The sequence below is a fragment of the Lepidochelys kempii genome, chromosome 1, assembly GCF_965140285.1.
Source record: "Lepidochelys kempii isolate rLepKem1 chromosome 1, rLepKem1.hap1, whole genome shotgun sequence".
NCBI lineage: Eukaryota > Metazoa > Chordata > Testudines > Cheloniidae > Lepidochelys > Lepidochelys kempii.
Window position 1 is genome coordinate 142,522,973 of NC_136380.1, and position 106,475 is coordinate 142,629,447.

Genomic DNA, 106,475 nt, shown 5'->3' on the forward strand with positions numbered 1-106,475 from the left:
CCCGCTTGTAGTCCAGGAGGTCTCCGATTCTCGTGACTTCTGCCAGGATCAAGCTCTGGCACACCGAGTGGGACTCTGACACCTGCACACGGAGCTGGGGGTTGTGTAGCAGGGGCTCTGCGAGGAGATCTACCCCCTCGGTGGCTGCCATGGACCTGGTCGTTAAAAACAGTTTCCAAGTCCAGAGGAGATCCTGATAGAAGACCGGCAGCCCAGAGAGGTCTTGTGGAAGATCTCCCGGACGGAGATAAAAGAGCTGCCGGTCATATCGGAGCCCTCGGACACAACGCAGGATGGTGTGCGCCAGTATGCTCCATGCCGAACTGCCTGCACCATAGAGGAGCTTCTGTAGGGCCTGGAGGCGGAAGACGGGGACCTGAGTGTGCAGACATTTCAGGCCCTGTCCTCCTTCCTTCAGGGGTAGATGAAGAACCCCTACGGGGGCCCAGTGCATTCCTGACCAAAAGAACCCCAGAATCGATGTCCAGAGGTTGGTCAGGAAACCCGGGGCCAGGACCAGGGTGTTGAGCCGGTACCGGAGCGTGGACAGGACTAGTTGATTAAGCACCAACGCTCTCCCTCCGAGGGAGAGACATCGGAGTAGTCCCGTCCATTTCCGGAGGCACTCTATCACTCCGCCCTCTAAATTTTCCCAGTTCTCCGGCGGAGAGGGATGCGTGGCAGAAAGGCAAACGCCGAGGTACAGCAGCGGACCCGCGCTCCACCGGATGGTCTGAAGCGTGGGTGGGAGGGAGCTCACCTGCCGCCAGTCTCCTACCGCCAAGCCAGAGCTCTTGACCCAGTTGACCCGGGCGGAGGAGGCTGCTGAATAGATGGCCTGGCAAGCCTCTACCAGCGCCAAGTCGTCCAGGACCTGGATCACGAGGAGCACATCATCGGTGTACGCCGACAGGACCACCTGCAGCTCCGGCTCCCGCAGCACCAACCCAGTCAACCTCCTGCGGAGGAGACAGAGGAAGGGCTCAATTGCCAGAGCGTACAGCTGGCCCGAGAGGGGGCACCCCTGCCGTACTCCTCACCCAAAGCTGACCTGTTCGGTCAGGGTCCAGTTGAGCTCGACCAGACACTCTGCGGAAGCGTACAGCACCCGGAGAAAACCCACAAACTGGGGTCCGAAGCCAAATGCCTGCAGAGTGCTCAGGAGGTACCCATGGTCCACCCTATTGAATGCCTTCTCCTGATCTAGGGACAGGAGGGCGAATGACAGACCGTCTCTATGCCCGAGTTCCAAAAGGTCCCGAACCAGAATTAGGTTATTAAAGATACTGCGGTCCGGGATGGTGTAGGTCTGGTCTGGGTGGATCACGTCTGCCAGCACAGACCCTAGCCTCAGCGAGATTGCTTTCGCTACGATTTTGTAGTCCGTGCTGAGGAGCGAGACGGGACGGCAATTTCGTAAATCGCGGAGGTCCTCCTTCTTCTGCAATAAGGCAAGCACAGCTCGCCTACATGAAAGAGGGAGGACCCCTCTCTGCAGAGACTCGGCCCAGATTGTGACTAGGTCTGGGCCCAAGGACGTCCCAAAACAAGCGGTAGAACTCCATGGTTAGCCTGTCCATGCCTGGAGACTTATTAGTGGGCATATGACGGAAGGCTTCCGAGAACTCGGCCAGGGTGAGAGGCAACTCTAGCCGGTCTCGGTCACTCGCGCTGACTGTAGGGAGCTCCTCCCAGAGCACTCCGCAAGCGCCAGGGTCGGTCGGATCCGGGGAGAAAAGACTTGCGTAGAAGGCTCGGGCCCTCCTGCACATCTCCACCGGTTCCGTGATGGGGGTGCCGTCTTCTGCCAGGAGGCAGGTAACATGTTTCTTGGCCCCCCTCGTTTTCTCCAGGGCATAGAAGAAGCGGGAGCTGCGATCCATCTCCTGAAGGAGGCGGATGTGGGATTGAACAAAGGCACCCTGGGCCCAATGGTCCTCGAGGGCCCGGAGCTCCTCTCGTTTCTCCCTGCACGCTCCACAGAGGAGCAGGTCCTCGGGGCTGGCGGCCAGATGGTTCTCCAGCTCTAAGACCTCCTGTTCCAGCTGCTCTATCGCCGCATTTCTCCGTCGGCTGGTGCCCCGGGTGTAGTCGCGGCAAAAAAGCCGGGCGCGCACCTTCCCCAGGTCCCACCTGGCTGCCCTCGCCAGGCCAGCCAGAAATCCCGGAAGGACGTCACGAAGCCCTCGTCCTCCAACAGGCTGTTGTTAAAATGCCAATAGGCCGGCCCCAGGCTCTTTGCACAGAGGGAGGCTGTCACAGTGGCTAGGAGATGGTCAGAAAATGGGGCCAGCCGAATGCTGGAGGAGTGGGCTGGTGAGAGATGGAAGCGTGATAAATAAATGCGGTCCAACCGGGAGTGGCTCGACTGATGGGCTTCCACCCGGACAAAGGTGAACGTGGAAGTGTCATCCGGGTGGTGGTCATGCCAGATGTCCACTAGGGAGTGATGTTTGACTATCTCCCGGAGGGTGTCCGTGGCGGCTGGGCTCTGCTCGGCCCCGAGTGGTCCCGCTCCTCGAGGGTGGTATTAAATCCCCTCCCAGGACCAGGCACTCGTGAGAATCTAAGGTGCCGAGGAAGGTGGACGCCTGCTGATAGAATTGCAGCTGCTCCGGGCCCAATGTCAGGGTATAGACATTAACAAGGTTAACCATGAGCCCCTCCATACGGACCTGGAGATGCAGCAGGTGACCCGGCACGGCCTCAGCGACCCCTAGCACCTCAGGCTGTAGGTCGGGGGAGAACAGGTTGCTACTCCAGCCTGTCGAACTTTGGAATGGCTAAAGTAGACCCTGTCCCCCCACTCCAGCCACCAACTGTCTTCGGCGGTCAGATCCATATGGGTCTCCTGCAGGAAAACCACAGAGTACCCGCCCTTCCGAACGAAGGAGAGCACCTGGGACCTGTGGAGAGCCATCCTACAACCCCGGGTGTTCAACGTTGCGATGGTGAGAGGTGTCATGGGGAGGACCTGGGGGTCCTCACTGGCAGGAACGCTCGCATCCCCTAGTGGACCGCGCAACAGTCCTTGACCCGTCCCGTAGGTGAGTAATTGGTCATGGAAGACGCGGACCCGCCAGTAGGCCATGGCTTCCTGCTTCCCCGTCCCTCTACCTTCCCCCATCAGGGCCCTTGTGGCCCAGAGGATTTGAAAAAAGTCCCCCCATTGCTGGAGAGCAAGCTGTACCTTGTTGCGGGAGCCACGGACATCCTCTAAAAACTTCCGCAGTTCTCCTTGCAGCTCATGGGGGGTGGGGTTACGGTTTCCGGGTTGTTCCCTGGCGGGGCCCTTGGTGTAGCCCTCTGGTCCACTAAAATGGACAAGCAGGCTGCAGACCCCCGACGGGGTGCCTGATGGGCTGGAGCTTCTAGGCCCGCCTCAAGCTCTGGGGCAATAGGGGGCGGTGGAGCGAAAATAGCAGCTCCTAATGGGTCGGGACAGGAGAACACAAAGGCTGGTCCCGGGGGTCACCAGTTGGGAAAGGGAAGGAGACAGCCCTGGGGGCGGCAATGACATTGCAGGAGGTAAATTGGATAGGGGTAGGGGCAGGGGCAGAGGCGAGGTTCTGGGATTCGGGAGGCAAGCAGCTGGATGGTGGCACCTCCCGATCAGGCTCAAGGGTTAAGGGGGTGGGGGGGGAGCTCTCAGTGACACTGGGCACGTGCTCTGTAGTGGATTTAGCAGCCACACCATCAGGAGGTGGATTATCTTCTGTAGGGCCCCCGCCCAGGAAGGAAGTCGATTGCTCCGCACCAACGGGGGTTGCCCCTGGCGACTCGTGTCCCGGCCGCGTGGCGCTGGCTGTCACCTGAGCAGGCTCGGTGGTCGTCAGCGGGGTGCCATCAGCGGCCGGGTCGGTGGAGGAGTCCTTGGGCTCCTCGGAGGTGGGAGCGGAAGCAGCAATTAAGGGGAGGGAGCATGGGGAAAAGAGGGGTGGAGTGAGGTCGCCCAGATTGAGATTTGCTGGCAAAAGGTCATCCTCCCCCTGGGCGACCGGGGTCAGATCTAAGGCCTCGATCTCCTCGAACATGGAGGAGGGACACTTTCCGCCGCCCCGGGGTTCTCCCCTCCGGCACCCACCACGACGGTTGCCTCTGGGTTCACGGGGGCTTCAGGTAGCGTTAGGACAGAAGGGGCTTCCTCGAGGGTCTCGAAGGGGAGGGTCTCCCGTGGAGGGGAGACACTACCCTCCAGTGCTGCCACGTCTTTCCCGGCTGACACCGGTGGATGGGACGCACACGTGGGCAAAGTGGAAGGTTCGGCATTGGTGCCCCTCTTCCTGGTCTTCCGGGGGGCCTCCGCCTTGGGTAGATGAGGTCCGGAGCTCGAGCCTTCCGCTTGCCTCGCTTCCCCTGGACTAGGGCCCAGCCCTTCGTGGCATCATCTGGGGGCTGGTTAGCAGGGGTCATGTCAGGGGGTAAAGGGGCCTGGGGGTGGGGGGGAATGGTGGGGCAGCATAAGCGAGGGAGGATTCTCCCTGGGGCAGGCTCTCTCCCATGCCTGGTGGTATCTCTGCCACACCCTCCTCCATAGGCCCCACTAGATTGTCAGCAGTGAGGGCGGGGCTCTCTCGCTCATCTGGGCATTGTAGGGGAGGTGCCCCATGGGCCTGAGCGGGAGTAGCGGTGGTCCGAAGAGGAGGTGGGGCGAGTTCGGGTACCGGGCGGCCAGGGGCGTTGGCAATGACGGGGCCGATGTCCTGCCGGGTCTCGGGAATCCCAGGTGCCCCTCCTTGCCGGGCTAAGGGGCAGTCCTTCCGGACATGCCCCAACGCCCGGCAGAGGTAGCACCGGGCTTCTCCCATGGAAAAGTACACCTGGTAACGGGCCCCCTGGTGGGGGACTAGGAAGGACCCTTCGAGCACCACTCCATCACGCGCCGCCGATGGCAGTAAAAGTTGCACTTGTCGGCGGAAAGAAAAAATGTGACGGAGGGTGGGGTCCTTGCAGCACAACGGGAGAGGACTGATAACAGAAACAGGTTTTCCCAGGGTGAAAAGGGCGGGTAGCAGGGCAGCACTGGGGAGAAAAGGAGGGACAGAGGTCAGGACCAGGCGGATGCCCAGGTCCTCTAGCAGCTCTAGGGGGACAACAACCCCCCCACTGCCAGGCCCCTATCCACCACTTCCTGGGCTGCAGCCTCCGATGCTAAGAAGAAGAAGACCTTTCCATACATTTTGGAGGCTGCCACAATGGCCGAGGGCCCCACTACCCTCGCCAACGTCCACACGTAGGTCTCCACGTGGGGCGAGGCGGGCACCAGGAGGCATCAGACACCGTGCTTCCTTGTCATGGTGGGAAAGGAGCCCTGGCCACTATTGATGGTGGTGGGGGCGGTGGGCGGGAGAGATGACGAGGTGGCAGGCAGGGGGGTTGCCGCCACCCGGGCATACATCCTGGGGGCTGAGGGAGGGATATCTGTAGAGCTGGTGGAGGGGGCAGCGGGGGAGGATGCTGTGGTCGGTGGCGGGTGGCCCCTGCCATGGAGGGCCCGGTGGCTTTAGCGGGGCCCTTCCTCTTCTTCTTGCTCTGGCCTTTCCCGCTGGCTGGGAGGGCTTCCCTAGAGTCTGGGGAGGCGATGGGCATGGCAGCGGCGGAGGTCACCCCGGTGCCCTCCATTGCCGATGCCCCAGCGGGGGCGGTGGGAGGTGGTTAACAGGAGTTGGGGGCAGGTAGAAAGGGACAAGCTTTGAGGTGGACAATTCGGGGGTGGGGGCACATGAACCACCGTATGCTTGTCCAGAGAGTCCTGTTTGATTGGCTGGTGCTTCTTGCCCACGCGGTGGAATCAGGGCGAGCAGCTGAGTCCAGAGACAGATGTTAGACAGCCAGCAAAGATGGTGGAGTGGGGTGGGTGAAGATCGTAGTGTGGGGGTTGGGAGGACACATATGGATCGGAGGGCAGCTCCATGCCACACCCCCTGTGTCCCTACAAACACAGTTAAGACACAGTCAAGGCCTCCCCCCACACGAGAGTACAGTTCGAAAGTTACTCAGTCTTAGGCCCCCTCCATGGCGATTTGTAGATTCCCCGGGCGGTGTTCCTCCAGTGGACGGCTTTTTCTCTGTCTGTTCCGGGCTTTCTTTTTTGCAGTAGCAGGGTTCCAGAAATGCCGGAGCAAGTGATAAGAGTCCTCTCGACCGGAGACGGGTCCGCAAACAAAGAGCAAGCGGCTGGCTCTGGGGGCTGGGTCCTTCCACTCCCCCCCTCCGGGGAACGGGTCAGCAGGCCCCCCTCTCTCGGGGGGGGGTGTTCAGCTGAAGCGGCAGCAGCGTCCAAGGGCAGGCGGGGTGGGGGCTAACAGCCGGCCGGCAGCCGGCCAGCACTCTAGCAACAGCAGAGAAAAGAAAAAAAAACAACAAAAAGAAGAGAAAGGGGGAAGAGCATCTGGCCCAGTCGGAGGAGGAAGCCGAAAGCAGGGGCAAAAAGCAAGGCAAGCCTAGGCCAGAGGGCAGTAGCAGGAGAGCAGGCTAAGTAAGTCCCTTTTCCCTGGGTAAGGTAACAGGGAAAGTTTCAAAACGATCAGGAACCTTCTGGAGACCATTCAGACAGACAGGCTGATTAGAACACCTGCAGCCAATCAAGAAGCTGCTAGAATCAATTAAGGCAGGCTAATCAGGGCACCTGGGTTTAAAAAGGAGCTCATTTCAGTTTGTGGTGTGTGTAAGGAGCTGGGAACAAGAGGCACTAGGAGCTGAGAGTGAGAATGTGTACTGTTGGAGGACTGAGAAGTACAAGCATTATCAGACACCAGGAGCAAGGCTCTATGGTGAGGATAAAGAAGGTGTTGGGAGGAGGCCCTGGGGAAGTAGCCCAGGGAGTTGTAGCTGTTGCACAGCTGTTCCAGGAGGCACTCTAGACAGCTGCATTCCACAGGGCTCTGGGCTGGAACCTGGAGTAGAGGGTGGGCCTGGGTTCTTTCCGCCCCCCCCCCAAACCTCCCAATTCCTGGCCAGACACAGGAGGAGTTGACCTAGACTGTGGGCTCATGAAAATGGCTAAACTGAGGGCTGCTGTGAAGCTCCAAGCTGAGCAAATCCGCCAATAAGTGCAAGACCTGCCAAGGTAGAGGAGGAACTTTGTCACACATGCCATATCTTATTATAAAAACCCAATGCATGCTGTATGGATGTGTCCTTATTTCTAGGGTGTCCTTTTGTACCTGGATGCAGCATTTCAGGGAACTTTGCCTCTCACACTCCTCTGATGCCCACTGTCCTGGCCCCACAATGACCAGTCCCAGCTAGCATCTTCTTCTGACTTCTTTTCTGGGTCTTAAGAACATAAGAGTGGCCATATTGGGTGAGACCAATGGTCCATGTAGCCCAGTATCCTTCCGAGAGTGGCCAGTACCCAATACTTCAGAGGAAATTAATAGCCCAGGGCAATTATTGGGTGATCCATTCCCTGTTGTCCAGTCCCAGTTTCTGGCAATCAGATTTTAGGGACGCCCAGAGCATGGGGTTGTGTCCCTGACCATCTTGGCTAACGGCCATTGATGGACCTATCCTCCATGAACTTATCTCATTCTTGTTTGAACCCAGTTCTAGTTCTGCCCTTCACAACATCCCCTGGCAACAAGTTCTAGAGTTTGACTGTGCATTGTGTGAAGAAGTATGTCCTTTTGTTTGTTTAAAATCTGCTGCCTATTAACTTCATTGGGTGGGCCCTGCTTCTTGTGTTATAAGAAGGAGTAAATAACCCTTCTTTATTCATTTTCTTCACACCATTCATGATTTTATACACCTCTATTATATCCACCCTTAATTGTCTCTTTTTCTACGATTAATGGTCCATCTTTTTAATCTCTCCTTGTGTGAAAGCTATTCTATACCCCAGTTGTTTTTGTTGCCCTTCTCTGTATTTTTTCCAATTCTATTTTCTTTTTTGAGGTGGGGCAACCAGAACTGCAAGCAGTATTCAATGTGTGGGTCTAATGTGGATTTATATGGTGGTATTATGATATGTTCTGTTTTCTTATCTCTCCCTTTCCTAACGATTCATAAGATTGTTAGCTTTTTTTGACGACTGTTGCACATTGAGCAGATGTTTTCAGAGAACTATCCACAATGACTCCAAGATCATAGAATATTAGTGTTGGAAGGGACCTCAGGAGTTTTGCCCCAGATCCCTAAATGGCCCCCTCAAGGATTGAACTCACAACCCTGGGTTTAGTAGGCCAGTGCTCAAACCACTGAGATATCCTTCCCCCTTTATTGAGCGTTAACAGCTAATTTAGACCTCATCATTTTGTATGTATAGTTGGGATTATGTTTTCCAGTGTGCTTAATTTTGAATTTATCAACAATGTTGCCCAGTCACCCAGTTTTGTGACATCCCTTTGTAATTCTTTGTAGTCGCTTTGGCCTTCACTGTCTTGAGTAATTTTGTATCGCTTACAAACTTTATCAACCTCACTGTTTACCTAATTTTCCACATTATTTATGAACATTGATCCCACTACAGATTCTATTTACCACTTTCCATTGTGGAAAACTGACCATTTATTCCTACCCTTTGTTTCCTGTCTTTTAACCAGTTACTGATCTGAGAGGACCTTCCCTCTTATTCCATAACTGCTTAATTTGCTTAAAAGCCCTTGGTGTGGGACCTTGTCAAAGGATTTCTGAAAGTCCAAATACACCCTTGTCCACATGCTTGCTGACCCCCTCAAATAAATAATTGTAATGGATTTTTGAGGTATGATTTCCTTTTACAAAAGCTCTATTGACACTTTCCTGACACATTGTGCTCATCTATGTGTCTTTACTATAGTTTCAACCAATTTGCTTAGTACTTGAAATTTGGCATAGCAGTGTACAATTGCCAGGATTGCCTTTTGGGTTTTTTTTTTTTTTTTAAATTGGCATCACATTGGCTAATCTATCGGTCATCTGATACAGAGTCTGATTTAAGTGATAGGTTATATACCACACTTAGTAGTTCTGCAATTTCATATTTGAGTTCCTTCAGAACTTGGGTGAATACCATCTAGTCCTGGTGACATATTACTGTTTAATTTACCAATTTGTTCCAAAACTTCCTCTACTGACACCTCAAACTGGAACAATTCCTCAAATTTGTCACCCAGAAAGAATGGTTCAGGTGTGGGGAATCTCCCTCACATCCTCTGCAATGAAGATTTATACAAAGATTTCATTTAGCTTTTCTGGAATGACCTTATCTTCCTTGTGGCACCTTAGAGACTAACCAATTTATTTGAGCATAAGCTTTCGTGAGCTACAGCTCACTTCATCAGATGCATACTTTGGAAACATTTGCACAGTATGCATCCGATGAAGTGAGCTGTAGCTCACGAAAGCTTATGCTCAAATAAATTGGTTAGTCTCTAAGATGCCACAAGTACTCCTTTTCTTTTTGTGAATACAGACTAACAGGGCTGTTATTCTGAAACTTATCTTCCTTGAGTGCTCCTTTAGCACCTTGATTGTCCAGTGGCCACACTCACTGTTTGGCAGGCTTCCTGCTTCTGATTTATTTATTTATTTATTTTGCTGTTTAGTTGTGTCTTCTGCTAGTTGCTCTTCAAATTCTTTTTTAGCCTGCCTAATTATACTTTTACACTTACCTTGCCAGAGTTTATTCTCCTTTCTGTTTTCTCAGTAAGATTTGACTTCCAGTTTTAAAAGGATGCCTTTTTGCTGACAACCACCTCTTTTACACTATTGTTAAGCCATGGTGGCTTTTAAAAAACCATAAGAGGTTCAAACTAAATGTATACCCCAAATAAATAATCTTTTTTTTTAAATAGTTTCCAAGCAACTTAAAGGCACTTCCCCTTTGTGCTGTTCTTCTTAATTTCTGTTTAACTAGCTTCCTCGTTTTTGTGTAGTTCCCCTTTTGGAAGTTAAATTCTACTGTGGTGGGTTTCTTCGGTATTTTCCCCCCTAGAAGAATGTTAAATTTAGTTTCTTTATGGTCACTAGTATCAAGCAGGTCAGCTATATTTACTTCTTGGGCCAGGTCCTGTGTTCCACTTAAGGCTAAATCAGGAATTGCCTCTCCCCTTGTGGGTTGCAGGACAAACTGCTCCAAGCAGTCGTTAATGGTGTCTAGAACTTTTCTCTGCATCCCATTCTGAGGTGATGTGAACCCAATCAATACGGAGATCAACTTTCTGTTTTTGTAGCCTCTCCAATCTCCCTGAGCATTTCACAATCACCATCACCATCCTGAGCAGGTGGTCAGTAGTATATTCCTACTGCTATATTTTTATTGTTCAAGCATGGAATTTCTATACAGAGATTCCACGGTACTTTTTGATTCATTTCAGATTTTTACTATATTTGATTCTGTGCTTTCTGTCACTCCTGCACCAGCACAACCTACTTTGTCATTCCTATATATTTTATACTCTAATATTACTGTGTCCCATTGATTATCATAATTCCACCAAGTTTCTGTGATGCCTATTATGTCAATATCCTCATTTAATACTAGGCATTCAAGTTCATAAATCTTAGCATTTAGACTTCTATTATTTGTATATATGCACTTACAAAATTTGTCAACATTTAGTTGTCTGCTTTCATGAAATATAATTGAATGGGACTCTTTTTATTTGTTTCCTTCCAGTTCCTATCTGAATGTATCCACTCCTATCTTCTCCTTTTTTACTAGGTTAGAGTATCCCTTCTAATAAATCCTCACCTAAAGCAGTGGTCTCCAAAGCGGGGTGCGCCAGATGACCGATTGGGGGGCACAGCAGGAGGAGCGCCGCCGGAGGCGTGGAGGGGGCGGCCCTGAGTCCTCCGGCCCGTGGAGGAGCAGGGGCAGCCGCGGAGCCAGCTGCCGGAGAGAAGCGGCGCTTTCCCCTTCAAAGCAGGCCGGAGAGAAGCGGCGCTTTGAACGGGAAAGCGCCGCTTCTCTCCAGCCGCTGGTTGCCCCTGCTCCTCCTGAGTCCCCCGGCCCGTGCTCGCAGGGCCGCGTGCCGAGCGGGGCTTTAGAGCTGCAGGCCGGGCCCCCTTAGCCCAGGGCCCTAAAGGCCCTGCGGTCCGGGTGCCCTGCCTGCCGGGGGGGCAGCTCCCAGAATCGTGGCCATGGGGGTGGGGCTGCGCTATGCAGAGCCACCCGCAAACCGGAGCTGCCCCAGGTAAGTGCTCTGCACCTCCTGCCTGCCCCAGCCCTGAGCGCACTCCCAGACCCCGCACCCCCACCCTGAGCGCATTCCCAGACCCCGCACCCCCACCCTGAGCGCACTCCCAGACCCCGCATCCCACCCTGAGCGCCCTCCCACACCCTGCCTCCCTCCCAGACCCCGCACCCCACCCTGAGCGCCCGCTGCATCGCAAAGTGTTAAACCCAGATTTTCAAAAATAATAAAGCCTATTCAATCGCATTGCTCTCACTAAAATGATTGGTTTCAGAGTAGTGGCCATGTTAGTCTGTATTTGCAAAAAGAAAAGGAGTACTTGTGGAACCTTAGAGAATAACAAATTTATTTGAGCATAAGCTTTCCTGAGCTCACTAAGGTGCCACAAGTACTCCTTTTCTTTTTACTAAAATTATTTTGTTAAGTGAGAGCAAAAGTTTTTTGTACCATTAATAAAATTATTTTAAAAATATTCATCTTTAGCTCATCGTTTTTTCTATTTTTTGTGTATGTTTTATAACTTACATAATAGTACATGTATATAACTTATACATATATTGGGGGTGCGTGCTCAAATTTTTTACTGATGGGGGTGCACGATCAAAAATTTGGAGACCACTGACCTAAAGGATGTCTGTGTCTGAACTGTGTGCTCCTCTGCACCTGTCAGCTTTCCCCAGCCACTAGTTTAAGCACTCCTCTACAACCTTTTTAATTTTACATGCCAGCAATCTGGTTCCATTTTGGTTTAGGTGGAGCCCATCTCCTCTACATAGGCTCCTTCTTTCCCAAAAGGTCCCCTAGTTCCTAGTAAGCTTTAATCTCTCCTTCTAACATCATTATCCCATCCAGTGAGACCCTGCAGAGCCAGTTAGACAGGCAGAACCGCATATGGAATTGAAAGCATTTGAGAATGCTATCATGGAGGTCCTGGACTTTAATCTCTTACCTAGTAACCTACATTTGACCTCCAGGACCTCTCTTCTACCTTTCCCTACATCACTGGTACCTACATGAACTACAGCCACCACTCTTCTGTGGCTCAGCCCTCCGGCCCAGTCACGTAATAATTCACTCTCCTTCTAGGGTAACTAAAGGTCCAATTTAAGTTCAAAATGTCCAAACTTCTGCTCATCTCAAACTCTCATGAAATCTTTTGCTTCTTGGCCCCTCTAGAGACATTCTTGAACAGGGTTACCCCCGTTTCCCTTTGCTAGGGACTCTTACCAGTTTACCTCTGAGGAGCTTCCTGGTACTTTTAGGCCCTAGCTCATTGTTCTTCCCCCTCTCCCCTGAGCCAAGCCTATTCTATCCCCTATGGGTGATTCAGCTTGACTGCCTCAGACTCTTCCTGGAGGGGAACTCCCCTTGTTTCTCTCTCTAGGGTCCTCCTTTCTTCTGAGTTCCCAGCTCTATTTGAGTAGTACTCACCCTGCTTCACCATCACTGCTGGGGTCAGGCTTTCTAATTAAGCCCCATTATACCCAGTGGGGTCACTAATGAACTAATGCCAGCTCATCGGTAAAGCTAGGGATAGCTGCTAAACGATGGGCAGAGATTGCCTCAAGGGGCTAGCTAGTCCATCACGCATGTCTTCTTGGCCTCTATGGTCTGGTTGCATGTTCCAGTGAAGTTTTTGGTAACCCTGATGCCACAAAATGATACATTTCTGGATGTCACACCAGCCACAGCTGCTTAAACTAAAATTTGTACTACCACCCATTGTTTACATGTTGCCTCTTTCATTTGCTGTTTGTGGCATGCAGCATCTCATCTTGCAATTTTCATTTTATTCAGAGATTTTAAGTTTCCTTACAGCAGTCTTTCTTAAGTGTTCTGAAGGAGAGTGACAGCAGCCTCCCTGCTAGGCAATGAAGTTAATGTTGGAAGATCACAGGGCACTCTGAGGTACTTCTGTGAAACAAGTCCATGGGAGAACTCTGGGGGTGTATTTTTGTTTTGGCAGCAGGGGCGGCATCTGTCTGCTCCAAACACAACTGAAGGTTTGGGAAGGGCCCAACTCTAGAATCCATCAAGTTCCAAAGCGAGGCTCAGGGCGGCAAAGGAGACGCACAAAACTATTAGAAGCATTTGTTTTGCAGTGCAGTTGTAGGTAGGCGCCCCAGTCATGGGCTGAGCCCTGAACAAGCGCAACAAAAAGATGGTTATAGGTTCTTACGGTGTCCCTGAACCTCTGACTGCCTGGTGCTGGGCCTGGACGACAGGGGATGGATCATGTACAAAGTGCAAGCTGGTCTCCATATTGGAAGAGAAGATTGAAGGTCTGGAGCAACAGATAACAACCCTGCGTTGCATACGGGAAACTGAGGATTTCCTGGACGAAACTCAGGATAGGCTTCTAGGGGCACAAAGCTCTACAGATATAGAGCAGGTTGCACAGAGGAGCCAAGAGACCAGTGAAGAAGCTTGGCAACATGTGACCTCCAGAAGAGGTAAGCGGAATGTCCGGGTTCCAGTAACACAGACACAGGTAACTAACCGCTTTCTTGTTCTCTCCACAGGTATCGTTGCGGAGAGTGGACCAGATGATATGTCTGGGGCGAGAAAGCAGAAGGAGACTCCGCTGGTTGGAAGGCATGAGATGCGCTGTCCTGAGGTTGGGGGTTCCACGACCACCACCCCCAAGAGGAGAAGGCGGGTGGTGGTGGTCGGGGACTCTCTCCTCCGGGGGACTGAGTCATCTATCTGCCGCCCTGACCGGGAAAACCGAGAAGTCTGCTGCTTGCCAGGGGCTAAGATTCGTGATGTGACGGAGAGACTGCCGAGACTCATCAAGCCCTCGGATCGCTACCCCTTCCTGCTTCTCCACGTGGGCACCAATGATACTGCCAAGAATGACCTTGAGCGGATCACTGCGGACTATGTGGCTCTAGGAAGAAGAATAAAGGAGTTGGAGGCGCAAGTGGTGTTCTCGTCCATCCTCCCCGTGGAAGGAAAAGGCCTAGGTAGGGAGCGTCGAATCGTGGAAGTCAACGAATGGCTACGCAGATGGTGTCGGAGAGAAGGCTTTGGTTTCTTTGACCATGGGATGGTGTTCCATGAAGGAGGAGTGCTGGGTAGAGACGGGCTCCATCTTACGAAGAGAGGGAAGAGCATCTTTGCCAGCAGGCTGGCTAACCTAGTGAGGAGGGCTTTAAACTAGGTTCACCGGGGGAAGGAGACCAAAGCCCTGAGGTAAGTGGGAAAGCGGGATACCGGGAGGAAGCACAGGCAGGAATGTCTGTGAGGGGAGGGCTCCTGCCTCATACTGGCAATGAGGGGCGATCAACAGGTTATCTCAAGTGCTTATATACAAATGCACAAAGCCTTGGAAACAAGCAGGGAGAACTGGAGGTCCTGGTGATGTCAAGGAACTATGACGTGATCGGAATAACAGAGACTTGGTGGGATAACTCATATGACTGGAGTACTGTCATGGATGGTTATAAACTGTTCAGGAAGGACAGGCAGGGCAGAAAAGGTGGGGGAGTAGCACTGTATGTAAGGGAGCAGTATGACTGCTCAGAGCTCCGGTACGAAACTGCAGAAAAACCTGAGTGTCTCTGGATTAAGTTTAGAAGTGTGTGCAACAAGAGTGATGTAGTGGTGGGAGTCTGCTATAGACCACCGGACCAGGGGGATGAGGTGGATGAGGCTTTCTTCCGGCAGCTCACGGAAGCTACTAGATCGCATGCCCTGATTCTCATGGGTGACTTTAATTTTCCTGATATCTGCTGGGAGAGCAATACAGCGGTGCATAGACAATCCAGGAAGTTTTTGGAAAGCGTAGGGGACAATTTCCTGGCGCAAGTGCTAGAGGAGCCAACTAGGGGGGGTGCTTTTCTTGACCTGCTGCTCACAAACCGGGTAGAATTAGTGGGGGAAGCAAAAGTGGATGGGAATCTGGGAGGCAGTGACCATGAGTTGGTTGAGTTCAGGATCCTGACGCAGGGAACAAAGGTAAGCAGCAGGATACGGACCCTGGACTTCAGGAAAGCAGACTTCGACTCCCTCAGGGAACGGATGGCCAGGATCCCCTGGGGGACTAACTTGAAGGGGAAAGGAGTCCAGGAGAGCTGGCTGTATTTCAAGGAATCCCTGTTGAGGTTACAGGGACAAACCATCCCGATGAGTCGAAAGAATAGTAAATATGGCAGGCGACCAACTTGGCTTAATGGTGAAATCCTAGCGGATCTTAAACATAAAAAAGAAGCTTACAAGAAGTGGAAGGTTGGACATATGACCAGGGAAGAGTATAAAAATATTGCTCGGGCATGTAGGAATGTTATCAGGAGGGCCAAATCGCACCTGGAGCTGCAGCTAGCCAGAGATGTCAAGAGTAACAAGAAGGGTTTCTTCAGGTATGTTGGCAACAAGAAGAAAGCCAAGGAATGTGTGGGCCCCTTACTGAATGAGGGAGGCAACCTAGTGACAGAGGATGTGGAAAAAGCTAATGTACTCAATGCTTTTTTTGCCTCTGTTTTCACTAACAAGGTCAGCTCCCAGACTGCTGCGCTGGGCATCACAAAATGCGGAAGAGATGGCCAGCCCTCTGTGGAGATAGAGGCGGTTAGGGACTATTTAGAAAAGCTGGACGTGCACAAGTCCATGGGGCCGGACGAGTTGTATCCGAGAGTGCTGAAGGAATTGGCGGCTGTGATTGCAGAGCCACTGGCCATTATCTTTGAAAACTCGTGGCGAACCGGGGAAGTCCCGGATGACTGGAAAAAGGCTAATGTAGTGCCAATCTTTAAAAAAGGGAAGAAGGAAGATCCTGGGAACTACAGGCCAGTCAGCCTCACCTCAGTCCCTGGAAAAATCATGGAGCAGGTCCTCAAAGAATCAATCCTGAAGCACTTGCATGAGAGGAAAGTGATCAGGAACAGCCAGCATGGATTCACCAAGGGAAGGTCATGCCTGACTAATCTAATCGCCTTTTATGATGAGATTACTGGTTCTGTGGATGAAGGGAAAGCAGTGGATGTATTGTTTCTTGACTTTAGCAAAGCTTTTGACACGGTCTCCCATAGTATTCTTGTCAGCAAGTTAAGGAAGTATGGGCTGGATGAATGCACTACAAGGTGGGTAGAAAGCTGGCTAAATTGTCGGGCTCAACGGGTAGTGATCAATGGCTCCATGTCTAGTTGGCAGCCGGTATCAAGTGGAGTGCCCCAAGGGTCGGTCCTGGGGCCGGTTTTATTCAATATCTTCATAAATGATCTGGAGGATGGTGTGGATTGCACTCTCAGCAAATTTGCGGATGATACTAAACTGGGAGGAGTGGTAGATACGCTGGAGGGGAGGGATAGGATACAGAAGGACCTAGACCAATTGGAAGATTGGGCCAAAAGGAATCTGATGAGGTTCAATAAGGATAAGTGCAGGGTCCTGCACTTAGGACGGAAGAACCCAATGCACAGCTACAGACTAGGGACCGAATGGCTAGGCAGCAGTTCTGCAGAAAAGGACCTAGGGGTGACAGTGGACGAGAAGCTGGATATGAGTCAGCAGTGTGCCCTTGTTGCCAAGAAGGCCAATGGCATTTTGGGATGTATAAGTAGGGGCATAGCGAGCAGATCGAGGGACGTGATCGTTCCCCTCTATTAGACATTGGTGAGGCCTCATCTGGAGTACTGTGTCCAGTTTTGGGCCCCACACTTCAAGAAGGATGTGGATAAATTGGAGAGAGTCCAGCGAAGGGCAACAAAAATGATTAGGGGACTGGAACACATGAGTTATGAGGAGAGGCTGAGGGAGCTGGGATTGTTTAGCCTGCAGAAGAGAAGAATGAGGGGGGATTTGATAGCTGCTTTCAACTACCTGAAAGGGGGTTCCAAAGAGGATGGCTCTAGACTGTTCTCAATGGTAGCAGATGACAGAACGAGGAGTAATGGTCTCAAGTTGCAGTGGGGGAGGTTTAGATTGGATATTAGGAAAAACTTTTTCACTAAGAGGGTGGTGAAACACTGGAATGCATTACCTAGGGAGGTGGTAGAATCTCCTTCCTTAGAGGTTTTTAAGGTCAGGCTTGACAAAGCCCTGGCTGGGATGATTTAGTTGGTGTTGGTCCTGCTTCGAGTAGGGGGTTGGACTAGATGACCTTCTGGGGTCCCTTCCAACCCTGATATTCTATGATTCTATGTGAGGATTGCCTGTTCTGTTCATTCCCCCGGGGCACTGGCCAAAGACTGGATAGGGGGCTAGACGGACCTTTGCTCGGACCCAGTATGGCCGTTCTTCCTTCCCTGCTGGGCTTACAACCCAAGGAACCAACGTATTGCGCTCACTCTTCCCCTCTCCCGCTGCTGGCACAGTGTGGGCTCTCCAGGGGCCTGGAAGAGGGAGAAGGGATACTGGCTGGGCGGGCAGGCCCCAGGGTTGGTTTGCTGTGTAATTACTGCCCCCGTGCCTCCCTGACCCGCGGGCGGCAGGGAAGGGGGAAGGCGGGACCCCCCCCCCAGGTTTGGCCTCTGCAGCCCGCCTGCCGCACAGCCTCGCCCCCGCAGGCCGCCGCGGTTGCGCTCCCCGCAGCCTGGGCTGGGCGGCGCTGGCGGGTCCCGCCCCCTGCGCTCCCACAGCCCGGCGCACAGGCGGCAGCGCCGCAGCCCCGCGCAGGCAGGCAGACAGACAGACAGACAGACACGCGCGCACACACCCCCAGAGGCAGGCTCTGGCAGTGGCACTCGCAGCGCAGCAGCGGCCGCCGCCACCAGGCATGGCACAGGGCTCTGCCTCGCCATGGCAGCAGCAGCAGCGCGACACAGCACCCTGGACTTCCTGCTCAGCGCCCCAGGTCAGCGCCCCCCGTCCCCCCGCGTCCCCCTTGCACCGCCCCGCCTCTGCCCAGTCAGACAGCGGGCGAGGGGGAGCCGGCCCCGGCCCGCTCCTTGCCGCAGGCCCTCCTGCGGCTCCAGCCGCCGCCACGCTCTGCCCAGCCGCCAGCGGCCGCATGCGAGCGCTTCCCTCCCCAAATCCTCGCGCTCCTTCCTCCCAGAGCTCCCCCACCCTGCACCCCCTTCTCCTTCCAGGCACGCAGCTGATTTCCCCCCCGCTCCCCGCAGGCATCCGGCTGCTCTCCCGGCGTGTAGGTTGCTCCCTGACCCCCCCCCCCCGCCTGCAAGTCTCCTGTGGGCCCCCTCCCCCATGTTTTAGGGCCCCAGGCATGCAGCTCTCCTCGTCCTTTATGTGTGCAACTGCCCTCTCCCTTCAGGCACGCAGGTTCCCCCTGCCTCCCCGTACGTGCGGAGCTTCCCCGCCTCTCCCCGGGCATGCAGAGGCGTCCGCCACTCCGGGCGCGCAGTCCCCTCGTGAGGCGCCATGCAACCCCTTTCCTGTCGCGCTCTGCACAATTCATCTCCGCGATCCCGAGGGAAAAAAATACAAAGTCCGCTCGGCATCGGCGGCCAGCCTAGCAACGCACCTCGTGCAGCTCTTCTTCGGCAGCCTAGAGTGTTAATGCAAATTAGTGGATTGTCACTGGGAAGTGTGTGTGTGTCTGGGGGAAGGATGTCGCTGCTATTAAGCATTTCTTTGCCGCGTGCGTGACCTTTTTCTGTCCCTTGGTTGGGTGACTTTCTCTTGGCGAGGTTATTTTTATTTTTCTGCCATTATCCTGGTGGGAAATGGGATCCGGCCAAGGTAATGCTTGGCCTAGTGTGGAAATAAAGCCAGGCAAAATGAGGTATTTTTGTTTGGGAGGGCTGGAGGGAAGTACAACAATATGATATGGAGAAACGAAACAAGGAAGTGCCCAGATTCGGAGGCCTGGTTTGGAAATGTGCATTGTGGGCCTCTTGCAAATGACAGGGGTAGCAAAGCTAGAAAAGACTCAGGTTTTGTTTTTAGTTGTTTATCCCTTTGTTATGGTGCTATGGGAAGGGAGTTGGTGGGGGTGTGCATTCGTGGCTTACATGCTGTGCTTTAGCATGATGACTTCAGTCTTTGGGGTTGATTTATGCATGTACTTGTCCGTTGAACCATATGAACTAGAACCATAAACTCACTGAACATTAAATCTCACCAAATGAGGGTCAATCCATTCTCATCATCGTATCGACTCATTATACTCCACACCTGAACATAGCCATTATGTGAACAACATACTCTCATAGCGCAGTGCCTGTACTTTGACCCGTTAATCTTTTACCCCTAATTGGGATATTGCAGATTATGTATTCCTTACGCCATCCGATCTTAAACCGAATTTTGCACCCCTTGATAATCTGTACTTTATTCCCTGATAACCAGAAACTTCTACACTTAAACTCTGTACCGTTCACGTTTTTAAAACATCATCTTAATTTTTTAAATCTGTTCTTACTAAAAACTAGATTTTTTCTTAAAAAACTTCCTAGCCATATTAGGCTTTCTGAGGTTGCTTTGGGGAGGAGACATTACTGTAAAATGGGAGGTCCTGAAAATCTGACCTGTGGCATTTCATTATGTAGTCTATTATGACTTGTCAGTGAAATGCTAAAAGTAGCATTTTTCTCTTATTTAAAATGGGGTAACAGGCAATAACCTGCTGATTTTTTTTCTGGGTCAACACAAAGTAGAGGGACACATATCCAACATGATTATTATGATTTTATAAGCTATTCCTGAATTTCTTGTCAGATGGTGGTGTGCAGAATTCCTTGCAGTAATTAGTGATAAAAGTGGGCTGGGGATCAGATTTTAACTACTGACTTCAGTCATGGACTGGTCAGTTGAGGGATGGGGAGGCGGGTTTGAGCCAAAATTCAATAAAAGTATTCACTTTATTTGGTAAGTTAGGTGGGTGATACGTTTCACTTTTGGAGAGTGCTGTAGTGAACTTTGAGTGCCAGTCAAAGTCTGTAGATAGCTTTGTAAAGAGGCAAGTAAACACTGGATTATCTTGCTATTTATTAATTACTCTGACAATATTTATTTAAAATAAATTTTTTTTTAGTTGTTTTTGAATGCGTCCTTTTTTACTCCTGGGGGAATTCTGCGCCACTGTGCAGGCGCATAATTTATATCCCCTGCAGTTTTCTTTGCTTCCGTGCAGAAAAATGACTTTCTGACAGGGAAGCAAAGGGAAGCCACAAGAGCGGTCATGCGACCCTCCCCAGAAGTATGTTTTGGGCAGCTGTCAGAGAAGTAGGGGTGGGGTGGGGGACTGGGGAATACCTGGCTGGTTGCTCCTATGTTGCGCTGGGTTCAGTTGATAATCCCGGCTGGGCTGGGGAGGACTGGACTTCGTCTTCCCCTGCACGGCATCCAGGGCTGGGTAAGACCCACCCCCAGATTTCTCCCCCAGCTGCAGGAAGCTCTGCACACTTACCCCTGCTCCCCGCTTTCTGCATCCATCGCACCTCCTGGCTCAGGGATTTGTGTACAGGGAGCTGCTCCCTCATCCACCCAACCCCCGTGCATCCAGATCCCCTCATACCCAGATCCTCCTGCTGAGCCTCACCCCTGACTTGGAAGCCACTCACACCCAGATTCCCACTTCACCAAGCCCCAGCTAGTTGCACCTGGATCCCCACTGCAATGAGCCCCACTCCCCCCACATCCCGATCCCCCTGCTGAGCTCTATACCCCCCCCACACAGACCCCCAACAACATTCAGCTGGACCCCCCTGCAGAGTCCCCTTATGGTTGCCCCCAGAACCCTCCCCCTCCCCCCCAACAAGCCCCTGTGCATTCAGGTCCCCCCCACACCCGGATCCCTGAGCCATCAGCACCCAGATTGCCCTCAATGCACACCTGGATCCCCCCACACTTAGCCTCTCCACGCTTAGATCCTGCCTTCCCACACCTGGAGCACCTGGCATGGAGGGGCAGGGCCCTGGGGTGTTTCTGGGGCAGGCCTGGTCCTTGAGCTGTGTGTGGATTGGGTGCAAGCCTCACTGCAGAGTCTGTGCCCTATGGGGGGGGGGGGGAAAGAAGCTGCACAGTGATCTCCCACCTCTGTGCAGCCAGTGTCCTGTGCTCCCCAATGCCATGCTGGAGCCTCTACATTTATATGACAAATACGATTTGCAGAATTTTAAAATATTGTGCATGGAGTTCTTATTTTTTTGGCTGCAGAATGTCCCCAGCAGTACTTTTTCCAGGCTGTTTTGGTTGGGGACAGGCATTCCCCCCCACTGTTAAACAAATCCTTTTTGGGAATTCTGTTTCAGTGAAGATACCATAGATTCTAGAAGCTTTATTGCAATCCATAGCATTTTTGACAGTGCAGAATGATACATTTTTTGTAGTGAACCAGCAAAAACCAAAAAGATATCACAGAAGGGAAAATAATTGTAAAAGTTTTTGTACTTTCCTATTTCTCCCTCCCTCCTTTAGTTAATGGAGGCAGTGTTTTCAGGTATTACATCTGCCTTACTGTGTCTTTAAAATCATACTTTCCTATTGTTTTTACAACACTTTCCTCTTTCCAGTTAGTGTGTGTGAAGTACTCACGTTAACAGCAAAAGGGGAAGTTGGCTAAACAGGGAAGTGTTGTCCAATAAATAAGTGAATGATGAAATGTACTTTTACTTATGGGCAATACAATTTTTGAACAGAAAAATAACAGCTGCACCTAGCAGTGTTACAGTGTGATGGTAAAGTGCTCTGGGATGTCCTGAAACTACTAACAAACTGTTGATGTATCTTTGAACTGTTTTTGTTTTAGAGTAATGTACGTTATCTTTATGCCTTAGATTTCTCTGCCATCGGACAGCAACTAGAGAGTCTTGTTTTTAGTATATAACTTTTCAAGTGTCTCCTACTCCCAAATATATAATTTTAGGCTATTGAATGACGTGGTTTAGGAAATGTTAATGTGTGGTAATATAGTCAGTCTTTAAAATCATGCCTCTCTGTGAATGGACAGTTTATATAAAGTAAGAAGACTTCAGTAACCCTGTGATACCTAATTATATCTAGTACTTGCAATAGCTGAAATCTACTAGACAATATAAAGCAGATGATTAAAAAGTATACTTAGGCTCCTTTCCTCTAGATAAAGCTAGACTGGGCTTTTTTATAGCAGCCTAAGGGGGATTTAGGCATTGCAGCACCTACTGGAATTCTTAATCCTGAGTTAGGCACCCAGGCTCACTATGCAATGTATGGGGAGAGAGGATCTAAGAAAGGGATTAACAAAAGCCAACATGCTCAGTGGGGAGCACCTAAACTCAACATTTCCTATTGGCTGGGAGACGGGTATTATTGTGTAAGCTCCTCCCCTCAAAGTGAGTTAGGCAATTAACTCCAGGCCAGAGGGAGATGTCTCCCTGTCTTCAGGGTTCACAGTTGTGAATCCTCTTGTAGAGTTAGGTGCTTGAACAGGGTCAGCCCTCTCTGCTTGGTGATCTCAGGACTTGGGCGGCTGTGCATGTGCCTAGCTGCTGAAACGCAAGTGCTTCTGGGACTCTTAACTGGAAATTTGGTGCCTAAAGTGCCTGGGTGCCTACAGAATTAAGCAATAGCTAAAAGGATTTTTATGAATGCGAATGGTATCTAAATGTTGGTATGTAAAAGGTGGCATTTACAAAATATCAGCTACTGCTTAATCCTGTAGGCACCTAAATTCCCCCCCTCATGAATCCCACCCTTAATAATTGGGAACCTAACTCCCTAAGGCATCTATGAAAATGTGATCATGTAAGCATATGCATAACTTTATGCACTGTGATTAAGCACATGTATAGATCATCATAGGATTGGGGTCACAGAGATTTAAACAATATAAAGTACTAGCTACCTGTTGGACCAGCAGTTCACAAACTCTCTGTTGAATGAACACTTGCATTTATTTGGCAGACCAGTGCTTCCTCAGTCTAACTTCTCCTGTACCTTACGGCATTGCAGGACAAACCTGATCTCCATCTTTCCCAGCCTTAATTTGAAATGGGGGGGGGTGGGGGAGATATGATTTTGTGTTTAAAACTCTTGAGTGGGAGGGGAGGGATGGATCGTTCAGTTGAAATACTTGTCAAACCCTGTCAACAAGAACATGCAAAGTCTCCATCCTTCTCCCAGCAGGTTGTGGGATCATGACATAACAATTAACTAGTCCTCCAGAGCCTCATCCAGGAGAAACAAGGAATTCAAGACTTTGTGGTTATCTAGGCTGACTTCCTGTATAATGACAGGTTTCAGAGTAACAGCCGTGTTAGTCTGTATTCGCAAAAAGAAAAGGAGGACTTGTGGCACCTTAGAGACTGACCAATTTATTTGAGCATAAAGCTTTCGTGAGCTACAGCTCACTTCATCTGATACATACTCAATTAACTTAGGCTTGAATAGAGACTGGGAGTGGCTAAGTCATTATGCAAGGTAACCTATTTCCCCTTGTTTTTTCCTACCCCCCGCTCCTCAGATGTTCTTGTTAAACCCTGGATTTGTGCTGGAAATGGCCCAACTTGATTATCATACACATTGTAAAGAGAGTGATCACTCTAGATAAGCTATTACCACCAGCAGGAGAGTGGGGTGGGAGGAGGTATTTTTTCATGCTTTGTGTGTATATAAAAAGATCTTCTACACTTTCCACAGTATGCGTCCGATGAAGTGAGCTGTAGCTCACGAAAGCTTATGCTCAAATAAATTGGTTAGTCTCTAAGGTGCCACAAGTACTCCTTTTCTTCCTGTATAATATAAGTCTAGTAAGTCCTGGATCAGAAAAATATCCAGGCTCCCAAGTGACAGAAAACATACCACATCCCTTGGTAAAGGAATGGCAAGAGCCATAGCGTGCTTTAGAGTTTGGTAGAGAACCTGGTTGTAGACCCGGTTAACTAATACAAGACTTGTGAAGTTAAATATGGTGTTCTTTGAAGCTTGTTAGGTTGAGGGCCAGGTGAAGTATTTTCATTTTCTTCTTGTCTCTCTATTCTGCGGATCTTGGATTCTTTTGTGTACACAAATCTGTGTTTCTTGGATGTTCTTTATGGACTTGTTCTCTGCCACACTGCATTAGTTATTTTAAATTAAAATTTTTTTGGGGGGAGGGGAAGAGGTACTGTATTAGCCTCTTCATTCCCTTTGAGGTTTTATAATTTCCTCTTCCTGTTCTTTTAAGGGTTTTTTATTTTCCTTCTTGCTGGGTGAAAGACCCACAGAAACAGGAGTAAGTGTCTGTGCGGGAGGAAGAGTGAAACTAACCCAACATAGTCAAATTGTCACAGTAAACAAAAGGAACTTTGCCCTCTACTCTTTTGGTTATTGTAATAATGGTAGTGTTTTTTAATTAGATGTGTTGTGTGGATTTTTAAGTTGATATCCCTTTAATGATTCCTCCTGTTAGATAATTGTATTTGATATTCTAGAAATATGAGATTTCTTGCCTCTAAAGCAGGGGTTCCCAAACTTAGTTTGCGGCTTGTTCAGGGTAAGCCCCTGGTGGGCCGCAAGACGCTTTGTTTATCTGAGCGTCCGCAGGTACGGCTGCTCACAGCTCCCAGTGGCCGCAGTTTGCCATTTTAAACACGTTCTTGAGGAAAACCTGCATGAAACATTCATTCTTTTTTATCAGCTCTAGTTACAAGTGGCAGTCAAGAAGAAGCAAATATCTTCTATTAAATTTGTTAAACTTGTGGAGTGGGGTGGAGCGTCATTCAAGCACACTACCAGGAAAATGTTTCTTGGGGCAACCATGTGCAGTTTACCATGCACACAATTATTTTATAAATTTATACTAATTAATTTACAAGCATACTGAGAGAATATATATAATTTTTTTTTTTTTTTGGTCTTTGGTCAGTCAGTGAATTTCAGGCACTTAAAGGAAGTAAGATGTATTCTCTTCCTCATGCATTGGAATTTGTAAGTAACGTCCCAGGCATGTGTACATCAATATGCAAATGTTGGTACTGGAGAACTTGAAATGCTAAGTGGACTTGAAATGTTCAGTTTGTAGGCTTTCCTTACCATCTGCTGTTTGGTCTCTTGCAGTAGGAGTTCATTAAATATCTCACTTCTTCCCACAGCAAGATGTCAATTGGACCAAACACAAACACCATCCATATTGTCCTAAATGGGGAAATGCCCATTATAAGGCTAGATGTGTGAAGGATGATGTCACTCACTGGGTTAACCAAAAATGTGCCCTGTCTTTTCCTTAACTGTTTGCAAAGTCTATAGAAAGTTCTCTCTGTAGTTAAAAAGGCAGCCAAGTAAGAACTGGGAACCCTATAATAATGTGTGTGTATGTGCACATGACTTTTGGGGTGGGGGAGAAATGTTAAAAACATTCATACTTCAGTTTTAAAGTGTTGTTTAGCATTAATAAGCCCACTAAGCAGAAAAGGAGAAATTTATTTTAAAATACGCGCGGTTATGATTGGAACCCCATAAGCAATACTTGCTATTCTGTTGGTTCTGCAACATCAGTTAGCCACTGTTCCCAGAGCATTGCTGGCATTATGAAGCTGTTGTACAAACAATAATGGTTAGCTGTAATGGGATGCTATGTAAGTTGAAGTCCCTTTTTTAAATGGTATACTTCAGCTTCACTCAAATTGTAGGAAAAATTTTTTTTTTCTTTTACAAACCACGCTCTGTGGGATACTTTTTTAGAAGAGACACTATTAGTCTAAAACTAATTTAAATAAAAACCAAATTTGCCCAATAGTTCTGTCTACTGTCAAAATATTTGACAATAATAATCTCTTGTGTTTGTATGTAAAGAGCCTATTTTAGCTAGTATGGTAACAATATATTAGTTTCAGAGTAACAGCCGTGTTAGTCTGTATTCGCAAAAAGAAAAGGAGTTCTTGTGGCACCTTAGAGACTAACCAATTTATTAGAGCATGAGCTTTCGTGAGCTACAGCAAGTCAAGCTAATGATTCGAATGTATCTGGTGGCAGACAAGCAGAACTTCTTTGAGGAAGAAACTTGATCTGAAAGGTTCTGAGACTGGTTATTTCCTTAAAGTACTATCACTAATTAGAACAGTAATTGAAAGAAATTAAAATATAATCTCCAGTCTTAAAACTCAGGATGATTTGTGTTTATTCCCCCCACCAGGGTTTGTTAGTCTCTCCTCTTCCCCACCCCAAGACTACATCTGCAGAGCACCACTTGTGGAACTGCGAGTGTAGACAGCTGGTCACTGGCATTTTAACCACCACGTTGCGTATTCCTGCTCTGAGGCATTTTGGATGAGACACAGTGGGCCAAGGTCTAAGTATGCTGCTGCTAGGAGTGGCAGAGCTGAATCACTGGAAGATGGTTGCCAAAACAGCCTAGCGTAGATACAGCTGAAGTGTCTTTGGAACTGCAGATATTTTTCCATGGCATCTGCAGTCTGTCTTAGGACTGTGGAGAAGATGTTGAGCAAAAATTGGGGATTGGTCCTGCTTCAAGCAGGGGGTTGGACTAGATGACCTCCTGAGGTCCCTTCCAACCCTAACCTTCTATGAATCTATGAATCTATGTTACAATGTACAGTCACTTGCATGGAGTGCTGCCTGCCTATTGATGCATAAGTACTGCTTGCTTACAAAAAGTCAGCTGGTGGGTGGGGGATGGGAAGGGTGCACTGTTGCAGCTTGCCTAGGTTCAGTCATCCCAGTGTAAACTACAGTAGTGCAATTCTCTGGTGTAGATGCAGCTAGAGAGAAACTGAGTTTTATTCATGGTTTCAGAGTAACAGCCGTGTTAGTCTGTATTCGCAAAAAGAAAAGGAGTACTTGTGGCACCTTAGAGACTAACCAATTTATTTGAGCATAAGCTTTCGTGAGCTACAGCTCACTTCATCGGATGCATACTGTGGAAACTGTATAAAGTCTGCTGCAGTTTCCACGGTATGCATCCGATGAAGTGAGCTGTAGCTCACGAAAGCTTATGCTCAAATAAATTGGTTAGTCTCTAAGGTGCCACAAGTACTCCTTTTCTTTTTGAGTTTTATTCAGTTTCACTCATTGCAGGGATAACTTCCTGTGGTGTAGTAGAGCTGGCGTGAATTCTCCTAGAGCCTTGGGAGCCAGTGTTTTAGTCTGCTGTTTCCATACTCTCCTCCAGGATTGCCCTTCCAAGGAGTTGCTGAAAGTATGTGTGAAACTTGATTTCAGATTACAGGCACTCTGTTTTTGTCTTGACTTGTTTTTGTTTTCTAACTAGGAGTATGTTTATACTGCAAGTCCTCTCTCGCCCTCAAGCAGCCTGCCTCGGAGATTGGATCAACTGCTTTCGGCTTGCACTATGGAGCTAAAAGTAGCAGTGTAGACATTCTTGTCCTATAACGCTATTCCAAATCAGTTGACTGGGGCTCTGAGACTTGCTGCTGTGATTTTTTTTTTTTTTTTGCAGTGTAGAAGTACCCTACGAGCTCTGCAAACTCATCCTGAGTTCTTAGAGTGAAGCTCTGATGCTTTCTTGGTGTACCCAGGACTGGGGTCACCTTGTTATTTCCCTGCTACGGTGAGAGAGACTTGCTGGTGCTAAACTGGGTGTCAGCTCCCTGTCACACCAGTTTGTTAGCCACTCAAACAACCTCCTCTACTCCTTCGCTTTGCCAGGTTAACTTTAGGTGCATGCCAGCTTCCAAGCCCACTGTGAAGAGTGGTCCCCTGTCACTGTACACTCACAGAAATTGCCAAGTTTGCAGTCTCCAAAGAGACATTGTACACACCAGCCTGTTTTGGTTCAGTTGAGGCCTCACGTTTTATTTAATATTACTGAGATGAGTTTATAATAAAACCAAGAATAAGCTTATTAACGAGAGCACAGCTTCGAGTGATACTGAGTAAGGATAGTGGAAACGGAATTGGTTACAAATAAAACAAAAGTATAATATGCTCCTAAGAGAGTAAACAACTTTAGCAGGCTATAATCATTTGTCTCAAACAGTTTCTCACCCTCAGAATCGTTCTGAAAAGCTTGCTGACTTTTTTCAATTAAATCAGGATCCAGACTTTTTTTTTTTTTTTTTTTTGAGTCACCTCCCTCCAGGAAGGGTGTTCAGCAGTGAAATGGATAATGAGATGTCTTTCTCCTTATATTTCCCAAGTTTATTGTCTTAGTTTCCAGAATCAGGATGACGCCCTGGGGTTCAGATTCCCTCCTGTTGGTTTTCACATCCCTCTGTCGTCCTGTTTTTTCTGTTGACTTCATATGCAAATGGAACTTCCTTTAGTGGTGTTCCACAATGCTTAATTTGCATTAGAGGCAACTATCCTCCTTCCAGTCTGGAATAAAACCTCTCTCTCTTTTAAGCATAATATCAGTAAGTATCCATAATTCCCCATAGAGTGATTTCACAATGATATTAATGACCAATATGTCACTGGCTTTCATTTAATCTCACACAACATCTTGGTCACCCTGAACAGCAAAGGGTTCTGTCACCCCTGAAGGCATGAAACCAGACCCTTTACCACCCAGAGTCTTCCCCGCTCCCAGTAGAGTTCTGCCTTCCAGCTGTTTCCTAGTTGTACTCGTGACTTACTGCTCCTAGCAGATCTTGGGCTACAGCACTTTCTCTCTGTGCTTCAGTGTCCCTGCTCTCAGTGGAGCTCTGGCCTACAGCATCTCCTAGTTATATCAGAGTCTTGCCTCTCCCAGCAGTCTTCCTGCTCTCAGCAGAATACTGGCCAATAGCATTTCCTGGCTTTATCCGTGTCCCACCGCTCCCAGCAGATTCTGTGCCAACAACACCTCTTAACTGTGCCACAGACACAATCAGCACTGACTTGATTTCCCCCCTTGACACTGAGTCTGATTATGGCAAGCAAATACCTGAGCCTTTACATTATTACAGAAAATGACACATCAAGGAAACCAGTTTCCCACATTCCCACAGTCAAAATCACAGACCATTTTTGGTGTCCATAATGATTCAGGCTACAGGCATCACACCCCTATCTGTTTGCCTGCTAGCCTGTAATTGGGCACACAGCCTTATGTTCTTCCTTTTGCGTCCCATGGGCAGTACTTGATTCTCTTCTCAGGTTCATGCTGCTTGCGTTTGTCCCGATCAGCAAGCTTGGTGCTCCAGCTCTGCCTCCTCACCGACACCTGGCCTCCAACTCCATGTGTTTCTACTTAACGAGCATCCTTTCCCACTCCAGACTTCATACCTTTGGGCCTCTCACTATCACCGCTGCTGCTAGATCATATGGGCAATGGTCTGCTTGGTCTCTTGCATGTGCTGTAGGAGAAAAAGGGACTTCTTTTGGCTGCTAGTTTGGAGTAGGTGCCCCATCCTGCCTCATAGCACATGAGTGCAGCATGGCCACCAGCTCCAATTTCTTCTGGTCAGCAGCTGACAGACCTTGCTGTGCACACAGCTTTTCTGATGGCTTCTTGGTGAGTTTTTATCACAGATTTCTTTGCTCAGCCTGACTCTTCTGCTGCTTTTATTCTTCTGTATACTTTCTTTTGTTTTTATTTCCTTTACCCTAAATAAACAGGAACAAATACGGACTCTAACCTTGTACTTTGCTCCCTCACTTTTGAATCTGTTATGGTCTGCTTAGCAAGTGTTTGGCGTGTGAACCTCAGGTCACTGATATAGGCGTGCAACTCCTGAAGCGACTACGCTGTGATGTTTTCTCGAGACATCTAAAGCTGTAGGTTGCAGCGTAACCCCTCTGCCTCAGTGTGAAAGAGATGCTGGTGCTAAAACCAGCAGCCATGCTATGCTGCTTATTTACACCTGTGTAACCCCCTTGTGTACAATAGGGTTGTACCAATGTAGCTGGGTGGCAAATGGAATGAACATTCATTCTGTTCAAAGTTCAAAAAGAATTAGAATCCAGTTCCCCTTTTTTGCTGTGTTGGCATTGCAGTATAAAGAATACTAGAAATCAGTACAAACTTATTTTATTTTAAATCAAGTGTAACCCTGAATAGACACGTGGTAGATGTGCTGAATGAGGTGCCTTTTTACATGGTACATTCTGAAAAGTGACTACTGCTTTAAGCAGAGTGGATACAAATCAGTTAACAGATTTTGTATTTAAATACATTTTTCTTTTTTAAAAATAAACCTGTCAAATTAAACTTGAAATTATGACAACTTACATTAATGCCTACATTTAGTATAATCTTTTAATCAATTAAATATGCATTTGATGTTAAGGAGGGGAAAAGTACTTTCAATTTCTGTTGGGCAGAAAATCTTTTGCCTTACTTTTGGTTTAAGATTAGCTAGCAGGTGCAGAGAATATTTTCTTAATTTTGGGCTAGTTCATTCAAAGTTGAGAAGTTGATAGAAAAAAATAAGCTTTCCTGCTTCTTCCAACTCCTAATCAGTCTATTAATAAAAAACAGGTGGTGGAGGAGGAGAGCAAGTAATTGGAAAAATGTGAGGGAAACGGGGGGGCTAACTTTTCAAAGATATTTAGGTGCCTAAAGCTGCACATAGGCACTTTTGATAATCCTAGTAGGTACCTATTTATATATTTTAGAATATCTTTGAAAATCTAAGATATGGTGACCAGAAACAATCAGTTCAATTCTCTAACTACCGAAATAGTTCGTTTCATAAAATCCGTTCTAAATGCAAAACACATTTGATACTTTTCTTAACGTATCCAGCACACTTAAGGTAGTTTTATTTAACTTTGTGTATTTAATTAAATTCCAAATTTCCATTCAAATGCAACTTGACACAATTATCAAGTAAAAAAAAAATATCATGTAGTAAATAAAAGATGTTGTATGATGCGTTGTGACATTTCCCAAGATTGTGAGGCACCTCACTGCTACCCGTCCTTGGTGTGAAAGGGTCTTGTGTGTGCCTGCTGTGGATCAGCAGCCTCTGGCAGCACAAGAACCACCTTCCCAGCTTCTGCAGTCCTCGTTCTCTCTGTACAGGTAGTGATAGGCACACACCAACGCCTAAGTTCTTGGAGTGATCTGTGCAGTGTCCAGTCCCATATCCACTAGACACTCTACACAGTTACCAGATCTGCTATTCACAATGGAATGGTACATGCCACATTGTTAGTTTCAGCTCAGGATCGGCATTTTGCTTAACATCACAGTTAGATATATACATATAGTGAAAACAAGAATAAATTTATTATCAAAGATTCAAGTAATAGTGAGTAAGAATAGTGGAAAGAAATGCCTTAATCTTAAACAAAATCATTAAATGCTTTCTAGAAAGTAAACTCAACTAAAAGGTTAACCTCCTGTCAAAAGAAGCTTCTCTCACACAGTCTTCTGCAGCATTTTTAACCAAGATTGGCTGAGACCCCTACTTTCATGAATGCAAACATGCTGACTGTTTGTTTCATAAGTGCAGGATACCAGGTTATCCCCCCCCTCCCTTCATTGTCTTTACTCCGAGAGGGGATAATGCTCCATGGCTTTTTTTTCCTGCATGCTGCTTTCCTTTTGATTTCACATCTCTTTGTTAACATTTGACTGTGTGTGTAAATTGGCAACCATTGTGTTAGCTAACAAAGCTTAATTTATATCCTGACAGAGAGATGCACATTTCTTACCTCCTGTCTGGAAGAACTGGTCTGAGGCATGTCACCTTTTGATGATCTACTTTTTACCTTACATGCTTAAGAACATAATTTTCTGGTATAGATACATAATTCCTCGTGTAGTACACATACATACATTTCACAATGACATTAATGACCAGTGTGATACTGGGTTTCGTTTGAAACCTCACGTGACATGCTTTGGTGAACTAGGACGTGCACACCAGATTTGAGATTTGTGTAACCCCTCTCTACACCCATTTCAGCTGGCTTTAAGAGGTTCTTGGGTCACCTGCATATTCCAACAGTAATAAAAAAAAAATCTGAATAAATGTATACTTAAACTATATAACTACTAAAATAAATGTGTATAGATAGTGCATCCTCTTAACAAAAAAAAAGTACCAAATTTTCGTACTTTGTTGCATATCAATGTGTTCTAATTATTATATCAGCCAATGAGAATGAACCAGTACTTATTTCCCTAAACAAAACACGGTTGCAGAATGAGGTTTAAAATTGAAGTGCCTTAAATTGTTATTAAAATCAGCAAGCAGGAAACCTTGCTTTCATCACTGCTGTTAATTACTTAAAGCCAGGATGAATTATGTAATAGTACAGTAAAGTCCTTGGTCTTGCCCTCAGGTACACTGTATCTTGGAAAAGGAATTAAGTAGTTAATATCTTGCAGTATTTTATTTTCCAGGACACAGAGATTGACAGCACAGTGGCATGACTTGAATACTCAACTGCCAGTGCTTGAAAATGTTATTGGATGCCTACTAGCAGAAGGCCTGAATCTGATAGCCAAAGGTAGATATGAAAGATGAGGGAAGCCCAACAGGCGTATATGTGGGATCAGTAACATGGGAACAAGGCCAGAACCCCTGCTACCTTGGATTCTGGGTAGGAGGAGGTGCTTTAGGCTGCATCTCTCAGCCTCTGGATAATAGGTGTTTGAAACTCAATCCTTCCCTAGCTGGTGGAGGAAAGCAGCTTTCTGTCTCTACATTTTGCATTTCCTCATAGCTGCTGAAAGAATGGATGGAGGTTTTCTGTTTATTGAATCCTTCCCTCAGAACTGTTAGTTAGATCGTGGGTCTCTGCTAGTATATTCTTTTCTCCCCCTTCCCTTGCTAAAATACCTGTAGAAACCCTTCTTGTTACTCTTAACATCCCTTGCTAACTGTAACTCCAAGTGTGATTTGGCCTTCCTGATTTCATTCCTGCATGCCTGGGCAATATTTTTATACTCTTCACTGGTCATTTGTCCAATCTTCCACTTCTTGTAAGCTTCTTTTTTCTGTTTAAGGTCAGCAAGGATTTCACTGTTAAGCCAAGCTGGTCACCTGCCATATTTACTATTCTTTCTACACATCTGTTCTTTCCTCCCCTGCCTCTCTTTTACTGGGACATATCCACTGTCTGCCTATGATGCTGCTGGGTTGCTTTCCCAAGGATCAGTAGCTTGAAACTGTGTGATTCTTGATAGTGTCAAAGGTGTCAGTAGGGTTCTGAGTAGCAGCAGTTAAACTGGTCAGTCTCATTTAATTTCACTCCGCTGCTGCTTGGCAAACTTAAGGATGGCAAAAGGGACTGGAGCCATCTGTGAGCCCAGAAAACACATTGCCTTGCCTTACATTTGGTTAAAAAGAACAGGAGTACTTGTGGCACCTTAGAGGCAAACCAATTTATTAGAGCATAAGCTTTCGTGGGCTACAGCCCACTTCATCGGATGCATAGAATGGAATATATAGTAAGAAGATATATACATATATATACAGAGAAGGTGGAAGTTGCCATACAAACTGTAAGAGGTTAATTAATTAAGATGAGCTGTTATCAGCAGGAGAAAAAAACTTTTTTAGTGATAATCAAGATGGCCCATTTAGACAGTTGACATGAAGGTGTGAGGATACTTAACATAGGGAAATAGATTCAATATGTGTAATGACCCAGCCACTCTAGTCTCTATTCAAACCCAAGCTTATGCTCTAATAAATTTGTTGGTCTCTAAGGTGCCACAAGTACTCCTGTTCTTTTTGTGGATACAGACTAACACGGCTGCTACTCTAAACCTTACGTTTGGATAGTTTATCATTTTAGCCAGAAGGACTAGTAAACTTTCTTTTAATGAAATATTAGATTCTGTAGAAATTGCTGGCTTAAGGCACTTGCTGGGAAAAGCTTTCCATTTACCATTGCTGAGTAGTTTTTGCATAGTGCTGTGGTGTGTCCAACCCAGGCCTTACTTTAAGAACGAATGCGAACAGATGCTGAAAAAAACAATCAGTTGTTATAATTACAGTTGGTTGGGTGGCAAAACAGCCCTTTCTTTATTTCTGTCAATATCAAACTTTTGGAAAATCTCTATTTTTATTTGCACCCTTTTGTTTTGGTGCAAGTCTATGTGAGCGCTGTCTATGAAAGAAGTGATATGTCACTGTGTCAGTGTTCTTTCTCTCTCTAGAGGCTGTCTTGCAAGAAGTATGCCTTTTATGGAATCAGCATGCCAAATTCTGAGAGGCATGATTAGTGGTTTTAAGCCTCTTTTACCTCCTGGGGAAGGTTATTTTGGGACTCATCCTAGCTTAATAGAAAAACATTCTTTGATTAGTTGGAAGTGGTTCCTAAAATGGTCCCAGTTCCTCAGCAGTGCTGAAGGGATCTAAAAGTTGCTTGGCTGAACCAAGCAAAACCATAAAATACTTAACACAATAAGAGACAACTTGTGTGTGTTTTAATTGCATTAGGGCAACTGTTAAGTAGGAGGAGTCAAAAATAGAAAAGGGATGGAGCAGGGTTATTGAATTCCAATGAGCAAGAAATATTATTTGTGCTGTACGCAAGCCAGGAAAAGTACTTTTAATACTGAGGAAATGTAGTTAGTCTTCGTGAGTCAACAGCTTTGGAGATCGATTTATCATCTCTGACAAGTGAAGCTAATGCATGTTAATGCAACTAAAAATCAAAGCAGATACTGAAGTGTGACCTTGGTTTTTTTTCAAACTTTGAAACAAATGGCCTTCCCTTCCCAAATAGCTTAAATCTCAACCACCCGGAAAGTATTTTAAATCTGGCTTTGCTAGATCCTTAACTGGCTGTAGGATAGGCAGACTTTTATATTGGGATGAAGATTTTTATAGTGATGGCCAGTTACAAAAACCATCCTGTGGGCTGGTGACTCTTGGGTCTGATTTGATTTGTCTGTCTATGCTGGCCCTGATCCATCAAGGAGCTCTGAGAGGGTGAACTGTAATGCCCACTCAGAGCATCCTTGCGGGATCATGGTTTTAGATGGTTAAACTTCTCAAGGCAGGGAGCATGTCTTCTTTGTATCCTCCTGAGCTCCCAGTCGGCGCTTAGCAAATAAAAATATGGGTGGGACTTCAGATGAGCAGGAGTCCAGAGGCCAATAAATATACCCATACAAAAGGAAACGTTTTTTTAGTACTTAATGCCAACATTGAGACATTTTGTAAGAGGTTAATTAGACCAAATAGACCAACTCTGAGCAAGATTTAGACAGATTATCAGCAGGAGAGTGGGGTGGGGCGGAGGTATTTTTTTCATGCTTTGTGCGTATAAAAAGATCTTCTACACTTTCCACAGTATGCATCCGATGAAGTGAGCGGTAGCTCAATTTATTTGAGCATAAGCTTTTGTGGTTAGTCTCTCTAAGGTGCCACAAGTACTCCTTTTCTTTTTGCGAATACAGACTAACATGGCTGTTACTCTGAAACATGTTTTAAATAATACCAGTAATACGCTAGATGCTTTGACGTGGTATTCCGTCTCCCTAGCGCTGTCTACATAGGGCTTAGGTCAGCATCGCTACACCGCTCACGGGCACGCATTTTTCACACCCCTGAGCAACCTAGTTGTGCCGACCTAACTTTCTAGTGTGGATCAGGCCTAAGTCTCCTCACCTTCATTTGCAACCCTGGCCTTCTCTGTCGTACGTTATCTGGTTTAGCCTTCTAAACTTGTTGGGGAAGTGACCATCTCTCTTAGCTGTAAAGAGCCATGCAAAACTGTGGTGCTACGTAACCAATGCTTAATACAGCTATGCAGTCATTAAGAATGGGAAGTAAAAAATGGTCTATCCAATTGAAACTTCAAGGGGGATTTAGATAGGCAGAATGGAATTTCCTCAGGATACTGGGATTATGGTTTCTAACAGACTTCACATTCTGCTTGTGCTGTGTTTAATTATAGGCTATGGGGTGGGAGGCTGGCTACCAGTTTCTTAGTACGCAGTCATGACTCATATAGGTTTGAAACATTTTAATCCATGTCCTCTGTTCTTCTTGTTTAAAATGAAGTTTTTGTCTTTGAAGCCAGACAGAAATGTGTCCTTTAGTGTCCTTTTTAAAGACTGAGTAAATACATGTCACTTTATCAATTCTCTCAGAGCCGAAGTCATTGGGTGCAGTTGGCACAGAACTTCGAGCAATTAGGTGTCTCACAAAACCTATGCTACTGTGAACATGCACATTTTTAGTTATTATCAAGACTTGCACTCATGTTTTAGAGCAATGTCCTCTATATCTATTGTGTCTAGCACACTGGGACTCTGATACTAATTGGGACTTCTGGATGCTACTCTAATACTAGTAATTATTAACAGTTTTTTAATTCTGTAATCTGAGAATTGGGACTCCAATTTATACATCCCATTGGATTTTTTAACTGACCTCTTACAGTTTACTTCATACATCTGACAACCCCTTAAGGTATTTGCAATGTGAGCACAGGCAGAGTACAGCAACTAGAAAATCGTGCTTTGTTTTGTTTTACATGTACTGATGTCTAAATTTTCACAACTGTCCACTCATTTGTATATCTTGGAGGGAAGGGGAGGGAGAGACTTTTTTTTTTTTTAAATGTTATTTCAGTTGACAAAAATTATCAAGGGAATTCAGGCACATTGTTGCTCCAGATCTCCTGACAGTTTGTCTGGCTTGCAGTCACGTTTTTAAAGAGAGACAGGGTTTCTCTTATACTCCCATTCCTGTGTGAATACAAAGAGAAAAGTGAACATCTTCCTTACTAGGATTAAAGGAAAAAAAAGACTATTACTTGAATATTTGTAGTATAATGGAATGCAAATAGACGAGATCTGTAACTATGGTGAATCTTGTCCATGTGCATTGGATTGAATTGATGGCAATGGTCCCAGTCCTGTAGCTCCTACTCATTTGTATCATATTGGCCTTGTAGCTGGAACTCATCAAACCATTTTTGTTTCAATACACATGAAAGAATAGAATCATACTTGTCTTATAATAATCAGTTTGCACTGCTTGTGAGAATTAAACATAGCAAAAACTTTAGTCACTAAGGCCTTGTCTACACTGCCACTTTATGGTGCTGCAACTTTCTCGCTCAGGGATGTGAAAAAACACCCCCATGAGCGCTGCAAGTTTCAGTGCTCTAAAGTGGCAGTGTAGACAGTGCACCAACGCTGGGAGCTACTCCCCTCTTGGGGTGGTTTCTTTTTACTGCACTAGGAGAGCTCTGTCCCAGTGCTGGTGCTGCGACTACACAGCCACGTTAAAGCTCTAACGTTGATAGCGAAGACATGCCCTTAGCCCTGGTCTACACTGCAAGTTTAGGTCGAATTTAGCAGCATTAGATCGATTTAACCCTGCACTCATCCACACAAGAAAGCCATTTTTGTCGACTTAATGGGCTCTTAAAATCGATTTCTGTACTCCTTCCCGACGAGGGGATTAGCGCTGAAATCGACATCGCCAGGTCGAATTTGGGTTAGTGTGGGTGCAATTCGACGGTATTGGCCTCTGGGAGCTATCCCACAGTGCTCCATTGTGACCGCTTTGGACAACACTCTCAACTCGGATGCACTGGCCAGGTAGACAGGAAAAGCCCTGCGAACTTTAGAATTTCATTTCCTGTTTGGCCAGTGTGGCAAGCTGATCAGCACAGGTGACCGTGCCGATCTCATCAGCAGAGATGACGATGGAGTCCCAGAATCGCAAAAGAGCTCCAGCTTGGACCGAACGGGAGGTACTGAATCTAATCGCTGTATGGGGAGATGAATCCATGCTATCAGAACTCCGTGCCAAAAGACGAAATGCCAAAATATTTGAAAAAAATCTCCAAGGGTTTGAAGGACAGAGGCTATCACAGGGACCCGCAGCAGTGTCGCGTGACACCTGAGGAGCTTAGGCAAGCCTACCAAAAAACCCAAGAGGCAAACGCCTGCTCGGGGTCAGAGCCCCAGACATACCGCTTCTGGATGAGCTGCATGCAATTCTAAGGAGTGCCCCTACCACTGCCCCACCTTGTATGTGGACTCCTGCAAGGGGGGAGTCTCACACAACAGGGATGAGAATTTTGGGGACGAGGAAGATAATGCACATCAGGCAAGCGGAGAAACGGTTCTCCCCGACAGCCAGGAACTGTTTATCACTCTGGATCCAATATCACTCCAAGGGCTCCTGGACCATGAAGGTGGAGAAGGCACCTCTGGTGAGTGTACTTTTGTAAATATAATACACTGTTTAAAAGCAAGTGTGTTTGATTACTTTGCCCATAAGACTTGGGATACATTCACGGCCAGTACAGCTACTGGAAAAGCCAGTTAACATGTCTGGGTATGGGGCGGAAATCCTCCAGGGACATCTCAATGAAGCTGTCCTGGATGTACTCCCAAAGCCTTTGTAAAGGTTTGTGGGGAGGGCAGCCTTATTGCGTCCTCCATGGTAGGACACTTTACCACGGCAGGCCAGTAGCACGTAGTCTAGAATCATTGGATAAGAAAGCATGGCAACATGTGGTCCCGTTGTTTGCTGGCATTCAAGCAACATCCGTTCTTTATCTCTCTGTGTTATCCTCAGGAGAATGATATGATTCATGGTCACCTGGTTGAAATAGGGGAATTTTATTCAGGGGACATTCAGAGGTGGCCGTTCCTGCTGGGCTGTTTGCCTGTGGCTGAAAAGAAATCCATCCCACTGTTCGCCACATGGTGTGGGGAGGGGTGAAGCGATCATCCCAGAGAATTAGGTGTGTGTGGGGGGGGTTAGTTGAGTTTGTGCTGCACGTTAACCCGAAAATATCAGCCTCTCCTTTTAAATGGCCAATGTGTCTTTTTTTCAATTTTAATCTCCCCTTTTTTCCTCCAGCATCTGCAAATGTTTCAACGCTGCAACTAACATCTCCGTCCCAGAGGCTAGGGCAGATAAGAAGGCGAAAAAAATGCACTTCCGATGAAATGTTCTCTGAGCTCATGCAGTCCACCCAAATTGAAAGAGCCCAGCAGAATGTGTGGAGGCAGACAATGGCAGAGTCCAAGAAAGCACAAAATGAACGCGAGGACAGATGGCTGGGGCAACAGGAGAGGTGGAGGCAGGATGCAATGCTGAGGCTACTGGAGGATCAAATTGATATGCTTCGGCATATGATTGAGGTGCAGGAAAGGCGCAGAACGCCCTTGCAGCCCCTATGTAATCAACCGCCCTCCTCCACAAGTTCCATAGCCTCCTCACCCAGATGCCCAAGAATGCGGGGGTTGGGGGGGACCTCCAGGCACCCAACCACTCCTCCCCAGAGGATTGCCCAGGCAACAGAAGGCTGGCATTCAGTAAGTTTTGAAGTGCAGAGTGGCCGTCTTCCTTCCTCCCCCACCTGTCCCGGGCTACTTTGGCAGTTATCCCCCTATTTGTATGACGAATTAATAAAGAATGCATGAATTTGAAACAACAATGACTTTATTGCCTCTGCAAGCGGTGATCGAAGGGGGGAGGGCGATTGGCTTACAGGGAAGTAGAGTGAACCAAGGGGGTGGGTTTCATCAAGGAGAAACAAACAGAACTGTCACACTGTAGCCTGGTCAGCCATGAAACTAGTTTTCAAAGCTTCTCCGATGCACAGCACGCCCTGCTGTGCTCTTCTATCCGCCCTGGTGTCTGGCTGTGCGTAATCAGCGGCCAGGCGATTTGCCTCAACTTCCCTCCCACCCCGCCATAAACGTCTCCCCCTTACTGTCACAGAGATTGTGGAGCACACAGCAAGCAGTAATAACAATGGGAATATTGGTTTCGCTGAGGTCTAACTGAGTCAGTAAATTGCTCCAGCGTGCTTTTAAACGTCCAAATGCACATTCTACCACCATTCTGCACTTGCTCAGCCTATAGTTGGACAGCTCCTGACTACTGTCCAGGCTGCCTGTGTACGGCTTCACGAGCCAGGGCATTAAGGGGTAGGCTGGGTCCCCAAGGATAACTATAGGCATTTCAACATCCCCAACGGTTATTTTCTGGTCGGGGAAAATAAGTCCCTTGTTGCAGCTGTTCATACAGACCAGCGTTCCTGAAGATGCGAGCGTCATGTACCTTTCCCGGCCATCCCACGTTGATGTTGGTGAAACATCCCTTGTGATCCACCAGTGCTTGCAGCAGCATTGAAAAGTACCCCTTGCAGTTTATGTACTGGCTGCTTCGGTGGTCTGGTCCCAAGATAGGGATATGCGTTCCATCTATTGCCCCACCACAGTTAGGGAATCCCATTGCAGCAAAGCCATCCACTGTGAACTGCACATTTCCCAGAGTCACTTCCCTTGATAGCAGCAGCTCAGTGATGGCGTTGGCTACTTGCACACAGCAACCCCCACAGTAGATTTGCCCACTCCAAATTGATTCCCGACTGACCGGTAGCTGTCTGGCGTTGCAAGCTTCCCCAGGGCTATTGCCACTCGCTTGTGAACTGTGAGGGCTGCTCTCATCTTGGTATTCTTGTGCTTCAGGGCAGGGGAAAGCAAGTCACAAAGTTCCATGAAAGTGCCCTTGCGCATGCAAAAGTTTCGGAGCCACTGGCAATCGTCCCAGACCCGCAACACTCTGAGGTCCCACTAGTCTGCTTGTTTCCTGGGCCCAGAATCGGCGTTCGATGGCATGAGCCTGCCCCATTGCTACCAAGATGGCCAAATTGCCAGGGCCCGTGCTTTGAGAGAAGTCTATGTCCATGTCCTCATCACTCTCGTCACCATGCTGCCATCGCCTCCTCGCCTGCTTTTGCAGGTTCTGGTTCTGCATATACTGCATGATAATGCGCGAGCTGTTTACAATGCTCATAACTGCTGCGGTGATCTGAGCGGGCTCCATGCTTGCCATGGTACGGCATCTGCAGGAGAGTAGAGTGGCAGCAGAAGTGGTCGTTCAGTGACGATGGTTTGCAGACCTAGCGCACCATCTGCTGCCAGGACACAACAGCTGAGCAGGCTACATGCTTGCCATGGTATGGCGAGACAAGAGCAGCTGGGCAGAGTTGCAGCGGAAGTGGTGGCTGACAACCTGCAAGGTGGATTCATGAGAACAGAATTGCAGGGGAAGCGGGAGCCCATGAGAGACAACATGGAGAAATTCGCTATCGAGACAAGAGCAGGAGAGCAGAGTGACAGCGGAAGCGGTGGTTTGATGACAACGGTTAGCAGTCCTACTGCACCGTCTGCTGAAAGCAGTATGGCGCCCACATGGAAAAAAGGCGCGAAATGATTGTCTGCTTTCATGGAAGGAGGGGCGACTTACGACATGTACCCAAAACCACCTGCGACAATGTTTTTGCCCCATCAGGCATTGGGAGCTTAACCCAGAATTCCAATGGGTGGTGGAGACTGCGGGAACTGTGGGATAGCTAACCACAGTGCAACGCTCCGAAAGTCGACGCTAGCCTCGGTACTGTGGATGCACTCCACCAACTTAATGTGCTTAGTGGGGACACACACAATCGACTGTATAAAATCGCTTTCTAAAAATCGACTTCTATAAATTCGACCTAATTTCGTAGCTTAGACACACGCTTAGGAAAGCTGATGTTGCTCTGAATTCTCACAGGTAGCAAAAATTTCAGCACTAAGGTGCAACTTTTACGCAGGCCTGGTCTGCACTAAAAAGTTATGTTGACCCAGCTACATCACTCGTACGGGGAAAAAATATACATGTCCCTGAACTGTTTAGTTAAGCCAACCTAACCCCCGGTGTAGGCAGCGCTAGGTTGATGGAAGAATTATTTCATTGACCCAGCTATTGTGCCTCAGGCAGTTGGATTACCTACACTCACAGGAGAATCCCTCCTGTTGGCGTAGGTAGTGTCTACACTGAAGCACTATAGCAGTGCAGTGGTGTCGCTGTAGCATTTCAAGTGCACACAAGACTTTAGTCACTTTTCAAAGTAGAATAGCAGTTCAAAGTTAACCTGCAAAAAATAAAAGTTCTCTCTTCTTGATTTATGATATGTAAATAAGATCTGATCCAAATTATAATCCTCCCCATCCCCCAATGTAATTAATACCTTTTTGGGTGACTTGGTTGGAGATATGGATAGGTAGGACTGGAGTAGAAGATTTCTCAATCAGTTTGAAAGGTAATCTGCTGAAAGCAGTTTTCCCAACTGCAATGGCTTTATCAGGTTTTTTTAAACTCCATTTCAAACAGCCTAGATAAAAATTCCTTCCTGTCTTGGTTGCTCTTGTTTTCACTGTCTTATCACATCACTCACTAGTGGGGTATGGTGTTTTTTTTTTTTTTTTTACTTTTTTCCCCCTTCCCAGTCCACCAAGGAGTACTTCAGCAAAAACAGTGAAGTCAAGACATGCAAACGTAAAAAGCAAAGAAGAAATCCTTTTAGGTCTTCTCTGTGCAAATTTTCCCTTTTCTTAGCGATCACCTTACTTTTATTACGCTATCTCATAGAAGCTCCAAGTGGGCTAAGCATTATGAGTATTAAAGAAATTCACTTTTGAACTTGGTTTGTGTTCATTGTGTAGTTTCTACATTCCTATTTTGGTAGCGTAATTTTAGAACTTCACTACTACTGTGATAATCTATTAAGGAAAAGTAGCCCTCTGAACCCATCTTCCATATTATACACATGAGGAACCTAATAAAACAGAGCAGGTGCACAGGAAAATCCAATGTTGATCCACTTTCCCATGTACAACTAAACAACAGGTGGGTCATTTCAACTTGAAATATTAGTGGCTGCTCACATGTGAACATTATTAAAAATTCAGTTCCCAAGTGCCTTGAAAGTCTTGGTACAGAGCTCTGCTTCCTGCATTCTGTGTCTGGCTGGACCTAGTGTGCATAAAACAAAGGATTTTCCTATGGTGTTTTTCTTACAGAGAGCAGAATGCTTCTAAACTTAGTACTGCGGGAGATGTTTGTTGCAAAGGCCAATTGTTTTTAGAGGACATATTTTCACCAACTTGAGGCCAAAAGTAGCTCAGTTGTTTGAAAGGTCATGTTAGAATGGGGTTTCTTATGCTCTTCAGTTTCTTCTTAAAAACATCCCTTCAACAAAAGCTACAATTAAAAGCTATTAATACAAGAAAGAACAGCCTTCCTAAACTTTAGAAAACCTGGAAGTCTAAAACTCTACTCAAAATAAGTAAATGTGAGAAACATAGTTAATTAATGAATTATATTGCTGCCCTGAGAAACATCACATTTAGAGATGGAGTATCTTCGGAGGTATATAAATTCTTAGTTTTATAAGCTCCGCTCCTGTAATCTGCTCAATTGGGTGAATTCGCCCTTCCTCCCCCCTGCCATAGCACCAAATTACGTTTGGGATGGGGGCCAGAAATATTGCATGCTATCAGTTAAATGAAAATGTACCTCTTAATTTATATGATTAATGCACTTTATTTCTGCCATTTCTACAGCCGTCCATAATCCACAGATTTATTTGCTACTTCCTAAATCAAAAAGCGCGCAGTGCGGGGCCTCTGCCCTTCCCCCTCAACCCCAATTCCTGAATGTACATGTGCTGACAAATGCACATGTTGGTAATACACATAGCTAGTGTATCTATAGGCATAGATTTCATAGGGCCATACTGCTATATCATGGGATATATCTACAAGGTAAGAGCAAATGACAGTGCGATCGTAAAGGATCAGACTTGCTGCTGTTGGAGCCATGTAGCTATGGACTACAGAGCACTGGTTTTATAGATTTGCAAGTTCAAACTCCTGCATCCAATACCTTGAACTGTCACAAGTTGTCAGGCATTCAGATTGCTCTTTTCCCAGGCCACTTGTATATTTGCATGTTGTGTGGAGGGTGAACACATACTAACACCCAGTGGCATAAATATGTGTGCTTATACAGTAGTATTTGCACAGGTATGATGTTTCAGACCATGCATATTCGGTGTCATATCTTACATTAGGTTTATGAATTTTTGCTTTGTAACTTAGTCCTTGGGTTTATTTAGGAAAAAGTAGTCTTCAAAACTGGAGAAGTATTCAACAGTGGGGTCTTTGTGACACACTATACCTCAGGGATGGGGAAGGCACCTTGTAAACCCCATATTCATAATTTTTATATAATTGTCATATTTCATATAAAGCATGCCAGGTAGGGACTCATGGGAAGGACTATGATCTGCTGAAAGCCATTGTTCTATCTAAATATGTATATAATTAGTGCATATGAAGTTATTAGATTGTGTTGTATGGTTGTCACTAAAATATGCTGTGAATTGGGGAATTGCCGAGGTATTAGATCCCCAGAAACAACAACAAGGGAGCTAACCAATGCCTGGGTGCATGTCCAACAACCATCAGCAGCCGTTGTCCAGCAAGGGAGTTACAATTCAGTGATTCATTTGCACAAGTCCACACCAAGGGAATTTCTCAATCTTGCCTGGTGACTCTGCCCATCAGACATACCTGGACTTGTGTTCTCCAAGCACATGGAATGAGGATATAAAATGGAGGACAGAGGCTGCATGGTTTGTCCTATATCTTCCCCCAACTATGCTGAAGGCAACAAGATCGGTAGCGCTGAGGAGACTAGTCCCCAGGCTAACAGGAAGAGCCTGCATATGAAAGATTGTAACCAACCTGTAGTATTCAGTGGGGTGAGAAAAACTTCTTAGTCCAGATTGCCTAGTCTAATAAGGTTGAGAATTTAGACTGTGTGTTTATCTTTTATTTTCCTTTGGTAACTACTCTGACTTTTGCCTATCACTTAAAATCCATCTTTTGTAATCAATAAGTTTATTCTAATGTTTATCCTTATCAGTGAGTTTGACTGAAGTGCTTGGTAAATCTGCTCAGGTTACAAAGGCTTGTATATGTCCACTTTCCATTGATGAAGTAGTGAACCAATTAATAAACTTGCATTGCTCAAGAAAGGGTTTTGAGCAGTTCAAGATGGCATATTCCTCAGGTACTAGGTTTGGAGAGGGGGGGATTTGGCTGGTGCCTTTCTCTGTGTGATTCATGAGTGGCTCTGGGAGCATTCATGCAATCTAGCTGGGTGTGGGGCTCCACATGCAGTTGTACTGAGTGTTAACATCATGTGGAGGGGTTTGCTGCTTGTCTCCAGTAAGGCATTGTGAGAGACAACCCAGATTAGTGAGTTAATGAGGCACAGCGGTCCCACAGTCCCTAGTTGAACCCCATCACAGTCTTATTTAATTTGTTTTATCTGACTAGCAAGAACTAAACAGATAGAAATTGATGTTGTATTCTTGGAACCATCACATTAATTGTGTTCATACCATGCAATGAGTTTTAAGGAGCTTAGTCTGTTTATCTTACAGAGAAGTTTAAAAAGCAACTTTAATTGTGGTGTAGGAGTACTTACAAGGAGAGAACAAACCAGAAATTTAGAAGGCTTTTTTAATCCACAGGATAAAGACATAACAAGATCAAATGGCTCAAAATTAAAACTGGAGCAACTCAAACTGGAAAAAGGATGTGTAATAAACAAGAGGGTAATAAACTATTGGAACAGATTACCAAGGGATATTGTTGGAAACTCTCTCTTACATGGAGACTTTAAATCAAGGTTGGATGTCTTTCTAAAAAAGATGGTCTGGTTCAGCTACAAATTATGGGGCTGAATGCTGAAATTACAGAGTGAAATTCTGTGGCTTGTATTGTGCAAGAAGTCAGACTAGCAGATCGTAATGTTTTTTCTCCTTAAGACAGTATTTAAATTAATTGATTTTTAACAGCGAGCAGCCTTTTGGCAACTGTAACTTCAGAGGAATGTCTGTAGCTATTCCAAATTGCCTCTTCTAGAAGCATATTGTTATGCACAGACTGGATGCTTAAAACTTATGCAGATGTGATGTCATTATAAGTAATAGTAATTCTTGTTTTGTATTCTTTGATATCTAATCCCTTGCAGTTCCATTCCTTTCAATACATAAATGCCAGATACTTGGATAATTATTAATTCTGTCACATTTTAAAAAAATGCAGTTTGTTAAATTTCCATGTGAACTATAGAGAAATTTCCCTGGCCTGAACTTGCGTCAAAATTTGAGCTGAATGGAAAGGCTTTCTTTCACTTGAGTTGCTGTTATGGTCAGAGGATACACTTTGCCTTGCTAGGGGTTGCTCAGTGTATTGATTCTCCTGCTCTGAACTTGGGTAGGGGGGCAAGTTCATTTATTTTTAAAACTGGGGAGTGGGGGGGACGAGGTGGTGGGTGTCAATATTCCAAATACTTCCTGGCTACCCAGTGGTGGTGATGATGCAGCTGCAGCATTCAAGTGAAGGTCTGGAATTCATTTAGGCATGTCTACACTTAGGGCTTGGCTACACTTGCGAGTTACAGTGCATTAAAGCAGCCCTGGGCGCCCTAGCTCACTACCTGTCCACACTGGCAAGGCACGTAGAGCGCTCCTGGTACTCTACTTAGGCGAGAAGATTAATGCTTGTTGCGCCTTGGCTGAAACGCCCAGGCATCAGGGTGAAGGAGGTGTTGCATTACTGCACTCTGATCAGCTTTGAGAAACGTCCCATAATCCCCTTAAGTCAAGTAACCACTCTTCTCATTGTTTTGAACTTGCTGTAGGAATGCGGATATGCCTGTTGAAAGCGCTGTTTCTGACAGCCAGCTGCTTATCTGCTCCAAGACTAAGCAACCATTACTGTGGAATGCTGTGTGTGAGAGAGAGAGAGGCGGGGGAGGAAGGGCAGGGGTTTGCTGCTGTCTGAATTTACAAGACAGCATGCTGACATGCTCTCAGCCCCTCCAAAAACCCACTCTCTCTCCCCGCACATACACACTCCCTGTCACACTCCACTCCCTCCCCCCCATTTGAAGAGCACGTTGCAGCCACTTACATGCTGGGATAGCTATCACAATGCACTGCTCTCTGTGGCCGTTGCAAGAGCTGCTAATGAGGCCACGTCAGTATGCTTGTAGCTGTCAGTGTGGACATATTGAAGCGCTTTCCCTACTGTGCTCTACGAAGGCTGGTTTAACTCAAAGTGCTCTACATTTGCAAGTGTAGCCAAGCCCTTAGCTTCAGTATAAACACTGCCTACTCTGACAGGAGAAGTTGCTCAGTTGGCATAGGTAATCCACTTCCCTGAGGGGGATAAATAGGTCAGCAGAAGAATTCTCCCCATCAATTTTGCACTCTGTACACAGACCTTAGGTTGGCTTAACTATGCTGGTCAGGGGTGTGGATTTTTCACACCCCTGAGTGATGTAGTTATGCTGACCTAATTTTCAAGTGTAGACCAGGCCTTTTTGGTTTTCACTCTAATCTGCTGGCCTGGAAAGTGCTGTGTGTATAATTAAACTAACGAGGCACCCATCAGTTTCATTTTCATGTTCCTGTAGCACTCTTATGATCTTGTAGGAGGAAAGGAAAGAAAGTGGGAGGGAGATGACGACGGACGGGTGTAGTAGTGGGGAGGATGTGTGGGTGATGGGATGGACAACACAAGAGACCGCACCAAGTGCAGAGTCTAAATTAAAAAATGTGGAACCAGTTTTCTTGCCAGGGAGTGGTTGTACCAGTACTAGCAGGGCAGACAACAGGAGCAGGGCAGGGTGTTCAACACTGAGTCATGAAAACCTTCTTTCAAGCCACTGCTGTAAACACCTGAGTCTAGTCTGTGCTAGTGCTTACACCAATGGTGTATCTTTACTGCTGCTGCTGCACAGGAGGTATAAAAATTGCTAGTGGATATGAAGCCAGGGAGAGGCTCTAAAACTTCCTAGAAAACGTAGAATATGAAAGAAGGCAAAAAAAAGTTGTGGTTTTTTGAGGAGGGAGGGTAGAGATTGCATTTGATTATGTTTCAGCTATCATAATGGGAATAGTTAATTGAGCTAATTTGCCAAAGAAATTTGGAAATAAAATCTCCCCAGTAAAGTTTGAATTTATACCACCGCTTAACACTGCATGTATATTGTGGAGGTTTGGAGGGAGAGTCCACTTATAGTTGTGCATGTGTGAACACTACACACGAGTCAAATTAGTAGACATGTCAGCATCCAAATTCTTCAGTACTTTTTAGTACAGTTTGTTTTTTCTTAATTCTAGTTAAGCATAAATTGCAACCCAGGGAATGTAATGAATGAAACCTAGAAGATAAAAGGAAAATGTGAACTCTTGCTTTGTTAGCTCTAACATTATTTGATCTTTATCTAAAAGGCATTGCCTTCCCAGCTTACTACATTTGGCAAGAGAGATGAATCACATCATTCTTGTTGACAGGGAAAAATAAGGGAAATATTTTTTTGTTCCTCTCTAGTATTTCAATTTCTTTGGTAAAATTATATGGATGATAGCCCACATGTCTGAGTACAGCTTTTACATAATAGCAATCAATAATCAGGTTGGCAGTTTAGTCTAGTGGTCTTTGTACTCGGTGGAAGATAGGGGTTCCTAAGTTTTAGGGCTTGTCTACCTGGAGAAACTGACCAGCTAAAGCAGAGTAATGGTTGAATAAAGTCACTTTAACTCTGGAATAGTGTCTGCATATAGCTATATTGGCTTAGCTATAGTTATAATTATTCCACTGTAGCTAAACAATATATTTCTCCGTGTAGACTAGCTACTTGTTTTGCTATGCCTGTCTTGCTGAATGGTCTTATGGCAACAGAGGTTTAATTGGGGCTTGATATCTCTCTCCTTTTTTTTTTTTAATTGAAACTTGTGGGTTATGCTTTGAGGATTAATGCTATGTACATCAGAACCTGCGTTGTATGACACTTTTCTGCCAGTTTTACACTGAGTCTCATATAATTTTACCAGAATCACTAATTTAGCATGGATAACTAATTCCAAGGTCAACTAACTTCTCACAATTTAGTTTAGCATTTCACTCTTGATACAGCTTCTAAAATACCATAACGAGGAAGCAAAAGATGCAGTCTCTTTATTTTATGCACACTAGACTTTTGTGCTGTAACTTGTTTGATTTAGCTATAAAAGGATGATTACTGATTTACAAAAGTAGATTTATCTTTTTTTTTTTTTTTTTGGAGATAACAGAGCAAACGAGTCTCAGATGTTACTTGCATTAAACTCAATGGGATCACACTAGGGATGACTTTGGACAAATGTTTATGTATATTGGATATGAACTCTAGCAGAATAACTGGATTATAGTTGGCAGGTTATAATGGCTTCCTCTTAAATAAGGGAATGACCATTCTGCTCCTCCTGTTTTCGGGATTGTCTAATTAATGTAAGTAAATAACTGAGGGAACCGGCTCTAAGTAATTCCATTTTAGTTTAGATTTGGCCTGTGAAAGTCTACTAAACTCTGTAACATCTCTAGTTTGATGACTAAGGCCCTGAGCCTTTATTGAGTTCTGTGCAAACAGACCTCTCTGTACCACAGACAGGGATCAGCGCATAAATCAGTAGAATGATAGAAAAGTGATGACCAACAGAGAATACCTGCAGATTGAAGTCTCTGTTGGAGGGCTTCTTGACAGTCAATTTAAAAATCTAACTCACTGTTGGTATTGGTGGTGGTGGTGAGAAACGTGCATTAGCACTTATTATTGCTTTGTATCCCTTAGCTACAAATTTTCACCTTAGAGTTTCCCTCTTCACCTGAGGAAAATCGTCTTTTTGTTCCTAAAAGGAACCAGGAAAAGCTTGGCTTGTGTCTGGAGTGGAATTGGTTGGATCATCTTGCCCAGTCAGTCATTGTTATTAGAGAGAATGTTAAAAGTCCTAACCTGGGAAGAATACTAAATTGCGAGATCATCCAGTACAGTAGCTTCTCTATTATTAGGTCTTATCATAATTAAAATAGTACAAGTCTGGAGTCTTGCTATCATGGTGGTAGAGATGGTTGAGTAATAATATTAATCCTATTAAACTAGACACTTTGCCCTATGATCACCCAACTCTTTATAAAAAAAAAAAAAAAAGTCTTATGGAACTTCCTTGACCAGAAAGATGTCATAAAGGAGGGGACAAGGCACCCTCATAGCATAAGATTGCAGACTCAAAAGCCACTGCCTTAGTGGGGGAACAAAGGCGGTCCAGAGTATAGCTACCAGACTGCTGCCAAGAACTACAGAACCTTTTTAAAATATACATAAAGCAGCAGGTGTGTGTAGTAAACTTAACGTTTGTCTGAGAATGTCTTAACTGACTGTATTTTCCCTTCCTTCCCTTCATCTTGCAGCTGATTGCAATGCCGTTCTTAAAGGTCTACAGCCTGTTTTTCAAGAGCAGGGAATGACAGAAACAATTCATAACTGGGAGGATCATGGTTACTTAGCAACTTACATCAACAAAAATGGCAGGTGAGTTGGATATTGGACCCTGGGTTCATATTCTGACCAGATGAGTGAAGTCATCTATGAGCATAGTTATAACTATGTAAGAAAAGCAGCGTTAACACCATCTGAGCTTCTGAAAGCAATCTATAAAAGGAACCGTATATCTGAAAACCTCTGCCCACCCCTTCATCCCCAAACAAAATAAAACCCCTAAAGGAACAAAACAGTTGGGTACTGCCTGAGACTTAGTTTAAATACCGTACTTAACTAAAACTTTTTTGAACATTTTAAATTTAGAAGGTGTTTTACTGTGTCCTTGTTGTTTTCATTTTACCTTCTTCCCTACCTTTATTTATTTCTTTCCTTATTCTAGATCAGGGATCGGCAACCTTTGGCACACAGGCCGAGATGGTTTGTTTACCTGCTGCGTCCACAGGTTCGGCCAGTCGAGGCTCCCACTGACCGCGGTTCGCCGTTCCAGGCCAGTGGGGGTTGTGGGAAGAGGTGCAGGCCACGTGCCAAAGGTTGCCAATCCCTGTTCTAGATCATGGTGTGTCTCTTCCTGTTTTTCAGCCGCCTTATTTTTCTCCCCTGTCCACACCGTACTTGCTTTACTTCCTTCCCTATATATTTTTTTCTCTTATTTTATTTCTCCCTTGTGGGTCCCGAAAGGATCATGGAGTCTCCTAGGCTGAGCTGATCCGCCTGCTCCTTTTTATTTCTCTGTGTGTGTGTATGTGTGTGAGAGAGAGGAGGAGAGGGGTCCTCCTGTTGTAGTGGAATTAAATTAACCCAAAATTCGTCCAGTTTCATTGCTGCACAAAACTCTGAACAGTAGCAGTGAAAACTGACCACCCTAATCAGTTTTACCCTCGGTTGCAGCATAGGAAACATCTCAGAAACAGACAGCCAGGAACTGTTTCTCGTCAGACTTAGGACAACCTACATTAAATCACTTAACATTCCCACTGTGAACTGAATGCCATCTTTGCAGTCAAAATGGCTAGGGTTTTTTTTGGGAGGGGGGCGGGGGGGAATAATGAGATCATAAATTCTGCAGAAATCCAAAGTTACACTCCTTCCAGCTCCCTTTGAGAGAACTTCCTACTTGCCATGGATTACTGTATTTGAAGCCCTGCCATAGTTTATCACTGCTGCTTTAAACTCAGGATTATCAATTTTCCAACGATAAGATCGTTATATGTTTAACCACGTTTTAGCTTTAGAAAATTGCAGCATGTGAATGATAGATGTACTAACTGAAGTGCATTTTCTGGAGAGAAGAAAAATGAAGTCCCCAGGGCTTCTGTTTTTCCCAGATCTGAAGAAGAGTTCTGTGTAGTTCAAAAGCTTGTCTCTCTCACCAACACAAGTTGGTCCAATAAAGTCACCCCTCTTGTCCCTAGATATGCTAACTCGGTATTTTTGCCCCTTTATTGCCATTGCTTTTGGCTATTTTACAAACCCATTGGTGATTTCCCAAAAAATATGACTGGGACACGCTTTCATATAAGCAGAGCTAATTGAGACAAACTAATAAATAAAACCAGGCTCAGTTTATTCCCCTTAGCTGCTTTACCATGCAGAAATATATATATATATTTTTGAAGGACTGCATATTTAATATAATTGGCCTATTTGATGCTTCACATCACGAATTAGATTAGCTTTACTGCGTTCATGCCTAACCATTTTGTAACTTTGGCTCATCGTTGAGGGCAGAAACCAAAAGCTGTGCAGTTTGACGTGGTTTTTATGCTTTGTGGTTTTTGTTTGTTTGCGCTGGCTTAGCTATGCTAATCTAAATGCAGTGGTGCAAGCTCAGAGTATAGAGATGTTGCAGTTTATCCTAGTTTGCAAAGTGAGAAGTGTCACCATGGCTGTACGGGGTTTTCTTGTGGGACTTATTTTCTTTCTTACACAATTTTGAGCTGTACCGGTGCAAAATCGCAGTTTACACTATGGCAGGGGGTTTGTGATAGGAGCTTACATACACTGTTATATCAGTTTCGCTACACAGGTACAAAAATACTCAGTGCAGAAAAGGCCTTATATCTTCCACTAAAAAAGATGCTTCTTGAATCTTCTGTTAGCTAGGCTAGACTGCAGCGCGCTCTCATTCTATTTTTTTTTTTTTTTAAACTGAACCCTCTTTACTAAAAAGGTTAAAAGGAAACTCCAAATTTTGTAACTTTTGTTACAGCCCATTAAAACATTTGTGGACATAGTTATACATTTAGTCAAATGTTAGCTGGACTTAAGGAAACTCTGAGGCCTTGTATATACTAGAATGTACTGCTTGAATTATACATATAGAATTTGTATGTTAATAAAACAATGCCTTTAGATTTACAGGTTTCAGAGTAACAGCTGTGTTAGTCTGTATTCGCAAAAAGAAAAGGAGTACTTGTGGCACCTTAGAGACTAACCAATTTATTTGAGCGTAAGCTTTCGTGAGCTACAGCTCACTTCATCGGATGCATTCAGCAATAAGAAAGCTTATGCTCAAATAAATTGGTTAGTCTCTAAGGTGCCACTAGTACTCCTTTTCTTTTTAGATTTACAGTTAGCAAGTTTGTACATTGTTCTGTCATGCAGCTGTAGTTTGACCTTTGTCAAAAGACTTTCATATTATTCCATTGGCAGTGGCTGGAGTTAGTTACCTTACAAAACTATTTTGGCTTTGGTAGGAAACCTTGTAACTCTGATAATAAGGCCTAAGTGGAGGGTGCTGTACTCAGATCCATCTTGCTGAACAATGTCTCCTCTTTGTGAGCCTGAATGAGGAGCTTTCATACTGGATTGCTGGGTCTTGTCAGGCACAAACACTGCACGCTGAGTGGGAGGTGACGCCCAGGAGGGAGAATAGCCAGCCTTAATATCAAAGTAATTGCTTTGGGTAGTTTCAGTACTTACCTATGCCCTGAACCAGGCAACGAAAGCTGGGCCAATGCAGGGCCACATGCAAAAGTGCTAAAACTAGAAAAACGAAAATGTTTTGAACAACTCAGATATATTGGTAAACATTGTGTATGCAATACAAACTCTGTAAAATGAGCATGCTACTCTTTAGTTGTAATATATTAGAGATTCAGACTATTACCGTTGCTGTCGACAAAAATTTATCTGACAAAGAAATTATCTGAACTGCCCTTTGGAAAGCTGCAGCTGTTAAATGAATCAGAGTTGATTTGCGGATTACGCCACACTTTCCTGTTGTCATTGCCAAAATAACAGAGCTGCGTCCTTCTTTGTCTGAAGTTAAGCTAGCAAAAGTCACATTTGGCAACTCTACCTGGTCCATTTAATTCATGATTTACTCTGACAAAGAACCTAATTGAAGAAGGCTCACTTGAAAAATATTCACTAATCATTTTGTCCACACAAATGTAGGGGAAATAACCATTCACACCCCACACAGAAGCAAGACACTGCCCACTTTAACCAATCAAATCATTGCCAGTAGTGGTGTGAATGAATATTTTCTTTGCTGTACCAGCCTCATTGACCAAACACTGAGCTGGCAAATACACCAAAGTGCATTGTGGGACTTCAGCAATTTTTGTTTCTGACCAATACTTTTAAAGTCACTTATGTAAATTGCATTAACTTTTAAAAGGGTGCCTTGTGTTAAACAGCACATTTCTACCTGAAATGTTACTGATTCTCATTACAGGTTGTGCATGACATTGTAGGGAAAATTATTACTGCACTTTCAGTGTATTTTTACTTTTTGCGTATGTGCTGGCACCTTCTATACAGCAACTGGACAAGAAACTAATGATTAAAAGAAAATGTAAAACTTCGAAAATTGGCAGAGGAATTCAGGGTGAGGGGAGCACTAAAGGTAGTACCTGTAACTGCTCGAGGTTTATTTTTTTTTAATTGATGGTGCCATATAAATGAATACTGTATCTTACTGTGTTGTAGTGGCAGCTTTGATAGCGTGTGTGGGTAAACTTGAGATTTGCATGTGGTGTCTGGGCAGGCAGTGTATGTGGGGAAAGGGGGAGGAGTTGCTTCAAATCCACACTCATGGTCTGCCTGCACAACTGTTTAAAAGCAAAATCCCTCTTTCTCATTTAAAAAAAAAAATAAAAAAAAAATGAGCTACTTCTCTGAGTAGCTGTGACCTTCACCTTTTTTTAAACCTCTGTTCAGCCTTGGAACACAATAGAGCACTGGGATTTTATTGGCATTTGTGTTCTGTAGATTATGATTCTGTTTTGGCCTACAGCAGGAGGGTGAAGGATTTTTTTTATCTCATGTTAACACCTCTTTAAAAAAGGCTAGTCTGGACACTCTCCAAGCATTTGTTTCAGGGCTTGTCTTCACATACAGCGCTATAGCAGCGTAGCTGCAGCACTTAAGTGGAGACGCTCCTACACTGACGGGGGAGCTTCTCCTCTCCATGTAGTTAATCCACCTCTGCAAGAGGTGGTAGCTATGTTGTGGGAAGAAGCTCTCCAATTGACATAGCACTGTCTACGCTGGGGGTTAGGTGGGTGTAACTTTGTCACTCAGGGGGTGGATTTTTAATAAACCCCTGAACAACTTAGTTATACCGTGGTAGGTCTGAAGTGTAGACCTGGCCTCAGGCTATAAATTGTGTGGTTTACCCTCGGAATCATCCTAGAGTCAGAAGGCATAATCAGATGTGGAGTCACTTTCTAGCCCTGTCACTGTCTCTTATAACATTGGGTATATCTTAAATTCCTTCATTTTCCCATCTGTATAATTAAAATACCTACTATGCAGGAATGGTGTAGTGATGGCTTTCATTCATGTTTGGTAAACGCTCTGAAATCCATTGGGAAATACTAATAGATGTGCAAAGTTTGAGACATTTCAATGGTATTATTTTAATAAATCAATCAGGATTGGCTTCTGTCCCATCCCCTATTATGAGGAATACCTAAGTGACAGAAGACAACATTTTAAAAGTGACCTGTCTAGGAAAATATTTAGGCTGCTGTATGATATGCAAAAAAGGCCTAAAATGGGGGTGTGTTGTGTTGTCTCCTACTCTCCCCCCCCGTAGTCCTCTTTCAAGCCTTAATTGAAAGGGTCAGGGTGCTGAATCCTTAGCAAAGTGGACTCCTCTTTCAGTTTTTTTAAATTTAACAGGAGTCAACTCAAATCTCCATCCCACAGCTTCAAGTGGTATAAAAAAGTCACTTCCTAGTTCATAAGTATAAAGGAAATGAAACCTGATGAACTGATGACCTCTAATGTCCAACCACCCCAGCAGACGGTTGGACAAGACAACCAACGTAGGCGAGACCTGACTGTTAAATGTTAGAACAAATAAAACAAGTAAACCCTGCTCCGATGAGGTATGCATGCTCTCACCCCCCCCAAAGGGGCGAGGGGGAAAAGCTCTTATGTGATTCCTTCAACCTGTGTAGAGAGAAGGGTGGCTGGCAGGATCCAGGCCCACAGCTTCAGCAGCACCAAGGCCCCATGGCTGAGCCAGGCTTCTGCTCAGAGTCTACCTCCACTACCCCTTAAAGGGGAGAAAGACTTGCTTGACTTGGGCTGCTTCTCATCTCTTTTCACTATTCCTCTACACTGCTGCCCCACACCACTGAAGATGAATTTTAATTACAGAAGTAAGGTGTAGGAAAGGAGAGTAAAGCATCTGATATTACTGGAAAACAAAATCTTTGTATATATGTTCCTGTGGGCAGGGAGTGTCACTTCAGGAGCCTCAACCTGATAGACCCCTAAGTGCTACCATAATAATTAATGTTTGACTATTTCTATCTTACAGACTACATTGGCTGTTTTCAACTAGTCTCGTTATTAATGTAAAAATTAGTCTTGTTTTAGAATTTACAACATTTAAACTCCAGTATTAATCTACTTTTCAATCTTAAAAATTGCTGATCTTAGAAGTGACACCTTGAAAACTTCTCTAATAATGTAGGTTTCAGAGTAGCAGCCGTCTTAGTAAGTATCTACAGGTCTGATGCAATACCATTTCAAGTTGCTGAAATGTCTCCCTTTGATTTCAGTGAGCTTTAGATCTGGCTCCAAACAAGAGGACTGAGTTGGTGGGATGTGGTGGTAAGATACTGGGTTAGATTCTGCTCTCATTTGCTTCCTGATAATTTTGTGACTTAAACTAGTAAGTGTGGCTGATTAAAACGCCCGCCACCCCCAACCTTTAAGTGAGAGGACTCTAGCCCATTGAGTCAATTGTCCCCTTCTCGTTGCCTAGCCAACTCAAAGTTAGGTCTAACTTAATAGTGGCAAAAATTTGTTTCCTTCTCTATAGTCAGTATTTGTTCACGAAAACTGAACAGCTTTTGATGGCAGCCACCCAATGGTTACTTACAGTGTGATATCTCACTGCTCTATCAAAAATGTCATTGCATTTTTGGATTCCCTGTGTAAGCTGTATGAAGCATTCTCATTGGATGTTGGGTGGTGAAGCTAGCCTGTGCTCATTGGCAACTCGGGGAAACTGGTCTTAGCAGTATAGATAACACCGGTAATAAGAAAACACTTGCCTTAGGAGAGAGGATGAACTTTGAACAGAAATGCATAGTAACTGTTTTTGATTTTGCTGAGTCTTATTTACAGCGGAAGCTAATGAGTCTCCTGGCCGCACCCTTGGACTGCTCTGCTGTTAATGGGTGTTTTTCTAAACATATGATTGCAGTGGTTTGACTACATCTGTTTTCAAGCCTGCCTAGTTTGTGGACACACTTAAATCAGTTTTAGCTTAATTTGGTAAACAAGTAAATCAGTAACCAGCAGGGGTTTCCATCCAGCTAAGCAGATTTAAAAACTAATTTTAGTTAAACTGGTGCAACTTGCCTTTAGAAAAAGGCTAAGACTGTCTTCTGTTTAGAGGCAGGAAGTATGGGCTAGGTTTACAAGTTGAATTATGGACCCTTTGAACCACTCAGATGCCAGTTTGCGGAAGAAAGGAGGTATGACAGCAATCTTCCACTCATGTGAAGCCTAAAGGATCCTGTGGTAACAGTTAAAATAACAAATAGATAAAATCCACATAGGTCTAGAAAAGCCTCTGCTTTATATTCTAATACCTGCTGTAAAATAGCCTTGCCTTTATATTGTGTCTCTATTTTATAAAAATTACAAAGTATGTATGTATGTATTGAGGAAGCAGCCCTGGAATGAGCCACATTGGAAGTGAAACATGGCAGTTGTTAAACAGTAATAGCAATGCCTCACTTCAGGACAGGAAATTGAAATTACAGGAGGGAATTTGTGTGGAGGAGATGACTACCCAAATTAATAATGGCCAATGGGTGGTGAATTACCTCCAGTTGTTACAGTATGGGGATAAATTTCTGAAATGGCACATTTGATAGTGCAGCATTCTCTGGCACCATGTTGAAGCATGGGTTCAGTACAGAATAGTAAGAGTGCCACCTAGCTACATGCTCTAGCACTATGGGTGGTGGTTAGGGGTTGGTTTGAATCAATTGACTTAAAAAGTCAACAGGAGTACTTCTATTTAAGTATTTGATAAAAACCATGTAGTCTCCTGGACTGAAGGCATTGTACATACCTATAGGGCTAGTCTATAGCATGCTTGAGCAAGCATGCTTTATTAAAATCCCTTTCTGTAGTGGAGGGTGTCCAGCTATTGGAAGAAGTTGTCATGCAGGCTTCTGCATCCATGCTTGACTGTTTCTTTCCAGCAGGATTGTTGCCAGCCAGGGTTTCTTTTGTAATGTGCCCAGAGTGCCTTAAGAAACAGACCAAGAGAAAGGGCTAAAAATGCTTTTAGGGATACACATGCATAAAGGCTAGAGAACAGTAATGGCAGCTCTTTATAGTGCTGTTTTTTGGGAAAAAGAGGAAAAGATCACAAATATTTTCAGTCTTTTATGTTTCTCCCCTGATATGTGGCCTGAAATCTTGAATGTCAAAAATTTTGACCATCTCTAGGTTCTTAACTTAATAACCTCTCAGTCATATATAAAAGTTATCATTTTCTGGTAGTGCAAAACTTGCTTATACTATAGCAAATCCTGCTTTGCTGGAGCCAATCTCCTGCTAACTTTTACCAGATCCTAGCAATCCCACTCACGAAACAAAAACCACTCCAGAGTTTCCTGGCTTTGATGTTGCTTTTATAGCATTTGTGTATAGGCAATGCTACAGTGTGCAGAATCTTGCAAAAACACCAGCTCTTACACCCAAGCATTGATGCTGGTGGAGTGTTCAGGGCTGTCAAAGTAAAATGTCTGATGGGCTGACTCTGCCATATAAGAGTGGCTGGGGGGGATGGTGAATCTGAAGAATAGATGGGGACTGCAGTGGCAATGGTTGCTTTAAAAATAAATGGCGTAACTTGGTTGGTTTTTACTGTTGTACATATTTCTGGAAAGCTGGAGAAAGTCTCACTGTGTGTGCATTGCTATTGCTCATGTCCATCAGTGCACTGAATGTGCTTATAACTAAGTTGCTGTATTGAGGATTTTCACTAACATTTTACCATAGTGTTGAGATGGAAGAAAAAACCAAACCGTTATTAGAACAAAGTACCTGTGAGTGCCTTCTCCTAAGAGAGTTGTAATGTCACAGTGTTTCTAAAATGATGGAACAACATCCTAGTGACTAAGCTGATGGTTTAACGACTGCCATGTTTCACCTCCATTGTGGCTTATAATTACAAGACAAAGATGAATCTATCACTGGAATGGCCAAACTTACTGACCCTCCGAGCCGCATACAATAATCTTGAGAAGTTTGAGAGCTGCAAGATCTGCCGAGGTGCTGGGCTTCTGGCTCCACCGCCCCTTCATGGGGCTAAAGCCTTTTCATTCCCCTCCCTGCAGGGCAGAAACCCCTAATTCTACCACCTTGCTGCAGGGCAGATACTCCGAGTTTCTTCCCCCTTCTCATCTGGTAGGCAGAGAATGCGGGGTGCGTGGGGGGTCCACGAGCTGCACTTTAACTGTAAAAGAGCCACATGTGGCTCACGAGCCACAGGTTATCAACGCCTGATCTGTCACATCACTGTTCATCTACTTTCCTCCATCAAACAGAACTAGCAGGTTGCTTATTATGCAAAAGTTATTTACTAGATAGTAGGAGGAAAAAGACTGGTCCATTGACTTTGATGAACCATGGTTTTAATGGTGTTAGTTTACAGATGTCTCATAGATAGTCTTAAATATTAGTGGGAAAGGCCTTGAGTGGACTGTTTCTGATACCATCTGGTTCAGATGAAAACTATAAATCTGCATATTTTAAAAAGTACTTTACAGATGTTACTGTAGATTTAAAAATAAAATTACTCCAAAGGGGATATGCTGCATATCCTTCTCCTAAGTCAGGTCCTGTAATAGAGACTTTGGTGAACTGAGACATCTCTTAAAGGGACTGGAGTTCCATCTTAAAGGCCTTCTCTTCTTTGCTTAAAAAAACCCAACAAACCTAACGAAATCCCGCTGATATCCAAAGCAAATGGCTGATGGATGGCCTCTAGAATAGAGCAAATGGTTTTGTTGTTGGTTCAGTGCATGTCATCCATGGCCTCTTCCTTTTTAGTTTTTAGGGTAATCACTTTAAGGCCAAAATTACTGGAAACTTTTAATCACTTTAAAAGTTTCCAGTAACTAAACTAGCAGAAACTAGTTACCCATTCTTACTTAGTACTTGTTTTGTCACTTAATTGTGTTTGTTGCCCCCCCCGCCCTCCCATAAAATACACTTTGTATTTCTTATGAATAGTCATTAATCTGTTAACATGAAAGCTGTCTGCATGAGGTGGCTCTAATACTTTAAGTTCTCTTGAAGTGAAAGGCAAGGGAATAGCTAATTGTTTTCTGAAACTTGTTTTGTTTTTAAGTATCTAATTATAACTCTAAACAAATTCTCATATTCAAAGAATAGAGACTGATGTGCAGTGTATTTTCCCTCTTGTTATGTCTGTGTTGGTTTTTATGCACTGCTGTGGTTTTGTTTGTTTGTTTTAAGATTAGTTGTATGATCTTTAGGGGGTGGCTGTCATGCTCCTGCCAACTCTGTATGTTGTTCAATTACTTTTTGAAAGAAACAGAGAGAGAAAATCATTATTTGACAGTGGAGCTGGAAAAATTACTAGACTTCTGAATTCATAGAATATCAGGGTTGGAAGGGACCTCAGGAGGTCATCTACTCCAACCCCCTGCTCAAAGCAGGACCAGTCCCCAACTAAATCATCTCAGCCAGGGCTTTGTCAAGTCCGACCTTAAAAACTTCTAAGGAAGGAGATTCCACCACCTCCCTAGGTAACGCATTCCAGTGTTTTACCACCCTCCTAGTGAAAAAGTTTTTCCTAATATCCAACCTAAACCTCCCCCACTGCAACTTGAGACCATTACTCCTCGTTCTGTCATCTGCTACCATGGAGAACAGTCTAGATCCATCCTTTTTGGAATCCCCTTTCAGGTAGTTGAAAGCAGCTATCAGATCCCCCCTCATTCTTCTCTTCCACAGACTAAACAATCCCAGATCCCTCAGCCTGTCCTCGTAAGTCATGTGTTCCAGTCCCCTAATCATTTTTGATGCCTTCCGCTGGACATTTTCCAATTTTTCCCCATCCTTCTTGTATTGTGGGGCCCAAAACTGGACACAGTACTCCAGATGAGGCCTAACTAATGTAGAATAAGGCAACGATCACGTCCTTCGATCTGCTGGCAATGCCCCTACTTATATATCCCAAAATGCCATTGGCCTTCTTGGCAACAAGGGCACACTGTTGACTCATATCCAGCTTTTCGTCCACTGTAACCCCTAGGTCCTTTTCTGCAGAACTGCTGCCTAGCCATTCGGTCCCTAGTCTGTAGCGGTGCATGGGATTCTTCCATCCTAAGTGCAGGACTCTGCACTTGTCCTTGTTGAACCTCATCAGATTTCTTTTGGCTCAATCCTCTAATTTGTCTAGGTCCCTCTGTATCCTATACCTACCCTCCAGCATTGCATTGTATTAAGAAATAGTTTTTCCTCTTGGTAAACTACAGTGTTGTTAATAAATGAAATCCTAATCACTATAATTTTGCTTTTTAGTTTTTCCAATCTGAGAATTTACCCTCATGGATTAGTATTGGTGGATCTGCAGAGCCACAGTGATGATATTAAAGGAAGAGATGAAATTGATCATGTAAGTATACCATTAGCCATCTCAAAGCATGTAGAAGAAATCCTAGCAGTTTCTTTGAATATGTCAGTGTGGATCCCACTATAGGTGAATGTGTCCACAAGATCTGAGTCTTTTGAATAGCAGTGTCTGTTGCAGCTGGCCATGCATCCTGTACCTCCTTGTGCTCTCAAGCAGGAGTAAAAGTGGCTGCCACCCTCCCCTCGCCTCTTACCACCTGTGGCAACAAAATAAAACCGTGGTGTCCAGCCCACTATCTCTTAGTGTTGGCTAAATCTTCTGCCTGACTCTATCTATCTGATTTAGACTCAAGAACTAACACTCTGTGTGTGTGTGTGTGTGTGTGTGTATACATACTTGCTCTAGTATACTGATAGAACTAAATCTTTCAGGATGTCTTTTTGTGGCCATATGAGGCTACTTAGGACATTTTACCTAGCTAGATCACCAGATGGCTGGTGTACCTCTCCCTCCAAATGTGAAGGCCCACTCCACCGGAGCACAAACAATGTCTTCTGCCAGTTTCAGGAATATCTACAAGGCAGCAGTGTGGAGTAACCCACTGACTTTTGTCAAACTTCATGCCCTTAACTTAGCAGCCAGGTCAGATGCCAAGTTTGGGAGAGCTGTACTGCAACTGCTGTTCAACTGAAGCGCTTTATTCCCACCACCCGGAGGTGACACTGCTTAGTGGTAGTGCAAACTTCCATATGCTGCTGTGTCTTAATGCCAAGTTGGAGAATCAGCTACCTTTTTACTTAGAATGAGAGCCTCTGTATGCCCATTTGATCCTTGGCCTCCAGGCTGATACTGTCAATAAATGTGCCAATTGTGGTTATAGCTGCTGTCATGTGGATACTATTCACTAGGAATTGGGCTAAGACTGCTAACTTCACATGGTCATAAAGTTGACCAGATCTGTATTGGTAACTTACAAGTGAAAGGCTGTGTGTCATTACTTTTCTCTTGAGATACCCAGTGTGACAGGGTGTGTAAACACCGCATTGAAAGGGCCAGGGCCAGCGTGGGCTCTGTGTGCTAAGGTAGCTATGCCAGTCATGCATGGTAAAGAGGAAACTACTATCAGCAAGGGGGAAGTCCTGAGAAGGAAGTGGCTGCTGAAGCAATAGGAGGAACCTCCCAATGCCAGAGATCCTATACCTCCCTTGTGTCATTGCCCTCCCACTCCCCTCCCCGCCCGGCTCTGCAAGGAGTCAGGTGAACCTCAGAGAAGCCCAGGAGGGAGAGACTGGCATGGCTACCTGGCCAAGAGTCCATAAAGCTGCTACCCAGGCACCCCCAAAGTAAGGTGGTGCTACTGACCTCTTTCAAACTCAGCCTCAAGCCTAACGCCTTCCTTCCATCTAAACGCAAATTGTGTTAACTCAGGGCTTGGACCCAGGCTCTCAGTACTCCACGAGCCCGAGTCAAGCCAGGATCCAGGGTTTGAGACCTGTTGCTTTACAGGGTAGACACAGCCCAACTGGACTTGTGCTGTGGGAGTCCACCAAAGGCATTCCATGCTCCCAGATGCTGACTTTCTTTGTCCTCTTGACAGTCAAGTGTGGTGGTTAGTCAAGGTTTCCCACACTGCATCATGAACCAAGGGTTAGAGCGGCCCTGTGTTGGGAGGGTACTAGGAAGGTTGGGTGACTGGACTCAGGCCCACATAATGCAGTGTAGATGCTGGTTGGGACCCAGGGTTTGACAATTCCTAACCTGGGGTTACAAATGAGTTTAGACACTCAAGCTGTAAGTTAACAAACCCATGGACTGCTAACTGGAATTCTGCTGACTCTGGGCTCTTACCCTTTGGGCTCTTACCCATACACAGCAATTAAACATCTGTGGCTGGCTGGGTCAGCTGACTTGGACTTGTGGGGCTATAAAATTTCTGTGCTGACGTTCAGGCCCAAGTCTGAACATCTGTACTGCAAGTTTTCAGCCCTGCAAGGCTGACTCAGGCCAGCTGACTCGGGCTTGTGGGGCTCGGGTTGTGGGGCTGATAAATTGTGGTGTAGGTTTTTCTAGCTCAGGTTGCAGCTTGAGTCCTGGGACCCTCCCACCTCACAGGGTCCTAGAGCCCCAAACCCAGCCTGAGCCGGAAGTCTACACTGCCGCTGAACAGTCCCACAGCCTGAACCTGGCGAGCCCGAGTCAGCTGGCATGGGCCAGCCACGGGTGTCTAATGGCAGTGTAGACATGCCCTAAGGTGCTGGGGCCTGGACTGGGCTGGGCTGACCTGTGGGTGATAATTGGGCGTGACCAGGGGCCTCAACCCAGCTGTATAAGCACCACAGGGAGACTCTTTTTACACATTATTTAACACTATTTCAAATTACTGTATCGTGGGTGGGGAAGTGTATTTCTGAACTTCGTAAATTCAACATCTTTCATGTTTCTTACAGCTACTAAATAAGATAGAAGAAAGAATGAAAGAGTTGTTTCACAGCAGTATCAAAAGGGTAAAGCGGTATGTTATTTTTAATGTATCATCACCATTTAACTTGATTTACGTTAACATTGAAAGTGAGTCAAATCCTGCTTTGTTACACAGGTGTAAGTAGGGTCTAATTCTTCTGAAGCCAGGGAATCACTCTGGATTGACACAGAATTTGGTTCAACGTTTTGATCCTGTAGTGTAGTGGACAGGTCTGTGGACATACCTTTTGATTTACTGCTAATTTTTCTTTCTAATCCTCAGATTTGTTCAAACAAATGCATGTATATAAATATATTTTTGTATAATTTTTTGAAAAATTCATATGGCAGTTAACTTCTATAATAAATACCTGTTCAAAGAAACACTGTCAAGATTGGTAGGCGCAAAACTGAGTTCTTGGTATATAACAAATTCCACATTACTTTTTTTTTAATAGGAGATTTTTGTTTCCCAGACACATTCTATAGTGCTGTCTAGTACTGGTAAGCAATCCTGTTGTAACGTACCAATAGCAACTATCTCTGCTGTGGTGGAGGTTTGTAAGGAAACTCAGTTTCAGGTTTCTAAGAGGCTATTAAAATCACCAATAATAAATTACTGCCTTTATCTATATCTATATATAATTTTTAGAGAGAGACACACACAGTCTGTTATTGGTTTGTTTTGTGTTTTTTTTTAAGTCTGAGCATGTCTGCTTTCTCAATACCTATAAATGTGGTGGTTTTATTTCAGAATTGATAAATATTGCCACTCGGCTTGTTGTTAAAATTGTACATAGACTAAGCCATTGTGTAATACTAATCCTTTGCATACTATGTAATAATTATGGTACATGAAGAGAGAAAGGGAATCCAAAATAAAGAAAAAGTAGTTTGAAATATTTTCATAACAATTGAGTTGAATAAATAAAAAATCAGAGAAAATAGCATTTTAATTTCAGTTTGATATTTTGATGTGGTCAAATGGAGAGGCTATCTTGTCCATGTGTGTTTATTTTATAAGGACTGCAAAGGTCTTTCACTCTCAAAGCAGAACAGCCAGAAATTGCAGGTCCTGATTTTTTTTGCCTTCCCATATTTGTGCTTGTCGATGTATATTTTTGTACTTTCTCCCACTGTGTACTGCCATCTAGTGTCTCTCAGAAGGTATAATTTTGACTTTTGTCCTTTAGAATCACTGGACATTCAAAAGATCAATTTATATTTTCAAAAAGCTTAATTTTCCTAAATATGAAACAAATTAAATCAGTGTTTAGACGGTCTTGCACAGAAGAATAACAAAAGCATTTTGATCTGTTGGTGTCACCTTAACCATGAACGCTGAATGTGAATTTGTCTTTTTAAAGCTAACTAATTTTTTAAAACTGAACTTATACTCGATTAAGAAATTGTAAAATGACTTACTAGATTCATCCAACTTTGAGGCTGCATATCTGAGCCAGACTTTCAGAAATTAATGCAAATTCTGGTGGAAACATCCAAATGTGTTTCACATCTACGTTAAGAATAAAGGCAGGCAGTGCTTAAACTTGTTTGGTGTCTTTTTGCCCATGTTCTGCATTTGTGTCATTAATTTCAGTTTCTAGTTTCAAATTAAGTGTCTAGTGTTCCACAAATCCTCTTCCCCAGGATAAAAGACTGATTCACATACAGGTTGCTAGAGTAGTGCTAAATTAAAGTATCAACACGCAGATTCTCCTGTAGACACTAGCAATCCTTGTATATTTGACTGCTAGCTAAAATATTTCAAATAACCTTCATGAGCATTACACACAAATTGGAATAACTTCGTATACAGTGCAATTTTACTGAATACAAGAAAAATGTAAAAATCACATTGAAAATTTTTATTTTTTGTATGAATGCTATTTGGATTGTATTTTCTTGCAAAATCGTAGATTAAACGTGTATTTGAGTTGGTGTCCACAACATTCAGTTATGTAGTACTGCATTCCTAATGATGATAAGAAAATGTTAAGTACTGTGGGGAGGGAGAGCATCTCTCATGTATTGCATTCATGCTAAATTAAAGGAGAATGAGGAATGTTCGTTAACTTTCAGAGTGAATCGTGAATAGTTTTTGTTTTCCCCTTCCTTAGATTGCCAGCAACTGTGAGAGGAGGAGCCATTGATAGATACTGGCCCACGGCTGATGGGCGTTTGGTAGAGTATGACATAGATGAGGTTGTTTATGATGAAGAGTCGCCTTATCAGAATATTAAAATTCTACATTCGAAACAGTTTGGGAATATTCTTATCCTCAGTGGGGATGTTAGTAAGTATAGTTTTTTTACAATGTGCTGTTGCTCTAAAGCTGTAGGTCATTTGGAGTCTATCTTGTCAGAACACCCCTTTGTTAGTTTCCCTGCAAGTAAGAGGTTGTGTGGATTTTTTTGGGGTGTGTGTGTGTGCGTGTTTTAAAGGCACCTTTTTCAAAGTATCAAACAGAAAGTTTCAGAAAATGTGTAAGTGAAGAAAACTCTCTTATATTTAACCCTTTCCCACTCCCCAGGCTATGCAACCTCTGAGAGTTACTTTAATGGACTGGAAAGCAAACTCAGTGATCTATCTTCTAAACAACTGCCCATTATTTTAAAGGACAAATGAAATGATTTTCCCTAGTCTGCCTTAAGGTTTCATAACCTTGTTAGATGGCTTATTTCCCCCTGTAAAATATTTGGGCCTTTGGCGACTTGCTTTCTACTTGTTAACTAATTTTCTTTGGTTGAGGCCAGCTAGGGGTAGCCAAATCTCAGCCTTTTAGCAGTCTCAATCTCTCCATCAATACTACTTCTTCGAGTACTTGTACATGTCCATTCTGATTTGGGTGTGTGCATGCCCTGAGCACAGCTGTCGGGAATGTTTCCTCTAGTGGTATCCGATGGCTTAGCTCTGGCACCCCCTGGAGATGTGTGATCATAGAACTGATATAAGGGGCCCGCTGAGCCTGCGCTCTTCAGTTCCTTCTTACTGTCCGTGAGGGCTGTTGGAACTGCCTCTTTGCGTTTGCAAAGTGCCTTTAGTGGTTCTCTCTATAGTTTTCCTGTACATAGTTTCTTAGTCTAGTTTTTAGTTGTTTTAGTGTAGTAGGGGTTGGGCTCCTCTCCATGCCCGGAGAGGCTGTCCATCCCTCCCCCAGTACCGGGGCATGCCTCGGTCACTGGGGTTTAAACAGTGTGCTTCCTGTGGCAAGCCTATGCCTACCAGTGACCCTCACTTAAATTGTCTCAAGTGTCTGGAGGAGGGCCACAGGAAAGAACGTTGCCAGATCTGCCGTGATTTCAAACCCCTCTGGTGCGCTTTGCAGGCATTGTGTAGACAAATAAATATATATAATAAAATGATAGCCCAGGGAACTGCTCAATTAACTGAGGTGTAAGAAAAAGCCAATGAATTAGCAGAGGGTATGCAGTAATGCCCCCACCTGCAACTGGCTGCTTGTGGTTATATCTGCACAGAGTTCACTGACCCTAGTAGGGGTCATCATGCAGATCTACCCATGCAGAGTAAATGATGGGATGGGAACCGAAGTAACCATAAAAATTCCATGCAGGGAAAGCCCTTAGTTCTGGCATGTCCTCACTTTGGAGAGCTGGACTTTGTAACGTTAACACTTGTAAGTGTTGGTGTTTTTGTTCTGGAAGAATATAAAATCCATGCTGGTTTTCACACTGACAATACACAGCATTGCTTTTAAGATGCATCTGGTCTACTGTAGTTAGTAATTAACAGACTTACAAATGCAAAGCTTCTGACCAACTTTCTCTTTGTTACTTCCAGATCTGGCAGAGAGCGACCTGGCATATACGCAAGCCATAATGGGCAGTGGGAAAGAAGACTTCACTGGGAAAGAAGTGCTGATCCTAGGAGGTGGTGATGGGGGTATACTGTATGAAATAGTCAAACTGAAACCAAAGATGGTCACCATGGTGGAGATATCCTTTCAACCATTCATGTTAATAATCTAGCATACTCTTCCTTATGTATCTTGGGACCTCAAGTTAAATGTCTCTTGTATGAACTTGTGTTGGGAGACTGGTTCTGTCTAAGCCAAAAAATAGGAATGGTTTTAGACCCAATCACTACAACATGCAGGCATTGACTGAGATCTGATCCTGGCCAAGTTCCTAATCCAAATCGTAGCTCTCGAACAGCATTTTCTGCACTTTGAGTTGAACCCTGATTTCCTTATTTAGGTAACTTAAAGCCATTGATGTCAATGGGAATGTCACCTGATTAAAGACTTCAGGATTTGGTTCTTAATGATGATGGCATATGTCAACCGTATCCTCTTTCTCAGATACCAGTTAAAGAAAATGATCCAAAGGTGGCTTCATAAATAAGATTTCAAAGTTCCATTTTCCAGATATGATTTGCTATTAGTCACTGTACATAGCAAATTTCATTAGTCTATAAACCAAAATAATTATCATCATCATTGTATTAAAACAGTACACTTTTAAAATGTATGGTAAATTATGGTGCCAACAATGCTGGTTGGAAAGAATTTTTTTTTAATATAAATAATATCTTAAACCTCTAATTGAGGTTGGGAATGAATTCCTAATCCTAGATGTTGCAGTAAATATGTATTACTATTACTATTCCTCCATAAGATTGACTATATCTCTTTGATAAAAGGATAAAACCCCCAAAACTTTGGTTAATGAAAGGTGAACAGAATTTAATGTTCCTTAACTAACATCAAACATTGACCAAATGGTGATCGACGGGTGTAGAAAATACATGCGTAAAACATGTGGAGATGTCTTAGACAATCTTAAAGGAGAATGCTATCAGGTAATCTATCTGTTGCCTTCATTGCAAGTAACTTTTACAAATGAAAATATGATTTAGATCTAGATTTAGATCTGGCAATTTATTGTTTTGGGAAGTTTTTTGTATGCCATCTGACTTCTTAACATTTTCTTTCCTACTATTTTAGGCTTAATCCATATCTGCATTTCTGAATCATGGTATAGTTTGCACTAGGGTTTGGATTCAAAACACTGATTCATTAATTTTGGATTATTTAACTCTGCCTCTCCAAACCCACTCTGTTTTCTTAATATTTACAACCCACACTTGGAATAATAAAGAAACTTGAATCGTAATAATGCATATTGGCATCACCAAACCTTGTTAGTAGCTGAGTGAAAATAGGTAATATTAATATAAAATTAGAGTATGGTATCTAATAACTCCCAGTATAAACTGGCTGAGAAGTAATGCAAATCATAAGCTTAATTCAATTGCTAGTACATCATTCAGAATCTCAGATATAGTTCACATGATTGGGGGGTTAATTTGGTTTTATCTGTGCTATTATTTGCTTGAAATCTGTTGGCAAATTCTATTCATACGAGTAAATATTCTACCCTCTTTCCCCCATTGGAAGAAAGAAGAAACTGGGTTACTGAGAAGGTTATGTAACATATCATGTCTGTCAGAGCAGGTAAACTAGCCCACAGCTACTGGATCATAATTCGGTATCTTAACTGCAAGGTTATTCTTCCTAAGGACATATCTTTGAATACTAGCTAGTTTTCTTGGAGAAAAACTAGCAAAAGTTGCATGATATTTTGCATGTGTTAAGTGCCTTTCATCCAAGGATCTCAAAACTTGCCACTATCTTGTGAGGCTAGTAACTACTTCCCCATCTAAAAAATGGGGAATAACAGAGGCACAAGTGATCTAAGTGGTCATCCAGCAGTCGGTGACAGAGCTGGGAATGGAAATTCTGGTTCGCTGCTGCATCACTCCCGCGCTCAATCCCCCACGCATTGCCTTCTATATTGAGATATAAAAAGCTAAGATTAGAACCTTATGTTAAAGTCAGACTTAATTCTGACCTCTTTCCCTATTTCAATGCTTATAGATCATATTAGTGCAGTCAGTTTAAGAAGATTTTGATCACTTATTAAAACATAGTAATTTTTTAGGTTCTAATAGAAGACTGTGTTCCAGTACTGAAGAGGTATGCCAAAGAAGGAAGGATGTTTGATTATGTAATTAATGATCTGACAGCTGTTCCAATCTCCACATCTCCTGAAGAAGGTTAATTCTTTGTTTATACTAATTGTTTTTAACACTTCGCTTTCTTGACAGTTTGCAGCAAAATATTATTTTGGGGGTTAAAATGAGGGGGATCTTTTTACCTTATGTGATGCTTGCTGCTTGGGGGTACCCTGCGTTGTGAGGAACCTTGCTGCCCCTTCTGCATCCTGCCCCATCCCTCCTGGCTTCACCTTGAGGAAACCTTGTCTGTACCTGCCATGGGTCAGCTCCCCAACTCCATGGGCAACACAAGCATGCTCTTCTAGGCCTACTCAGCCCTGCTGACTCTGCAGGTTAGTGAAAGGCACACTCCAACTCCGGAGCATCTGCCTGGATTGTCTAGTCCCATGGGGCTCCTGGGTCACAGCCAGTTGTACCAAAAGCTAAATAGCAGAGTGCAGTGATGGGGTACACCTACACTGCAAAAAAAACCAACCCCAAAACAAAACCTGTGGCAGGGAATCTCAGCCTGGGTCATTTCATGCGGGGCTAAAAACAGTAGTGTCAGTGTTCCCAGTTGGGCCGGAGCACAGGCTCTGAGACCACCCCGTCTTGCTGTGGGAACATCTGCACTGCTATTTTTACCCCTGTAGTGTGAGCCTGAGTCAGTTGATGTGGGCTCTAAGACTCTGCCATGGCTTTTTCCCCTGCAGAAGTATAGACATATATCCACAAGTACATCGTTCCTCCCAAAACCCCCCTCCCCCCCTTCTTTTCTGGATATTGGTGGTGATGGGGACCTAGTCACTGCACAGCAATGAACCCAACTGTACACTTACTAAGAGTTTATTTCAGCCATGTCAGAGTCTCATTCAGCAGCGTGTGGGGTGGTATTCGCAGCAGTTTCTGTAAGTAATAGGCTCTTTTGAGACCAGAGATGTTGTCATAATTAGGAGCACTAGGAAGAAAAGCAAGGGGGGGGGGAGGAAAGGGAGTGCACATGCATGCAGGTGGAGAGAAGAATTGTGACTATCAGGACTTCTAAATTTTAGCATTCAGTTCCTGAATTGGGAAAAAGGGGAAGTGAGGAGCACTTTCCTTGCAAATTTTGAAGTAAATGTCACAGAAGAATCTTTATTTTCCCCCATCTCCACTTCCCGAGTTGAATTTAAACAGTACAGCTAGTTTATAAACTATGGAAGACTTTGGAAACACAAATCTGTTTTTTACAGCTTGCCATAGATTTGTGACCTACAGAACATGAATGTACGTTTTCTTTAATTGGGTCTTACGAAATTGGGGGACACATTATTTTATGTTCTCAGGCAGGGAGATGTGTTTTTTAAAATAAATGTAATAGTGTATCCCTATATTTGAGTTGCTGCTCTAGCATGTACATTTTTGGAGCACTTTTTGCCCAGATTTCTTTTCTGTTTGGAGCATTTCTTCCCTCTCCTCCCATTTACGCTGAAAGTTGAGGTCCTTTTTCAAAACAGTTGAGGACTTCAGAATTATTATGTACTATATCACCATTCTGTTAAAATATGGATATGGAACACTTTAGGGAACATAAGATACCTTCCCTATGGAGAATAGAATTTTCCTTGCAGAAGACACAGTGGGGCTGGAATGACTAGAGAAAGTTGAAGTCTTATTGTGCTATATGTTGAAGGACAGTAAGATCTCAATATTTCATTAGGTGGCGCTATTTTAGGTCTCTTTCCTGTAATGCCTTCTAGATGACAAATAACTGTTAGCTTGAGTTGCCGATTGCAGTTATGCTTGAGAAATAAGTTAAATCTTCCTGAGGGTTAGTGTAATGCATTCATCCAATGACGTAAAGAATCACATTACATTTTTTCTTCTGCAGATTTTTCTTATTTTCAGGGCTCTGGAGCTGTTCATCTTGAACTGCTCCCAATATGCACCTTGCAGTGTGGAAAAATTAGAGCTGAAGGGGGAATGTCACGCATCTAACCTCCATAGTTTAGGATTGCAGGCTTGCTTCTTCTATGCCCTTGGCTGGGTGGAAACTGCATTACCTTATTGGTAATGAAATACTTTTCTATTGATATTCTGTGCTTAAAAAGTCCAATTACTGTCATCGAAGACTTGATTTTTTTTCCTGAAATTTTCTTTGTTTACCCTTTAGTTTGACTTTAAGCACAGTCAGCTGAATAGTGGGAACTCATGAAAATACGTGTGGGAATTCACACTACAGGTTATGGAAAGTCTCTCAGAAATGCTTAAAAAACCTGACAAAAATCCAAACAGCCCAAGTGCTGGTAATCAACACTTTATTTAAACTAATGATGGAGAAAAATAATCATCCTGCTGAAATATTCCGTAGCAGTGCTTAAATATTAGTTATGTAATGCTTAGCAAGCCACTAGTACTTGAAAATTCTAATTCATTCTTTATATCCAGATTCTACATGGGAGTTTCTACGATTGATTCTTGACCTTTCAATGAAAGTCCTGAAACATGATGGAAAATATTTCACGCAGGTATGACACTGTGATTAAAAGAAATAATTCTGCATTCTCTCTCTATATAGTGACTTACATTTTCGGATCTTGAAAAAATACTGTCTGACTTTTTCTTTAATATATTGCTAGGGATATTTGTTTGAAACATGGTCTTTGTTGCTGCTGACTCATTTGTTTCTGGTGGTGCATGTTTTCAGCTGAGGTCATAGTGTATTAGTTTTGACATTTATAATCACTTCTTCAGAAACTAGTTGGCTTGTCACAGAGGATTATGTCTTCAAGTGGTGTTTAAAAAAGCAAGAACTGGTGAATTGTTAAACAATGAACCAGTTTTCAGGCCAATGGCTCTAGTAATATATAAACAAAAGATGAAAACTTATGTGTCCATAAGGCATGAGTGAGTTGAAAACTGACCTACTGGGTGCTGAACCAGCAATAAATGGAGAGTTAATAATAAAGAACACATCCCCATAGTATGTTTAGATTGCTAGCTCCAACTTCAAGGACCAGATTTGCAAATATAAATTTTTGCCTGCATTTTTCCAGCCACAAAATTAGAGGCAACTTTTGAAAACCTGGTCTAATTTTGGCACTTGTAAAAACACTTCAGGTGAAGATAGTGGCAAAACTCTGATTTCCAAGTGCCCATTAATGTTGAAACCTCTGGCCTAATATTCATTAACTTAAATGATTGAAAAAATATAAAAGCCTTTTAATATAGTAACTGATGTAAAACCACTTCAGGTGTAATTCTAATCAAACTTTCACTGGAAGACACTTTTAAAATATTGTGATGCTTTCTCTGGGTGCCCAAAACCGTAAGCCACTGTTACCCCTCTGCCTCAGCAAGAGAGAGCTTTGCTGGAGCTTAAACTGTGTGTCGGGTCCCTGCCACACCATTATGTCCACCTCACCAGCAAACTCCTCAAGATTCTGTCAGTCTTAACCAAGCCTTGAAGGTAACATTCAGTGAACCCGAGTTCCTGACGGCCCTGGGAGAGCGTTCCTCTGCAGTATTCAGCTCCTATCACTAGACATTCTCAGAAAGTATCAAGTTTACTGCATCTAAAGAGGCAGTGTATGCACCAGCCTGTTAATTTAGCTGACAATCCACACTTTAATGCACAACACTGCATTATGATAAAAACCAAAAGTAAGTCTATTAATAAGAATAGCGATGTAAGTGAGAAAAAGCAAGAATAATAGAAACAGAAAATGGTGACAAAACAAAAATAAAACATATTTTCCAGTGTCTAAAATTTAACAGATTACAATCTTGGTCTCAGGCAATTTCACTGTTCCAGTCAGATCAGTGTCCTCAACCCACATGGCTGAGTGATCCACTTTTCATAGATTTCAGGAGTACTGGCCTCTGTGTCCATTAAGTAATGGCTTCTTGCTTATCTTTATACTTCTCCAAACTCATTGTTTTGTCTCCAGAAGCAGGATGACCCCCCGCTGTTCATCTCCTCCTGTTGACTTCCCATCCCCCTCTTGACTCATATGTAGATGGAGCTTCCATTGTTTTGGTTCCATATTGCCTAATTTATATTAGGGAGAGGGAGAGAGCTACCTTCCCTCTCTCTGAGAGAAACCGTGTTTCTCCCTTTGGCTTTGGCTACACTTGCACGTTATACCACAATAAAGCCTACCAGGGCGCTCTACCTTACTCCCCGTCCACACTGGCAAGGCACGTAGAGCTCTCTGACTCCCTGGCTGGAGCGCTCCTGGTACTCCACCTCCCCGAGAGGATTAACAGCTGTTGCGCATTGGCTGAGATGCTCCAGCTCCAGTGTAAACGGAGCTGGATTGACCTCCCGAGACTCCCCATAATCCTTTTAATTGAAGCGTCCTGTCTTGTTTTGTTGTGAACTCCGGACGCGGAAGTGCCGTTTCCGGGGGGCTGCTTATCGAAAAAACAAAACACAGCTACTGTTTGCTTTGAGTGAGTGAGGGGCAGGCGGAGGGCTCTGTTTGGAGCGACAGCTAATTGTTTGCTTGAAGAGAGAGGCAGCAGGGGGAAGGGAGGGGAGGGGAGGGGCGGGGCGGGGCGGGGGATTGGGGTCCCTTTCCGAAAGCGGCTGCTTATCTCATCTATGAGAAAAAAAAGAAACAGCTGCTGTTTGCTTTCAGTGAGTGAGAGAGAGGCAGGGGGAGGGAGGAAGGTCTGTTACTTACAAGGTACTGACACACTCTCAGCACCCCAAAAAAACACTTTCTCCGCCCCACGCTCCCTGTCACACTCCACCCACCCCTCCCCCATTTGAAAAGCACATTGCAGCCACTTGAATGCTGGGACAGCTGCCCATAATGCACCACTCCCAATGCAGCTGCAAGTGCTGCAAATGTGGCCACGACAGTGTGCTGTCAGTGTGGACAGACTGCAGCTCTTTCCCTACTCAGCTGTACGAAGGCGGGTTTAACTCACAGCGCTGTATGTCTGTAAGTATAGCCAAGGCTTTAGTCTGATTAGACTTGAGTGCATAATATCAATGAGTATCCATGCTTCCTCAGAGTACATACATTAATTAATCATTAATTAATACATACATTTCACAATGATATTCATGACCAGTGTGTTGCTGGCTTTCATAAAAGACCTTACTTAATACACTTTTATAGTATAATAGTATTGTATACAGTATTCAGTTGCTTATTTTGGAGCTTTCAAGCCCCTTTTCTTCCTCTGGGATGTCTGGACTCTGCTTATCACAAATATGTAGTCATAACTGCACATACAGTTTTCGATCATTGTTTTAAACACAAAATGTTTGCTGCTATTTTCTGTTCTCCAGCACATATCTGAACTGTAACTCTTAAGGTATTTTTTTTCCCTCCCTATGCACTCAGCATAACTTGTCTTTCAATATATCTAGCATGCAGCTGTAGTATGTTGATTTTTTTTTTCCACTTAGTACTCTGCAATAATTCTTGAATGGTGAACAAGTCATTTGTTGGTATGTCTGTGAACTTAATGTCTGTCTAAGCTAGGCGTTTGTAAAGGAAATGGCTTTTATGCTAGATTGCAGTGCGTAAGTTCCCCCAAAAATAAGGTTGGCCTACAAAAGCCCCCCCAGCCACCACCACCACTTATTTTGTGTTGGTTTCCATTATTGCCCACCTTAATGTGTTTCATTATTGTAGACCCTCTTGGTTGTACAGGCGAGTTATTCTCTTAATCTGGTCACTGTAATGTGTAATACAATCTTTTAAAATCACTGTTGCATTCTTATTGTGCTGTCTAAAGCTTAAACAGTTCTCTCTAATGACTTTTAATGTAACAATACGAAATCTCATTTCAAAGCTCAGAGTCTGTTTAATATCTACATCTTTTATTGGATGCAGGACATATTTTGATGACTGATACCATATCTGCAGCAGACACAAAATTAATTCTCATATACAAAGAGAATATATACATAATTTGTTCTGGGTTTTTTTTCCCCTTATAACTGTAGGTTTTGCAATAATGCTTATCACCCAGGTGCCTGCTCTAAATTAGTTCTGTATGCAGATACAGGAGTGGACAGACAGGTATGAATGTTGTGCTCTGGTTAGACATAGGAAGTATTTAGCAAATGGGTAGGTCTTGAGTTGTATTCTAAAACTGGTCAGACTTTCTCAGGCTAATCTCCCCTACTAGCTTGTTGAACAGACACCCCCTCCCCTTTAAAGAATACTTTATCTCTGGTTCTCAGATTCTGGGGGCCTGGTGTGTGTGTGTGTGTGTGTCAGGGGGTTGGGAGGGTGGTAAGCTTCTTTTGTTTTTAAAGCAGCATTATCCCAAAGGAACCCAGTGATGGAGAGTTGTCGGGATGGAGAGGCTATTTCATGTAGTTAGATCCTGACCATTTACAGATCTGAAGATCAGTGGAAACACTTTAAATTGGCACTGTAGTCTAACTGGTAACCAATGGAGGGTCCTGAGCACGGGAGTCATGTGCTCTTACACAGCTTGACCTGCTGAGGAGTTGAAATTTACTTATTTTCAGAAAGTATAAAGGCACCATAGAAAAAGTTTGGCTTTTTTCAAACTGATCTTAATCTACACACTGTGTGTATTAAAAAAACAAACAAACAAACACTTTCACTGGTTGTGTGTGTGTGGGGGGGAGGTAGTAATGGTTTTTTTGGTTTGTTTTTTTTGATAGCCAGTCATCAGAGTTTAACTCATTTCACTTGTAAAATATAGTAAAATCAGCCTTCTGTAACTGTAAAATATGTAAAATTGTAACCATGGTTTTACGTATTCATGAGGAATCTGCCAATTTTAATTATTTTAGTAAAAGTCAACATTACCAACAGTAACCTTTATGGTATTGGAGCCTAGTTTAAGCAAATGTTGAAAACTGCAGCCTGTTGAATACTATGATGTCTTGATAAATGCTGACTTGTATTGGTCTCTGTATTGCAGTTTGCCAGTCTGTGTGGTTTGGTAGTGGAGGGTTGTTTAGTTTATAGATTCTGTTACATAGTGTTACTCCAATTTGCTGTGTCTTAGACTGCTGTCTGGGTCTGCATGGTGTCGTTTGTATTTGCTTAGCAAAGTAACTTCATTTTCTCAAAGAAGGCATTTGTAAAAACTGAGATTGCCTTCCCCAGGGAGCTGAAAACTCTGAAGCCGGAAAATAATGTATTAAGTGATACCAGAAAAAGTAATGGTTTATTTGCCCATCTATTCATTCTGGCTTGTCGCTTCTCCCTATGTTACATCTTGGCTTTTCCCATAATGAGCAGACACTTGTCGGCAGAAATCAAGGTGTCTAATAATGGAGTAGACCTCCTACTTTATTACTGGCCAGCTGCCTCAACAAGGCTCCAGCTGGAGTCTGCTGTGCTTTGTGCTGGTGTTTGAACACTGGCTGTAGGGGTTGCCAAGCATGCAGTACAGTCAACCTTTCAACTGGGAAAGCTGTCAGATGAAGGGCTGTCTGGTTAGAATATTGTTTCTTCCCAGTGTCTGGGCAAACTTTCTCCCACAACATAGCTTCATTTACACACCCAAACCTTCCACCTACTTTGGAGTGTGACTTTCTCAATGACTAGCTTGTGTTACAGAGTCAGATTACGTGTTATCAATGATTTGTACATATTTCACTAGGCTAAAGTTTACCTTTTTAGTATCTTGATACTTTTTAAAGCAAATATACTTGGGGGTGGATTGATTTTTTTTTTAAATGAGCAAGCTGAAAACCGTTTGTTTTGTATAAGTACCTTTTTAGTTATCCTAAAGAAAGATTGGTTTCAGAGTAACAGCCGTGTTAGTCTGTATTTGCAAAAAGAAAAGGTGCCACAAGTACTCCTTTTCTTTTTTTAAAGAAAGATTGATTCTCATAGGATAGTAATCATTAAAACATGTTGATTTGCAACCAAATATAGTCTTTACACTAAATTAGGAACTTTATGCAAACCAAGTGGGTACGCTATAGCTGTACACGTTAATTCAAGCAATTATATAGCTTAACATGTGTTTAGTAAGATTCTGAACTCTTATATTTTTTGTTAGAAAATGGTGAATGTTATATTACTTATTAACTCGATTCATTTTTTACTTGTGATTTGCATTTAAGCTGAATTTGGATGGAAATTTGCATTCAATTAAAAAGGCACAAAAACAGCATTTAAAATTTTTGGTTTTATGAGTTAAGTAAAAACTACCTTACATGTGCTGGATATAGAAGAAAAAAGTTTATACACACTGATTATACTGTACCACAACTGTATCACTATAAGCTAACAGTACAATTACATGTATTGCACGACTTTAGGCTCAGCAGACTGCATTTGCAGATACAGTTTTATGTAGTGCAAAAGCACAGGATGTAGAGCCCAAGAGTATCAAATAGATAGCTCCTTGACAGTAGCTAGGGAAGTTCAAGAAATACCAACAGTTACTAGCAGGTAAATAAATACAGAAGTGTTGGGGGAAGGAGGGTGGTAATAGTTGTAGGCTGCAGAGCCAGGATGAAAGTCTGAAAGAATAGTAATTGAATGTACCTTGCTGTTGCTTAATTATTTTTATCCTCCACATCTAGCTGTGTAATATCCTTTTTTTTTTCCTTCTCCAATATTCTAGTTACTGTTCCTAGGCTAATTCAGTCTTATGAATTTATGTGCTGTACATATGCAGTGCTTTGGTTTGTTCTGAAATCAGAACTTGCTGTTTTTTCCCTTATTTCTTAGGGTTTTTTTGATCTTTTGAGAGTGTATAACATGCATGAATGGGGAAAAAAGTCACCAATCCTTCAAACTGGTCACATGGTACTATTTCTAATTAAATAACTTAAGTTCCAAATTCATGAAAGCTTCACTGGCACACCAAAATCCTTGTTTCTGCATGACTGTGTTGAGCAGATAATACATCTGTATACTCCTCATGAACAAAAGGGCACGAAATAAATGAAACTGTAGGTGTAACTGGCCGGGGGTTTGTCCATCAGTGTTCTTCAGGAAAGCTGTGAAATATGTGCAGAGGCAGTCTATTGCTTATCTCTCAAGTCTTCACTGCCAACCAGAGTTGAAAGACTCCAAACGGAGCTACATCTGGGGCCTGATCCAAAGCCCACTGAAATCAGTGGGGGGCTTTCTGTTGATTTCAGTGGGCTTTGGATCAGGTTCACACAGAGAAGAATTATCCAGACAAGATGTATGTCTTTTGGAGGGTGAGCACAATGAAGGTAGTAAAATGGAGTGAGGCTTCATTTGTTTGTCTTTTTTTTTTCTTCTGCGAAATTTGCACGTTATTCTCAACCGAAATTGCCTAATAGTGAGGGCTCGCGGGAACATTTAGCCAGGTTCTGTGATGTAAAATTTGTTCATTATGCTTTTAAACAAGGCAGGTTTGGTATTTTTCTAGGCTTGGCAGGAGTCTCTATTGTACCAGGAATATATCATGAAAAAGGGTAGAAATGAGCTTGTATCTTTACATTCTTTTTATAGCTGTGATTTACATAGTTACACTGCCCTCCCAACCTTCTCAAAATATACTTGTTCTTTCCAAATTTTTCTTCACGTGCTTTCCATTCCACAGCTTGATCATTTCTTAGACATTCGGAGACTGATTACAGCAGTAGCTCTCAACCTTTTCAGACTCCTTTCAGGAGTCTTTGTCTTGCAAACCCCAAGTTTCACCTCACTTAAAAATTACTTGCTTACAAAATCAGACCTAAAAATACAAGTATCACAGCACACTGTCACTGAAAAATTGCTTACGTTCTCATTTTTACCATACAATTATAAAATAAATTAATTGGAATGTAAATATTGTACTTACATTTCAGTGTATAGTGTACAGAGCAGTATGAAATGTTAGTTTGCACTGACTTCACTAGTGTTTTTTATGTAGCCTGTTGTAAAATGAGGCAAATATCTAGATGAGATTATGTGACCCCTGGAAGACCTCTGAGTACCCTCAGAGTACCCTACATGTACCCCTGGTTGAGAACCACTGAATTAGATAATATGAGTATTGTGCAGTATGATCTTGTACCACTAGGTGGAGAAAAAAGACTAATATTGGCTAGCAACTTCTCAGCACACCAGAGTCTACGGAAAAGTTTTGTGAGAGAGAATTTTGAGGATTTATTTGCATTAACAAAAGTGCTAGGACAGACTTGGCTAGTTGTAGGATTTGTTTTTATATTGTAGATATGGAAGACAGGTTTCAGAGTAGCAGCTGTGTTAGTCTGTATCTGCAAAAAGAACAGGAGTACTTGTGGCTCCTTAGAGACGAACAAATGTATTAGAGCACAAGCTTTCGTGGGCTACAGCCCACTTCATCGGATGCATAGAATGGAACATATAGTAAGAAGATATATATATAAGTTGGAAGTTGCGTTTGAAACGAGAAGATTAGATTTTTAACGTGACTAATAGTTGTGATAGGATAGTGTGACTTTTTATCTCTGAATATGCTTGACACACATATACAGCACATGAAAACTATTCAGTTTCCTCTCAGTTGTTCAGCTTGGACTCTTGGCTCTTATAACCTCACTCTTTCAGTAGTTCCTCAGGCATCATAGTTCTGCAGCATACACAGGATCTGAATCTCCAGTGCAAAAAAGCAAGCCAACAACTTCCCCCAGCATGTTGTGAGGTGGGGAGAGACCCTTTCAGTCCTTTATATATCATAAAGAAGCAAAAAGGGCCCGAAGACATACTACTGAACATAGTCCCATTGGTTTGAATAGGAATGCATGAGGTGCTAAGGGTTTAAAGGGTTGGCCCATGGTGTAATTACTGTTTCTTTCATCATTCCCTCTTCTGTGAAGCAGAGAAGTTAACTGATTTGCCAAAGGTTACATGGTGAGGGCTTGGTCCTATGCGGTGCTGAGTACCCTTCTCAGGATCTTGAAGGATAGAGCCCTGAGTTGTTGACCAATCTTAGAACTTGGGACCTCCTGACTGAGTCCCATATTGTCATTCTTTCCAGATCTCACTACTTACAATGCTGTTTGGGCCATGTTTCTGTTCCATGCAGGGTAAAATATCCTTTTCTTAAAGGAATAGGGTGGGATTTTCAAAATTGCCTAAGTCAGTTGGTTTCAACCTGTGATCTGTGGAACCCTGGGGGTCTGCAGACTATGTGTAAGATTTCCAGAGGGGTCTGCACCTCTATTTGAAAATTTTTAGGGGTCTGCAAATGAAAAAAGGTTGAAAACCATCCCACTCCTAAATCACTTATGTGCTTTTGAAAATCCCACTCAGAGTTGTCCTGACTGCCTCAAAACTACCTTTTTGCATGCTGTCCAAACCTGCTGGAAGGGTCTCTAACAGCTGCTGTATGAGGCTGTTTAATAATCAGTCATTGGCTGTTTTGTATAACCCAGCCATTTTAACTGATAGCCACTATTCTTGATGCCAGATACTTGCCCTGCTGATCTAACCTTCTCAGCCAATAGCTGTCATCTTGAGCCTGTTTATGAAATGAATACTTCAAAAATATTTTTGTACGGGAACTGCACTTCCTTGTCTGGGTCATCTTTCCCATCCAGATAAAAATGTTCTCAGAATGTTTATGGTGGGTTTTTGTGCATTCCACTAACTACTGTCGTGAGGATCAGATTTCTTCCCCCACGCCGCCATCTGTCATGTTGCTCCTTCCCAGCCACTCTCCAATATATTAGAAGTCTGCTCTTGTAGATTCTTCAGACCCGTTGGGCCATTGCCTCATAGCTGCTTGTGTGTGTGTGTAATTTCTTGTCAGTTTGTTCTTTCAAAATTCTTCTGACCAACACTACTATTTTTGAGGCATGGTTCCTATGTATGTTTGTGTGTGTTCCACACATGGGTACACATGTGCACCATGCACACCCACATATGGAGTATGGATAGAGACCACGCATCTCGAACCTCCGGTTATAGGTATTTCTTTCAGAGTAGCAGCCATGTTAGTCTGTATTCACAAAAAGAAAAGGAGTACTTGTGGCACCTTAGAGACTAACCAATTTATTTGAGCATAAGCTTTCGTGAGCTACAGCTCACTTCATCAGATGCATAAAGTGGAAAATACAGTGAGGAGATTTATATACACACAGACCATGAAAAAATGGGTGTTCATTATACACATTGTAAGGAGAGCGATCACTTAAGATGAGCTATTACCAGCTGGAGAGTGGGGTGGGGGGAGAGAGAACCTTTTAAAGTGATAATCAAGGTGGGCCATTTCCAGCACATGTCCAGGAATTAACAAGAACATCTGAGGAACGGGGAGGGGGGGGGGAATAAACAAGGGGAAATAGTTTTACTTTATATAATGACTCAACTGCTCCCAGTCTCTATTCAAGCCTAAGTTAATTGTATCCAATTTGCAAAATGAACTGTATTTTCATAAAACACTGCAGAGTCCTCCTTTGAACCGATTCAGCTCACTTATCTCTTGATAACTGCCCCCATCTCCCACCACACACATACACTTAGCCAAAATGATTTTCTGTCTTGCTGTAGAATAGATATCTTCTGGCCCTTAGTCACGCTGAAATAAAAGGGAAAGGGAATATTGGCCAAATTCAACTCTTTCCTTTGTCCTAATCCCATTAAGAAAAGAGCTATTGATGTTACCCTTCCTGTTTCCTTTTAGTAGGAAAGCTGGCTGCTACCACACAAAGCGTGGTGGAAGGGTATGTGCTTATGTGGCAGACGAAAGAAAAAATGTTGCAAGGGATAGGCTTATCTTAAAATATGACTTGGGGAAGTATTGACACTAATATTGTGTATGTAGTGGGGATTTAACAGGAGCTGGTTGAATGTTTTTGAGTAACTTGCTGGGGGTGGGGTGGGGTATGGTGCATAAGAAAGGGACAACCTTTTCATGAAAAGTTTTGACACTTTCTGGATTCACTATTCATATTGCAATAGTGCTTCGAGGTCAGCCTGGCTAGTTCTTCACTGTGCATATTATACATGATAGCCTGTATCCCAAAGAGCTTACAGTCTCTAAGAGTTGAGATAGTTTACATTTGGAGAAAGGCATGTACAGTGAAAGGTGTAAGTATTCTAATCCATGTAAGAATGCAAGGGACGTTTAAATCTTACTGTATAGAAATATGTAGTCTTTTTACAATGCAAGTAAGCTTATTTAAAATTCCCCATGTCTAATATGCTTGAGAGTTACAAATCACGTTAGGTACTCTCCTGTTCAGAAAGCTGCAGAGCTATCTCATCATGGCACCTATAAAGAAAAAGCCAAAACCAAAATAAATTGGGAAAACTTCCTTCAAGACGGTTAAAGTACAAAATAGAAAAGACTTCTCCAACTCTATGGTGTGCTGAATGCTTTTGCTGAACAAAAAGGGGAAAAATTAAGGGCCTAACTCTTATCTCACATATTACCATATAAAAGAGGAGTAATTCCATTACTCAACCTGTTTAAACTCAGTATAAGTGAGATGGAATGAAGCCTCTGGCTTTGTCTAATATCGTCCGTTACTGAATACAAAATGGCTAGATGGAAGAAAAAGTGTATTGCTACACCCTTGAATTGTGTTCCTTCAACCTACACTAATTTTTTAGCTATTTCCCCTATCTGACTGAAGATGGTCATTTGTGTGTTAGTCTTGATCCCTGTCTGAATAATTTCGGTGGTGCAGGAACTCTCCTAAATTTGCTCTAACTTGGCATCATAACTGCAACCTGGAAGTAATCTAAGTGAAGCCTTTTGCTACAATTGATTAAACTATTCTAGTTGCCTGTCAACTGTTAGTGAGGAGGGGATGTTTTTAGATAATTTGTTTGATTATTGTAATGGCCATATCTAAATTTTCTAGGCAGTGTTTTTTGTATTGTTTTTGGCTTGTTAAATAAAAGTAGACAACTTCTTTGAAACAAAACCAATATAAAATGTACATTTCTATATACCTCAATTCAAAGAGGGTGTTAAAAATACTGTAAAATGGAATGTGTCTGACCACTCTTAGGGCAAGTCTTGATTTGAGGGGTGGGAGTTTGTGGGTTTGACAAAATGTAGAAATTACATACTGAAGTGTTTTGTTCTTTCCTGTAATTTGTTTGCCACATTGGCTATAGTGATTCCTCTGTCATATATGAAGACAGGAGAAGGGCTAGGATACGAAGATGACAGTCTGGGAAACTAGTCTATTTTATATATATATATTTGTCATTGTGTGCCTTATTGGTCTCGCCATTAAACTTCCTCCATAATGGTGGTATGTTCCATAAATTACCAAGCACTATTTTCTATTTGTGAATCTTAAATTACACACACAAGCTGTTTTGGTACTCTCATTCAATCTGATGTCAAAACAAAATTATATGGTTGGTAAAGGACAGCTGAACCAAATAACCATTGCAGTCCTCTGGATAATAATAGGTTACTAAACGAGTACTACAATAGTCTCTTCAGTGTATTGCTTTATACAGTTGTGCTAAGTTAAAGTACCCAACTCTTACCTTTTTATAAATCTCTTCCTTTCCATTTCCTGATACCTATAGTAGTCGTAAACCTATTCGGAAATAAGTATGAAACATTGCAATGTGACATGTGCAATCTTGGGCTGTGTAATCAAGAGTGCATTTGTAAATGAAATATCATTTCAGTTTTAATGATCACTGTTTTACCCAACTCTCTTTGGCATTCCAGCAAACTGAAAGTGAGCATCTTAAGGGTAAAAGATGTTTAAAAAAATACTTTGTAAGACAGAAAGCTTTCTTTATTCCATCCATGGAACTTACAGTAAATGCAAAAAATCAAGGTACAATAAAATAAAAGTGGGATGACATCTCTCCCTATCTCCCTTCCAAACTCCTCTGAACTCTTTCAGGTTTGTTTCAAATACTCCATAGTAGAGAGGATCCTTGTAATAGTAGGAAGCAAAGAAATTGTTTCATACCTTTTCATTCCCAAAGTCAAAACAGACAGGTTGGGCTTACTTTCTAGTTATTATCTGGGCCTGCCACATGGAAGAAACAGTCTTGAAAGAAACTGCTCAACTATACTAGATTAAATATAAGATCTGCTTGGTTCAGTCTCTTCTAATTACATGTGTCTGTTGTTTGGACTGATTTTTTTATGTCTGTGTCCAAAAATAAGCTTATATTAAATTAGAGCTATTTTTTAACAAATTAGAAATTGTCTTCCAAGAAGAAACACAATAGTAAAATTCTGATTGGTGTCTTAAATAAAGTCTGTTCTCAAAAAAACAAAACTCTATAATACTTTAGCAAAACATATGAATATTGTATGTGAAAGATCATTTGAAAGTGTTGCGTTAATTAACTCTGTTTCAAATTGATTTAAATTACTAGTCAGGAAGACTCGATTTAATCATGGATTTCTACATAAAAGTGCATTATTGTTGGTTGTTATGACCTTAATACATATTCTTCACAATGCAGAGATAGATGTAGGTTTCATTTTTGGAAGTAAATATATTTTTTAAAGTGATGTATTTTTGAAAACTTTTCAGATTAGTTTTACAGCTATATCAGAAAATGAATGATTGTTTGGTTATTTCATTTACCAAAGGTAATTGAAGCAGATATTTATGAAGTCACAGGGAGGTGAATTATCTCCAATTCAACAAGTTAATATTTGGAGGATTTTCTTGCCATGTTGTATTAGGAGGAGAACATCACCAAGCCTTGCATTTCTTTGTTGTGCTCTTTGCACGCATTCCTGTCTTATTCACACGTAGAAGAACTTCATTAAAATATTCCCAAACTGGGTCTCTTTTATGGCCTGCTGCCATTAGAGGTTTTCCCTTCTAGTGAGAGAATGGTATGATAGATCTCAAATCAATGAAGGCTATACTCAGAAATGGAATATGCCGCTGGAATATGCCGCTCAAACAGTTTCACTTTTGTTTGTACTGCCTGTCCCTCCCTTCTCCCATTTATCTCCAGACTTCTTCTGCTTGTCCAGATCTATTCCGCCTCCAACAATCTTCTATTCATTGAACTTTTTGAAACTTTGCACTTTTAGAGAGAGGTAAGGGATTGACTTTGTGTGCACAAATGTGCAGAGGGACAATAGGCTATCTATCTATCTATCTATCTACATTTTTGCTGTTAACAAGCATGTTATCTCTGGAGACACAAATCCACAGTTTGAGAACTGCAAAACTAAGCATCTTTGATGGTATCTTCTAGACTGAGCACTGAGTCCCATTGGGTAGATAGAAAGATTAGCCTAAATCATCTATGCAGAAGCCCCTGAAACCCCATCAGATTGGGTCCCTAATCCACAAACTATTGGAACTCATTTACAAAACTTTTCTTAAACATTACATGAATATGTTGTCTCATACTATCAGTTAGAATTTATAATCCCTATTCCATGATGATATCTTTGAGCTATAATGTATCTTAATTAAAACTATCTTGAGATAGGTTTTTCATCAAAAAGCATTTTATCAAAAAAATCCGATTTAAATAAAACCCAATTTTTATTTACTTTTTTTAAAAAAAAAACATTGATTTTTATCCACCTTGGTTTTTGTCATCAAAGTCATTAAAAGAGCTTGATCCTCATCTTCAGATAAGAGGACTTTTAGAAAAAAGGGTGAAATTTAAGTCTTTAGAATGAGAACCATATATATATATATAGCAGTGGTAGTATTTTACGTCTTTCCAGTCAGGTACAAATCATGCAAGTAGTCTGGAAGGAAAAAAAGAAGATACCTTGCTTAATTTTTTTTTTTAAATCTCTGTATTCAGACTACTCCAAAAGTTTCTCAAAACTGGTGAAAAAAATTGCTTTTGCTTAGGCAGTGTTTTGTTACTTTAGGCTTTTTTGCCTTTGTCTCTTTTCCATGCAAATTTAAGATGTAAAGGTCAAAAGCAATACATCTTCTAGGGTTATGATGGGTAGATTTTTGGGCATGTAATGAGAAGGTCATTCTAGAAACTGTGAAGCTGGTGCTGGTTGTTGAATTATCCAATTCTTTAAAATTCTTGAAAGATTAGAATGCAGCCAAGAGTTTGTTTAATGATGACTCTCTTATGTTATTAAGATTAATGGTCTATTATTATGAGTGCTACTCTCAATAAATAGTGACAATGTTGAGGCTTAGTTCTTCTCATGAACATGTTTTTAGGGACTTTTGCTCAGACGTTATTACGTCAGTAAGATTTGATTATACCATTACATATAAGTTCCTCTGTTTTTTGTCTGCTATGATAAATGTGACACATCCATTGGAAATTAAAAAATGGTAAAAAAGCTATTGTTGCTACTGAAAGTGGAGTTGAAGATCTGTTAGTTCATGCTTCTGCTTCTAGTGACTGGAGGTCTGCAAAATATAAGCTCTCTTCCTGCCACATGAAGGTAAGCAGCATTGCCTTTGGTTTAAGTGACAGAGGTAAGTAGCTTTTATCTCTTTAGATGGAAGGTTGGCTGTTCCAGTCCTCATCTAGATAGCTGATAACCATATCTACTTACCTGTGTGGTCCTGGGTTCCCTGTGCCTCAATGCAGAGTAGGCAGAATCCAGACAAGGAGCAAATAAGGGAGCTGAGTCTGCAACTCTGTTGATCACCTGCCATTGTGATTAGGGGGAAAGGAGTGGCTTGGCTGAGGATGCAGTAGTGATTCCGGTGCAGGTCTGCAAATCTGGAGAAAGGATTCATCCCCTTCTTGGAAATCTCTTGGAAATGTCCAGTACAGGCCCTCTGTGTGTGTGTGTGTGTATATATACATATATATATAAAAATAAATGCCAGCTCAGGTTTTATTGTTCATTGTTTTCTCACTTGGACCATCTGGATTTTTTGCGTTTCATACAAGTCTAAGTCCTATGTAGCTATGTTTGTTCCTTGAAGAAGGAACACCTTTTGAGGTGCCCCCTATGATTCTCTCTCTCTCTCTCACACACCACACACCCTGATATCTCTTTTACAGGTCTAGTCTATTGCAGCATGGGTAAAATGTTACTAGGCTGACCCCAAAGATTAGAGATCTCAAATCTACCTTTAGCAAGAATGTGCCAATAAAGATTTCTTGTATTAATCTATTGAGGAGAAAACTGAGAAAAAGAAAAACCTTGCATTTATCCTCTATGTAACTCATAATAAAAGGGAATTTTGTTAACCAAGGGCTGTAATGCTCAGGGACCTCAGCAGACCAGCCAAAGCTAACCTCTTTTGATTTTAGCATTCTTAGCGTGTCAACAGATGACATCTAAAGCAGTGTTTAGTGTCTTCCAATTGAGTATTTTTGAAGTATAAGGTGCACTCAGATACTCTGCTGAATGCTAACATAAGAGTCCAGACGTAAGATTGATTTGAGGAATAAAGGCAGTGTTTTCTAGTGTGGAATAACGAAATATTCTACTTGGGCATAAGACTGTAAAGAACCAATAGACTTTTTGTTATAGACCATGGTCATAAATATAAAGGGAAGGGTAAACACCTTTTAAATCTGTGCTTCTGGTTCAAATTGATCTCAAAATGATTTCAAGTTAATCCCACCGTTCTGCCACCATGTCACGGTTCCTTCCCCACTCTGAACTCTAGGGTAGAGATGTGGGGACCTGCATGAAAACCCCCCTAAGCTTATTTGTACCAGCTTAGGTTAAAACTTCTCCAAGGTACAAACTATTTTACCTTTTGTCCCTGGACCTTATTGCTGCCACCACCAAGCATCTAACAAAAATAACAGGGAAAGAGCCCACTTGAAATGTCTTTCCCCCAAAAATCCCTACACCCCCTTTCCTGGGGAAGGCTTGATAAAAATCCTCACCAGTTTGCATAGGTGAACACAGACCCAAACCCTTGGATCTTAAGAACAATGAAAAAGCAATCAGGTTCTTAAAAGAAGAATTTTAATTGAAGAAAAAGTAAAAGAATCACCTCTGTAAAATCAGGATAGTAAATACCTTTCAGGGTAATCAGATTCAAAACATTAGAGAATCCCTCTCGGCAAAACCTTAAGTTACAAAAAGACACAAAAACAGGAATATATATTCCATTCAGCACAACTTATTTTCTCAGTCATTTAAACAAAACAGAATCTAATGCATATCTAACTAGATTGCTTATTAACTCTTTACAGGAGTTCTGACCTGCATTCCTGCTCTGGTCCCAACAAAAAAAAAGCACACAGACAGAGAGAACCCTTTGTTTCTCCCCCGCTCAGCCCCCTCCAGCTTTGAAAGTATCTTGTCTCCTCATTGGTCATTTTGGTCAGGTGCCAGCGAAGTTGTCTTAGCTTCTTAACCCTTTACAGGTGAAAGGATTTTTCCTCAGGCCAGGAGGGATTTAAAGGTGTTTACCCTTCCCTTTATATTTATGACAACCATTTTCTTAGATGTTTCTTTAAAATAGAATATATGCATGTTGTGGAGGAAACTGTTGATTGTTTGTGACAGTAGAGATCCTGAATTAGTTCCCCAGTTGACTTTTCTCTAACAGGGATGTGCTGAATGGGACTCCTGGAAACCATCTGGAAAGCTATTTGGTAAATCTCCAGGACAACCAAATTGAAATGAAGATTTTCTTGTTTCTGATGGAGTCTTTGGGGGCTGCTAAACTATCCCTGTCAGATGACTTATCTCTGGGAGTCATAAAAATACTTCTGAAGAACCCTTTAAAAATATACCAAAGGAAAAAAACCTAGAACTTTAGAATGAGCAGATTGCACCAAATGTAAGGTGTGTTTGTATCTGTCTCTCGAAGGAGGAAATGCCTCTGCTGAATCTTAATCCGATGTCCCTTCAGTGAGTACAAGCCTGGGCTGGACTGTCAGTATGCTCAGTATATCTTTCAGGAACAAAATATAACATTTCCAGCAAATGTCACTGAATAAAGTTGTTTATCTAGCAACATTACATCTTTTCCTGGTTAAAGTGATGAGAGAGCATGTTTTTGTTCAGTTGGGAAAACAAATGAACTGCAAGTATGTACATGTACTTAAATGGGGAATTGTTGTTGGAGCACTTTGTTAAAATGGCAGAGCACCTCCTCTTCAAAATTGGTTGTCTTGCCTTCAATTCTACAATTGGTACCAAAATCCACAAGTGGGATGGCTACCATGGAACAAATGACATACATTTTTGATATGGACCTCTTTCTTAGACTTGCAGAACCACCTAAAATAATAGCCTACGCTATGGACTTACCTTCTTTTCCTGAGATGTTCAGAAGGGATTGACTTATCCCTAATTTTTTTTCAAACCAGGTACAGAGAAGTGTCTGCATGACTTCTACTTACCACCCTCTTTACATGGCGACCTCATATCTCACTTTCTCAATTGCCTGTTGAAGAGTATGATTCTTAAACCATGGCTTTTCAGTTTTTCAAGTTAGTCTCATAAAAGGTTGTATACCCCAAGAACTGCCTGGCTTGTTGGGGTGGGTGGTTGTTGTGGAGTTCGTTACTTGGAATGGAAGAATATGGTTTTTAGTTTGTCCTCCTGTGGAGGTGGTGGTGTCTTGGTGATAGTGTTACGAGGGGAAATAATAGCAGGTCATTTAGATTTTACTTTCTTTTGCTCAGCAAATAATTGCTAATATTTTTGGAGGGGAGAAAACTGCTGTTGGTTGCTTAGATACAAAAAAAGTATTCTTGGGAAGCACCTGCATTTCAGTAATGTGACACAAAGGAACTAAAGGTAAGGGAGAAATCCCACTGCTGAATCTCTGTTGTTTCAACATATTGTTTTATGGATGAGTAGATTAAATTGTTAAATGTAGATTAACTCATACAACATAGTCTGATTAAGATTTTAATTAAGAAAAACCTGACTTATAATGCTGTTTACTAATGTATGGAAACAATCATAAAGTAAATGATTATGGAGTAGATGCTGTTCATATAAATACCATTAATGTCTGCTGTAATTGGAAGCACTGATGCAGTGAATGCTCCTGCTAATGAGAAGGGAGTCAGACAATCCTCTAGTACTTACAAATTCATTACAAATTGTGATTGGGTAGGTTTCTTTACATGAAAGGGTAAGTGAGATGGAAAAACAAGTTATTCAGACTTCATCTTGCATTTGACATTAGAAGCACTGTGTATTAAGAAGAGCTCAAACATATCTCAGTAGTGCAGAGCAGCCTAGAATTAATGTATAATGTGTTTGTGCCTATGCACCTGTAATTTTTCTTTACTTCATTGTAACTTGGACTTGATGTATTTTGTTTGTTTTTGTCCTCCTCTCAGGGAAACTGTATCAATCTGACTGAAGCCTTGACCCTCTATGAAGAACAGCTTGGTAGGCTTTATTGCCCTGTGGAGTTCTCAAAGGAAACTGTATGTGTACCCTCATACATGGAATTGTATCCTTGACAAATATAAAAGGTTGAGCCTGTATGATTAATAAATCAAACAACCCCAGTTTGTTGGGTTGGAGTGAACTGAATAGTTTTTTTCTTTAAACGAACAAGACAACAGTTTTAAATGCCCTAATCTAAACATGTTTTGTAATTACTAAACAGGAAGTGAACTACTGTAGTAGGGGGCGGGGGAGAGGATGGCTTAAAAGTGCCATGAAACCACAGCTCCCATTTGATGTCCCTGTGAGAGGGGCCCGGCACCTTTCAAAATTGGGCCACTTGTTCCTTAACTCTCCTATAAAGTAGTCAGTGGTGGAGTATACCTCCATAGGATAAACTCATAAACCTGGGGAATGAAAAATCAAGGAGTCAGGGATTTGGCCAGGATTTTCAGGGCCCAGGACAAGCTGCTCCTCCCTCCCTCCCCTCATCCCTTCAACTTGTCTTTGTCTCTGTCCCTTCACCTTGATGATTATTTTCCCTCCTTGGTCTAAATAGCCACCTCCTGTGGAAAAACAGAGGAATGAAAGTCAGGAAATCTTTCCTCTGAGCTTGTATTTTTTTTTCCTCTCCCCGCATCAAGGGAAGAGGTTTGAGGCATGAAAAGGCTACCCAAGTCTTCACCTCCATAGAGGCATCTTCATGGGTGGCCTGTCCTGAAAGGATTGCGCTTGCCTTGATTATTGCAGCTCCTCCTCTGTGATCTCCTAGAGTTTCTCTCTCCAGACTCTTGCTTGGTGTTGCCCACTTTTTCCTGCGTACTTAGGTCTGCTCTGCTTGGTTTTTAAAGTGTTGTGTGGTTTTGCCACACTCTGCCTCTGTCTCTGTGTGTTTTCTCCCTGTACAGCTTCCTTTCTGTTCCTGTGTACTATCTTGGTACAGTTGTTTCCAGAGCCTTCTGTTCTGAAGCCCTGCCCTCTGGAACGATCTTCCTGTTTCTCTTGACCTTGCCAACTATCCATCAATATTCAGATGGCATCTTAAAGCATCTTTAAGACGAATAGAAAAGGCGTAAATGCCATCTCTTTTGGCTTTACCCTTATGACTAACAGCTTTAATGTATTTAGTAAACCATATTTTTCACTGTCTATTATATAGGCCATGCTTTGCTTAATTTAACTCTGTAGATGGTTTGGGTGTATTTTGTATGAAAGACTTTAAGTGTTGTTTGTGCAGTAGTATTGCAAAATGCTTCTACATGAACTATGGCAAGAAGAATACTCATTCCTTTGGAAAGTATATTTAAATGTTTCCAGTAAGGTAATTGACATGAAATGCCACTAAAGCTAATTCTATTAATTCTGGCTACTAAATAGGCATAATCAGGCTTCCAAGTGAACAGCTCTTATAAAGGGCAAGTTTTCATTCATTCCGTCTAACTGTCGACATGACAAGATAACCCACCATATATACAGAAATGCTAATAAGGGCAGCAGGAGTCATGCTGCCTTCAGACTAGCCTCCGGCATGTCTGCAGGACATAACTTTTGTTCGTTTAACTTAGACTTCTGGTATGCATTAATGTGAACAGCATACATTTTATTCTAAAAAAAAAAAAAAAAAAAAAAAAGGAAAACTAGATATTAAAACTAATAAGTATTCCAGAAAAGTTGACATAAGAATGGGAAGGAAATTCCATCTGTACTCTGTTTAGATCACTGTCATCTGTTAGTGCTGCAGAGCAATGCATACTACTCTCATCCTAAACTTTGCCCTAGTCTTCGCCTTACCTCCCTCCTTCCCATACCACAGGGGGCAAGTAGATTTACACAGAAGTGGATCTAATTTTCATCATACCCCATGAATAACAGAAAACAGGGAGTTCAAGCAGATCACTTCTCCTTGCCGCTGCCTCTTCACATCTTCTGCACAGTGGAAGTGTGTTGGTTTTGCTGTATCTGGATCCCTCTGCACTCATGAAGAAGGGGCCAGAATCTGCTGCCAGCAGAACAAAATGTTGTGCTAACTGCTTCCAGCCCAATGTACGACAAGAAGAGGGAAACATTACGAGGAATACCCAAGATCAAAACCAAGAAAGTGTGATGGCAGGCAAAGTAAGAAAGGGACAGAAATGACAGAAACTATAAGTAGAAGTCATGGCAGTTGTGGAACAAATCTTTCCATATAACTGCAGGAAAAATACATGATACTAAATAAAAAAACATGAGTGTGAGGCAAAGAGGTACTTCACAAAAATGGCATCTACCCCTACATGTCAAAGGGGTGCTACTTCCTGGGATCCAGAAGGAATGTTGGGGATATTACCCACCCTATCTTTCTGAGTTATAATAAACAGGGGTTATTTGGAGATTTATTTCACTTTAGTTCTAAAAGTGTTTCTTTGACAATATACTACACAGTTTGCTTTGTTCCTTGACTTTTTTTTTCTTCAGGTGGGTGTTTTACACCATTTGGAAGACGAGAACTGAAGTGTGAAGATCAAGATATTCTAATTGTGTGCTGCATGGAGCATATAGGCTTGCCGCGTGCTGCATATTGGCATCTTGAACCTTTAAATTATATGCTGTAGATGATCCTGAAACTTAGTCATGCTATTGATTGTGAATTCTTTAAATGTTTTTTATTATTATTTTAATTTAAAAGCAAATGGAAAATGTATATTTTGATGAGGTAGGGTGTTATTTTTGAAAGTCAACTTAAAGATGAATTAGCAGCAAAACTATAGCTGCTGAATGCACTGAACCTTTAGAATGTGATCCTTTTTATTTTTTTGTAGATCTTCACAAACTGATTAAAAAAAAACATCTTTAACATTTCATTCCTGAGGGTGGTCCCTGTATTTTTTTTTCTCCAGATATTAACTCACTTATAGATTATGGTGCTTTTAAAGGACTGCGGGTTTCTCTTAAGTGAATACCACTGTGCTTCCATTACAGAAAATGTGAAGGGCATAACTTTTTAAAAGAATACTCTATGTCCTTAGTTATAAAGGGGAGGAGCTAATATGAGGTTTCATTTGTTTACGCCTTAGTTTCATTCATCATGCTGCTGCAGTCTCTTCAGCAGACAAAGCTCTCACCTATCACCACTTAGAATTACTTAGCTCCTGTCACATTTAATAGTTTGATTTTAATATGGATTAAGAGTAGGTTATAGAGGTATTTTCAGCACCATAACTTTGAAAATTAAAACCTATTTTCATTCCCACCTGAATGTGGGATGTTGAAATGTGTAATGAGGCTTCTTGTAGTCAGACACCCATTAGCTTTATGGCAGAACATTATGTCCATAGAGAATGAAAGTCGTGTAAAAGGGAAGACGAGAGAAAGTGATTTAGGTCCTGTTCATTCATAGTTTGTGTTTTGAAACAAATGTATTCACTTCACTAGGTTAAACTTTGATCATAGGGAGTCAGGTGTCCACAGTGACACTAATTCAGGATTAAGCCCAGACATGGTATTCACTGGTAAGTCAAAATTCCAATGGAAGGAAGGGTGCATTATTTTTTGTGAGATTTTTTAAGGAAAAAATTTCTTCCCTTCAATATTTCTGCACATCATCTGAAATTATATTTTTGTAAAAGCTTGCTATTTACTGATTGCCAACTTTATTTGTAAGCAGAACATTAAAAAGATTCCACCTCAGAGGAGGTAAGAAGTCTTAAGCCTTTGGTATGTCTGAAAGAGAGAATAAAAAAAAATTCACTGTCCCTCCCTGAGGATCTGAGATTGTGGACCAAAATGAGACTATCTTTAAACACCAGGTTTCCCATGTACTGTAGTTTGAGGTGAAGTGGTTCCTTCCCCCCCCCCCCCCCCCCGCATTAACAGTGAATTCAGATTGTCAAAAAACTAATTTCCAATTATTACACTCTGAAGAAACAGTACAACTGATGTGTTTTATCGTGTCAAAACTACTAGCGAACTGTAAATAGCCTGTGAAGAAATCCAAAATGATATTAATTAGAACCCTTGCAAAAAAAAAATCCCCGTTGCTCTTCACTTGGTGTATATTTTTGTATGTATGATTATGCTATTAGAGGGACCACTTTAACTTGGGAAGCTAAGTGAAGTTCTTTGTATTCCCTGTTTTAAGTTACTGCTTTAAGCGATTGCAAGCAGCATTACTGATTTCATACGCCTGGGGCCAAATCACTCCTTGATTTAGAGCCTGTGCAGTCCCACCAACTCTTACAGAATAGTCTCCTTGTAGGAAAGTGGAAAGAGCCCTCTCCTGGTCCTTGGCATTCGTGGCAGTGTCACATCCAGAGCACAGAACATTGTAGTGACCATACTGCTAGACCCTGAACAGTTGTAATTGTGCATCTGTGGCTGAAGGTTGAAGTCAGTGGGATTATATATGGCCCTGATGCTGCAAAAACACGTGCTTAACTTCACATGTATGAGTAGTACCATTGACTTGGTTGTGATGACTCATGTAAGTAAGGTTAAGTGTGCGTGCATGGATGCTTGCAGGAGTGAGGTTTAAGATAGCCCATGTCCTGGTGTTTGGAGTGGTTCTAGACACGTACACCCCCCATCCTCCACAGGCTTGTGGATTAGAACATGATCTAATACACTTGATAGGTTTGTAGCACAAAGACTTGCTTTGTTTTGCATAGATACATGGAATTAGAGCTGTTTGAAAGTGGAAAGATGCTGTGAAATCAGTCCCTGGAATGTTCAATGAGGGAGAGGAGTCTTAAATTGATGGGTGATGGGGAGGTGGGAGGAAGCATTGTTTTGAAAGCTGATCAATACATATGACAATTTTTCCTCGTATATTGACATTGTGAAAAGAGGATGGGGAGTGTAACTCTTTTGATTCGGAATGTTTTTATGTAGACTTTCTTAAAGAGATAGATGTAGTAGAAAACAAACTGGCAAACACTGAACACAGCTGTTTTTCTCTTTACATTACTGCCTTGTTTAAAACACTGTCATTCATTATTTATTTGTTATTGCTGTAGTGTAAACTTAAACAAAATCAGCTTCATGTGAACTTCAGATGAAACTTGCTATAGTTGAACAACATCTTACATTTAAAGCCAGTTGGGACATAGTTGGACGAGTGCCTCACTACACATGGAAACAGAGACTGAAAAAATGGTTTTTATTCTTTGCACTAAATGCTGCTTCCACCAAGAAATGTGATTAAATATTTAAAAACTTGATTGGTAGTCATTTGACTGTGCTGAAAGAAGACTGCTGGCATTGTATCTACTGCACGAGTGCAGTGCACATGTTAAAATAAAGGTACACTCTCTTATTAGCTGTATGACTGAATTGTTAAATTCACTTGTGGCTTCCCATATTCAGTATTAAAGACCATGCAATGGTTTGATGTGGTGACCATCAACATGTCTCCATTCTTTTCCAATCCCCACCCAATATAGATGCACAATATTGTTGAGTTTTATGTCCTTTTATTGAGATATTAAAGGAGTTTTTCCTGCCTCTCATGATCCGTAATTTCAGGTTTTGGGTTTTTTTTACCATCATGCAGGAATGTGTTAGGAACTTTATCGTGACCTATAAAAGAAGAGGTCCCTGCCAGGAACAGCTTACAGTAAAATTTCCAGCCTGCCCTGTGGATGGGGAAACAAAACAACAGGACTGGTCAGGACTGTGGGAGGACATGGGTTCCAACAACATAATCATAGGGTTACTTGGTATTGACAATGGCAAGTGCACAACTGCATTTATTTTTACATATGTAATGTTAAATCGTAGGAGAAATTGCAGAAGTGATTATTCAGGAGGGATTTAAATGGAAGTTGATGGTTTGTATGTATGCTGGCAAAATGGGTTGGCAAAATGGCTTTAGAAGGACATTCCATACCTGGAGAGGTATAGAGAGAGATGCTGAGGAGGGGGCATCAGAAGGAAAAGAGGAGTCAAGAATAGCATCGTTTGTGACACAGCGTAGGAGATAAGGGTAGAGTTAGTGTGGAGGGCTTCTGAAAGAACAAGTTTGACCCTGCTAACAGGACAATGAGCTAACAACAGGTTTCAAAGAGAGGATTCCTCTGGTCAGAGTGCTGGAAGATGACTTTAGAGGCATAATGCTGGATGGATTTTGGTGGGTGGGATCAAGATAACTGGGGAAAAGGAAGTTGTAGATATCATGGTGGGTGATTATGGCATTGGTGCAGAAAAGAAGAGAGCAGGTTCTAGATACTTTGGGGAAGAAGGCAAGATCTGTTTGCAACTGTGTATGGGGAGAGGAATTGAAGGTCATTCTAGGTTGCAGACTTTCGCAATGGAGAAACTACTTGTGTTGATAATAATGGAGAATGGTGGAGAAGATACAAGAGGGGAAAAAAGCACCGTAGTTTTGTCTATGTTGAGCTTCAGTTGTTGACAAACTGCCTTGTATGCAATATCTGAGAGAGAAGAGAGGGGGGAAACCAGATGAGCAGAAGATTTGATTTCTCAGTGTAGATAATAGCCTAGGTAATGGGGAACTGTGTGACTGGATGAGGTTGCCCAAAAATAAGTGACAGCACCACACAATCTCCCATGGAGAAAGGCAGTGGAGAGGAGGATCAGCCACCAAAGGAGAGGCTGAAAAAGCAGCCAGAGAGAAAGAAACCCAGGAGATGAGGATGTGAGGGAAAGAGGAATTAATACTATCAGTGGAAAGGTTAGGAAAATGGACTTGAGACTTAATAGGAAGAGGTTCTTAGTGGCCTTTGTGACGATATCTTCTGTGGAATGGAAAAAGTGGAAGCTGGATTAGATCAGGAGTGAGCGTTAGGTAAGGAAGTTGAGATAGTGATTGTAAACAGCATGTTCAGTGAGCTTTACAGGTACAGGGAAGAATTGGGAAATACGATTGTTGGCTGGAGTCGGTAGTGTTTAAAAATTAGGAGTGGAGGGAGGAGAAAGCATGGTGCTTTGGTGAGGGGAAAATAGTGGTTATGGGAGGGAGCATAGGGTCAAGGGTCTTGAGAAACTGGGCGGGAATTGGGGTAAATGAAACCATTGGAGAGATTGGAAATGGAGAGAAGGCAAGCAGAAAAACCATGACATTAAATTAGGAGCATGCTAAGTGTCTGAGATTTGGAGTGAGTAGTGCACTAGAGAGAGGAGTAAATGACTCATCCATTGTTGGCGAGCGAATTTGAGGGAGTCAGCTGTGAAGTAATGTTCTGAGAGCAGATTAGTAAGGGATATAATGGAGCTGATAGCCTGGTAAAGATGGACTGGTGAGCAAGAGGGGAGTAGGCAATGCTAAAGGAGATGAGTTGATGGTCAGAGGGGGAACTTTATTAAGAGATCAGAATGAGCATTCCTTAGTGGAGATAAAGTCCAGGAAATAGCCTTGTTGGGTACGTTGGTGAGTTGAGTTAACTAAGGTCAAATGAAGAGGTAGGAGGTGAAGTGGCTGGCTGGGCTATCAATATGAAAGTTGAAGGGTGGGAGACTAACTGGAGAGGAAGAGAGCTTGTTTTGGGAATCAGAGAGAAGGACCCTGGAAGAGATCTTGCAGATGGATTGGTTGACCGTGACATGGAGGGTAAGAACAGAGTTTAATATTATGCAGCACAAAGGTGTGGGAAGAGGGAAGTTCTTGAAAGGGCAATATTAATTATTTGGGTCTTGGGCTATTTAAAGTTTGTTCTGCTTTATTCTTCACTAATAAAGCAGTATCTGAGTGATCTTTGTATATACAAGGCAAACAGTGATGGAATTTCAAAACAGTGCCCTGAGTTGACCAGCAATAACATAACCAGTGTATGCAGATCTAGCACTTCGCTATTGTCAAATATTTTTAGTTTTCGGGCAGCGTCTAATGTATATTAATTTGCTATTTGCTTTCCTTTAGTGCCATATCAAAACTAATATTTTTGCTTCCTTTTTTCTCATGCCTTCTCTAAATATTGCTCTAAAACCTTACTTTGGAACGTCTTGGGAAAGTGTGTATCAACTGTTGGCTTTACTTATGATTCTTGTGTACTTTGAATGCTATTTTATAACCACTTAATGCATTTTTTTCTGGGAAACTAACCTGAGTTTCCAGGCAACAGGTCTTATGGCAATGGGTAAAATTTTGAAAAGCATCTAATTGAGTTTCAGAGCTGAAGTTCAATTTTCAAAAAAGACTTAGACCCTTAAGTCACTGAGGATAAAATTTTCAAAACACCTAGGTTTTTTTGTAAAAGCTTTTCCACCTCCAGGGTCAGAAGCTTTAACTTGTAAGTAACTAAAACACTCGGAGGAAGGGAGAGCCACACACCAACCAACCTCTTGAGTTGCATCTCCAACTGCTTCTCAAGATACCATGTCTCAGTTTGAGGTTAACTGCACCTCTTTCCCCCTCTGGTCTGCTCAAGGGATGTTGCCTTTAGGTGTGAGGTCTCCAGTCATCACCTCTCTGGGCAGGGGCCTATGTCCCTTTCCCTTTAGACCAGGGATTTAGGTTTACTGTCCCTTTGCAATTCCCCGTGCTTATCCCAGCAGGTCTGACCTTAGTCCAGCACCTGCTTTTTGCCCTCTCACTATCTCAGGGACAATGATAGGTTATTAACAACAAGCCAGCTTTTGCAAAGCACAGTACATTTATTTTAGCACAAAAGCATTACAGAGAAAATGTATAGAACAATGATCACACATGCTAAGCTTGCTGGGTGTCACCCATTTTCCACATGGAGACCGTGGCACACTTCAATCCTTCAACCTTTGCGGGGCGGGGGGGGGGTTGCCCTCTTGGTTACAATCTTATATCAGTTTTTGGATATAAATGAGAGATCCTCGGCCAGCCCAGACTGGTCCTTCAAGCCCAAAATCTTTGTCTGCTGGGCCTCTTGAACCCAGTCTGAGCCAGTATATGTAATTCCCCCAGGGATGTCTCTTCTCTGGTGTTGTTTACCTGTCTCAGGATTTTCAGTAATTACTCCCCATTGATTTCAGCTCCTGCAGAAAGTTCTGTAACCCTCCTCCCTGGAGCTAATATAAATTCCGTGGCTCACAATGGCATATAAAACATTAATAGATGCCTAAGTTTGACTAATCCCTGGCACTCACAGCATTTGGCCCATCTCAATATAATAAATAGCCCATTGAAGCTTCCCAGGTGTCTCATACGTCACACTCATTTCCTCCCAGATGTTCTGCTTCAGCTCAAGTTCAGCATGGTTTTCTTCAAACCCTCCCCTTCCTTGAATGATTCCATTTGATTTCCCCCATGTAAGTGGATCAGAATCAGACCTTCTCCATGCACAGAAGAGGAGAATGGAAAAGGAGAAAAAGCATTACACCTGTAATCCAAGGAGCAATCTGTTGGTCTCTTTCTGCCATCCGTAGTGGTGATTCCAGACATTTACGTAATACTATTCATTTAATAATTGCTGTTGCATTATGGAGGCTGAGGGAGTTGTACAGCACTATTTTTTTTTATAAATATCATATGCCCCTCAGGTTATCTGTTTTAACCTGCCTGTCTGCCTGCCAGAGGTAAATCAATAGAGAAGCTGTTAATTGGGGAATATCCTCAACCTGGCTCCATCTTCCCAAGGCTAAGCCAAGGATCAAAGAGGATCCTCAACCTTCCTGATGATGGCCTTGGGAAGGAGGGGGCTACCCAGGACACGTCCGGGAGAGGGAACAGGTACGCCAGAAGATGCTCACGGCATGCTTTCTCTGTCTCTGCAAGACAGTCTGCTTCCCCCAGCCTGAGAGGGGTTAGCTGGGCAGAGCAACTCAAATGTTTGTAAGGAAAGATTAAGGTGTAGGAAAGGGGAAATGAATGTGCATATAGGAGACTTCGTGTTAACCCTTTGTGTGCTATGTACTTTTGGATGAAAATAAAAAAATGCTTTGTTCTGAAGAAGCTGTTTTTGAGTCACTAGTCAGCCACTGTCATAGGCTGCTGGAGGAAAAGACTCACAAGTGCTGAACTCCATTGGGTCTGTTGGGGTAACAAGGTTGGGAACTGGGAGGGGAGGACTGAAGCTCAGAGATCCAAGTGAAGAGTGGTAGGTTCTACCCAAAGTAAGGCGCTGGGAGCCAGGCCTGTCACCTGAGGGATGCACTAGGGAGAGGCTAAATGGGGGTCTAAGGCACAGCTCACTGAGTAACTGTGACATATTACGTACTAATAAACAAACTTCAAAGCTAGCCAGTAATCTGTCCATGTAAAAAACCATGTAGAATCCTGTTGTAAAACTGTTTGTGTAGTTCACCTGAGCAAAGAAGCCCAGATATTTACTAAGTGCAAATTCAGTTTTACATTTGGTATTGAAAGTAATCTTCGTTGTATCAGTACTATCACTCCACTGGACAGAAAGGGAGGGGGCTTCCTGCAAAGACCTGTTGTACAGTAAAAGGCTTTTTTGCTTTTTAAGCTCTATATTGGGTGTATCATTTCTGATGTTCCTATTTAATAGAAAAAGAATCTCTGGTGGATTTGAAGTTGCCAATTCCTCAAACTATCCTAAATACAGTAACTTCTCACTTAACATCGTAGTTATGTTCTTGAAAAATGTGACTTTAAGCAAAATGATGTTAAGAGAATCCAATTTCCCCATAAGCATTAATGTAAATGGGTGGGGAATTAGGCTCCAGGGAAACTTTTTTTTCGCCAGACAAAAGATGTTATATACATATACAGTATAAGTTTTAAACAATGTAAACAAACAATTTAATACTGTAGTCAGAAATGATGATTGTGAAGCTTGGTTGAGGTGGTGGAGTTAGGGTGGAAGAGGGTGGATCATCTGGCTGTTTCTCTTGCTGAACTTTTCCCAACTTGAAAAAACACATCTAGAGATTGTTTTGCTTTCCTTTTATTTTTCTTGGTAAGTTTCTTTATAGCAATTAATTACATGACCAACTCCCCTAATCACTTTGGAGCTGCATTCCCTGTCAGGATCATCATCGCAAAGGATTTGCAAGCCAGCTTCAATCATTTTGAAAGCTTCAGAAAAACATTTGGCGGTCAAATTTTGATGGGTTGGTTCTTTTTACTTCTTGGCCCTCTTCTTCCATTGGTCTCATCACCTCTAGTTGCATCAGATCTTCATTGGTTAGCTCTTCTCTGTGTGATTGCAGAAGTTGTGTAATGTCGGCTTCTTCCACCTCATCAAAACCCACTTTCTTGGCCAAGCCGAGGATATCTTTCTTCATAGCAGGGACAATATCTTTAAATCCTTTTAAGTCATTGACACATTCAGGCCACAACTTCCCCCACACACCATTCATGCATTCCTGAGTAACTTCAGCCCAGGGCTCACCAGTGTTATTGATGTTGTTGTCACGCCAAAATTGCTGAATTGTAGGCTTGTGTTCCCCATTGGTGCCTCTGATGAGCTGGTCGAAAGTACGGAGTAAATAATATGCCTTAAATGCAGCAATGGCTCCTTGGTCCATGGGTTGGATGAGTGATGTGGTGTTAGGTGGCAGAAAGACAACTTTGATGTTTCCACACAGGTTGTCCCAGTTGATTGGATGAGCAGGTGCATTATCAATAAGTAATAAATTCTTGAAATCAAGATTTTCCTTGGCACAGTATTCCTTCCATGCAGGGATGGGATAGAGAATCAGCCATTCGGAAAAAATAGGTCCAGTTATCCATGCCTTCTTTTTGGATCTCAAATGACTGGAAGGTGTTGCTTTAAAAATCCCTTGAGAGCTTGTGGTGTTTTGGATTGGTACGCTGTCAGCGGTTTCATCTTCATGTCTCCGGCAGCATTACTATCTAGAAGCAAGGTTAGGTGGACTTTAGCTGCTTTAAATCTGGGTGCTGTCTTCTTTCAGGCAATGTAAGTCCGTTCGGGCATCCTCTTCCAGTGGACGCCCGTTTCATCGACAGTGAAGACTTGCTTAGGTGAATAGCTGCCTTCCTCAACTATTTTCTTGAGATGGGGAAATTTTTAGCTGCTGCATTATCAGCACTAGTTGCCTCAGTGGACATCTTGATGTTATACAGGTGGAAGCCACCTCTTGAACCGATCAAACCATCCCTGCCTTACTGTGAATGTCTCTGTGATTCTTCACCGTGGTCTCTCTTCAAATTATCATACAAACCTTTTGCCTTAGCTTGTATCACTAGCAAACTTTAGAGGTATGTTCTGCTGCTTTTGGTCCTCTATCCACACTGAGAGAAGACGCTCCATGTTTTCCATCAAACTACTTCTTGATCGACTTATTTTAGTAGCACTAAACAGTGTTACATGCCGAGCCCTAGTCCTGGTCTTGTCGGCATTACTCCAAATTGTTCTCACAGTGGACAGAGTAAGACCTAGAGTGATGCCAATGTCTACCGCACGCTTGCCTGCATCAAAATGCCTTAAAACGTCTAATTTAGTACTCAAACTAATGGTTTTCCTTGTTTTCTTACTGTTAGTGGTACTGCTACTGCAAGGCACTCCACTATCACTTGCTGGGCATTTTTGACTCCTGATGCTGGGTGATACTGTACAGTACAATCCCAACGAGCCTTCCATCATTACATTTAAAACAGATTCGCACCGGGCCACTGGAACAATATCCTATGTCAGCTCCTTAAGCCCCTTCTGTTTCTTGCTCATGCATGTTAGCAGCAGCTCCCCTTTCCCCAAATCTCCCTGCAGTCACTAATCAGAAGATTGTCTGGGGACCTGCTCGTTGTTGTTAATGTAGCCTCCCACTCTACAAGGCAGCACTGACTGAGGCAGGAGGGAGGAGACACAATAGATGCATGGTAGTGGCTGCAAACACTTCCCTAAGGTGGTGATGAACCCACACTATTCCAGCCTTCAGGAGCACACCTCTGGACGGTGCATGCACGTGTTACTCTTCACTCCCTTCAGCCTGGAGTGGTTGGGGTCGTGCAGCATCAATCAACTATTGAAAGGGAAAGAATTTGGAAAACCCACGTCATTCTCCATGGTAATCTGCTCCCCTACTGGAAGCCGTGTGGGTTTAGGCTAGGACTAGTTATGGAGTCAGTTTCACTTGCAGGTTCCTACTTTCACAGGAGCCCTGCTGGAAGACCAAAGGCCTGTCTTCCAGGGTGCCCTGGAAAAACTGGCCCTGCTGTACCTCCCATAGAAACCATTCACTCGACATTGGGGAAGCATTGCAGCCAATGAAGCTGTGACTATTGTAAGAGGAGGAAAATAATGGTTGCTGCAGACCTGCGCCCCTCCCTGCTGTGTGCATGCAGGGGCAGAGAGATGCAACTGGCATTGAAGTGAATGGCAAAGCTCCTGTGGATTTTGTAGACTTTCGTGGGAGCAGGGCCAGGTTCTGTGCATCCCTACACTGCTTCTCCCCATTGCTAGAGCGAGGCAGGCCTGGAAAGCTATTAAATTGCTTTGTGTGGGCTGCTGCCCCCTGTGTCCTTACCCCCGGCTTGTGAACGGGGGGGAGCAGGTGGAATGTTGTGTCAGCAGGCGCAAGACAGCAAGGCGGGGCCACCGCTGTGCACCCCCCACAGCTGCTTTGCAGGGAAGAGGGCAGCAGCTGGGCTATAAAGGGATGGTGAATCGCTGCAGGGTAGTGTGCATGAGGAGTGTGTTTACAAACCTAGTTGGGAAGTGCCCCGCCTTACCCCACACAGGCACAGCCCCCTGCAGACGAAGGTGCCACATTAGGCTAGAAAGCACCTTGACCAGTGGCAGCAGCGGAGTCCCCCATTGTGACTCGGGTACAAGCACAGGCGCTGATTTAAAGTGCTGGGGGGTGCTCAACCCCCGGCTCTGCGCAAGCCCCCCCCTCCACCACTGTCCCGCCAAGGCCTTCCGCCTCTTCCCGCCCCTGCTCCTCCGCCGAGCCCGCCACAGCTTTACTCCTCCCCCTCCCCCGCCAGCCTCCTGAATGCCGTGAAACAGCTGATTGCAGTGGGCAGGAGGCTCAGGGAGGGAGTGCGGAAGAGGGTGACCAAACAGCAAGTGTGAAAAATCGGGATGGGGGTGGGAGGTAATAGAAGCCTATATAAGTCAAAGCCCCAAATATCCGGACTGTCCCTATAAAATCGGGACATCTGGTTACCCTAGTGTGGAAGCACTGATCCATGGGGCCCACTGGCAGGCGGGAGGCACTGCGGGTGGTGGTGGGGAGCTGCCATCCCATCCTGGTTTCCAAACCCCTCGCAAGTACGGGCTGCTCTTCCAGAGAATCCTCCAAGCAGTGGACAAAGCAGGAGGCCAAACGACGTTATAAGGGAGCATTGCGCAACTTTAAATGAGCATGTTCTCTAATTGATCAGCGGTGTAACAATAAAACAATGTTAACTAGGAGGACGTTAAGTGAGGATTTACTGTAATAGAGAATGATAGCAGTTCTTCCATTTAAAAATAAGAAATGGGATGTTCAGGGCTAATCATGTGTGCTTACATATAGAACTGTGCTTACATAGAATGTGTGCTTACATATAGAACCTGATCCAGTCACTCAACATCTAGCTCTCTCCAGAAAACTAAATTTAGTTCACAAGTTGAGATGGGAAATATGTTCACAGGACTGGACAAGGACATGGTAAATGTGAGTATGTGAAGAGGATAAACAAGGTGGGAGAGTGATTATAGAAGCTGGTTGACGTACTTCAAGGAACATCTGCATTGGCAGATGGAAGAGCAGATTTAGTCAAATTAGAGATGAAAGAGACCTAACCACTGTTAGGTTGGGCACCCAAGAATATAAGTCACTTTTGGAAATGTTGACCGTGGAAAGCCCCTGAGCAATAGTAATTGTAAGAGGTTTGATTCAGAGGAGCATCAAGAGGTTTGGATGATTGTGCAAAACGTTTCCAAATTTATCTTTATTTTGTAGGTTGTACTAGAAATATCACAAGAGCTGACTCATTTACAGCATTTTTTGGCTTAGTGTGACTGCAAAATTCAGCAAAAACACCTTTTCTCTTGGTATTTTGGTACCTTTATTTCTGGTTCCAGTTGATAACAGAAAATGCAGAGGTGTATGAACATTTAATTAACTTCAGCTTTTCAAAGTTCAAAAATATTTCAGGTTAGTTTGTTTGAACATTGTGGTTGATTTTTACTCTATTCAAACCAGTTTGCCCATCCCTCCTAGTATATGGTTGAAATATCAGTCTCTTGGTTCAAATCACCTTTGGAAAGAGAGAAGTGATCGTTTGAAATGGAGTTAAGGCTTGATTGTTTTGTTGTTGTTTTGATTCCCATGTTAACCCATTTATCCAAAACTTTCAGGTAATTTGGGTTTGGGATGAATTTAGGACAGTCGACTAGAAGCTACAATGACACTTGGGCTAACTGGGAGGTAGTTAAGAGAGTTTGGTCTATAACTGTATCCACGAACTGGTGTATTTTCTTTTCAGTTGTTTATTGCAAGGCTTACCTCCTGGATTGTCAAGGAACCTCCATCTCTATTAATTAGCAACATATGCTCTCCCATCCCAGTTCATTTTAGATAAATGTATTTTGAATAATGTACATTCTTTACGTGTTTAAGATTTAAGGACGACATGATCAAGCTTCAGGTTTACAGACAGTTTATTTTTGTGTTATGCATTCAAAGCTTCCTGGCAATTGAGCCATATAGCTACAACAGTGTGCACGCACGCTCATGCTTTCTCAAAATATAAAGTTCAGCCCCTCCCTTTATTTCAATTGTTTGCAAAATTAGCAATGTGTTTTACATCCAGTAGTTGAGCTGCTTGTAGGAAAAAAAAAGAATGTCACGGGGTATGAAATGACCTGATGC

General features: G+C 43.2%; 1 protein-coding gene across 1 annotated transcript; it reads left to right on the forward strand.

The window, feature by feature from the left end:
* The first annotated feature begins 17,647 nt into the window (after nt 1-17,647).
* Nucleotides 17,648-96,165, forward strand: SMS (spermine synthase). Its single transcript, XM_073357304.2, has 11 exons — nt 17,648-17,910; nt 49,960-50,080; nt 61,094-61,187; nt 63,593-63,657; nt 65,726-65,901; nt 67,407-67,561; nt 68,337-68,426; nt 69,569-69,683; nt 72,051-72,130; nt 90,734-90,849; nt 93,240-96,165. Exons 1-11 carry the CDS (start codon nt 17,856-17,858, stop codon nt 93,280-93,282), a joined length of 1,110 nt encoding a protein of 369 aa, XP_073213405.1. The 5' UTR covers nt 17,648-17,855; the 3' UTR covers nt 93,283-96,165.
* Nucleotides 96,166-106,475: the final 10,310 nt, after the last annotated feature.

Excerpts from the sequence above, each read along its gene's own strand:
- SMS (XM_073357304.2), top strand. The coding sequence starts at position 17,856 with ATGGCAGCAGCAGCAGCGCGACACAGCACCCTGGACTTCCTGCTCAGC. Across the intron at positions 50,081-61,093 it reads TACATCAACAAAAATGGCAG|TTTTTCCAATCTGAGAATTT; the intron begins GTGAGTTGGATA and ends TTTGCTTTTTAG. Across the intron at positions 67,562-68,336 it reads AGATGGTCACCATGGTGGAG|ATTGACCAAATGGTGATCGA; the intron begins ATATCCTTTCAA and ends CTAACATCAAAC.